The 133205-nt window shown below is 60.7% G+C and overlaps 10 protein-coding genes across 13 annotated transcripts in view; 4 read left to right on the top strand and 6 right to left on the bottom strand.

Annotated features, from left to right (window-relative positions):
- Nucleotides 1–9966, bottom strand: part of LOC128060180 (mastin-like) — a 12640-nt gene extending 2674 nt beyond the window's left edge. Inside the window, exons 1-5 of the mRNA XM_052652518.1 lie at nt 9913–9966; nt 9109–9333; nt 722–782; nt 381–561; nt 1–179 (exon numbers count right to left, since the gene is read on the bottom strand). The exon at nt 1–179 is cut by the window's left edge and continues 96 nt beyond it. Of these exons, the coding sequence (XP_052508478.1) occupies nt 1–179; nt 381–561; nt 722–782; nt 9109–9333; nt 9913–9966 (700 nt within the window). The remainder of the gene's footprint in view (nt 180–380; nt 562–721; nt 783–9108; nt 9334–9912) is intronic.
- Nucleotides 9967–12932: 2966 nt separating this feature from the next.
- On the top strand, nt 12933–25636 carry UBE2I (ubiquitin conjugating enzyme E2 I). The gene is made up of 7 exons (XM_052635851.1): nt 12933–13057; nt 17404–17479; nt 17639–17722; nt 18482–18554; nt 21833–21942; nt 22032–22111; nt 23862–25636. Exons 2-7 carry the CDS (start codon nt 17414–17416, stop codon nt 23923–23925), a joined length of 477 nt encoding a protein of 158 aa, XP_052491811.1. The 5' UTR covers nt 12933–13057; nt 17404–17413; the 3' UTR covers nt 23926–25636.
- Nucleotides 25637–34258: 8622 nt separating this feature from the next.
- On the top strand, nt 34259–42881 carry BAIAP3 (BAI1 associated protein 3). Its single transcript, XM_052635836.1, has 33 exons — nt 34259–34389; nt 34601–34688; nt 34829–34909; nt 35130–35237; nt 35678–35737; nt 35871–35937; nt 36063–36258; nt 36489–36533; nt 36656–36733; nt 36842–36944; nt 37260–37367; nt 37457–37552; nt 37674–37777; nt 37925–38045; nt 38529–38653; nt 38784–38874; nt 39012–39068; nt 39172–39269; nt 39373–39424; nt 39514–39644; nt 39791–39914; nt 39991–40134; nt 40222–40314; nt 40405–40596; nt 40684–40752; nt 40843–40922; nt 40994–41102; nt 41509–41580; nt 41724–41804; nt 41887–42007; nt 42087–42210; nt 42294–42499; nt 42628–42881. Exons 1-33 carry the CDS (start codon nt 34259–34261, stop codon nt 42729–42731), a joined length of 3459 nt encoding a protein of 1152 aa, XP_052491796.1. The 3' UTR covers nt 42732–42881.
- Nucleotides 42882–43651: 770 nt separating this feature from the next.
- Nucleotides 43652–46050, bottom strand: TSR3 (TSR3 ribosome maturation factor). The gene is made up of 6 exons (XM_052635844.1): nt 45939–46050; nt 45633–45852; nt 45085–45278; nt 44514–44690; nt 44295–44358; nt 43652–44056 (listed from the first exon to the last, which is right to left on the bottom strand). The coding sequence occupies exons 1-6, from the start codon at nt 46048–46050 to the stop codon at nt 43849–43851; spliced, it is 975 nt and encodes a 324-aa protein (XP_052491804.1). The 3' UTR covers nt 43652–43848.
- Nucleotides 46051–46164: 114 nt separating this feature from the next.
- GNPTG (N-acetylglucosamine-1-phosphate transferase subunit gamma) lies at nt 46165–57142 on the top strand. Its single transcript, XM_052635845.1, has 11 exons — nt 46165–46224; nt 46326–46383; nt 46463–46530; nt 55757–55811; nt 55875–55958; nt 56028–56121; nt 56193–56307; nt 56384–56466; nt 56540–56671; nt 56749–56830; nt 56927–57142. The coding sequence occupies exons 1-11, from the start codon at nt 46173–46175 to the stop codon at nt 57022–57024; spliced, it is 921 nt and encodes a 306-aa protein (XP_052491805.1). The 5' UTR covers nt 46165–46172; the 3' UTR covers nt 57025–57142.
- On the bottom strand, nt 57122–89020 carry UNKL (unk like zinc finger). Of its 4 annotated transcripts, none has more exons than XM_052635838.1 (16): nt 88944–89020; nt 87528–87737; nt 78526–78702; nt 78082–78215; nt 75354–75489; nt 74239–74274; nt 74030–74147; nt 73523–73607; nt 72956–73041; nt 69892–69954; nt 67402–67579; nt 61958–62050; nt 61243–61470; nt 60447–60649; nt 60016–60273; nt 57122–59448 (listed from the first exon to the last, which is right to left on the bottom strand). In XM_052635838.1, exons 1-16 carry the CDS (start codon nt 89018–89020, stop codon nt 59296–59298), a joined length of 2235 nt encoding a protein of 744 aa, XP_052491798.1. In that variant the 3' UTR covers nt 57122–59295. The 4 variants fall into 4 exon arrangements, with proteins under 4 accessions (XP_052491798.1, XP_052491801.1, XP_052491799.1 ...); XM_052635841.1 differs by having other exon boundaries at nt 87528–87634; nt 88944–89005; XM_052635839.1 differs by lacking the exon at nt 74239–74274.
- Nucleotides 89021–92704: 3684 nt separating this feature from the next.
- On the bottom strand, nt 92705–93649 carry LOC128043498 (protein CCSMST1). The gene is made up of 2 exons (XM_052635852.1): nt 93596–93649; nt 92705–93519 (listed from the first exon to the last, which is right to left on the bottom strand). The coding sequence occupies exons 1-2, from the start codon at nt 93613–93615 to the stop codon at nt 93144–93146; spliced, it is 396 nt and encodes a 131-aa protein (XP_052491812.1). The 5' UTR covers nt 93616–93649; the 3' UTR covers nt 92705–93143.
- Nucleotides 93650–100062: 6413 nt separating this feature from the next.
- Nucleotides 100063–102147, top strand: PERCC1 (proline and glutamate rich with coiled coil 1). The gene is made up of 2 exons (XM_052635848.1): nt 100063–100096; nt 101320–102147. Exon 2 carries the CDS (start codon nt 101353–101355, stop codon nt 102145–102147), a length of 795 nt encoding a protein of 264 aa, XP_052491808.1. The 5' UTR covers nt 100063–100096; nt 101320–101352.
- A 624-nt stretch (nt 102148–102771) lies between these two features.
- Nucleotides 102772–111434, bottom strand: CCDC154 (coiled-coil domain containing 154). The gene is made up of 18 exons (XM_052652504.1): nt 111429–111434; nt 110036–110148; nt 109723–109953; nt 109438–109636; nt 109262–109293; nt 108868–108963; nt 108309–108432; nt 106747–106848; nt 106544–106672; nt 106176–106297; nt 105758–105884; nt 105536–105679; nt 104575–104688; nt 104427–104503; nt 103941–104058; nt 103460–103546; nt 103009–103196; nt 102772–102901 (listed from the first exon to the last, which is right to left on the bottom strand). Exons 1-18 carry the CDS (start codon nt 111432–111434, stop codon nt 102772–102774), a joined length of 2139 nt encoding a protein of 712 aa, XP_052508464.1.
- A 136-nt stretch (nt 111435–111570) lies between these two features.
- On the bottom strand, nt 111571–131210 carry CLCN7 (chloride voltage-gated channel 7). The gene is made up of 25 exons (XM_052635837.1): nt 131022–131210; nt 124881–124952; nt 122137–122208; nt 121980–122045; nt 121338–121470; nt 121006–121115; nt 120525–120605; nt 119884–119946; nt 119703–119786; nt 119102–119195; nt 118848–118912; nt 118600–118716; nt 117993–118047; nt 117684–117744; nt 117070–117208; nt 116271–116364; nt 115388–115557; nt 114487–114538; nt 114196–114323; nt 114027–114112; nt 113801–113930; nt 113233–113292; nt 112961–113137; nt 112798–112878; nt 111571–112663 (listed from the first exon to the last, which is right to left on the bottom strand). Exons 1-25 carry the CDS (start codon nt 131172–131174, stop codon nt 112577–112579), a joined length of 2430 nt encoding a protein of 809 aa, XP_052491797.1. The 5' UTR covers nt 131175–131210; the 3' UTR covers nt 111571–112576.
- Nucleotides 131211–133205: the final 1995 nt, after the last annotated feature.

The raw sequence follows: 133205 nt of genomic DNA, 5'->3' as shown, positions 1-133205 counted from the left end.
GGGAGAGGGTCACGGGTGTCTCCAGTCTCAGCAGGGCTATATCCGCGCCCCCTTTGGCAGACAGGAGGTGGTCGTAATCAGGGTGTGGGATGACCTCAGTCACCTTCATCAGCTGGTCTGGGTCATAGAGCCTCAGCTGCCCGACTTGCACCCTGAAGGCAGAAGCCTGCGGGCTTTCCCTGAGGGAGAGGGGCCGGAAGCCACTCAGAGGCCTGGGCTGGGGCAGGGCCAGGCCCGTCTTGCAGCAGGAACCGGGCTGGCTGCTGGCAGAGCCGTGGCTTTCTGTGCGGCCCAGCGCCCGGCCCCCAGCCCACACCCCCCTGTGCCCCCCACCCCTGCTCCCCTCCCCAGCCACGGGGGCAGCGGGCAGAGAGACCCACCGTCCAGTGCAGTGGGCCGCGGTGAGCACCCACTGGGGGTGGACGAGGGAGCCCCCGCACACGTGCTCCCACTGCTCACGCTCCTTGCTGTGCCTTCGGAGGCTGGCCTGCCATGGCCACCGGCCGGGAGGGGCATCGTGCACCCCCACCGTGCCATGCTGCTCCCTCCTCAGGTTGGGATCTGGGAAGCCGAGGAAGGGTGCCATCAGGGACCCCTGCCCGGCTGCACACACTCAGTCCCTCCCGGGGGTCGACTGACCAGTCCCCTCTGCACAGGTACGGGGGCATCTGGGCATCCGGGCATCCGGGGCAGGGGACAGGGACAGGGAGTCAGGACTCACCCAGGGACACAAGCACGAAGCCCCCCGGGCCCAGAAGGGTCAGGAAGAGCAGCCACAGCATCTGCGGGGGAGGGCAGGGCGCCCGGTGAGGCACCCAGGGCCAGGACCCCGGGGGGAGGGTGGACAAGCAGGCCAAGTGGGGGCTTCCTCACAGGGGTGCACCTCTCACTCCCCTCCAGCCCCTCTGAGCCCCTTTACCCCCCAGGTGGGGGTCCAGGGAGCTGCAAAGCACCTCCTTTCTTGGGCCCGGTGGGGACCGAGCTTGGTGAGTCGATCCACAGTCATTGAGGAGCTCCTGCCCCTACCCTTGCTGGTAACATCCACACTTTGCTGTGCGTGCACGCTGTCCTGTCCGACTCTGTGCGACCCCAGGGACTGTAGCCCACCAGGCTCCTCTGTCCATGGGATTCTCCAGGCAAGAAAACTGGAGTGGGTTGCCCTGCCCTCCTCCAGGGGATCTTCGTGACCCCAGAATTGAACCCACATCTCTTCTGTCTCTTGCACTGGCAGGCGAGATCTTTACCACTAGCACCACCTGGGAAGCCCGACATCCAAAACCTCAGCTGCCAACCCACAACCAGGCCAGCGGAAACAGGCCCAGAAGAATGTGAAGAGGATGCAGGCTTGCTGGATGAAGTCCTGGAGCACTGGCCCAGGCTGGTGGGATGAGGGGCAGCATTCGCCAGTGATGGGGCCGCTTGAGCCGCGGGACAGCCCTCAGGGGGCCACTGAGCTTGGCGGGGCAGCTGGAGCATGCCACTATCTGCCTGGAGCACAGCTGGCCACCACCCTCACTGCCACCAGTGGAGGGACACAGCACCCTGTCTGCTCTGAGGCTGGGGTTCTTGGAAGCTGTTGCTGAGACAGTGTGACCCACTGGGCCGTGGAAGGCAGGTGGATGGAGCCAGGCTGGGTGGAGGGCGATGCAGGGCTGAACACTGCCTGCAAGGAGGCTTAGGGCATGCACAGCCCTCGTGGGGACAAAATGCCAGCCTTTACACCACCCTAGATTAGCCAGGGGGCCGACGGGAGTGAGGCAGCCACAAAGGAGCTGCCAGCCCCCCAGACACGGGTCAGCAAGTGCTACCCAGAAGGGGGCCGTGGCAGCCCACCCTGTCTAGCACCGTCCACTGTGTGGGGGGACGGCAGCTGTAGGACAGGGGAGAGCAAGGCTCAGGGTCCAGCCCACAGCCACTGCGGCCGTGAAGGGGACCAGCAGGGCCCCCCACTGTCCATTAGACCCCCTTCGGCGATGACCCGCAGACTCACCCCATCCCTGAGGTGTCTGAGCTCCGTCTGGCCACATGGACGTCTGGGCCAGGACTGCAGCCCAGGGCCGTCACAACTGAGGTGGGCCAGGGGTACGCTCTGCATATCCCCTGCCCTCCATTGTGACACAACAGCCCTCCTCCTGGCGGTCAGTGTCACTGTCCTACCAACAGGATGCCCCTCCTTCTTGCCCAGGGGCCTCTGGATACAAAGCCCAGTACAGCCAGGCATCAACCGCGACTTTGCTTTCAACACCCTTACGACACTGGGACCCTTTGAGGGGCCGTGACCCTTGACCTTGCAGAGTGCAGACTTGTGGGCTCCGGGAGCACCAGTCCCCACTGAGTGTGACAGTGGGCAAGCCTCGCTCCCCTTGCGCCCTCTCGCACACTGCATGGCCCCCACACTCTGCTGGGGAAACCCTGCTCCCCCATGGCACCCTGCTTCCCTCCAGGGGCCCTGCTCCCCCATGACCCCCTTCCCCTCGTGAGCCCCGCTCCCCCCTGCCCCTGGGGCCCCCACTCCCTCCATGGCCCCTGCACCCTGATTCCACAGTTGGAGACACAGCTCCAGAGAAGGCCTGCAATTCTGCCCGGGTTTCGTCTGGAGGACAGCCCAGCCCATGACATGTCACTGCCCAGCTGGGCCACTGGCCAGTGGTTCCCAGGTGTGCCCAGAGGGCGCCCGGCCGTGGGCCTCTCTCTCGCCTCCTAAGCTCAGAGTGGGTCTGGGCGCTGACACCATGGGACAGGATTCAGACACCCGAGTTCTTGGATAGTGATACCAGCTGACTTCCTGCAAAATCACAGGTGGACATGCCTCCATCACCACAGGAACAAACCTCTGGCCCTTCCTGGAGCAGAAGCGCTGACATGGGCCTCTGTCCACAGGGCCGGTTGCTCCCTGGCAGAATTGTGCCATCAGGGCGGGCGCTGGCGTCCGTTGCTGGGAGGCTAAACCAGCCCTGTTGAGGACGCCCCACCGTGACCACCTTTCCACCAGCCGCTTGGCCGGAGTGGGCAGCAGCCAATGTGCTTCGCTCCCAGCGGGAAGAACAGCGGGTGCCGCCGCCCGCTGCTGCTTTGAAGTCAGTGTTGCCCACCCCCCAGCTTGGGACCCCTAAGTATTCGACTCGTACCCCCCCGTCCCTCCAGATCAGACTGGAGCTGGGTGGTCCCTCGATCCAGTGGCGGGTCTCCTTGTAAGAAGAGGTGAGGGCGCTGGGAGACACACAAAGGAGACAGCCGTGGAGGGGACAGAGGCCCAGACAGGAGGACGTGGCCACCACCAAGGATGCAGGCGACCCTGGATGCCGGGCGGTCCTCTGGAGCCCCCAGGACACCCTGAGCTGGACCCCCGGCCTGCAGCCGCGAGGATGCCTTCCATTGCTGTAAGCCCCCACCTCCCCTATCCTTGGCAGCCCACCAGGAAGAGCCCACCCAGCCGCTGCTTGGCCACAGCCTCAGGCAGGGACACACAGAGCCGGCTCTCCTGGGTTCAATGAGCTGCACAGAGAGGAGGCGGGGGAGGCCGTGACGCTGGCCCCGCCTGAGGGCACGGTCCAGCTGCCCCCTGAGCTGAGGACAGGGGCTGGGCAGGAGGATCTCAGAGCAGGGGGTGGTGGAGGATGCAGCTGAGTGAAGAGTGGGCGTCGGGGAAGGAGCAGTGAGGGCCCCCTCCTCAAACACCCGGGGGGGTCCAACATCGGCGGTGCGGCCAGCACCCCGGCTCCTGCCCGGGGCTGAGGGGCTGAGGAGCCGCCACGGCCGCTGTAGCACAGGCAGGAGGCCACTCCAGGAAAGCGGGGCCACGGCGGTGCCCTACAGCTCACCACCCCAGCTGGAACCAGGTTCCCCTCCGGTCACAGCACCGTACTCCGCAAGCTCAGGTCTCCAGGGACCCATCACTCCCTCTGGGGTCGGAGTAACCAGCATCCTTCCTGCTCCTCCGGGGGGCCCCAGAACCTCAGGAGATGTTCAGGTCTCTACAGAGAACAGCCCAGATCCCAAGAGGCCAGGGCGCCATCACGGGGAGAGAGTCTGCACACAGGAGGGGAGGGGTCCTACAGGCCCTGGGCACAAGCTCTGGGTGAGTGAGGGGCCTCCTCCCGACCCCCCACCGCCCATCCACCCATGGCGGTGCGTGTGGGTGTGGAGCTGGCTCAGCTCCGGGACACATCACAGAGGTGAAAGCCAGGAGCCCCGGGCCCCCAGGGCCGAGCCTGAGCCTGGGCCCTGCCTTCTCGACACCCCCAAGCCCAGGTCAGGTGAAACGGGCTGGAGCGGAGCCAGGGAGAGGGGGGGCGCGACCGCTTCCGAAAAGAACCCCGAGGGAGAACACTGGGGGCAAAGACAGGGTCTGAACGCGGCCATCGGATCTGCCAGAACCAGAAGCAAGAAGTTTGAGGTTCATGGGGGACAAGCCTCCTGACTATTATTGGCAGATAATGTGATTTTCTTCCCGGAAAAGCCAAAAGCTTCAACTGAAGAGGTTTTTAAATTAAGTTTCTTAAAGTGTGGAGATGGAAGATAAATATTCTAAACACAAATAAGTAGAGAAAGAAAGAAAGTCATCCCTGCCTCCCAGGGATAACTGCGGGAGGGGCCAGGCCAGAGCCGCATCGGCACCCCCACCTCCTCTAATAGCTGCACAAGGAATGTTTGCAGGTCTGTGATGACTGCAAAACTCTCCTGAGAAAGGGAACAAAATGCCATTCAAGGTGAAGTGAAGTCGCTCAGTCGTGTCCGACTCTTTGCGACCCCATGGACTGTAGCCTATCAGGCTCCTCCGTCCATGGGATTTTCCAGGCAAGAGTGCTGGAGTGGATTGCCATTTCCTTCTCCAGGGGATCTTCCCAACCCAGGAATCGAACCAGGTCTCCCGCGTTACAGGCAGACGCTTTACCGTCTGAGCCAGCAGGGAAGGGCTGTCATCAAACATCAACCCTTCAAACCCCACCGTGATGTGAACTGCAGGCAAATCTGCTCATTTTCCCGAGGGTGTCTGGAGGCCACGGCGCAGAGCAGGGGGCAGCCAGCACTAGTGTTGTCGCGATGCAGACAGAGCTCCAAACTCACAGCGGAGGGCCCGCCGGCTTTCAGTGCTCACTCCCTAAACCCCGGCCACAGAGAGGCCAAGCAGCCGCAGGTAACTAGCCTCAACTCAGAGGCGAAGAAAGAGGCCACAGCGTCGTGTCCACGTCTGACGGGCAAGCGTTTGGACACTGGGAGGAGGTGACAGAGAGAGGGAGCAGCAACGGGCAGAGGGCAGAGGGCAGAGGGCAGATGGGCAGAGGGCAGAGGGCAGATGGGCTGACTCACGGGGCTGCTGGAGCGCAAGTGCACAGACAAACCTGCAACATTTTTCGCCATTACAAGTGTCCACAAGAACCATGCATGCGGAGGTGGAGGTTCATAACCTAAACCTCTTCCCCTCTCGAGTTCCTGGTCACCCTCCTCTTCCCTCCTGCTGGCCTGGGCCCCACTGTGGGGCCACAAGGAGTAACGGCAGGCCCATCATTTAAAGCTTCTTTAGTTCAGTGCAGTTCAGTCGCTCAGTCGTGTCCGACTCTGCGACCCCATGGACTGCAGCACGCCAGGCCTCCCTGTCCATCACCAAATCCCGGAACTTACTCAGACTCATGTCCATCGAGTCAATGATGCCATTCAACCATCTCGTCCTCTGTTGTCCCCTTCTCCTCCTGCCTTCAATCCTTGCCATCATCAGGGTGTTTTCAAATGAGTCAGTTCTTCGCATCAGGTGGCTAAAGTATTGGAGTTTCAACTTCATCATCAATCAGTTGGATGAATATTCAGGACTGATTTTCTTTAGGCTTGACTGGTTTGATCTCCTTGCAGTTCAAGGGATTCTCAAGAGTCTTCTCCAACACCATAGTTCAAAAGCATCAATTCTTTGGCACTCAGCCCAATTCTCACATCCATACATGACTACTGGAAAAACCATAGCTTTGACTAGATGGACCTTTGTCGGCAAAGTAATGTCTCTGCTTTTTAATACACTGTCTAGGTTGGTCACAGCTTTTCTTCCAAGAAACAAGCATCTTTTAATTTCATGGCTGCAGTCACCATCTGCAGTGATTTTGGAGCCCAAGGAAATAAAGTTTCTCACTGTTTCCATTGTTTCCCCGTCCATTTGCCATGAAGTGATGGGACTGGATGACATGATCTTAGTTTTCTGAATGTTGAGCTTTAAGCCAGCTTTTTCACTCTCCTTTTCCACTTTCATCAAGAGTCTCTTTTTAGTTCTTCACTTTCTGCCATAAGGGTGGTGTCACCTGCATATCTGAAGTTATTGATACTTCTCCCAGCAATCTTGATTCCAGCTCATGCTTCATCCAGTCCAGCATTTTGCATGACGTACTCTATATATAAGTTAAATAAGCAGGGTGACAATAGACTGCCTTGACATACTCCTTTCCCAATTTGGAACCAGTCCATTGTTCCATCTCCGGTTCTAACCATTGCTTCTTGACCTGCACACAGATTTTTCCGGAGGCAGGTCAGATGGTCTGGTATTCCCATCTCTTGAAGAATTTTCCAGTTTGTTGTGATCCACACAAAGTCTTTAGCATAGTCAATGAAGCAGATGTTTTTCTGGAATTCTGTTGCTTTTTTGATGATCCAACAGATGTTGGCAATTTGGTCTCTGGTTCCCCTGCCTTTTCTAAACCCAACTTGAGCATCTGGAAGTTCACGGTTCATGTACTGTTGAAGGCTTTGGACAATTGGCAGCAACGGTCAGTGGGTGGTGGTCAGGGCCTCATGATCTCCACGGAAGCTTGTCTCCTTGTCCCCCCACCATGACCCACCTGCTAGCATCACTCTGGGCTCAGGGCCCAGCACCCTGGGAGAGGTGCCCACACCTCAGTGTTGAGCCCAGCCCCTGTCCGGCCATTTCCCCCAGAGCACCAGGCATCCCAGGAGTCCTTAGGGGCAGGGCATGTCTCCAACTTGTCTCTGGCCCCGAGGCCATGGTGGGCAGGGGCAGGGGATGGAGTGGACACAGTTTGCAACCCCCAGACACTAACAGAAAAGCTCCCAAGGGAGGGCACCTGGCAGGATGCAGCCACCAAGGAGAGGCAAGGAGCAAAGACCTCTGTTTCTCGGGTCCGAACCCTCCCCCATCTCTGCTCCACGTTTTGTCTTTAAATTTGTTCAAAAGTTTAACTAAGATCCAGATTAAAAACAAAAAACATAGCACTGTATAGGAACAGAAAGCACTGTCACTTGTCATAAACAGAACTGCAACACAAACTCTCCTGCTCACACACCCTCCCTGCAAGGCTGAGGCCCATCGGGACCCAGAACCTTGGTGGGGGCGCTCACCAGGTCCTGCCTGGTGGCCTCACCCCTAAGGGCCCAGCTACACCTGGGCGGTCTCCCCTCTGTCTCCCCTCAGCTCGTTCCTCTGCTGTGAGTCAGTGGCCTCTGGTCCTCCTTGGACAACCAGCTCTTCAGGTTTGGCTGTCTGTCTCATTGGTTTGGTGCGTGTGCTCTGCCCAGGCGCCCACGGACCTCCACGCATGCTCCGGCCTGGCCCATGTGTGCTGGCGACCTGCTGTCCTGACCCGTCTGGATTGAGGGGTTACCAGAAGGTGAGATTTCAGGCCATTATTACCATTTGCACCATCGTTATTGTAAAGCACACAGAAGCTATGAACGTGCTGCTGTAACCATTTAAAGTGAAGGATTCAAATAACATTCACAGTGTTATTTGACTCCCACCTCTTTCTGACTCCAGAACATTTCCAAGGCACGAAAGGAAACCCATCCCCGTGAAAGCACAGCCCCCCATTCCTCCCCGCACCACCACCCCCCACCCCGGGTGACCACCCATCCACTTTCCATCTGCCTGTGGATTTCCTCATTCTGAACATCTTGTACAGAGGGGGAGACAAGCTCCGTGGTCTTCAGTGTCTGGCTTCCCTCGCTGGCACAGCACGTTGCCGGGTGCGTCCACGTGGTGTAGGGTGTGGGCCGGATGCCATGCCCTGTCTGGATGGAAGGGTCTGCTGACCCATCTTCCCCTGAGCCTGTGGGGTGCTCCTGTTTCTTGCCTGCCGTGAACAGGGATGCTGTGAACACACGTGGACACGTCTCAGTGTGAATGCCTGGTTTCAGTTCCTCTGCATGTTCGCCTAAGGGCGGAAGCGGTGCTGGGTCACATAGCAAGGAGCTTTCCATGTTAAACCCAACCTGCAGGGGTGGGCCGCCCACTTATCACCTGACCTTACAGCTACCCTCACCCTGCTGCTCTGGCTCCTTCACAAGCAGCCTCCACCATCCGGCTCCATGTCCACTCCTCCACAGGCTCCTCTGCTCGAGCCCCACAAGCCCTGCCAGGCGGAGAGCTACGGGCAAGGCCCAGGCTGTGAGCCTGGCAGAGGCCCTGGATATGGGTGGTGGGCCACACAGGGAAGGAGGCGGGCTGCCCTCCCTGCTCCAGGGCTCTGGCACTGCCCCTCTGAGACTGTCCCCCTGCTCGAGGACAGGCTTCCAGGGACAGAGCAGCTTCAGGGACACACACACGGTCCTGAGCGCCACTGGGGCCTGGAGTCCTCCAGGACGTGGAGTCTGAGCTCCAGGAAGCTGGGAGGGACATGTCACAGTGGCCTCGGAGCACGCTGGTGTTGGCTCTAGGCTCATCACTCAGAGTGGGGACAGAGAACATCTGCCCACAGATAGTTCCCGGGCTCGAGGAGCCTGCAGTAAAAACAATCAAATTAGAGGATGAAGGAGACATGCCAGCTGCTTGTAGAATCCCTCAGTTTAAAGCCAAGAGAAAGGCTTGCCTTTGAGCCGCTGTGGCTACTTCAACACCTCTCCACGTCCTGGTATCCTTGTTCCCTCCCATCCCCAGCCCACTTTAACAAGAAAGGACAAGTGGGGCCCGAATCTGGGCAGGTTAGGGTCAGGTAAGGCCATCAGGCTTCAAACTCAGAGCGCGGTTCAGTTTGCACTGTTCTTTAAGTGCAAGACACAGGGACACCCCCTATCCAGCTGTGTAAAAAGCCGCCTTTCAGCAGCTGCTAAGTGTGCAAACACTGCTGGTCTAGTCTGGACGGGCAATGCGGCGGGCCGGGGTCGAGCCTGCCTTACCTGCCGCCGAGCTGGGGCGGCGGCGGCGCTTTGCTGCCACCTGGCGGCCGAGCTCAGGGCGAGGCGCCGCGGTCTCATTGCCGCCCGCCGAGCCAGGTGAGCGCCGCCGGCCTCCCGGTTATTCCGCCTGGCACCCTGAAAGCTCCTCCCCGAAGCTGGGCGCAGGTTGCGGGGGAGCGCCCCCGAATCGAGGGCTGTAGATCCTGTGGGGTCGGCCTTCTGGCGCTGGGAGAGGACCGGGAGGGGGCTGGGGCTTAGAGCCGGCAGGAGGGGACGCAGGAGGGGAAGGCCTGGCTGCGGTGCTGGGGGAGGGAGGGGAGGGGAGGGGAGGGGAGGGAGGGGAGGGAGGGGAGGGGAGGGGAGGGAGGGGAGGGGAGGGGAGGGAGGGGAGGGAGGGGAGGGGAGGGGAGGGAGGGGAGGGGAGGGGAGGGAGGGGAGGGGAGGGGAGGGAGGGGAGGGGAGGGAGGGGAGGGGAGGGGAGGGGAGGGGAGGGGAGGGGAGGGAGGGGAGGGGAGGGGAGGGAGGGGCGCAGGGGTGCAGCAGCGGCCCGGGCCTCAGCCTCGCCCTTGAGGTAGAGCTGGCTGAGTGCGGGGAGGGGAGGGCCGAGTGCAGGGGACTTGACTTGGCCAGCGGCTCTGGGGTCCTCAGAATGCCTACTAAGATGTCGGGGGCTGAGTCTGATAGGGTGCCAGGGGGAGACGCTGAATCACGGCTCATGCAGAGGGGAGGGCTCTGGAAACGTTCGCAGGCGTCCCCACCTGCAGGGCGTGGAAGCCTGGACCCTCCCGGGTGTGCCCAGCTCACCCCTGAGCACCCTTTCTCTCTGATTGTCTTGTAGTAGTAAACATGTTCTCCCATCTTAAGATAAAATTAAAACCAACCAATCCTTTCTTAGCCCCGGGCTCAATGACAAGGCAGGGAGTGAATGAACCTATGACCAGTTAGGAAGGCACCCCCACCCCACGTCCTCAGTCTGTTTCATGGGGGTTGGGAGCCAGGCTCTGTTGGGGCCACGTTCTTTCTGCTCTGAGAGGAATGTCCAGCTGCCCCAGGTGACGTTATCCTCCACTCGTAGAAAGGCTCGTGACAATCAAATATTTCTCACCCTGGTGGCTCAGCTCTCTGCAGGACACATGGGAGCATAAATAAAGACCCACCCTTTCCCAGTCAGTGGGCACCCATCCTATGCCTCCTTGGCACGCTTTGCAACCCACAGATACCCCCAGAGTGGGAAGTCCAGAAGTTTGGTTCTCCGAGGATGGCTCCCAAGCTCAGGGAGACAGATGCAGTCCTTGCAAGCCCTGGACCTTCCCATCTTCCAGATTTTTCCATGGCAATTGAACCAAAAACGTTTTATGTAACCACAAAAACATTTTATGTAACCACCATCTCACACAAGGCTTCTCCATATTCCAGCCAACACTCTTTAATTTGCATTTCTTTAGTGACTAGTGGTGTTGAGCATCTTTTCACATGCTCATTGGCCATTTGTATGTCTTCTTTGGAGAAAAGTCTTTTCAGACCCTGTGCTTGTTTTTGAACTGGGTTTATTCTGTTGATGTTGAATTGTAGGCACTCTTTATATATTCTAAATGCTAACCCCTTATCAGATATGTAATCTGTGTTTTTTCTCCTATTCTGTGGGTCACCATTTCACCCTGGTAATAATGTCCTCTGATGCACAATCTTGACATTTGATTCATTTATTTTTTCCTTTTTAGCTGGCTCTGCTTTTGGTGTCACATCCAAGAAATGATTGCCAAATCCAGTGTCATGAAGATTTTTCCGTTTTCTTCTAAGGGTTTTATAGTTTGAGCTCTTCTGCTTAGGTCTTTGAGTCGGTTCTGTATGTGGTGTGAGGCAGGGGTCCAATTTCATTCTGTTGCTTGGATTTTCTTCCTTTTCAACTCAGCCCCTGGAGCAGCAGCCCCTACACACAGACCTCCTAGGGCCTGACCCTCAACAGCCACCTGAGGGAGCTAGCGGTGGCACCCCTACTCTAGGCAGCTGCCAATCGCACCTACTACCTCTTCCCCCCACAGTGGGCACACGACCAGGCGCAGTCCTCCAGGATCCTCTCCCAGCAATGGCCACCACTTTTCACCAGCAAATGTTACTGGACTGGGTGACTTCCCCGTGCAGCCCTGTGCAAACCTCCCCGGTACCCTCACAAAAAAGATGGTGCTGGCACTGAGCCCATGCTCCTGGGGTTCTTAAAACTGTAGCTCAGTGGTCAAGTGCTACATGGCAGGCCCAAGTGGGACACTTGTTAAAACACAAACTTCTACTCAGAGCCGACGAACCAAGGCTGGGGACCCAGAGAACAGATGTCTCAGATAAGCCCCTGATCCTGGCATCTGCCCCGGTGAATAGACAGGGGAGGCAGTGTCCCAGAGCAGGCCCACGCTGGGTCACTGTGGGGACACAGGAGCCGGCAGCATCTTTGGATTTCAGAGCCTCAGAGAGACCTGGAATGCTCACCTACTGCTCAGGGGGTCTGGGCCCTTACCCGGGACCCCAGGCACTATAACCAGGCCCTCTGGGCCACAGCTGACCCAGAGGCACCCTAGGCAGACTACCTCCCCAGCCCAGCGGAGCTACCAGCCTCAGGAGACGCCCCCACCCCAACCCCATGCCCAGCGGGGGGCCTTCTAAGGGCTAATGACCATCTTCACTGTAACAGACAGGCTGGGAGCGCTGAACACCTGCTGAGAGCTCTGGCCCAGACGTGGGCCTTGGGACACTAGCCTTGCGGGGGCGGGGGTGGGGGGGGTGGTGGGTGCGGGGCGGTCTGCCCTGGAGGCCAATAGTCTCAGTACAGTGCCAAATAGGGGGCTGCCGGGGGTGAGGGTGGGGAGGATGGAAGGAAACGGAGGAAGGAGGAGACCCAGGGCGAAGGGGTGAATGAATGCAAGCCGGGGGCGGGGTGGGGGGGGCGGTCACCTCCCGCCACTTGACCCCAAAGAGCCCACGGGCGGAGGGGCTGACCTTGGAACGCTCCCTCTTTCCCACTCTGGGCCAGGGGCCGGGGGTCGGGGGCCGGGGGCCGCTCGACGGGGAGGCGCCCAGCGTGGCCGGGAAGGACAAGCGTTCGCGCGTGGGTTCCGGGCGGACCTGAGACCCCGGCCACAGGGGCCCAGCCCTGCCCCTGCTCCTCCCCCACCCGCCCGGACCACCCGGCGCCCCTCCCCCCAGGCCAGCCCCTGGGTTAGGGAGCGTCTGCACTTCTCCTCCCGTCGGTCGGGCCCGCACTTGGTCTTGTGTACGGGGCCTGCTCATTGGGCACATTAGACGGATGCCCCGCCCAGGGCCCCGAGTTGGCCAATCGCAAGGGGTTTCACAGCATGCCGTAGGCGAGGGTTTGTCACCGTGCTGCGACGCTTGGGGGATCCCTAGGCCTCAGTGGTCGTTGCTCCTCCGCCCCGGGCCCTAGCCTCGAGGAGACCTCCGGGACCGCTGCCCGGGGAGGTGCCCGCGGGGCATCCGGAGAGCCCGGGGAGATCTCGGCCGCCCTGCTTCCCCGCCGCTAGCCGGCCGGTCCTCGCGAGGAACAGTGCCCCGCGAAGGGGAGTTTGCAGACGCTCCCTCACACCCGGGACGCGGCCCCTTTAAGGACGCAGGTGTCCATGGCGCCGCCTGACTGGAAAGCCGCCTCCGGGCCGGGCTCCCGAGCGGGGCCCGGGGCGCGGGCGCGCGGCGGCGGGACACGGGCAGCGGGCGGCGCTCGGCGGCGCGGGCGGCGCGGGGCTGGCGGTGGCGGCGGTGGGGTGCGAGGCAGGCGCGCGGCGGGCAGGCCCCGCAGGCCCCGCCCCGCCCCGCCCGCGCCGGGGTCCTCGAGCGCTCGGGCTGCGCGCGGAGCGGGCTCGGGAGGGAAGTCCCGAGACAAAGGGAGCGCAGCCGCCGCCGCCGCCGCCTAGTACGCCTCGCTCGCCGGGCCGGGCCGCCCGAGGTGAGCGCCGCGGGGCGGGCGCCGGGCCGCGGGGGCCCGAAACTCCGCTGCCGGCGGGCCCGGCCGGGCAGGCGCCCTCCGCGCGCGGCCCGGCCCGTTCCCGGGGACCGGCCCGCCCTGGGCTGCTGACGCCGCGGCGGGGGCCAGCCCGCCGGGCTCCCTTCGGGCGGCCCGGCCCCCGGCCTGCCGCGGCCTCGGCCCGCGAGGTGGGGGCGTCTTCTCCTCCGGGCGCGCGCTCGGGGCGAGTCGCGTCCGGGGCGGCCGACGGCGCGCTCGGCTCGGGCCGCGCTGACAGGAGCGCCAAGCCCTCCGCTCAGGCGGAGCGTTTCCGGGGTCACGGTCTGCGCGCGAACCTGTGGCGCGTTCCAGCCTGGTAGAGGACGCGCTGCACAAAGAGTGCAAAGCCGCGCGCTGCAGGAGCGCCGGCGCGTTTGGGGGTGGCGTGTGATGCCTGGAAACGAAAACAAGCCAGAGCTCTTGCGCCTCCGAGCTCCGCTCGCCGTTGCGGGGGACCCACTGAGTGTTCGCTCTTCCCTTGACGGGGAGATCTCGTCCCAAGACCGCTTTATACCAATTGCACGGCGGCTGGAGCTGATAGTTTTCGCTAGTAAGAGGAAGGCGAGGGAATGATTAGCTGGGCTGATGGTAACGGCCAGCAGCTGTCCTTGAATCACAGAAGTAACTGGTTTGGTTTGTACGATTTGAAAACAAGCTCCATTCGCAGAGTTTCTCCTCTGTTTGCGGAGTTGGCTTTCGTTGGTCTGCTCTTAAGCCCGTGGACCTCTGTGTTTTTTGCTCCCAAGGAAACTCTGCCTTTGGACGGAGAACCTGCCCAGCAGCAGGGGGAGAAGGAGCCCACGTTTGTGCTGACTTGATTTTGGGTGGGTTAGGGGTGAATTCTGCATCGAGCTGCACGTGAGTCTCGCTGGGGGTTCCGGGCTTGCTTTGGAAACAGCTGGGCGTCCTGGGAGGCGTGTCAGGAAAGACCAGGGAAGTGCCCCTGGGCTGGAGGATCTCCTGAGCGCAGGTGAAGCCAGTGCCTTCCTTCTGCTGGCGAGCTTACGTTTGGGTGGGAAAGCCCACCTAGGGCCGCGAGCCTTTATCGGTTTCATCCTGGGCCGACCTCTGGGCTCACAGTGCTATCGCCCATTTTACCGGTGAGAAGGTTGAAGGGGGAGAGGGAAGCCGTTGGCCCTCACCTGCAGCCAGTAAGTGGCTTCACAGAGATTGATCTGAGAAGCGTGGGTTCAAGCACAGCCCACGCTGGAGAAGGGTGGCTGCAGACTTCAAGGGTCTGCCCCAGACCCGGATCCTGTGCTCCAGGCTGTCTCCAGCAGGTCATAGATATCCGATCTTTGCCTCTTAGTGATTTTGCTGCCCTGAAGACTGCTCACACTTAACAGCTCCTTAAGTGCCTCCCTGTCAGTTGGGAAAAGCTGATTCGATTCTAAGTGGGATGCTGAAGGAGTGGTTCCCTGTTGTAATTAAAATGTAGCAAATTGGCTGCTTTCTCCTGGGTAGCGAGAGGCCAGCCTCTCTCTGGGCTGGTGCAGGTGTGCGCCTGTGACTCCGCCCTGGCTGCAGCACCTATCTTTCTGGTGCCCAGTTTGGTTGCAGCAGCTCTTGTGGGACACCCCTCCCATTACTTTCTGCACCTGAGACAATCACAGCTGGCGCCCCAACAGGGTCGGCTGAGGCGGCTTTGTTCCTTGTCAGTAGAAGAGGTGGCCTGTGGTGGGGTCCTGGCATGTGGTCAGCAGGCATGCGGCACTGAGGATCACCCCGCTGGCCTTTTCTACATCCTGGCCTAGCCATGCCGCTCCAGAGCCCTCGAGTGCCAGCTTGCCCATTCCAGAACCCATGTGCTGCCCAGGCTCCAGGAACCAGTCTTGAAGCCTTGCTGAGCGCAGACTCAGCAGGAACCTCGCAGTGCACGGAGAGCCAGGCTGCTTGTCTCTGCCGCTGAGCTCCAGTGTGGGACGGTTTAGAGGTGGTCCTGGCCCTTGAGGGGCTCGTGTAGGATTTCCGCACATCCCTAAGCCCCCACCGGGGGAGGGAGAGGCGTTCCCATCGGCCCTGGGGATGAGGTGGGGGCAAGTTCTGTTTAGAAGGGCCATGTGAAGTGAAGGGTTTTCAGGCTTCAGGATTACTGCCCTCATGTCTAATCAGAGAGGACCTTAAAGAGGACCAATGTTCCCATGGACTTGAAAGCTGCCCGGTGCTCCCCTCTGCTCTGCCGGCTCCCCGCCTGAGGGAAGTGACCCCAGCATCTCCCACTCTGTCCTGTTTGTGGACGGTCTGGTGCTGCAGGCAGTGCCCAGGTGGCCAGCCAACCACCACTAGGACCCAGGGGCACCAGCACGCCCACGTCAGCCTTTGGGCAGCCGCACTTGTGGTCTTCAACTTACATCACATGAATGAATGAAAATACCAGATGGGTGTGCACGTGTAGGGAAGGAGACCCCAGACAGGGTCCTGTCCATCAGGTCCACAGATGAGGAGGAGGTGAACGGGCCAGGACTGGAGGGTCGGGGGTGGCAAAGAGAAATTCTCTTCGGGGTGTGGGCCTTCTTGCTTGGGACTTGATCTTGAGGTTGGGCAGGGTTAGAGCCTTTGAAGAGTGTCCTCAGTGGTCAGAGCTGGGCAGCAGCTCCTGTCACCAGGCCTGCGTGGGAGCTAGAGTTTCACGCTCGCTTTTCCTTGTGTTGACACAAGTCTCCGTGTTTCTTGACAACTCACGGCACCCAGTTGTCTGGTGTCTGCAGTAAGTCACCCCACTTCCTGGACCCTGGGCTCCTGGGTGAGGCTGGAGTCTGTGGTGGCAATCCCAGCCCCGCCTCCCATATGCGTACTTATTGGGGAGTGGTCCAAGAGCCAGACCCCTACAGAGTTCTGGCTCCTTGAGGCCACTGGGCCTGGGAACAAGCAGCCGCCCAGGGCCTGGCTCTGCTGTTGACCTGCTGACCTGACCGCGCTCCCCTGCACAGATGTGGGCACACCAGAGTGGCCACCAGCAGCCAGTGCTGGGACAAGGTCGCCATTTGGCTTGCTGGAGAAGTTGGGGGTCAGCCTGAGCCAAGTCATGGTGGGCCAGGGGCCTCGGTGAAAAGTGGCCCTTCTACCCCTCGGTTTGACTTGAGGCTTTGCCCCCAGTGGGCAGGTTACCTTCTGGGTCTTTCCTTCTCAGCTCTGACCTGGGCTTGGTCCCCTGCTTTGGGCAGGGCCAGCACCGCTGGGAGGTATGGCTGGTTTCTTGTTCTATCTTTGGCGGAAGTTTGTTTTGTGGCTGTGGAAGGCACGGCTTGTTGTCCTAGGAGCCTCCAGTTGCTGGGCCTCTCCCCTGCCAGAGGCGCGAGGTGGGGTGAGCTGGCCACCCCAGCAGATGTGCCTGGCTCAGAGACCCTCCCCTCAGTGTGGTTAAAGTCGTGCTTGTGGAGGTACTTGATTCGGAGTACTCTCTGATGTTCCCATGGACTTGAAGACCAGCGAACACACTTAGGGTCAGATTCCCCAGAAGGTTCTGTGGCCTCTGGGGCCGGGTTTCTGTGGGCGGAAGGGCGGCGAGGGCAGTGGGGTTCTGACCTGGGCCTGTGCCTGGTCTGGTCGGCGCACGGGGTCAGCCGCCCTGGGACGTGACCCAGCAGCATCAGGCGATGGATCTGTGTGCTGATGGCCCAGCCTTGAGGGTCTGGGTTCCAGAGGTGGGGGTGGGGAGGGCATTCAGAAGTGACTGGGGGCCCCAGCAGCCTGGCTACAGGGCCCACTGCACCTTTTGCTGACTTCCCCAAAGTCCGGGGGACAGGCGGCATGGTGGCGGGTCCTTGGGTGGGGTGTCAGATGAGGAAGTGGCAGGGCCGTGGACGGCCTGGTGGTGGAGTTTGCTGGAGGCTGGGCTTGTGTGGTCCCTGCCCCTCGTGTGACTGAGCTGCTCTCTGCCCAGGGCTGCCTTCCAGAACACAGGCTCCCCTCCTGGCTGGGCCCGAGCATGGATTCTGCAGCACCCTCACATCCCTGTGCCCAGTGACCGCCCCCCAGGTCTCAGGCCGGCCCCCTGGATGTCCTTGTCTTGCTCTTGCCTCTCCTAGTGATATCGCGGTCCCTGTCACTCCAGCCGGAGTTGAAGGACAAAGAGGGCAGGGCTGCTACTGGGTGCGGGGGGTGCCCCAGGAGGCACGACCCCCATGCAGACCCCAGGCGGAAGCATGCCCAGAGAGCCTGTGAGGCGGCCGGGGGCCTTCATTTGCTTGCTCCTCAAAATCAAGTCTTGGGCTGGGCCAGGCGTGGGGTGAGGGGCGGAGGGCCCGCAGACTCCTTTGCTCATCACACGTTCTGCCTGGCTCTTCCAGGGACGTGAACATGTCGGGGATCGCCCTCAGCAGACTCGCCCAGGAGAGGAAAGCTTGGAGAAAAGACCACCCGTTTGTAAGGAAAGCTTTATTTCTGCATGCAGCAGGGTGACGGCATCCCCGACCGGAATGCCTGCTCCCTGCGGGTCCTCGCTTGGCCTGGGCTGCGCTGGAGGGCTGATCCCGGGGCGGGCCCGCTGCCCGGTGCCAATGCACTCATGCTCTTTCCTCGCAGGGTTTCGTGGCCGTCCCAACAAAGAACCCTGATGGCACGATGAACCTCATGAATTGGGAGTGCGCCATTCCTGGGAAGAAGGGGGTAAGAGGGGCCGCCCCTTCAGAAGGACCCAGGCAGGCCCTGGTCCCGTCCCCTGGCCAGGGGACAAGGTTAGGGTGACACGTGCCCCCTGGGCAGTCTTACTTCAGAGAGGAGCTGGGCTGCAGCAGGTGGGGAGTGCACCGTGGGGCCCCGTGTCTGGGAGCAGGGGGGGCCCTGGAGGGGTGGAGGGGGACGGACGTGCTGAGGCTGAAGCGGTGCTCCCAGGGCCGAGGCGGAGGGGCTTTGAGCCTCGGACCCTGGCAGATCCTTAGATGCAGAATCGACTTCTGTCGGCCTGGTGTCCTTCACTCGGCGCCACAGCGCCGCTGGGTACACTGGAACTGGCACGTTGGAAGCTTTTGTGGGCTTCTGGGGCGGAAGGAAGGAGACCACTGAGGTGCTTGGGCGGTGACAGGGCTTCGTCCCCGCACCCCTCCCTGTGGTTGGCACGAAGGTGCAGCAGGAGTGGCGGTAGGGGGATGCGCTGGGCCTGTGGGGTGTCTGGGGGTGGCTTCACAGGACGTCCCTCCCAGGGAGCCCCCTCCGTGAGTCTTCACCACACCTGCTGGTGTGGGTCCAGGGCCAGGTACTTCCCCAGGGAAGGCCCTTTCCGTCTCCCCTTCGGGCCATAGAGGCCCCAGGAGTCCCGGGGAGCTGCCTCGGGGCCCTCCTCCTGGGGGTGCTCCGGAGCCCATGGCTCCCTTGCCCCTCTGGGGACTGGCCACCAGCGCTCCTGATCACAGTTTCATTGCCCAACAGACCCCATGGGAAGGAGGCTTGTTTAAACTACGGATGCTGTTCAAAGACGATTACCCATCCTCACCGCCCAAATGTAAGTAGGACGAGGTCCTCAGGAGTCAGCCGCTCCCACCGTGTTCAGCGGGCGGTCCAGGTCCCCCTGGAGAGCCTGGGCCTGGGGAGCCACGCTTGTGTTCCCATCTGCTCCTGGCGGCTCTGCTAGAGCCTTCGCTCCCTGAGGTGGGCGGTGGGTGTGAGTCTGTTTCCACCCCAGTGGCGGGAGTGCACGTAACAGGCTCAGATCTCAGAACCCGACTCTCATCCCTGGGGTCCCTGGACCCTTGGTGCCCTGCAGGGACCAGCTGCCACCATTTTCCAGCCCTGGAGGGAGGCAGGTGTGCGGAAGGGCCGCGGTCTGGAGCCTCCACTGCTTCGGGTTTTGTCGCCTGTTGGGATTTAATACCTGGTGATGCGGTGTATCGACCCTGTGTGGGTGGCGCATTGGCGCCTCCAGAGAAGGCGCGGGAGGAGCAGGCCCAGCTGTGTCTAAGGTGGTGCTGAGGCAGACCTCCACAAGCAGGTCCGCAGAGCTCAGGCAGGGCCAGGCCCCTCCTCTTGGCAGCTGGAAATCAGCAAACGCTGTTGCTGGTTCGTTGAGCGCATTAGCTCATGCCCAGCGCGTCGGGCAAGACTGTGTCGGCATTCAGTCTGGTGCTTGGTGATTCAGGAGTGTTGTCTGTTACAAAGGCAGGGCTGGGAGAATTTCTGAAGACAGCCCCTTGGCAGGAGACTGACTTCATTTGGGTTGTTCTTTGCTGTTTCAATTTTTTGCCACATAGTTACTACCTTAAAGAACATCTTTAAGAAATGAGATAAATTGTAGCAGCTTTCTTCATCTGTCCCACCCTGTGTTGGAATTCCAAGCTGATCCAGCCAGACCGGAAGAGGAAACCCCGGTGGAATTGGAGGACAAGCCTACAGCCAGTATTTCTCCAAGTCTAAGGCTGCTGAATGAAGGAGCAATTCACAAAAGTCTATTTTCCTGTGATTACCAGAGATGGCATCTTCTAAAGTATACTTCATGCATCAAATACCACTGGGTAAATCCAACAGATGTAAGGCCTCACTGCTGGAAAAAAACATAGAAAATAATTTTAAAGGGAATTCCCTGGCGGTCCAGCGGTTAGGACTCCACGCTTTCACCACTGCAGGCAGGGGTTCAGTCCCTGGTTGGGGGACTAAGATCCCACAAGCCCTGCAGTGTGGCCAAAAAAAGATGCCTCGGCAAGGACCTGGGCCGCCTCAAGCCCTGGCAGGACGAGTGCCTGTGCGGCCCGGGGGCGCGGGGGCTGCGCCTGCCCTCGGCTCTGCTCGAGGGTTCAGTGTGATCAGGCAGACTTCTGTCAGCTGCCACCCGGGCTGAAACGCGGGGGAGGCAAGTGCTGAGAATAGCCCCGGCCTTGGCACTCTGGCTGGGGCCGCGGGGTCCTGAGGCCCAGGCCGGGGCTCGTCACGTGGGAGCCCACCCTGACAGGGGCGCAGGCCTGTGGAGCAGAGGCCAGCCGCGTACGATTGTTTGGGGTGAGGGGGGCGGGCACTCCCGGGGATCCTGGCGCCCAGAGGAGGAGGAACTGCTGGGGAGACAGCCTCCCTCGTGTTGGTGGATGAGAGCCCTTAACTGGAAATGCCAGGGGGAAAGCGATGAGCTGGGCGGCCCTGGAGTCAGGACTGTGCCCTCCCCCGGGGCAGTGCGCGTGAGGAGGAGGGATGGATGTGTCTGTCGTCGGTTCTTTCCTCACATTCGCCGGAGCCCCTGCACGCTGGTGAGGAGAAGCAAGCAGCCGTCAGCTCGGATGGCCCTTCGCGGAAGAGGCTCTCCAGCTGGCCGGCGGCCCGGGAGGGCACCCAGCTCCTCGTGGACACTGTGGGGGGCAGCCCAGCGGCCCTGAGTGCTCCCTGGAGAGCACTCGGCAGGCCTCCTGAGGCTGCACGTGACGCCTGTCCCTGGACTGGTGCTCCCTGAGGAGCCCAGCAGAAGGCCAGAGAGACCTGGGGCAGCCCTTCAGTCTGCACAGTGGGCAGAGGTCAGTCTGCACAGAGGGAAGGAGGGCCCGCACGTGCCGGAGATGGGAGGCGCTGACCGTGTTCAGTTGGGGTCAGCCATGCCCGTGAGGTGGGGTAAGGTCACGGCGGGGCTTGGGGTCCTGGTGCTAGGCCAGCGTCTTTGCACGAGAAGCAAGATCGCTGCCTCAGGTTCAGTTAAAGATGGGAAGCGACATCTACCAAAAAGTACGACTAAAGGAGCAAAGAGACAGACTCCAAGTGGGGAACAAATACCTGACAGTGGGCCTGTGTCCTGGGTGTATGTGTACAAAGAGTGTCTGCAAGTCAGCAAGAACGACGTGCCAGAGATCGAGGAAGAGCTGCCCAGAGGAGCAGCCCTGACCAGGCATGGCGGGCCGCACATCAGCACCATGGCCGGCGGGCACCACCGGGCTGGCACGGTTGGAAAGCCTGGGAGCCTGAAGACCCACTGGCAGCGTGTGAATTGATGCAGTCGCCATGTGAACCAGTAGCATCTGCTCAAGTGGCAGTTTCACGCTGAGGAGGCCTTGTGGCTCCATTCATAGTGGCTGAGCTGTGCTCTGGGGTTCGTAGGCCCGCGCCCAGGCCTGCCAGCGAGGCCTGCGTGGTAGTGGGGTGGGCTGAGCCCCAGGCGGGGGCAGGTTTCTCAGAGCTGTTGGACAAGTGGGTGTGTTCACCTTTGGTAATTCATCAACCACGCTGCTGTGCTTGCTGCCCTCTTCTGGGTGTGACGTGTTTAGACAGAGGGGAAAGTGTCCAGGTGAGAAAAACTGGCCAAAGCAGCAGGTGAGTGAACGGTCCGTGGTGGGGCTCAGGGTGGCAGGCTTTTCCAATTTTGTATGTGTATCTTTTCCTTAAAGAAGGCGAACTATGTTTTTTGTTCTTGAAGAAAGAGCCTGTGGTCCTAAAAGCCTCTGGTTTTGAAGCAGGATGAATTTGAAAATGGCCGCTGGTGGGGAAGGGCCCCTGCGTTTCTGCCCGGTGCCCCCCAGGCCCCTCGTCTCCCGCTGCAGGAACTCCTTGCCTTCTTCCTGAGCCAGGCCACTGGGAGGCCGTGGGGCAGGGGTCCCACCCAGGGCGCGGTGCTCTGATGCCACCCCACGCCACCCCCTCACAGCGGGGCCTGCCTTCTGGGCCTGTCCGCTCGGCCTGCTTGCTTCCCCCGCCGCCTCCCTGGGGCCGGTTAGTTTTTCCCGCCTGGTGTTGGGGAGGGGCGCCAGGGAAGCGGTGGGCCCTGTGCAGGGGACACCTGCCTCCAGAAACGTCTCCTCCCTCCTTGTGCTCCAGGCAAGTTTGAACCGCCACTGTTCCACCCAAACGTGTACCCCTCGGGCACAGTGTGCCTGTCCATCCTGGAGGAGGACAAGGACTGGCGGCCAGCCATCACCATCAAGCAGGTACGTGCCCACCCCACCCCACCCCCCAGTGGGCCCAGCCCATGGCCAGAGAGCCTGCCCTTCCCACCACTGTGTTTTCTCTCGTGCAGATCTTATTAGGAATACAGGAACTTCTAAACGAACCAAATATCCAAGACCCAGCTCAAGCAGAGGCCTACACGATCTACTGGTCAGTAGTGACCCACTCACTCGCTGCGCCCTCTCCTTGGCCTCCCTGAAGGCCCGTCTAGGCTGCCCCTGGCGGGCGGGGGAGCGGGTGATGGGGTGTCAGGAGGCGGCACTCGGGGGCTGACCACTTTGAGCCCTGATCCAGCTCAGTGGGAACGTTCCTCTGGGTGTGGGCCCTGGAGGAGGGGTGACCGGTGGCCCACTCAACCAGGGACCCCAGCCTCCCGCCTTGGCCTTGCTGCTGCCCCCGGTCTCCCAGCCCCTCTTCCCTGTCCCGCTGGGGCTTGGTGCTTCTCCAGGGGGCGGGGGCGGCAGTAGGGTACGAAGTCAGGCATCTGCTTCATGCCCAGCCCTTTGCTGCGTGTCCGTCGGGGCCTGTGTCCAGGGTCGGCACAGAGGGAGGAGGCTGGGGTGATGGAGTCGGGAAGCAGCCGTTAACACCTGGCGCTCTTGTCCTTCCCAGGCTGGGGGCTCTGACACCCTGGCCCCACCCTTCCCTGAGGGGTCTGGGGAACGGAGCCCTGGTGCCGTGATGGCCTGGCACCCAGGGCCTGTCCTTCCTGGAGAGCATGGGGAGGGGGCAAAGCTGAGGCTGGGGCTGTCCTCAGGCCCTGCTGAGCGGCCAGCACCCCAGCTGCCCGAGTCCCCCAAGAGAAGCACCAACTTACTTCCCCAGAATGGCTCACGTCCCCGGGCTGGGCCCAGTACTGGCCAAGGGCAGCACGGTGCCCACCAGCAGGGTAGAGGTCCAGTCCCTGAGCCCCGGCGTGCTCGCCTCCAGCCTTCAGTCCCCCTGCCTCCTTGGGCCCCTGTTGGGAGTATCACTCATGGTTCTAGCGAGCACGTTCTCACTGCCAGGTTGGGTGTACAGTGACTTCTGCCTGACCCCGAGTTGGCTGCTGGGTGCTGAGTTCTGCACCCTTAGTCGGTAGGGCCAGTGGGTACGCACCCCAGCTGATCCCTGCAACAGGAGCGTGGCCCATAAAGTCAGGGAGTCTCCTGTATCCGTGAGCTTGGGGAGCAGTGCCTCAGGCCGGTTTTCCTGGGTTTCCGTGTTGGTGGCGGTGTGCGGCCGGGTGCTCTGGGGACACCACTCCGCGGCGTCCGCGCCTGAGGCCTCCCCAGTGGTGTGGCTGGTGCTGGCCCGCACGCCTGCGTCCCCTGGGGCGCACTCAGTCTGCAGCAGGCTCTGGTCGCTCTGCCTCGCTCTCAGCTCGAGCTGTCCCGCTGCAGGTGCTGCGGCCGTTCCCTAGGGACGGTGCAGGCAGGGGCTCAGCGGGGCAGCTTTTGCCTCCCCACGCCTGGCTGGAGGTGACCACTGGGCCTCAGGCTGGGGTCGGCTCGCTGAGGGGTCACGCTTGTTGAGAGCACAGCTTGAGGGAGGGGCCCTGGCTTCCTTTCTTTCACACACCTGTGTGCACATCCCTGACGAGCCTCGATTGTGAGTGTTGTCTCCCCCCTGGGGCACAGCGCCCGTTTCATCAGTGGTGGTTCTCACCCTGGAGCCTCCCGCCATAAGCTTCCCACATGCAGCGCTGAGAGCCAGGGGCAGACCCCCGGGGCTTGTCTGGTTTTGAGGCAGGTGTGCAGACGCTTTGTCTCCTCCACTGACCAGGGTGGTGGAGGCTGCCTCAGAGACAGAGGAGCTGCTGCTCCCTGCTGACTGGTGAGCCCACAGGCTGCCGCAGGCTCCCGGTGCAGCTTGGGTGGCAGCTGCACCTTCTAACATGTCTCTCTTTTGACCTCCTCAGCCAAAACAGAGTGGAATATGAGAAAAGGGTTCGAGCACAAGCCAAGAAGTTTGCTCCCTCATAAGCAGCGACCTGTGGCATCATAAAAGGAAGGGATTGGTTTGGCAAGAACTTGTTTACAACATTTTTGCAAATCTAACGTTGCTCTACAGTTACTGGTCACCTGGGGAGGGTGGGCGGGCGCCATTTTCCATTTCCGCCACTGGTACAGTCTCGACTCGCTGAATCGCCCAGTTTTTCATACAGGGTCTCTTCCTTCAGTCTTTTGTATTTTTGATTGTTATGTAAAACTTGCTTTTATTTTAATATTGATGTCAGTATTTCAACTGCTGTAAAATTATAAACTTTTATACTTGGATGAGTCCCGAGGAGCGCGTTCCCTTCGCTCGCGGACGCAGGCATGCTCCACGCCGCCCAGAGCTGCACTTAGCCTCCCGCTGGCCGCCCGACACCGGAAAGCAGAGCCGCCCGCCCCCAGCGCCCCAGCACCCCAGCACCCCAGCCAGCCAGCCAGCGTCGCGTTTCCACATCACTTCCTTTGTGTTTATATGGCGTTTGTCTGTGTTGCTGTTTAGAGTAAATAAACTGTTTATATAAAGGTGTTCGTTGCATTATCATCATTAAAAGTGAGGAGGTGGCCTCCGTGTGCCCCCAGCCCGTCCTCTGTTAACAGTGCTGGGCATTCTCTCCCTGCCACGTCAGGCTCGGGACTGCGGGCGCCGGAGGGTCAGGTCTGGTCAGGCTGGAGCTGGCATCCAGACGCTTGTCAAGCTTGCAGGCCCAGGCGTCAGGAGCAGGAGACGCTGACCCAGGCCGGGCAGGTGGGAGGACCATGGTCCAGGCGGCTCCCCCCCAGTGCCAATGTGTGGCTGAAGGCTGCCGGGCCAGGCGATGGGGCCCAGACTGCAGTGAGGCCTGCGCGGTGAGCGGAGCCCCACACCCCCGCCCCTGCCCCGCAAGTGCAGCCGCTGCCCCACAGGCCCCTCCCTGCTGCGGAAGCGTCTGCACCTGAGGCCGCTCCTCTGGAGGCTCCGGGATGCTGTCAGAAGCATGTCCGCCCGCTCAGGGGTCCCGAAGATGGAGACGGGACAAGGCAGGCGAGCTTGGGCCCAGGTCCTGGACCCCGGAACCACAGAGGCAGGGACCTGGCTCCCAGGTCCCGCCGAGGCCCGGATAGGGCTGCCCTCCCACCTTGCGGACCCTCACCCTCACTGGCAGACTGGTGCCTGTGGCTCCACCCACAGGCTGAGGGCAGGTGATGGATGCTCCAGGAGCCCGAGGAGGACTGATCACCTCGACCCGTCCCACCGCCCAGTGACAGGATCGTGCTGGAAGCTGGGGGCCGTGGCTCCAAGGCCCGCGTGGCACGACCTCTCGCTGGGCTGGACTCGCATGAGCTGCTGACACCCATACGTAGGCACAGAGGGCCTTTGGGGGTCCACGGGCTGTGTATCTGTAACTTCTCACAGAACGTCTTATTTTGTAATGACTGAACTATTCTTCGCAATAGTTACCTGTGTATATGGTTGATACATATGGAAATTCAATCTATTTTCTACTTAAGGCATTCTAAGGTAATCTGTTTCTAGCAAATCGTCGTGACTTTGGCTAATGAAATGTACCTTTGTACCACAGTCCTTGGCTTAACAAAGATGTGAATCTTGTAACAAGAACTATGAAATGTGACCACCCTGTCTCTACTGTAAGGGAAGAGCGTGTGTCCCCAGCATGAGGCGCCTCATAATGTGTAAGGAACTGTGGGCTGTATCTAAAATCCTCTGATTAAAATGTTTCTGATAACCGCTGCCTGCTCGAGTCCTTTCCTCCCGCCCTGCCCCCAAGGAGCCCGGCTGACGGGCCCCTCCTCCCTCGGCCTCCAGCGTCAGAGGTGCAGCGACCTGCAGGTGTCGGGGTGACATTCCCTAGAGCCAAGGTTGAGTGTGTATCTCGAGGTCAGAGCGCCAGCAGCCCAGGCGGCCCGTGTCCAGTGCTGACCCCTGGCCCTGTCCCCCGAGTCTCACCTGCTGGAGCAGGTACGCCCCACGTGGGGCTGTTCCCACCACCAGGGTGGCCCTCCCCAGGGAGCCGGGACGCCATCCCAGGGAGCTAAGGTGCGTGAGTCCTCAGCGTGTCCAGGACAGGCTCAGGGCAGCCTGTTACACAGGTGCAGAGCAAGGAACGCACGTCGGGGCTTCCAGGAGAACTCGACCACAGGACAGGCTGGACACCGCTACCCCAGGAACCCCTGTGCATAGAGCCCCCGTGGCTTCTGGCTGGGCTCTCAGTTCTTGGGGCCCCCTGACTTCCCTGGACTCTCCTTGCCGAGCCAGCACCGCGCCCTTGTGCCTGACCCAGCGGCCCGAGGCCCTCCCACCATGTACCAGGCCCTGCCTCCCGCTTGGGGTTGCCATGACTACGAGTTGCCAGGTTGGAGGGCCTGAACACTGACTTGGGCTGGCTCGAACCGGTCTCAGCCAGCTCCAGCAGGGAGAGGCCCAAGGAGTGCTGGTCCAGGTCTGTCCCCAGGTGACACTGGCGCTGAGTCTGGGGGTGTCCTGCCCCAGCGAATCAGGAGGTTCATCTGGAGGCCTCCAAACGACCGTGGTCCCATCTGCGGAGGCTGTGGGCCAGGCAGAGAGGCGGGAGCACTGGACCTCCTCCACCCCAAGTTCTCAGACATGGGCTTTGCCACCTGGCCCGAAATCTCAGGCATCAGTTGGGAAAGTGGGTGGTTCAGATGGTAAAGAATCTGCCTGCAATGTGGGAGACCCAGGTTCAATCCCTTGGTCAGGAAGATCCCCTGGAGAAGGGAATGGCTGCCCACTCCAGTGTTCTTGCCTGGAGAATTCTGGAACAGAGGAGCCTGGCGGGCTACAGTCCATGAGGTCGCAAAGAGTTGGACACGACTGACTGACAAACACACTTAGAAAGTAATAAGGGAGCAGCAAAAAATGGTTGCAGTGCCCAGGCCTGGGTCCTTCCTCCCTGGGCCTCTTACAGGTGACCCGTCCCAAGGTGGTCTTTCTCACCTGAAGGAAGAACCGGGGGCCCCAGAGCCAGTACGAGTGCCTCCACCTCCCACGTGCAGAGGGGTGTGTTCAGAGGAGCAGGCACCCAGCCCACTCCCAGCCTGCAGCCCATCGGCCCAGCCTCACGGACACCCGCACGTCCTGACTAGGGGGCTGCTCTGTGCCCCCTGCAGCCCCATGGAAACCTCGGGCCTAAGGCCCCACCTGCACAGGTGGAGGACCCCCTCTCCCCCCACATACACATGATGGGCTTCTGCTAAGTGCCCCAGGACAGGTGCCACACCTGGGCTGGACCCTCACCCACCTGGAGCCTCCTCCTCTGCTGGCAGAACCAGCACCCAGGCCAGATTCCTGCAGTCCCTCGGGGTCCTCCAGCCCCGGGCAGGCAGGGACCCTGGCTGAACCCCTTGGCCATGTGCCCAGAAGTTCCCTGGGGTCCACCTCCCTCCCCACTTTGCCTGCCACAGTTCTTCCACTGGCGTGGGGGTCAGAGTCGTAGGAGCTGTGCCTGCAATTCAGGGACTGACCCCAGAGGGCGGGATTCATGCCTTATTAAACCTATGCCAGGGGACTTCCTGTGGCCAAGACTCCCAGCTCTCCTTGCAGGGAGCCTGGATTTTATCCCTGGTCAGGAAACTAGATCATCCCACTTGCTACAACTAAGAGTTTGCATGCCGCACTTAAAGATTCCACGTGGCGCAAGGAAGATGGAAGATCTCGCATATGCCAACTAAGACCTGGTACAGCCAAATCAATACCTTTTTATAATGATGGTGGTGCCCTGGCCTCACAGGATCCCCCTCACCTCTGGAGCCCCCTGTTCCTGCCCATCAGCAGCCATCAGAGTGGCGACCCAGAGCCTGGTGCTTTTCTCCTGGCCGTAAGGAAGGAAAGCCCCTCCTGCTGCCTGCCAGACCCTGTCCAGCCCAAGCCCTGAGGGTAAACCCACTTCTCCAGGGGCCCCACCAAGCCCTGACCCCCTCAGGCAGGGTGTCTTGTGCCCTGACGCCCCTGCATGCCCCGAGCTGCCCTCTCACTGTGCCTCGAGCTCAGAGTACTGTTGGGGGTCTGGGGCCAGGTAGATCCTTCAGCCTGAGGTCTGGGATACAGGCTGGGGCCAGGGACGCCCTCCCTGCCCTCTGCCTGCTGTGGGGTCACACGAGTACGAGCTTCCACTTCCAACCTGCTGAGGCCAAAGCAGTCCCCAAAGGAAAGAGCCCCTCCCGAGGCCCCTGGAGGGCCCCCGGTGACGGCCCCCACTTCCTCTCCCCTGGAGTGGAGGAGCTGCCGCTGACTCAACCAGCACTTGCTCCTCCTCTCTAGGACGGCCCCCGGCCCCTGCTGAGGGCTGGGCTCCTCTGCTGTTATTTCTGTTTGACAAATGAGGAAAGCAAAGGCCCAAGGTGCCGGAGGAGGGCAGCAGGGTGGACTATGACCCAGGAGGGCCTGACTTCAGCCTCAGGACAAATCGGGAGACACTGAAGGGGCTGGTGCCAATGGGACCATCACTCCGTCCCCAGGAAATGTCAGTGGAGGGAAGGGTCTGAGGGTTATGCCTTCCTGGGGAAACTGAGGCCCTGAGTTGGGCTTGGTACCCAGCCTGTTGCCTGGACAATCCCTTTCTCCTCTCTGGGCCTCAGTTTCCCCACCTGCAAAAGAGAGTATGAGGTCTCCAGGGGCCCTCTGTGGTGTTAGTCTTGGGGGCTGGTGCATCTTCAGGGTGGCGCTGGCCCCCAGCCCCTTGGCTCCCCTTGGGCATGGGATGGGGGTTCAAGCAAGGGCCCCCTCCCTTGGCAGGTGCCCCTCCTTACTTCCTGTTTACAGCAGCTGCAGAGTCTCATCTCTTCACCCCAAAGCCATTATGATCACCATGGCAACCAAACCGTGTTTGTTCCAACAGGTTGGAAGAACCTGATGTAAGACTGCAGGGGTTGGGGGGGCGGGCATCAGCTACAAGATCCTGGCTCAGGACCTGCCAGATCCTCAGGGAAGGACGTTAGTTGCCCCGACCCCATTCCTATCCCCTGTAGAAGGAAGCTAAGGGGCGGCTGGTTGTGTGGGGTCCAGCCCCCTCCCCTGCTCATCTGATTCATCTGTGCAAAGCTGCTGTGCATTTCCCGAGCTCCCCCACCCACTCTGCCCAGCTGTGCTGGGTCAAGATGGAAGCAGGACCGGGGACTAGAGCCTCCAGCAGCAGAACACACCCTGCAGGGCTGCCCCTCTCCCTTCAGGGCTGTACCCCCTCCCTGCAGGGCTGTTCTCCCCAACCCAGGTGGTTCCGCGTCTCTTCCTGCACAGATAGGTACAGGCGGCTCAGATGTCAATCTGAGTCTAGAAGCTAAGACAGGTGGTGGCCCTCTCAGAGCAGTGTCCGCCCCCTCCTGGGGTGAGAGGGGTGGATCTGGTCCCCTCTAGACCAAGGAATAGCGAAATCACAGCTGCCTCCGCATGCAGCTCTGTGCTGAACCCTGCTCCTCCAGGGTCTCCTCCGCTCAGCTCAGCCCTGGCCTGCCAGAGCCAACTGTTCTTCGATTCTGGGCCTGAGCAGAAGTGGGTTCCAGGTCTGTCTGATCCCCAGCCAGCCTAGAGTCCCCCCACTAGAGACGAGGTCCTTTGGGGTGAGAACTTCTCCAAACCAGTCTGATCCCCCAAGTACAAGGTGCTCTGAGGGTCCAGCAAGGTCTACTAAAGGCAGGAAGGGGACCCAGGGAGCCCAAGCATCTGAGCAGCCCGCAGGGTTCTCAGCTGGGGTGGGAGAAGCCTCAGATGGCAAGACCCAGCCCCAGCTCTGGGAGTCAGCAGGCCCCGGTGGGCTCAGCAAGCTGTTTTTATGGGCTCCCCAGGTGAGCATGGCACAGTAGAGGGGCACCAAAGATGGGCTGGGAACAGCGCGAGAGGGCTTCCACCCGTCGGGGTAACCTGGCAGGTGGCTAGACGTGGGCCGTGGGGTCGGTCGCCCTTTCGGTGACGAGGATTGCTGCGGGCGTTCTGAGTTGACGCCTGCAGCACACACACCCCGGGGTGCGGGCTGTCCCCTCTGAGAAGAGCGGTTGGGACCGCGGAGGCAGAGTCCCCAGGCCCAGGCCCGCTCCAGGCTGGTGGTGGGGACACTGCTGGCTGGGAGGGCGACTTTGGAGATGACCACACAACCCTTCCAGAAAAGTCTGCGCTGCGGGCCCAGGCATATCCTGTTCTGTTTCGGCGACTCTTGTCTGCCCTGGGGGTCCCCGAGAAGGGGTCGTGATGCAGAGCGGGTCTGCTCCGGCTCATTACTCACGTATGGATTGATTGGGAGCCCCGAGCCCCCTCCCCTTAGGAGCCTCGGGCCGGCAACTGGGGCACGTGGATCCTCGCCCTGCGCCCCTAGCGGCGCCGGCGCGGGCGGAGAGGGGCGTGAGGGAGGCGGGGGCGGGGCGGAAGCGAGCCCCGAGCGGCGGGGCGGGGCGAGCAGGCTCAGCCCCGCCCCCGGCCCCTGCAGCCCGGGCGCGGGGCCCCTGGCGCTCAGTCGTCGGCGCTGGCGGCTGCGGGCGGTCGCGCCGCTGTAGTGACCCCGGAGCCGGCGCTGAGTGCCGCGTCCGCAGGAGCCCCGTCCCCGCGCCCCTGCCGCCCGGCCCACGGTGAGTGCCGCGGACTCCTGCCCGGCCGTCGAAGCCCAGGCCGGCTGACCGCCGGCGGACCGCGGTCGCCGCTACCCCGGGGAGCCGGGAGGTCGCCAAGACGCGCCGTCGGCACCGAGGAGACGGCTCCTCCCCCGCTTGGAGGAGCGGGGCCTCGGAGCGGGAGACGGTGCGCACTGCAGAGGGGCGGGGGGACCAGACCTCCCAGCCACGGAGAGCGCGGGGCTCCAGGACCACCGCCCCCCGGGATGCGCAGGGTCACTCCGCTCGGACCCGGCGCCCTATATCCGGGGGAAGGCGCAGGTGGGCGGGGACCGAAGACCCCCCCGAGACCCTCCGCGGGGTTTCCCAGTCCACCCTCTAGCGATTAAGACGCCCCTGAGCCCGGCCCGCTCCCCCTCCCACGGATCCTGGCAGGACCCCTTGTTTTCCCCAAATTCCTCCTGGCGTGGGTGGGTCCCCCAAAATACACCCTCTCCAGGCTTCCAAACTGTCCCCGAACCGAACACCCACCAATGAGAGAAGCACCCCGACAGAACTGGGGTGGGGGAGAGGTCCGAACGGAGGTCGGGAGGAAGGGGCGAGGCGGGAGCCTGTCCCTGAGAGAAGTGGGAGGGGTGAGCAGGTCAGAGGGCCCGGCTGGCCAGGTGGGAGGGGACCTCTGAGGAAGATCGTATGGGCACTTCATTTTAAATGCGTTCATTCTAGAAGCATCTCGCCAACCTTTTACTGCTGGTCTCCGGCTTCAGAGCTCTAGGTCCGCCCGCGGAATTGTTTACAATACAGACCTCAAACCCCTCCCTGGAACTGGGTGGGCATGAGACCCCAGTGAGCAGTGCTCCTAAGAGGCACTGCAGGCGGACTGCAGAAGGCACTGTGTGCAGGCGAGCACTGTGCAGGGAGTCAGCAGAGAGGGGCAGCCGGGAACCTCCTAGAGTGAAGGGGGCCAGCTGGGGGCTGGGCGGGGCAGCAGGGAGAGCCAGGTGGCCAGGCCAGACGTTCTGCCGCCCCCTTACTCATGCCGGGGGCAGCATCGGTGGATGCCCTGCTCCTAAGTCCCCAGGGACCGGTTTCAGTGAGCGGCCCCAGCACCCTGAGGGTGTTGATTCACGTCCAGGGCAGCCAGTGGGCTGCTGGGGACTCTTCTGGAAGACCAGGCTGGCTCTCCAGTTCAGCTCCACTGCTCCAGACCTGCCTGCTTCAGTGCCAGCCCCCAGGTGGGCTAGCAGGACACAGCTTGGCTTTGAGCCCTGGGTTCTGAGCAAGTCACCCCATCACTGGGATGTGAAATGCGACAGTGACATCACTTTGCAGAGTGATCCTTTCCCATTCAACCCCAGGCCTTGGGCACAGCCCTGAAACATAGCAGGCCTGTTGCTTTCGGCTGGGTCCTGGTACCTGTGGGGCGTCCAGCTCCTTGGCTGGCCTCACTTTGTTCATTGGACAAACTGGAGCCGGTGGCCAGGCCTGAGTGGGAATACAGGTGTGTCCTGCTCAGGGCTTCTGGCCAGGCCTGGGCGGGACCAAGACACGGAAAGTTCAGGAAGGAGTACTCTGGGGCCCGTCAGACGGACGGGGGGTCCCCTGAAGTCTGTACCCTGCTCACTCTGCCCCATGCATGCCGAGAGCCCCTGGCAGCCGGTGAGTGCTCCCTAACGACCAGCCCCACACCCTCTGTCCATGACAGCTCTGAGTGGGTGCTGGCTGGCCCCAGGGCCCAGGCTGCCGGGTGCAGCGAGGCTGTGGCGGTGCAGGCAGCCCAGGGGTTCCCAGGGGACAGAGGCGGCTTCTAAGCTCCCAGGAAGAGCCTCTGCACCTGGACACCGCTGCTACCTCCCTCCTGGGCACAGGCTGAGACGGGAGCAGGGAGGGAGCAGCACAGGGGGAGGCCGGCCCGCCTGCACCTGGGACTCAGGACGAGCCAAGAGCTTAGCTCCTGGACGCCAGAGCCTGGGAGGCCCTGACTGCATCCCGGGCTGCCTGCTGGCTGGGTGACCCTGGGCCTCGTGAGCCTGGGGTCTCGGTTTCCTGGTCTAGGTGTGGGGAGCAGAGCGTCACTTCCCATCCAGGGCTGGTCTGAGGAGGGGGCCCCCCTTGCCTTGAACACTCTGGTCTCACCGAGAAAGGCCCCCACCCTGAAGCTCAGGCCACTTGGCTCCTGCGTCATCTTTGTCTCCGGGACTCTGAGCCCTGGAGCCCCCGTCACACGTAGACGCAGCTGGCGGTTGTCCTGGCAACAGCTCAAGCAGTGGCTGCTCCCTGGCTTTGGGGGGCTGTTGGGGAAGCAGCGTTTTCCACTCAGCTAGAGAGGAAAAGGGGACCTGTGACACCCAGCCCCCAGGGACCTCACAGCTTTCTGGGCTGCTGAACCCGCAGCAGGGGTAGGGGCTCCCTGGGGCAAGCACCGACCGGTGTGAAGCGGGTCCAGGGCTGCTGGAGGCCGAGGTGCCCCTTCTCCTGTCCCAGCTCTTGGGCCTGGCCGGATGGGTTCCCCTGGCCCTGCAGCTCTAGGATTGGAGGATCAGGGAGTGAGATGAGGAGCTGAGAGCTGGAAGGGGGCACATACCAGTGATGGCAGCCCGGGCACCCCACCCCCCACCCCAGAGATACACCCGGCTTGCTTGAAAAATCTGTCCAGGACCCTCAAGGCGGCAGGTGTGCCTGGCCCCGCTGTCCCAGCAGAGGGTGACCGTCCAGGAGGAGGTCAAGCCTGTAAACGAGGACGGGCCAGCACTCACATGGCCCCTGGTAGTGGGCACACAGGGCAGGGCTACCCCACTGCCAGGTGCCCATGAGAGACGGGCCAGTAGAGCTGGATCCGGCGGGGTGCCCATTTCCGACTTTGTCAAATGAAAAGGACAGGCTCGGGCTGATGTGCCTGGCCTGCGGGGGGCGCCCTCGAGTGGACAAGGACGTGACCCAGGCAGTGGGCAGGTCCCCAGGTGAGCCAAGGGGAGTATGGCGTGTCTGGCACACAGAGGCCAGCAAGCCAGGGCCAGAGAGGGTCTTCGCTTTGTCCTGATGACTTTCAGCGCAGGCACACGAGACCATGAGACCACCTTGTGGGACGCTGCTGGGGGCGGGGGGGATCGGGAGGCCAAGGCCGGAGGTAGTTGCCTGGGCCAGGTCACGGGGTGGAAGAGGCGGACTGCAGGGCCCTTGGTGGTTTCCCGCTAAGGTCTGCAGGGGGCACTGAGCACCCACAAGGTGTGAGGGTGTAACAGCGCAGGCTGGTCAGGTTGGGGGCTGGAGTTGGCAGTGACAGCCGTGCGCTTCTCAGGGGCGTCCCAGGGCGGGGCCCCCTGGACAGGAAAGTGTCCCCCGAGCAGGTCCCACTCCCCTTCTGCAAAGTGTGGGCTGTGGGGCCGCAGCCCCTGTCCGCTCCCAGGGCCTGTGTTGCCACAGCAACCGAGCCACCATGCAGCATCCTGCCTGGGGCAGCCTAGATGTCACCCTGGGGCACGGGGATTCTTCATGCCAAGGGAGGAATGGGGCCTGGGCCTGGCAGCCCCTGCCTGTGTGTCCCCTGAAACCAGCTCAGTCCAAATCATTCTGGTCTGGGAAGCCCGAACCTGTGGGGGGGCGGGGCTTGGACTGAGCAAGTCTGCAGCCTTGGGAGGGTTGGAGTCCATGGCCCCAGCAGAGGGCACCTCTGAGTTCCAGCTCACACCTCTGTCACTGCTCACGGTGGCATCTGATGTGACCACAGGGGACAGTAAGGCAGGGCTCTCTGCCCCACAGGTTGCCTGCCATGTCCACTTTGCTGGAGATCAAGAGCAGCGTGCTCAGGCAGGTGCAGGTGTGCCCATCCTTCCGCCGGAGGACAGAGGAGGAGCCGGCCAGCGGCAACGCCGACCCGCCGGAGCCCACGGCCGCGGCCTGGTGGGTGACCCCGGCCAGCTCCCTTCCTCCCCTGACCTCACACACCAGCCGCCCCCACAGGAGGCTCTGAACCCAAGGCCGTGGAGGGCATCCCACTGCACCCCCAGCTGTTCAGAGACCCAGGGATCCCTTTGAGCCGTGCGGGCCAGCACATGCTCTGAGCTGCAGCGTCTGGAGGGTCTGCTGACCCCGAGTGTGGCCTTTCTTGCAGGAAACCCGGAGATGGTGTAGAGTTCTTCTCCCAGATGCGCCTCATCCTGAAGAAGGGGGAGGGCAGACAAGGGCTGCCGTGCCCTGAGGTGTGGATGCTGCGGGCCCGGCTGCCCCGCATGGGCCTGGGCCGGCCTCCCCAGCGGCCGCTCCGTGCTCCCCTCCCTCCCTCCCTGGAGCACTCCCTGCCAGGGAGCCGCGGAGACGCTCACCCATGGCGCCCTCACAGGTCCTGCTGTGCAGCAGCTCGCCTGCCCCCGCAGAGCCCGTGGACCCCAGCCGTGGCCTGAGAGCTTTGAGCCAAGAGGAGGTGAGAGGGTGGGGGGTTTGGGGAGGGTGGGCCGGCCTCCCCATGGGGGTGAGCAGAGGTCAGGGGTGGGGAGGGACCCCTGGTGGAGGCCCCAAAGGCTCAGAGGCAGAGACCAGGCTCTGCCAGTGGGAGGAGCGGCTGGGGGCTGGGCAGAGAGGGTGCATCCGAGGAGCCAAGAGCCCCTGCGGTCGGCACTCAGGGCCCACGCCCCCGCCTGCAGGTGGACATGCTCTACGAGGAGGCTCTGTACACGGTCCTTCACCGAGCAGGCACCATGGGCCCCGACCAGGTGGACGACGAGGAGGCCCTGCTGAGCTACCTGCAGCAGGTGAGCCCCAGGCCCTGCCCACTCGGCTGGCCTGGCCCCCCCGCCTCTGGGGGTGGCCGAGACACTTTCCCCACCTGCTTGTGTCACTGTTGCCTCAGCGACACACAGAGTTGCCCTACATACATACACACACAGGTGCACAGGCAGACACACATAGGCTGACAGGCATGCCCAGGAAGGTGGACAGACACACAAACACATCCAAACAGAAGAACACACAGATGGACACAGCTCCAAAGAACATTGGAAAAGACAGGTAGACAGATGTAGGACTCACACAGAAGGATGGACAGACACACAGAGAAAGGTAGAAAGGACAAACCAGCAGGTGGACAGACCCCTTTCTTCCTGCTGTGTGCTCTCCCCCACCCCGTGAAGCCCCCGGGATGGTAACTGGCCTGCTTCAAAGGCACCTGGGCCTCACACCTGCCGGCCCGCAGGTGTTCGGCACCAGCCCCGAGGAGCACACCGCAGCTGTGGAGCGCGTGAAGAAGGCCAAGGTGAGGCTGCCGCCCGCTGGGCAGATGCCACCCCTTGCAGTGCTTGTGGGCAGAGGCTCGGGGTGGAGGGGTGCAGAGCCGGCCGTGTCAGGCCCACACCGAGCCCCAGAGACCATCGCTGCCCCCACTGCAGGCCCCCACCTACGCCCTGAAAGTCTCCGTCGTGCGCGCCAAGAACCTGCTGGCCAAAGACCCCAACGGTGAGCAGGGAGCAGCCAGGTCAGGGGCCCCGGGGTTGGGGGGGGCGCTGGAACTGAGGCCTCAGGGGTGGGCCAGGTCTGGGGCCCCGGGGCGGGCTGGGACTGAGGCACCCACCATGTCCTAGGCTTCAGTGACCCCTACTGCATGCTGGGCATCCTGCCGGCCTCAGGCGCCGTGCGGGAGCCCAGCCCGCACAAGGAGCAGCGCTTCAGCTTCCGCAAGGGCAGCAAGCGAGGTGGCCCACTGCCAGCCAAGTGCATCCAGGTCACCGAGGTCAAGAGCAGCACCCTGAACCCTGTGTGGAAGGAGCACTTCCTCTTGTAAGGCTCCTTGTCTGGTTGGGTGGCGGGGTGGGCTAGGCGGGGTCTGCGGCGGTGCCAGCTGATCCTGGGGCAGCTATGCCCGTAGGTGGTCTCAGTGCCTGCCCCCGGGAACCGAAGGGCTGGTCCTGTGCCCACTTTCCAGAGCAGGAAGCCGAGGCTCAGAAACTGTCCCTGCCCCAGCACTGGGCAGGGCATCACCTGGACCCTCCTCTCTGTTCTCCTTACAGTGAGATCGAGGACGTGGGCACAGACCAGCTGCACCTGGACATCTGGTAGAGGCCCTGTGCCCTGCAGGGCAGGGGTGCAGGCGCCTCTGGTCTGGGCGGAGCGGGAGGGGGCAGTCAGAGCCAGGCTGAGCTGCAGACAAGCCAGGCCCTCCCCCCCCCCCACCCAGGGATCATGACGATGATGTGTCTCTGGTGGAAGCGTGCAGGAAGCTGAATGAGGTCATCGGCCTGAAGGGCGTGAGCAGGTGGGGCAGGTGGGACCCTCGAACCCCTGACTCTCAGTTTGGCCACAGGGGCCAGCGGGTGGGGGCTCCTCAGGGGCCACAGGCGTGAAACCATCCTGCTGCCCCCAGGTATTTCAAACAGATTGTCAAGTCTGCCCGCGCAAATGGGACAGCGGGGCCCACTGAGGACCACACTGATGACTTCCTGGGGTGCCTCAACATACCCATCCGGGTGAGTGGGCTGGCAGTTTCGCTTGCCGAATGCTTGCTCCTGGGTGTCCCACTTGGTGTTGGCAGCAGTCCTGCCCCATTGGTGCTATGCCCCGTGATGCCCTAGCAGCTTCCCATCCTTCCTGGGCTGGGGCTGGGGGAACATAATGCTGCAAGCGGGGAGGGACAGCCTCCAGGAACCCCTAGTGTCCAGGCACCCTGAGCTGGTTCAGAGTTCAGTAGGAAGCAGAGGCCTGTTTCTGCTGCAGTCCCAGAGACAGTCTGTGCGGGCAGGGAGCATTAGGCAGAAACACCAATCTGAACCCCTTTCCCCCAGGAGGTGCCTGTGGCTGGGGAGGACCGCTGGTTCAAGCTGGAACCGCGCTCTAGCGCCTCCCGGGTGCAGGGTGACTGCCAACTGGTCCTCAAGCTGATCACCACACAGGTGGGAGCCAAGGGCCCCCCCTCCTGCAGCCCTGCACCCCAGCCCATAGGCTCATGAAGGGCTGCTGACCGGCCGGCCCTGCGTTCCAGAGGGACACGAACATGAGCCAGCGTGGGCGGTCGGGCTTCCTGTCGTACCTGCTGCTGCTCAGCCGTCTGCTGCAGTTTGAACACCGAGCCGAGGAGGTAGCGCCAACCTCGGGCCCCAGGGGCGGCGTGGGTAAGGCGAGGCGGGGAGGCCAGGGACCTGGGGGCCGAGAGGGGATGGGGGTCTCTCGCCTCCACCCACGGCCAGCCCGTCCCCCAGCCCAACTCGAGCAGCTGGCGCGGCGAGCTCAGCGGGCCTGCGGCCACCGTGCTCTGCCTGCACGGCGCACAGAGCAACCTGTCGGCGCTGCAGCTGGCTGTGCTGTGAGTGGGCGGGGCCGCGTCGCGAGGGGCGGGGCGGTGAGGGGCGGGGTCCAGAAAGGGGCGGGGCAGTCAGTCGGAGGGGCACGGGTTCCCTGCTGGGTCGGGCCCCTGACGCAGCTGCCCTGAGCCTGGGCTGGGGCCCCGCAGGCACTGGCAGGTCAGCAGCCGCCACCATCAGACCCGCACCCTGGACTACGGCTACCTGCTGGGGCTGCTAGAGGACCTGCAGGCGCACTGGGAGGAGGCGGGCTCGCTGCCCCAGGAGCAGGTGGGCTCGCATGAAAATGTTCCTGAAGGGTGTGCCGGGGGGCTGTTCAGGCTGGGACAAGCAGGGACAGGACCGCCAGAGTCCTGCCCTGCTGGGGTGCACAGCCTGTGGGAGTGGTAGGGGGTTAAAAACAAGCGGACAAAGCGCGGGCTTAGGAGAGAGCAGCTGCTGTGCGGTCCCAGGACCTGGCTGTGCGATACCAAGGGGGAATACCGCGGGAGGCGGGCCGTGCGGCTTCAGCCCCGCGAGCAGCGGAGGAAGTGGGCCGCATGGAAGGAGGCGCAGCTGGTGCTGCGAAGGCCCTGGGGGGCGTCTGTGTCTCCAGGGGGCGCTGTGGAGGCTGGAGAGGGCACCAGGGCGAGGCCAGTGGGGTTGGAGGCCCGTAGTAGGGAGGGGGCTTTTCAGGGCAGGGCCTTGCAGACCGGCTGCTTTTGCCGAGGAGCGGGCACTCAGCAGTCCGTTCTGAAGGGCCCTGTCCCTCAGGAGGAGGGCCTGGCAGACAGCTTCTCTGCCTTCTCTGAGTTTGGGCTTAAGCTACTGCGACAGCTCCGGGACTACTTTCCTGCCACTAACAGCACAGCCGTCTACCGCCTGGAACTGCTGTTGAAGTGGGTGCAGCCGCTCATCTGTGGGTGGGGGGTTGGGGCTGGGGGACTGGGTGGGTGCAGCCGCTTCCTGGGGGTGGGGGTGGGGGGACTGGGTGGGGCAGCCCCCAGTCAGCGGCAACCCCTCGCCCAGGTGTCTTGGCAAGCTGCAGCTCTTCCAGCCTTCGTTTGAGATCTGCCCCTTCGAGACGGAGCTAAACATGGACATTGCTGCTGCCCTGAAGGTGCGTCTGGTAGCTGAGTCTGGGCTAACTGCCTGTCCTTGCCCATGCCCCTGCCCTCAGGCTGGACCTGCGGAACCACACACACTTGCCCTTCTTCCCTCCCACCCAACACACTTCCTCGGTGGCTTGCCTTGCAGAGAGGCAACCGTGAATGGTTCGACAAGCTCCTGAACACCCGAAGTCCTCGTGAGCAGGTGTGGTGGCAGAGTGGGGGGGGGGCGGTGTGGCCACAGGGGAGGTGAGGGGCCACAGGTGAGTGTGTAGGCCAGAGGGTCAGTGTGCTGGGCCTCCTTGCAGCCAGGCCCACAGCGCCTTGCCGGGCTGGTCAAGCTGGCTGACACCATCTACGAGGACCTGCAGTCCTGCTACGGCATCTACGCCAGCCTCTTCCACAGGTGGGGCCAGGGCTCTCCCTGCTGCCCCTGCGCCCAGCCCCTAGAGTGCCACCACCCGGCTGGGGAGCAGGGCGAGCAGGTGTCTGAGGTGTGTCCTTTGCAGCATCATCAAGGTCGACTTCTTCACCCTCACCTTTCGGCAGCTAGAGCGTCTGGTGAGGAGGGGGTGTGGGGAGAGCCCCCTGGCTGGGAAGGGGCCTGGGGTTCCTTGTTGCCACCAGCCTGAGTCCACCCTCCTGGGCAGGTGGCTGAAGAGGCCTGGGTGCTGACAGAGGAGCTGAGCCCCAAGATGACCCTGGAGGTGGCCTCAGGGCTCTTTGAGCTCTACCTGACCCTGGCGGACATCCAGCGCTTTTGGAGCAGCATTCCAGGCCGGTGGGTGCCCTGCCCCACCTGTCCTCCAGTCTCCTCTTGGAGGGCTCTCTGTGCAGTCTCCCCAGAGCCTCCACAGGCTGGGAACCTGGGACATGTTGGGTCAAGGTGTTTGATCAGGGTGAGCGCTGACAGGCCTCGCACTGCAGAGACAGCCGTTCCCTCGCCCTGGCCGGCATCCACGCCCCATTCCTGCCTGCTGTGAAGCTTTGGCTGCAGGTGCTGCGGGACCAAACCAAGTGGAGGCTTCAGGGAGCTGTGGATGTGGACACAGTGAGTGAGCCCTCAGACTTGAGGGGGCTGGGCTCATCCGGGCTCCCCCCAACCTCGGCCTCCTCCTGCTTCCTAGCTGGAGCCCATGGATGCCTCCTCCAAGCACAGCAGCTCTGCAGCCACTGCCAGCCTCTGCTTCAGCCACATCCAGGAGCTGTGGGCCTCCCTGGCATGGCCTGACCCCGCCCAGGCCCAGACACTAGGCACCCAGCTCAGCCAGGTGGGGACTACCCACCAAGAGGAGATTGGGGTCTGGGTGCAGAAAGGACATAGCCCACAGCTCCTGAGCCCCCGTCTTCCACCCCAGGACCTGTGTGAAGCTGCCCTCTTCTACACAGAGCTGCTGCGAAAGAAGGTGGACACTCAGCCTGGGGCAGCTGGAGAGGCAGTGAGCGAGCCCGTGAGCAGGGGGGTGCAGGAGTGGGGGGCGGAGGCTCAGGGTGGCCACCACCCTGCTGCCAGCCCATGCATGTCCGTCACACCTCCCCAGCTCTGCGTGGTCCTCAACGACGTGGAGCTCCTCCGCAAGGCTGCTGGCCAGGCACTGCGTGGCCTGGCGTGGCCGGAGGGGGCTGCGGGGCTTGAGGGCACGCTCCCACGGCCCCTGCTCAGCTGCACACAGGCCCTGGATGAGGACCTGCAGCGGGAGGCCCGAACCGTGACGGCACACCTCACCTCCAAGGTGGCAGGGCTGGTGGGCTGGGGCGGGAGCCGGCTGCCCCTTCCCGCACCCCGCATTGCTAAGCACCACTCTCCTGCTCTCCCACAGATGGTGGGTGACGTCAGGAAGTATGTGCAGCACGTCAGCCTCTCACCCGACTCCATCCAGAATGATGAGGTGAGTGCCCTGCCAGCCGAGGTCTTGGGCTAGGCAGAGAATGCGTGTGTGCACTGGGGCCCAGTCCTAGTCTGAGGACCCTACCTGCAGGCTGTGGCCCCCCTTCTGAAGTACCTGGATGAGAAGCTGGCTCTGCTGAACGCCTCGCTGGTGAAGGAAAACCTAAGCAGGTACGGTCCTGGGCGGGTGGGCAGAGCAGGGCTGGCCCGTGGTCGGGTCACAGATGCTGAGCGTCCTGCAGGGTGCTGGAGGCCGTCTGGGAGCTGCTGCTGCAGGCCATCCTGCAGGCTCTGGGAGCGAACCGAGACGTGTCTGCCGACTTCTATGGGCGCTTCCACTTCACGCTGGAGGTAGAGCCCCATGGAAGAGCCTTTCCTGCCTGAACTCCTGGTTCCTGGCCCCTCTGCCCCCGCCCCCTGGCAATAAGACTGCTGACCCTTCCAGCTGCATGCTCCCCTCCGGCTTAGTCCCCAGCCCAGACACTCTTCCTCTGGGAAGCCATCAGGCAGCATCTTTTTCCCTGAGTCTGCTGAGTCAGCAGCACCTGGGCCACCTGTTCTGACAGCTGTCTGGCTTTGGGTGTCCTCATTTACCCAAGCTTCCTGGCAGCTTCTGATAACGGCCCAGGTATGAGTGGCTCTGCCTTGCGCTCCAGACAGCCCAGGCCGGGTGCTGCTCAAGGCTCCATTCCTTCCCACTCTCTGTCTAAAGCACCCACCTGGCCCCTGACACCTCTCGTTTCTTGCCCCACCCCAGGCCCTGGTCAACTTTTTCCACGCTGAGGGCCAGGGTCTGCCCCTGGAGAGCCTGAGAGATGGAAGTTACAAGGTGAGGTTTGGCCCTGGGGCCTCTGACAGAGGAAGGGGGAGGAGTCGACACCTGAGACCCAGGTTTGAGTTGAGCCCCGCTCTGCACGTGAATGGGGCCTGTGAGGAGCTCCCGCATCACCAGGCGCCGCCTCTTCCCTGCAGAGGCTAGAGGAGGAGCTGCGCCTGCACCAGTGCTCCACGCGGGAGTGCATTGAGCAGTACTACCTGGACAAGCTCAAGCAGGTAGTGCGGCCCAGGTGCGCGCACGAGGCTCCGCCCCCCGACGACCCCGAGCTCGTCTCACCGGCTCCTGGCCTTTCCACAGAGATCCCTGGAGCACAACCGGTTCGGGCGCCTGAGCGTCCGCTGCCACTATGAGGCGGCCGAGCAGCGGCTGGCGGTGGAGGTGCTGCACGCCGCCGACTTGCTCCCCCTGGACGCCAACGGTGCGGGCGAGTGGTGGGGAGGGCTGTCACCGGGCGGGGCGGGGCTGGCGGCTGGGTGCGCTCACAGCCGTGTCCCCAGGCCTAAGCGACCCCTTTGTGATCGTGGAGCTGGGCCCGCCGCACCTTTTCCCGCTGGTCCGCAGCCAGAGGACCCAGGTCAAGAGCCGGACGCTGCACCCCGTGTACGACGAGCTCTTCTACTTGTGAGTGTCCCTCCGCGCCCTGCCGACCCGGAGTGGGGAGCAGGGCTCCAGATAACCACCTGCCTCCCCTCTCCCCCCTGCAGCTCCGTGCCAGCAGAGGCCTGCCGCCGCCGTGGCGCCTGCGTGCTGTTCACCGTCATGGACCATGACTGGCTGTCCACCAACGACTTCGCGGGGGAGGCAGCCCTGGGCCTGGGCAGCGTTGGCGGCGTCGCGAGGCCCCAGGTGGGAGGGAGCGCGAGGGCCGGCCAGCCCGTCACCCTGCACCTGCGCCGGCCGCGAGCCCAGGGTGAGTGAGCTTCCGGCAGGGCGGGGCCAGCCGGGCCGATGTTGGCCCTGCCCCTTGCAGAGTCCAGGGTGACTGAGCGGCGAGGGCGGGGCCGGGAGGACTGACACCGCCCCCGCCCCCGCCCGCAGTGAGGTCGGCGCTTCGGATGCTGGAGGGTCGCCCCAACAAGGAGGCGCAGGAGTTTGTTAAGAGGCTCCGGGAGCTGGAGAAGTACATGGAGGCGGACCCCTGAGCCCTGCGGGCGAGAGCCAAGCCCTCCCCACGTCCCACGCTGTTCTCTCGCCTTGTGGTCAGCTCTGTGCAGCCCCGCCATGGCGCTCTTCCCCGCTTCATGGTGTGTGTTCTGTGGCTGGACCCCCCGGCTCCCTTCTGCCCCGCCACGTCTGTGCGGTATGTGCTGTGAACCCCTGTGCCCAGTAAGCCCTACCCTGCTGGATCTGGACAGCCGACTGGACGAGTCCTGGCCACCAGGTGAGCTTTCCCCTTCCCTCAGGTTCCATGGCCTCAGGGTGGGAGGGCCCTGGTCTTAGGGCAGGGTTCTCAGCTGGGGGCCTTGCCCCCAGGGGACGTTAGGCAGGGGGGATCAGTCACACCCAGTGAGTGAGTGGTGGCTGTACTGTTGGCACCAGTGGGTAGAGGCTAGAAGTGTGGTTTGACATCCTGCCATGAGCCCTCCCCCCAACATAGAATCATCCACCCCTAAATGTCACCAGTGACCAGGGAAGACCTCTGTCCTGGGCCTCTCTGGGGTCAGGGCAGAGTCTCCTTAAGCGGAGAGGCTGGAAGGTCTGGGTTTGGAGTCTAGACAGTCCAGGCCTCTGAGGGAGAGGTGAACATCTGCAGTGCCCCCACCTTCTCTGGGGATGCCCCTCCCCAAGAGGGCATATAGAAGGGGTTCTGCCTGAGAGCTCCACAGGTCTCCAGTTCCCACCCAGCTCACAGGCCCAGAAGAGGGACCTCTGTGGTCACTGTGGGAGGCTGAGGATGTCACACCAGGCTGGCTGGGTTAGTGTAAGGCGCTCTGTGCCAACTGTGTGGCCGTCTCCTTTTCATGAACGCACAGCGTCGACACAAGACCTACCCAGGGGTCCCATCTCTACGCCCCAGGCTCTCTAGGCAGGATCTGGCTCACTAGAGGCCAAGTGCTGAGAAGCAGAGGCTCACACGGGGGTCTTCTTGGCTTGCAGCTTCATTGAGAGGGCTCTGAGGCAGGACCCAGAGCAAGGCTAGGTAAGAAGCGCCGGGAAAGAACCTGGTCAGAGTCCAGTCCTGCTCGCAGCTGCATGGCCTGAGGCCGCCAGGCCCGTCTGTGTTCCCACAAGCTCCATTGCCACATCCAGATGTTCTCGTCACTCCGCCTCCAAAAATACACACCTCTGCAACTTTCTGTTTCTCTGCCGTTTCTTGATTCCTTTCCAAATCTCTGTGGGGACCCTGGCTTCAGCCCCTTGCTCAGCAGTCTCCTCCTCTTCCTGGCTGCTGCTGCCGTCTCCCCCGCCGTCAGGGTCAGGCCCAAGTTCCTCAGACTCATCTTCAGTGTCACTGTCAGCACCATCTCTGGGCAGCCGGAGAGAGAGGGCTATGTCCACTGGCCTCCCCGACACACCTACTCACTCACCAAAGCCCCTAAGCTGAGGACATCCTCTCAAAGTGGAAACCCCTCCAGCTTCCCTTCTCTGCAGTCAGAAAACCATCCTGATGTTTAAGACACTCCCCCACCCTGCAGAAGAAGGGACTGAGATCAGAGGTGGAGGAGAGCCCTGGGTCTAGGCTGTCATGAAGCTGGGGGACCTACCGGGAGCCAGTCATGGGCCGATTGGGGTTTGCAAACTCTCGCCCTGAGTCCACATCAAAGGGATCTGAATGGAAGAATCAAGGAGGAAAGCGGCCTGAAGTAGGAGTCGCACAGCTGTGGCAGAAGGGTCTTCCCAACCCTGGGGCTTCTCAAGGGAGGGGGCAGGCCTGGAGGGTCCTGGCTCCCACCTGGGCGGCAGGTGTCCCTGCCAGGCCTCACCGATTTCTTCCTCTTCGGGGTGCTCCTTGGCGTGGACCAGGAACTCCTGCTCTGCCTGCAGCACCTCCTCTGGGCTGCTGCAGGCCGCGTATTTGTCCAGAAGCTGGCGGTTCAGATCCAGAAAGCCCTTGCCCCACTTGAATTTCCGCAGTAAAATGACAGCGAGGTCTGAGAAACCTGTCGGTGCAGGAAGCAGGAAGCCCATGGATGTAGACAGTTCCTCTCCTGCCCCTCAGGAACTGAGAGTCCCGCCAACACCGGCCCATGGCCCTCTGCAGCCCACCAAGTCCCTCTCCCCACAGGGCATCTCACGGGACTGCCCCTCTGAGCCTCTGTGTGGACCTTAAGTTCTCAGGAGATGAGCTGGGGTGACAGGGCTCTGTGGGCCGTCGTGCCCTGACAAGAGCTTGGAGGCCAGTGGTCTGTTCTGTCTCCACCTCCGCCTCTCAGGGAGAGGACTCAAGTGGGAGCTGGGAGGAAACCCTGGCCACCGCCCAGCACGTGGTCAGGCTCCTCCCGGGACTGGCAGCAAAAGCACACCGACTCCAGGCTGCCAGGCCCTGACACTCACCCAGGATGCAGAAGGTGGCAGCGAAGGCCTCCACGCAGGACAGCCTGCAGGGCCGGCCATAGTTCACAGGGTTGGCGGCCACCAAATGGGGCAGGAGCCGCAAGTGGCTCCCACGCATCTTCCCAAACGGAGTCTCATCCAGTCTGGCCCAGGAGCAGTCGATGACAGCGACCCCAGACTGTGCCACCAACTGTCTGTCAAGAGCAGTGTAGGGCTTGGTTCTTGGCTTAACTGGGTGCTGGCCCCAGGGCAGCTATGTCCTAGGAGACTGGCCGCCCTGGGGATTCAGAGGCATCATTCAAGGACTCTCATGGGCCAAGCATCTGAGGCAGTTGGGGGAAAGCTGTTCCTCCAAAAGGCTTTTTTTCACTCAACAAATGTTTACTGTAGCCTGCTACCTCCTGGGTTCTGTGCTAGGCAACGGGGGCCAACTAGACAGATCAAACAGGTGAGCTCTGAAGGGAAAGATGCGCCAGGGCTGGGGGCTAATTAAGAAAAGTCCGGGCAGGCCCACTCCGTTTCCCCGCACCCAGTTCTCTCGAGCCTACCTGTCTGCGGGGGACACGTACTGGGAGCCCACGGGGCTGAGCACGAGGCCGCCGAACCTGTGGCCCAGGCGCAGGCAGCGCACCAGCCCCAGGCGGGCCAGCTTGCGGCCGGTGCAGCGCCGGGGGTCGCAGTGGCCCAACTCCCACATGGCCAGCGTGCAGGGCAGCTGCGCCGGGCCCGGGCCGCCCTGGTCCTCAGGGGCCTCTGGCTCCACGGACGCTGCGGTGGGCAGAGAAGGGGATCCGGCCTCAGGCGCGGCTCCGCGGCCCGACCCTCGGCCCCCCTCAGGGTCACGCCCCACTCACCGCGCAGCGCTGCGCCCACCTCCTCGGCGAAGGCCTCCAGGGAACGGCCCGCAGGGCGCCGAGCGCGGCCGCCCTCCGCGCCCGGCCCGCGCGACGCCCTCCGGCGGCCCATGGCGGGAAGCCGGGCCCGCTGCGCCTACCGCGTCTCCGCTCCTCCGGCGGCCGAGTCGCGCGCGGGCACCACTTCCGGTTCCGGCGCCCACGTGACCGCGCAGCGGCGGCGGCGGCGGCGCGATGGTGGCGAGGCTGGCGGGCTTGGCGGTGCTGCTCGGGCTCGCGGCCCGCGGTGAGTGACCAGCCCGGCGCCTCCGTCCCGGAGCACCCCCTGTGGTCTCCGCGGCCCCGCCCGCGCTGCCTGCCCGCCTCCTCACTGCTTGCTCCCCGCAGGGCCCGCACCCACAGGCGCCGCCAAGATGAAGGTGGTGGAGGAGCCCAACACTTTCGGGTGAGTGGCCGCGCGGGGAGCGGGAGGTGCGGTGCCGCGGCCCGGGCCTGCTTCTTCCTGACCCTGCCGCGTCTCGCAGGCTCAACAACCCGTTCCTGCCCCAGACCAGTCGCCTGCAGCCCAAGAGGGACCCTTCACCCGTGTCTGGTGAGTGCGGGGCCCTGACCGCTGACGTGCCGGGGACCCGGGGCGAGCAGGGAGCCGGCCCAGCTTCAGCACCGGTGGGCCGCGTCAGTCCTCGGGAGCCGGCGCCACGGAGGGAGAGGGGCCTTGGAAGTTAGGACCTGGAGGCTCATGCTGTCCTTTGTCAGCCTTCTAAGTGCACGCTAACCTTCCAGAGCGTGCCTGTGCCGGGTTCACTAGTTAGGGACTTAGTCCTTAGTTTGTTTTCCTAGAGGTGATCTGTTATCAACTTGGTGTGTGTTTTCTTAAACGTTTTTTAATGCGTTTACGTGCATAAGCTTACACGTAAAAAACGTGTAGTAGGTTTTTTGTCGGAGAAGGCAATGGCACCCCACTCCAGTACTCCTGCCTGAAAAATCCCATGGCTGGAGGAGCCCAGAAGGCTGCAGTCCATGGGGTCGCTGAGGGTCGGACACGACTGAGCGACCTCCCTTTCACTTTTCGCTTTCATGCATTGGAGAAGGAAATGGCAACCCGCTCCAATGTTCTTGCCTGGAGAATCCCAGGGACGGGGGAGCCTGGTGGGCTGCCGTCTATGGGGTCACACAGAGTCGGACACGACTGAAGTGACTTAGCAGCAGCAGCAGGTTTTTTGTGTGTGACCTTTGCTTTCTTGTTTTGAGTAATACCATATTACTGCTCAAAACAGGGGATTCTCTGGTAGCTCAGCTGGTAAAGATTCCGCCTACAATGCAGGAGACCCCGGTTCGATTCCTGGGTTGGGAAGATCTGCTGGAGAAGGGATAGGCTACCCACTCTAGGGTTCTTGGGCTTTCCTGGTGGCTCAGCTGGTAAAGAATCCGCCTGCAATGAGAGAGACCTGGCTTCGATCCCTCGGTTGGGAAGATTCCCTGGAGAGGGAAACTGCTATTCACTCCAGTATTCTGGCCTGGAGAATTCCATGGACGTTTAGTCCATGGGATCACAAAAAGTCAGACACCACTGAGCGACTTCCACTATGCAGGTTTGCTTGTTTGCTGTTGTCGCTCACTGTGCGTCTTCGCTCTTCTCACTTGGTGCCTAGCATTCCATAGGATGCTCTGCGTTCTTTCATTGTCCAGCAAGGTGTTGTTTATGCGTTTTGGTCACTAAAAGCATTGTTGAGGAGAATATCCCTTCTAGGGGTCCCTGTTTTCTACACCTGTGGGAGTCGTTTCCTGCAACAGGATCTCAGGAATGGAATTGCTGTGTTGTTAAATGGGTGTTAAATATAACAAACAAAAAATCCAAGGGAATTCTCTGGTGGTCCAGTGGTTAGGACTTGGTGCTTCCACTGCAAAGGGCACTGAGTTCAATCCCTGACGCAGGAACTAAGACCCTGCAAGCTGCACAGTGCTCAGGCGTGTCCGACTCTTTACGACAACATGGACTGTAGCCCGCCAGGCTCCTCTGTCCATGGGATTCTCCAGGCAAGAGTACTGGAGTGGGTTGCCATGCCCTCCTCCAAGGGATCTTCCCGACCCAGGGACTGAACCCATGTCTCCTGCATTGCAGGCAGATTCTTTACCAATGAGCCATCTGGGAAGCCCACCAATTAAAGAGAAAAAATCCAAGATCTCTTTTTAAAACAAATATTTATTTGGCTCCAGCAGGTCTTAGTTGAGGCACTTGGGATCTTTGATCTTCACTGGGGTATGTGGGGTTGAGTTCTCTGACCAGGAATTGAACCCAGGTCCTCTGTGTTGGGAGTGCAGAGTCTTAGCCACTGGACCACTAAGGAAGTCCCCCAAATGTTTTTTTTTTTTCAATTGAATGCTACCGTATGTTAGGGTCTATGCTGTGGATGCAGAAATGAAGAAAACAGTGTCCTCATGGAGCTGACAGTCTTAATTGACAGGAGAGTAGGCTGACAATAAACAAAAAAGTAGGTAAAATGTAGACTGGTGAAAAGTGGCCTGTAGGTATGGAAGGCAGAGAAGAGTGTGTGTGGGGGGGTGTTCTGGGGATTACCATTTTAAATACGGGGTTCAGGAAAAGACTGAGAAGTGAAATTTCGGTCAGAAACTGAAGGGGAGTGGGAGTTAGGGCTGTGAATATCTGGGGGAGAAGAGTCCAGCAAAAGGAGTGGCCAAATACAGGCCGTGAACACGGATGCCAGGCTGGAGGGATTGGCCACGGGGTGGGAGTGGGGTGCTGAGATCAGAGACAGAGGGTACAGCTGTGAGCTTTCACTCTAGACAGAGTTTAGCTTTTTACTGTGAAAATATTGAGTAGAAAAACGGAGGAATGGGGCTGTGAACAGCAGCGTACACGCCGACTCAGTGCAAGAGTTGATGTTCTGTGCTTTACCTTCTTCTCGTTTGAGACCGGGGTTTGATCCCTGGGTCGGGAAGATGCCCCGGAGAAAGGAATAGCAACCCACTCTAGTATTCTTGCCTGGAGAATTCCATGGAGAGAGGAGCCTTGCAGACTACAGTCTGTGGGGTCACAAAGAGTTGAGCACAACCGAGTGACTAGCACATACACACAGAATGCCTTGTATAGCTGTCCTGGGTCCCACACTCGCCCCCGACCCTCGCCCTGGGAAGCAATCAAGGGAAATACATGCATCTGGTTAATTAGGCGCTGGGCCAGCTGTCTCACTAACTATGAAATAAGTGAGCGAGGTTTGAGACTTGCAGTTTATTTTGGAGTGTGTCCAGCCAGAGCTGGGCAGCAGGGCGCTATGGTCCACCCTTCACGAGGTCATTCTTTTCTCTGTCATCAGTTTGATTTGCAGTTCGGTTCCTGTGTTTCTGCTTGTGCTCAGTTTTAGTGCTTACTGTACACATTCGGAGAAGGCGATGGCACCCACTCCATCGCTCTCGCCTAGAAAATCCCATGGGTGGAGGAGCCTGGTGGGCTGCAGTCCGTGAGGTGGCTGAGGGTGGGGCACGACTGAGCGACTTCACTGTCACTTTTCACTTTCACGCATTGGAGAAGGCGATGGCACCCCACTCCAGCACTCTCGCCTAGAAAATCTCACGGGTGGAGGAGCCTGGTGGACTGCAGTCCGTGGGGTCACTAAGAGTCGGACACGACTGAGCAACTTCACTTTCACTTTTCACTTTCATGCATTGGAGAAGGAAATGGCAACCCACTCCAGTGTTCTTGCCTGGAGAATCCCACGGATGGGGGAGACTGGTGGGCTGCCGTCTATGGGGTCGCACAGAGTTGGACACGACTGAAGTGACTCAGCAGTAGCAGCTACACATTTTTACTTTTGATTTTTCCTTGACTTAAAAAAAAAATAGTTCTAGCCAATTTCAAGCAGGTGTGAAAGTGGGAGGAGGGTGTGTGAAGCACCAGGCACCCTCAGCCAGCTTTCTTTTTGCCACTCTGGTTACTTTGAAACTAATTTCTCTCAGTTTATTTGTAATATTTTGTGCATGTGTTGAAGGGCACAGCAACAGTATCAGTCGGTTAAATCCCCTCATTGTTTGAGATGTCTCTGCTGCTGCTGCTAAGTCGCTTCAGTCTTGTCTGACTCTGTGCGACCCCATAGACAGCAGCCCACCAGGCTCCCCCATCCCTGGGATTCTCCAGGCAAGAACACTGGAGTGGGTTGCCATTTCCGCCTCCAATGCATGAAAGTGAAAAGTGAAGGGAAGTCGCTCAGTCGTGTCCGACCCTCAGCGACCCCATGGACTGCAGCCTTCCAGGCTCCTCTGTCCATGGGATTTTCCAGGCAAGAGTACTAATGGTCTCATACTCTTAACCAGGCCGGTGGTTTGAGTAAGTAGGGAAGGGCCGTGTGTCGTGCACTTGACACGCGCCCACGTGTGCTCCAGCTTCCTCAACTCTATAGATCCCCTCCCTCCGGCTCCTTGCGATTTATCTACTAAGGAGACTGGCTCGCATGTTTCCCACATTCTGGACTGTGTCCATTGTATTCTCGTGGTTAACATTTGTTCGTGTAGTAGCTGGAGTCCAGCTGTGCACCTGCGTGCTGGCCGGTCTTCTGGGTTTCTCGAGAACAGTGGGGAGAGGTGTCCCCCACCTGGCCTCTGTCTCCTGCCTGAAGCTCTCGTGTACAGCCCTTTCTCAGGGAGAGGACCTTCCAGGCTGTTCCTGGTTGCTGAGTTTTTACCATGAATAGCTGTTGGGTTTTGTCAAAGGTTTTTTCTAAACCTATCAAGGCGATCCTGAGTTTTGTTTTTCAACCTGTTTCTAGGGTGGGGGAGAAGCTCTATACAATCAGCAAAAAGACCAGGAGCTGACTGTGGCTCAGATCATGAACTCCTTATTGCAAAATTTAGACTTAAATTGAAGAATGTAGAGAAAACCACTAGACCATTCAGGTATGACCTAACTGAAATGCCTTAGGATTATACAGTGGAAGGCCAAATAGATGATAAAGTGAGTGCCTGAAGAACTATGGACGGAGGTTCGTGACATTGGACAGCAGATAGTGATCAAGACCATCCCCAAGAAAAAAGAATTGCAAAAAGGCAAAATGGTTGTCTGAGAAGGCCTTACAAATAGCTGAGAAAAGAGGAGAAGCTAAAGGCAAAGGAGAAAAGGAAAGATATACCTATTTGAATGCAGAGTTCCAAAGAATAGCAGGGAGAGATAAGAAAGCTTTTCTCAGTGATCAATGCAAATAAATAGAGAAAAACAATGGAATGGGAAAGACTAGAAATCTTTTCAAGAAAATTAGACCAAGGGAACATTTTATCCAAAGATGGACACAGTAAAGGACAGAAACGGTATGGACCTAACAGAAGCAGAAGATATTAAGAGGTGGCAAGAATACACAGGACAACTGTACAAAAAAGATCTTCACAACCAAGATAATCACGATGGTGTGATCACTCACCTAGAGCCAGACATCCTGGAATGCAAAGTCAAGTAGGCCTTAGGAAGCATCACTACGAACAAAGCTAGTGGAGGTGATGGAATTCCAGTTGAGCTATTTCAAATCCTTAAAGATGATGCTGTTAAAGTGCTGCATTCAAGATGCCAGCAAAATCGGAAAACTCAGCAGTGGCCATAGGACTGGAAAAGGGTCAGTTTTCATCCCAATCCCAAAGAAAGGCAATGCCAAAGAATGCTCAAACTACCGCACAGTTGCCCTCATCTCACACACTAGTAAAGTAATGCCCCAAAATCTCCAAGCCAGGCTTCAACAGTATGTCGATGGTGAATTTCCAGATGTTCAAGCTGGATTTAGAAAAGACAGAGGAACCAGAGATCAAATTGCCAATATCCGTTGGATCATCAAGAAGGCAAGAGAGTTCCAGAAAAAATCTACTTCTGTTTTATTGAGTATGCCAAAGCCTTTGACTGTGTGGATCACAACAAACTGTGGAAAATTCTTCAAGAGATGGGAATACCAGATCACCTGATCTGCCTCCTGAGAAATATGTATGCAGGTCAAGAAGCAACAGTTAGAACTGGACATGGAACAGCAGACTAGTTCCAGATCAGGAAAGGAATATGTCAAGGATGTATATTGTCACCCTGCTTATTTACCTTATATGCAGAGTACATCATGAGAAACGCTGGGCTGGATGAAGCACAAGCTGGAATCAAGATTGCCAGGAGAAATATCAATAACCTCAGATATGCAGATGATACCACACTTATGGCAGAATGCAAAGAAGAATTAAAGAGCCTCTTGATGAAAATAAAAGAGGAGAGTGATGAAATTGGCTTAAAACTCAACATTCAGAAGACTAAGATCATGGCATCTGGTCCCATCACTTCATGCCAAATAGATGGGAAACAGTAGAAACAGTGAGAGACTTTATGTTTTGGGGGGCTCCAAAATCAATGCAGATGGTAGCTGTAGCCATGAAATTAAGAGATGCTTGCTCCTTGGAAGAAAAGCTATGGCCAACCTAGACAGCATTATTAAAAAGCAGAGACATTACTTTGCCAGCAAAGTCAAAGCTATGGTTTTTCCGATAGTCACATATGGATGTGAGAGTTGGACTATAAAGAAAGCTGAGCACTGAAGAATTGATACTTTTGAACTGTGGTGTTGGAGAAGACTCTTGAGAGTCCCTTGCACTGCAAGGAGATCAAACCAGTCCATCCTAGAGGAAGTCAGTCCTGAATATTCATTGGAAGGACTGATGCTCAAGCTGAAACTCCAATACTTTGGCCACCTGATGCAAAGAACTGACTCATTGGAAAAGACCCTGATGCTGGGAAAGATTGAAGGCGGGAGGAGAAGGGGACGACACAGGATAAGGTGGTTGGATGGGATCACCAACTCGATGGACATGAGTTTGAGCAAGCTCCGGGAGTTGGTTGGACAGGGAGGCCTGGTGTGCTGTAGTCCATGGGGTCGAAAAAGAGTCGGACATGACAGAGTGACTGAACTGATAGGCTGGGGAGCTTTGGCTTAACACCCTGGAACGTGGTTGCAATATAGCTGCTTTAAAATCCTGTCTGTGTAGGGAAAAAATCCCGTTTGTGATATTTTGTTATAGAAGCTCAAATGAACTAAGTATCTCATGTAAGTGGAATCATAAAATACTTGTTCTTCTGGGATTGGCCCGTTTCACTTAGCACAGTATCTCGAAAGTTCATTGTGTGGCCTGTGGCAAGACTGCCTTCCTTTTTAAGGCTGAATACACACTGCATTCTGTTCATTCATCTGTCAGTGCCCACTTGGGTTTTTTCTTTTTGGTTACTGTGAATAAGGTTGCTGTGAGCATGGTCCACGTTTGAGTCCCTGCTTTCAGTTCACACACCCAGGAGTCAGTTGGCTGTATCATGTGATTCTATTGGGTTGGCCAAAGGTTTGGGTTTTTCTGAAAAATCTTTAGAGAAAAATCTGAGATAAACCTTTTTGGCCAACCCCTATGTTTAAGCTTTCTGAGGAACCACCAAACTTTTCAGCAGCGGCTTGTACATTTTATATTCCCACCAGCAGTAGCAGTGTGCAGAGGTTCTGGTTTCTCTGTATCCTAACCAACATTTGTTTTCTGTTCGTTTAATAACAGTCATACTAATGTAGATGAAGTGATATCTCATTGTGGATTTGATTTGTGTTTATTTTTCACTTCAGAAAAATGTCTAGTAATCCTTGGTCCATCTTTAAAAAAGTTTTTTTTCCTGATGTATTTGGCTGTGCTGGGTCTTAGTTGGGGCATGAGGGATCTAGCTCCCTGACCAGGGATGGAACCCGGGCCCCTGCATTGGGAGCTCAGAGTCTGAGCCACTTAGTCTGAGCCACTTGGACCAAGGAAGTCCCCGTGGTCCATCCTTTGATTGGGTTCTTTGGGGCTTTGCTGTTGTTAAGGGAGCGCCCCCCGTTTCTAGTTTTCCTTTTGGTACCGCTGCCTTTGGCATCATTGCCAACACTGATGTTTGGTGCTGTGTGCTTGTAACTGTCACGACCTTGGTGAGGGGACCCTCTCCTGTATAACACCCCCCTTATCTCCCTGAACAGTGCTGACTGGTAGTCGTCGGGTGTCGGAGTGGCCGTCCCCGCTCGCTCTACTTGCATCTTCTTCTGTCCTCTCACTTTCAGCCTGCTTGCGCCCTCGAGCTTCAGTGTCTCTTATAGAGAGGATGCACAGTTGGGTGCATTTCTTTCCCCGTTTAGCCAATCTATGCCTTCTGAATGGGAGAGTTTGATCTGTCTACGTTTAAAGTAATCACTGATAAGGAAGGATCTGGAGAAGACAAAAACAGCAAAATTTGTTTTACCGTTGTTTTTTGTTGCTCGTTCCCTCCATTCCTTTTGTTGACCTTTTCCTAAGCGACCTGTTCTGACATCCTTATCTCCTTTTGTGTGTATTCTATGTAGCCATTTCCTCTCCAGTCGCCAGGGGATTACATATGATCATGTAACTCAAGTCTAACTTGTACACGATTGAAGTTGGTGTGACTTCAAAGACTTCTCCTGTACAACTCTGTCCCTCCCCAGCTTTGTGGTGGACTTCAGAAACTGACCCTTCAAGCGTGGATCTGTAATTAGACCCATGCCTCCTGTCTTTTGAACCCTGTAGGTTTGCGGCTCAGGACCGTGGCACTGCTTTGAGTTTGCCCATGTATTTGCCTTTCCTGGGGGTAATGAGGGGCTCCGTCCAAGGCAGGCTTGGTGGTAATGAAGTCACTCAGCCTTAGTCCGGGAGGGTCTTGATTTTGCCTAACTCTTGGAGGAGGATTTCCTGGATATAGACCCCTTCGTTGACAGTTTTGTCTCCCACCCTGCTGCTTCCTGGCCTCCCAAGTGTAGCAGAGATGTGGGTGGATAATCTCATTGATTCCTTCATGTAACGAGTCACTTCTTGCCACTTTCGACTTGGTGTCTGCCGTCTCTCTCGTGTCTCGGTGGGGGTCTCTCTGAGTGGGGGTCTCTCTGAGTGTGTTGTACGCGGAGTTCAGTGAGCCGCTTGAATCTGTTGGGGTTGGGGCAGTTATTTCCTCAGATCCCGTCTCTGCCCCTCCTCTTTGCCTCCACTGTCTCGTCACTGGTTCTTCTCTCTGCTCAGAAGTGTTGAACTCCTTCTGTGGGTCTGTTAGTTCAGTTGTATTTTTCGGCTCCAGGGTTTTGTAGTTCCTCTCGACCTGGTTCACTCTCTGCCCACGTGTCATCTTCTGGACACGCTTTGGTTCTTTCTGTTTCCCTCCAGCCCCTTAAGCATATTTTAGGCATTTGTTTAACTGAAGTTTTCAGTCAGTCCAGCGTCTGGGCTTCTCCCAGGTGGTCCTGTTGGGTTTTCCTTTGGAGAAGCTACAGGTGCGTTGCAGGCTGGCCCGGTGCTGGGGCGGCCTTCACCAGGGTGGGCATGTTCAGAGCCTGGGGGCGTCCGCGTGCAGGCCCCCGGGGTCTCCCTGCACTCCTCCTGTGTCCAGATGGCCTGCTGTGTGTGTCTGACCGTCACCCCTTGCCTGCAGCCTTCACGAGCAGCCCCCTTTCCTGCCTGGGATCTGAGTTGGTCAGAACAGAGGCCAGGCTCCTGGCAGGCCCCAGCCAGGCTGCTCCTCACGGCCTCGCTGGGGCGGGGGCTTCGCTGCAAGGGGCTCGCCTGGCTGCCGGCGAGCCGTTCTCCGGAACGCTGGGGGTCAGTGCTGCTGGTTGCAGTGGTCCTTGGCAGTGTTTTCATGGGGTGTGAGCTGGCGCTCTGAGATCACTCACGCCCTCCGCCTGGTTGCGCGTTTCCGGCACTCTCCGTCCACGAAGGGCCCTGGCTCTGGGTTCTGCGCCCGCTCAGGGCACCGTGCTCAGCGGGCTGCGCTCTCCCCGCAGGCCCCGCGCACCTCTCCAGACTCTCTGGCAAGTGCTTCAGCCTGGTGGAGTCCACGTGAGTGAGGGCAGGGCAGGGTGGCTGGGGGCCGGGGCCCCGCTGACGGCCCCGTGCCCGCAGGTACAAGTACGAGCTCTGCCCATTCCACAACGTGACGCAGCACGAGCAGACCTTCCGCTGGAACGCCTACAGTGGGATCCTTGGGTGAGTGGGGTGCGGCCGAGGCCCCGGGGCACCGTGCCCCACCCCGCCTCACTCTCTGCCCCTCCGCAGCATCTGGCACGAGTGGGAGATCACCAACAACACCTTCAAGGGCATGTGGATGCGGGATGGTGACGCATGCCAGTCGCGGAGCCGGCAGAGCAAGGTGGGCAGTGGAGGCGGGCGGTGGGGGGGGGGCCACCTGCTTCCCCCACTTGCTCACTGAGGTCCCCCCAGGTGGAGCTCACCTGCGGCAAAAGCAACCGGCTGGCCCATGTGTCTGAGCCGAGCACCTGTGTCTACGCACTGACCTTTGAGACACCCCTCGTCTGCCACCCCCACTCCTTGTTAGGTGGGTGCCTGGGTGGGCAGGGGGGGGGTTGGGGAGCAGAGGGGCTCAACTCAGCCAGTTTCTATCGGACCCTCAGTGTACCCGACCCTGCCCGCGGCCCTGCAGCAGCAGTGGGACCAGCTGGAGCAGGACCTGGTGGACGAGCTGATCACAGCCCAGGTGAGTCACGAGCAGGCCCCGGATGGGGGCCGGGCAGCCCAATGGGCGCTCCCTCTTCATCCTCCACCTGCAGGGCTACGAGAAGTCGCTCAGGGCGATTTTTGAAGATGCTGGTTATCTGAAGACATCAGAACCAAGCGAAGCAGCGCAGCAGGAAGGAGGCACCAAGGGCCTGCGGTTTGAGACACTGGAGAGCTGCCAGGAGGTATAGACACGGCCCACCCCTGGCCGAGGACAGCCTCCCACCAAGGGCCTGACCACCCCTCTCCACTCCCGGTCTAGGCACATAAGGCCCTGTCACAGGAGATAAAGAGACTGCAAGGCGTGCTGACCCAGCATGGCGTCCCCTACGGGAAGCCCACAGGTCCGTGGTGCCCAGTGGGGGGTGGGGGGCCCAAGCCCACCTGGGCTTTGCGCCTGCCGGTTGGGTCCTGACTCCCACTGCCTGGTGTTCTGGCAGAAACACCCAGCTCTGAGCACTGGGACCCCCAGATGCCCACGGCCGGGATAGCGGAGCCCCTGCGAGGTGACCCTGGACTGCGTGGGGACACCCTGTGACCCTCAGGGCTGTGAGCCTCAGCCTGAAGACCTTTCTCTCCTTCTGAGCCAAGCAGACTCTAGGGGTTGTCCTCAAAGATGCAGACAAAATAAAGATCAGAGTTTTAATTAATTTCCATACTGATAAAAATAATTCCATGAATTCTGTAAACCATTGCATAAATGCTATAGTGTAAAAAAATTTAAACAAGTGTTAACAACTTTAAACAACTCACTACGAGTAAATGATTATGCATGATAAATACTACCTTCTGGGTTAAGAAAACTCCATCCCAACAGCATTCTCATCTAAACACTCAAACATACAGATTGGGGCTTCCATAAACTAATTTGTATGAAGCATCCACAAGGAGTCGAGGTCTTCTGCCCACAGCGACAGATGGTGGGACGATGGGATGTCACCGCTAACACTGAGCACTCAGGAGCTGAAACTTGGCAGCAAGAACCGCGGCCTCGCCAAGCACCGTGTAGCTTCAGCTGCTACACCCAGCACCCCCTTGTCATCTGAGTGCGGGGCGGTGACACCCTGAGACCCTGAGCCTGGCCTGGCCCAGCCTGGGAGGCTCACTCCGCCCCTCAGAAGGCCAGGGCCACCCGGCCGCTGGGGGACAGCCCCAAGAGCCCCACCCCGGTGGTTCTTTGGTCTTCCCACCACACCTGTCCTCAGAGCCAGCAAGTACCTGGGGGGGGGGGGGGTGCGCCTCCAGTTCCCAGAACCCCACAGAGAGGACTGACCAGGGTAGCTTATAAATACACCTAAAGCTTAATTGTTCCTGTTTATAATTTGAAAATGTCTAGGCTAGAAGTCGATTACAGACATTGTCCCATTTCCCTAGAAGGCCAAAGGCCTGCCATGGGAAACAAGTGCATAAATATTAATAAAAATAAAGAACTTTAAACAGTGATAACAATAGCACAAAATATACGTAATTTCTAAGAGCTAATAAATCATCATCACTATAATTAGAAACAAGGTTCACCACAACCGAGTCAGAGTTACCGTTAGCAGCGGGCGAGCTGCACCGAGCCGTGGACCCACCTTTGAATGACAGCTTTCCCATCAGTGTGTCTTACATTAAAAAAAGGTTTCCAACCTCTCACTACAGTAAATACATTCCAATTTGGTCACTGATAAAAATTTTTACCTAGTCACTTCGCACTTTTAAAAAATGCTATATAAAGTCTTTGGCACAGCCCTGGGCAGGCGGGCAGGGGCGGCTTGTCCCTTCCGGGCCAGGGCCCAGTCCTCGCTCCGCGCCCGCAGCAGACTCCTGGGAGATCCTTGCCCTATCTATGCCTGTGAGTAAGGTCTCGGCCAGCTACAGACTGCTTTTACTTCCTCCCGGATTCCTCGGAAAAGTGACCCAACGCAGACAGGAGAGACCGAAGCCGCCACTGAGATCCAACCTGTTCCCAGCAGCCCTGCTGCCACCCTGGCCCTGCATAGCCCTCACAGTGGCCAGGCCCCCCCCACCTGTGGTCACATGACCACAACACCTGGACAAACAGACCTGGCAACAGTGTCTCCCACGCGGTTGGGCGACTGGGCGTGGCTACAGCCAGGAAGCCCACCAGCGAGCTTGGGGGAGGAGGAGCATGGAGGGCTCTCCCTGCCGCCCCACTGCCCTGCTGACTTGAACGCTGGCCAGGTCCAGAGACGAGGAATGCGCCATCCCCAGCTCTCCGAGGCATAGGCACTTGAGCGGGGCCTGCGGCCACAGGGCTGTCACTGACGCTGCAGTTACTGTGCACACGGTCAGGAAGTGAGTTCCCTTCATAAAATTTCATCTACATGTATACGTCTCTCAATAATCACTCTGCTATAAATACTATTGGTTTGCACTTAATTTGAAAACTGTAAAAATCCTAGGTATCTCTCTACTAGATAAATGCTCACTTCGTAAGTACTAATCTCAGATAGGAACTAACATGGTTACCGTGCTACGGGCTGAGAGAGACCGAGAGGAAGTGCTCTGTTCACAGTACACATGTAAAGCTTCATATTATCGCCTATTGAAAACACGAACCTCAAAGCAGCTCAGAGCAACTTGGAACCTCTGCCTAAACTCTTCCGTCTACAAAGTGCTTCTCGGGACTTGAGCTCCCAGGATCCAGTCACAGTGGTGTCAGGACCACAGACCCCGAGGGGTCACCCTGCCTTTACGCCCCGTGGGGTGTCAGGGTCTGCGAGGAAGAGTCTGAGGCCGTGGGTGGGCCGCGCGGGGCTGGGGTCCCGACGTCGGTGGCACCAGGAAGCGCACGAGGCAGCCGTCACCAGGGCAGGGGCTGGCCTGTGCAGTAGGCGCACTCGGGGGCGCTGCCTGCACAGGGCTCGCAGAGCACACGGTGCTGGCAGGGCCGCAGGACGGCGCCCGCCCGCTCCCCGCACATCACGCACTGCTTCGCCCGCAGCTGGAAGATCACCTGTGGGCCAGGTGTGAAGCACCATCAGGCAGGGGCAGGCTGCCCTCCCGCAGCCACCCAGGAGCCAAGAGGGAGGATCCACCACAAGCCTCCGGGGTGGGGCTGGGCTCCAGGGCCTGCGCCACCACAGGGCGAGGGAAGGAGAGCCGGGCAGGTGGCCGGTGGAGGGGCCTGGGCAGGATGGACCCCAGCTCCCGAACAGCCTCCGGCAAGAAAAAGCCAAAGCCCGTGTGCAGGCCCCTCGGAGATGAGGTGTGTGCGGGCTGGGCCAGGGAGGTGGCGTGCATAACAGGCAGGGCCGGGGAGCCCCCAGACGCCCTGGGCTCTAACAAAATGCCTGGTGTGGAAGGGTCTTCCTGCTGAGCCAAGGGCAGCGGGTTCAGCACTACAGCAGGGGTGTGACCAAGGATCCTAGAAGGTGACCCAAAGATGTGGGCGACTTGGCCCCTGTCCAGGGGGGCACAGTGGCTGAAAAGGCGAGTGGGGAGTGGACGGAAGCTGTGCCCGGCCCCCCACCCCACCTCGGTGTTCAGCTCGCTGGTTCCTTGAGGACGAGCCTGGACTCACCCCGTCCACGGCCTCCAAATCCAGGCGCAGCTGACTCTGCAGGGAGTGCAGCTTGGGCAGGGGGATGGCACCTATGTCGCCGCAGCCGCTCAGCCCGGGGAGCGCGGAGGCCAAGCCCCGGCCCTCCAGCTCCTCCTGCAGCCGTCGGAATTGCGCCTCCACCTCCTCCTTCTTCTGCAGCGCCAGCTGCCGGGCACTGTCGGCTGCGAGCGCCCGCTCCTTGGCCTCCTTGGCCTCCCGCTGCCATGCGTCGCAGGCCTGAACCCCAGAAGCTGCGGTGATCTGGCGGAGCCGGCGCCCCGCCCCACGCCCCGCCCCGCCCCGCGGGCCCCGCCCCGCCCCGCGGGCCCCGCCCCGCCCCGCGGGCCCCGCCCCGCCCCGCGGGCCCCGCCCCTGCCCCGCCCGCCGGCACCGTGGCCCCCACAGCTCACCTGCTTCACCTGCTGCCAGGACTCCTCCCACTGCCGGATCTTCCTCTTGGCCTCGTCCAGCTGCCGCCGGACCCGGGCCAGCTCGGCGCTGCTGGGATTCACGCCCGAGGAGGCCGCGGGGCCGGCGTTCAGGATGGGGGACGGGCTGGGAGAGAAGCTGCCGGAGACGAAGTCCCAGATGCTGCCAGGGACGCCGTTCAAGCCTGAGTGTGTGGAGGAGCCTGCTCGAGCTTGGGCCTCTTGGGCATCCCCCCAGCCAGCTCTGGGGACCCCAGCCCTGCCCCCCAACAAGGATGCCTGAGCCATCACTCGCCCGAAGAGCTGCGTCATGGGGGCCGCGGAGCTCAGACCCTGGTCCCAGAACCCTGTCCACACTTAGGACCGGGAGGACCCCACAGGGTTTCTGATTATGTGAGTGACATCTATTGATGTATGTGACATTAGAGAGTAAAACAAGTATTTAAAAACATGGTTTCTTTAAAAAAATAATAAAAATAAAAATATTGTTTCTTTAAAAACAAATCACAAGTTTCCATTTGCAGATGCATTCTGCAAATCCATCTGCTTCTGTGCTTGGCCTCTGCTGACTTCGTGCGCCTGGCAGTCTGCGAGGCGGGTCCCACCACAGTGGCGTCCTAGGGCGGCATGGGGTCCCAGGCACGCTGAACCCCCCAGAGGTGCAGGTACGAACCCCAGGCCCCCTTCCCAGGGCATGTGCAGCCAAGCAGCTGCAACAGGACATGATGGACCGCACGGTGGCTCCCCCCCAACCCTGGGGGCCCTCGAGGCCACTCACCAAAGGAGTTGTAGGATGAGACTGAAGGGCCCAGCGCTCTGGGCTCCGACTTGAGGGGTGGCGGCTGCTGGGGGGGCGTCATGGCCGAGGAGATGAGTGGGCCCGGCAGGGACTGGGAGAAGGAGCCGAGCGGGGAGGCGGACAGGGATGAGGAGGAGTGCAGGGATGGGGAGCGTGGCAGGCAGCCCGGGATGGCCACAGGGGCCGAGCCCCCCAGCGACCTCTGACCTGCACAGAGTTGGGGGTGTGGCGTCGGGTTAGTGGGAGGCAGTCGCTGCAGTCCCAGGGACCAGACACGACAGGAGACCCTCTGCCCGGGAATCACCCAGCACTGCCCGAGCTGGGGGACTCCCACCCAGGTGAGAAGGCCACATGTCTCACCCCTCAGATGCTCTCTAGGCCCACCTGGGTGACCTGTCCACAGGCACAGTGGTCCCAAGACGTTTTAGGCCCCATAAGTGGTTTAAGATCAGAGAAATTTAAAAAAAAAGATGAACTTTTACATTGAAAAAAACGATTCAGTATCTGACATGAACTGTGAACCTATTTGTCTTCATACCAATGTGGTGGTTACCCATCTCCTCGGAATGGCCACAAAGGCCTGCCCCTGACTCTGCAGGGGCTTTGGGGTGGGGGGGTGCAGGGAGGCAGACAGGACCCCTCCCACCCCAGAGGCACAGGGGGCGGCCCTGGAAGGTGTGGGCTTAGGCACTACCTGCGGGTCCCAGGTCACGGCCGTCGTGCTCCTCCAGGTCCTTATCTGGGGACACGAGGCTGATGTCACCAAGGTGAAGGTCTAGGGTGGATCCTGCGGGACAGACCCAGTGTCACCGAAGGGGGATCCAGGCTCCTGTGGCGGGGGGACCTGCCTGGGCTCGGGGTCCGCCCTTCCTATAGCCATGGCAACACTGCCCTCATCTCGCCGACTCAGCTTCTGATCGTTTGGTAAAATCTGACCAGATCACATGCCTGCCTAGTACAGAAAATCTGAGGAGGGTGACGTCCATGGGGAGAAAGGGGCTCACGGACAACGACGGGCGACCTGCACTGACCTCCACCCCAGGGCCCAAACCAGGTCCCGCAAGTGGGCAGGGCTGTTTCCCTCCTGTTCTGCTGGGGACCCCCGTGCACGCCCCCAGGCCTGTCAAAGGGACAGGGGAAAGGGCCGTGGCCCTCTTGGTGCTGACCACCCCCCACTGTCCCCACCTGACACGCCCTCCTGGGGCCCTGGCACCGACTGGGATGCTGTCTCGGGATGGCCAAGGTTGGGTCCCCCAATGCCCCGAGTTCCCGTGGCCCCATGGGGGCGACTTGGGGAAGGTGTGGCCTGGGGACCAGGGTCCGAGGGAGCAGGAGCTCCAGGGACAGACCCAGGGCCTGAGCGGCCACCCAGCACAGCCACAGCCAGGTTTGGGGAGACGTGGTGATGCTGAGGGCCCAGCACATGAGAGCGCTGCCGCCCCAGATCCCTTCTGTCCCCACCTCCTGCTGGGGTCCGCTCCAGAGCACGCCCTCCAGAAGGCTGGGGCCTCTCTGGCACGGCCCGGTCTTATGCCCCCTGCTGGCCACAGGGCCCCACAGTGCCCCCGATGCCTGGCCGGACGCACCGAGGCCCCAGCCTCCAGCCCGGAGTGGACCATGGGACCCTCGTCAGGCCTGCCTGTTCTGAGTCAGCCTCCCACCTCCGCTCCCAGGTGCCCGGTGCCAAGTGGCAGAATTCCTGGGTGGCAGTCTACAAGCGGCAGAGGGCTGCGCTTCTACCAGGCTCCAGGGGCCAGCCCTCCTGCCTTCCCAGCAGGCAATCCTCAGTGGCCCTCAGCCTGTGGATGCTCCGGCCCCCCAATGCCTCTGTCCTCACGTGGTCTTCCCTCTCCTTTATTCTGTGTCCAAATCTCCTTCTTCTAAGGACACGTTATATCATATTAGGGCCCATCCTAATGACCTCATTTTTACCTTAATTACACCTGTAAAGACTTTTATTTTTCATTTTTTGGTGAGGGGCAGGCTGCACTTCACGGCTTGCAGGACCTTAGTTCCCGACCAGGGGTTGATCCTGGGCAGTGAAAGAGAGGAGTCCTAACCGCTGGACCACCAGGGAATTTCCTGCAAAGACTTGTTTCTAAATAAGGTCACGTTCCCAGGGTCAGGGGCAGAGAGTGCAGGGCTGAGGCAGGCCTTTAATTTAACCCACAGTAACTGGGACCACCCATCCTTGCCAGGCTGTTCTCTGTGTCCAACAGCACCTCCTGTGGGCTGAGGGCTCCAGGCCTCTCAGGACCCCTCCTGCCGTGGTCAACTCTGCAAAAGAGGCCACCTCTGGCTCCCACCCTTCCTAAGACATGATCACAGGCCCCGCAGACCCTCAGCCAAATCCACCCCGAGTTGGCTGACCCCCGCTTCTTGCGATCCCCAGTTGCCGTCTCATTCTTCAAACTGTCACCCCAGCCTTGCCCCCCAGCCCTGAGTGGTGCTCCTAAACGCCCCCACCGCCACCCTCCACCTATCCCTCTCCCCTCCTCTGCCTGGGGCCACCTCCCAGCCTTCCCGTCCTCCTTGGCAGCCCCGCAACCCCTCCTGTGGCTGTCAGACCTGGACACCAGTGACCTCTGTGGTGCTGACCTGCAGACACCAGCTGTCCTCCAGCGCAGCTGCATCACCGCCTGCCAGCAAGGGAGGGCCCACAGCAGCCCCGGCCCCTTAGCAAACTGTGCGTGCGGGTGCCTCCCTCAGGCTGCTGCACCAGCACCCACGTGCTGAGCAGGAGCCCAGCACGGCCCTCAGCTCCTCTCCCCCACCCCCTTAGGGCCCCCATCTCTGCACGCTGCCCAACCCTGACCTCTTCTGTCCCAGGAGGAGACTTTCAGGGATGCCAACCCCTTCACGTCCCAAGGCCTGCCTCCTAGAAAAGATGCACCCTCCCCCTGCCACCCCCCCCAGTGACTGGTCCACACTTCCCAGCAGGACCCTCTCTCACCCTCACCCACTCCAGCGAGGGCTCCTCTCTGCCTCCACACTGCGGCACTGCCGTGGGCAGCAGCTTCGCACACAGCTCCCATCAGCCCCAGCAGTTCTGAGAAAACTCCTGCCCAGCCTCCAAAACCCTTCTCAGAATCTTCCCCTGCTAGATCCCTTCAAGTCACCTGGACTGTGTGGTCCATCTCAGACCCAGACCACTGCGGGCTGACGTGCAGACTCACCTACTGTGCATAAGCAGGGTGACCTGCCCATTGCATACTTGCCCCGCACCACCTCCCCAGGCTCCCAAACCACCAGGCACGTCCACTGCTTGGGACACACCAGTCAGCTGAACCCGACAACGTGGACTTAGCCCTTCACCCTGCAGTGGGGGGAATCAGGTTGGCTTCAAAGCTGGCAGAGTTTCATAAACGTTTTTTTGACTAACAGGCGTGTAAAAGGAAGGAGCGGATGGATGGATGAAAATCAACTGAGTGCAGGAGCCTTCTTCACCTTGAAGGCATTTACTTCATCCCACTCCCCCACCCCCACCCTGTGACTCAGCACAGAGGGACCTTGCTGTTGCCCTGCCCCCTCAGGTGCAGCCGGGGCACAACCGGGACCAACTCTCACCTGACAAGCCACAGCCTGTGTGGGGTGGTGGCAGGCGCCCCTGAGAGGAGTCCTGGCCCCCAAAGGAATCAGCGCTGCTTCTCTCCTTCTACTACACACCCCGCTTCTCCCTGAGATCAGATCCAGGTTCTGAGATGTTCTCTCAAAAGAAATGACTTTTAACACTCAGAATCTACGTGACTGAGTCACCTGACCTCTAACCCGCTGTGTCAAAGTGCCAGGAACTGCCCAGACATTAGTGAGCAATTAGCTGAAAACTGCTGAGTAACAGCCCTGGCAAAGCTCAGTTCCCAACGTGACACAGCACATCTGAGGGATGCCCAGGTCCCCAGGACCGGGAGACACACGGGGACAACTTACAGCGCAAGGAATTAGAGGCCAGAATGGGGAACCCTGACCCGTCACCCCCTGGGGCGGGCCAGGATGCCCCTGGCGGGCTGTCCTTCCGCTAATCGCTAGATGGACACGCACCCAACAAAGCGGCTCATTGCTGGTCTGAGTTCCCCATAGTGCAGCGGCAGTTCGCAGCGGGACAAGGCAGAGACCCTGGGAGCGGGAGACCCACCCCCGCTAGGCGATGCAGGTTTCCCTGGAGAACCCGGGGGATGGCACCCACGCAGGAAAGACCTGAGCGCCCCGCAGAGCAGGGTCCTAAAGACGGGAGATTTGTTTTGACCTCATTCCTCAACCCGTAAGATCCTGGCACGGACCCCTGGCTGTCACACCTGGTCGGGGCGCGGGTGCCGCAGACTGCTACGAGGGCCACTGGGAGGGGAGGGGGCGGCCGGGGCGGCGAGAGGAAGAAGCGGATGCACCGCACCTGAGGGGTCACCTGGCCTGCTTAGGGGGGCGGGAGTTGGCCGCCTGCGGGGAGGGGATGGGGGGGTGCATCTAGCGGGGAGTGTTGGCACACCGCCCCATCCGCAGCTCCGGAGAATGACGGCCCGCACCCTACCGGCGCGGGGCTGACGATGCTGACTCACCGTTCCCGCGCCCCGCGTTGGTACCGCCGCCGCCGCCGCCGATTCAAACGCGGCCGGCTCCCCGCCCGCCCGCGCCGGCCCCGCCCCTGGTGACGCAAACCTGATCGCCCTGCCCCCGCACGGAATGCCCCGCCCCCGGTGACGCAAGCTTTAGATCGCCCCGCCGCCGAAACGTCCCGCCCCGGTGACGCACGCCCCACCACACCCGGCCCCGCCCCCCGGGTACCCCCGCCCGGCTACCCACCCCCCACTGGTCCCTGGCCCCGCCCCCGGGGTACCCCGCCCCTGGCCCTGGTCCCTGGCCCCGCCCCGCCGCGACTGGCCGGCGCACCGCGGACAGGTGCTTGCGGACTGGTGCTTGCGGACTGGTGCTTGCGGAGTGGTGCTGGCCTCGCGCCTCCGCGTCCTCGGAGCACCGCGTCCCCACTGCCCAGAGCACGGGCCTTCGGCGGGGCACTCCACCTCTTCGCACCAGCACCTGACTCTTCCGGCGCTGCGAGGCGGTGTGCTGGGACCCCCGGCCCAAGGTGTGCGAAAACCACCGCGGCGAGGGCTGCTCTGGTGGGTTAAAGTGGGATCTCCACAAGCCCTGTCGCTGGCCGGCTGCTCCTACTCTGCCCACCCACAGCGGCTCAAGTAAAACGCTCAACCCAACGTCTGTGGGTCAACAGGCCATGACCCTGCCCTCAGCTACCCAGAGCCCCGTGTCCCTCCCTCCCGGGTCCCACCGTTTGCCAGCCACCTGGCAGTGAACTCTGCAGGGCTCCACCTGTTTGTGTGAGGTGGAAGGCAAGGGAGAGGAACCTGCCCAGTGGCCCTGAAAGGGCTCCGCGGAGTCCATGAAGGGGGAGGTCTGCAAGGAGCGCTGGCTTGTTTGAGCTATCAGGCAGTGACTGCATCGCAGAGGTGCAGCCTGAACGGACCCCGGGGGAAGCAGGGTAGCCAGCACCTGTCAGCCCTGCAGCGGCGGTGGGGAGGGCGGGGGGAACTGTGCACTCCAGGTCCTGGGTGCCAACAGCGGAAAGGCCAGCCAGAGCTCTCCTCCCCGGGCGAGAGGGCAGCTCTGAACATTCTGTGACTTCCCACAACAGCAAGGTACCCACTGCCCAGACGGGGACCAGGGGACCGGCGTGACCTGGCAGACGCCATCTCACGCACCAGCTCCACTCTTCCCTGGGCTTTCACCACAGTCCCGGCCAGGGCTCTGTGCCCTGACCACCACCCCTAACCGAACCCCCGCGTCCGATTACGTGGGTGATTAGTTTACAAACCCACAAGGATGCCCAGCCGCCAGGGACGCCTCCACAGCTGGCAGCGGTGCCTGTGCCTTGGGAACGCCTCCCACTCCCCACCCTGGTCACCGTCTGACCTACAGGACCCGTCATTTCTCTGAAGCCTCAGGTTCTCAGTGGTGCTGCCGCTCTGGCCCGCCCGTGGCGCCCAGCAAGGTAGGCGCTCTCCTGGGGCAGCACGGCCCGAGTGGCAGGTGACCACCGGAAATGCGCTTCTACAAAGGAGCGTGTGCACACACCTGTGCACAGGAAGGTGTCAAGGCTAGTGCAGAGAGGCAGCAGAGCCCCGGGCTTACCTGGGACACCCTCGCCGGTGCTGCTGGAAGGGTCGAGCGGGTGGGTGCGGGCCGAGAGGGCGGGCAGAGCGGTGGGCGAGGAGCCGCCTGAGCCGGTGCTGGACGCCAGGCTGGACGCGAGGCTGGAACTCACGCTGGGAGCGAGGGGGTGACCCACTGCCAACACCGCAAGGTGGCTCTGTGTAAAGACACAACAGGATGAGCCAGCACTGGGCTCGGGGACAGCAACGTGACCACGGCCGCGCAGTGACAGAGGACAGTGGGGGACAGAGAAATGACAGAGTCACAACGGACAGGCCAGGTCGCTTCGCTCCCCAAAGCAGACCAGAGAGCAAACTACTTTTCGAGATATTCTAGAGGGAGGGGCTTTAAATGTCTGGTTAAGTTAGAAACCGTCACCGCAGAATCGTAAGCTGTTACCACCCAGGGATGGAAACAAGTGCATCCAGAGAGTGTCATTCTTACTAGTGACAATAGAAAGAATCACGATAATGGCGATGCAGAGCAGAAAGGAAGAAGCCACCAGGGCACGAGCAGACAGCCAGCAACGCTTCTGATGATGTCGATGAAATAACCTTGTAATCTCATTATCCAACAACAAAAATAAAAGATTGGGGCAATTCGCATTATCTTTATTTGATAGATTAAAAGGAAGAGAACTGGCACAATCTTGGATAAACAGCCAGGAACGTGGAGGGCACTGCGCACAGTAAAGGCAGCGATAAAAATGAACTGAGTCATGAAGTCAGGCCTCGGGGCTTTCCAAGGTCACCAGGAAACCAGGTGTCAGAGGCTGTAGCAAAGCGAGACCGTATGTTGTCTGGGCTTTGCTGTCAGGGCCCAGGGACTCAGGGTTCTGTGGCTGCAGGAGGAGACGGAGGTCCTGGGGAGGAGTGGACGGCACCCACATGCAGGAAGGGGTCCCCAAAGCAGCTCTGAGCACCAATTGCCCGCAAGAGCCAGGAGGCCAGCCTCACGGCCATGGTGTCCCCTGGACATTCCAGCAGACCCTTCAAACAAATGGAAAGCTCAGGGCCCCAGGGGCCCTCTTAGATGGCTTTCCGATACGGCCCCCCAATCCCTGTTCAGTGTCCCTGGAGCCTGGCTTTGGGACAGGACGGAGGGGGTCCCTGGGTGTAGGTGAGCACTGGCTGGTAGATGAACTTGGCCAGCCTGCTCACAGCACCTGAGGGGGTACAGCTCACTCATCACATCAGGAACTGCCCAGCCCTCTCGGGGTGCCCTGTCATGCACCGCACTCCTTTCCAGGCCCTTCCTCCACAGCCCTGAGACCACAGCCACGTGCCCTGTTGGCTACGCTACTATTAACATTTCATGTTTCAGATTCTTAATGAGCAATGTCTCAATTTCAATATCTTTTTAAAAAGTCACAAAGTAACTGGGTTGTATTTTTACTTTCAATCATCCTGCTGACTTCAGAGATGGCTTCAGAATTTCCTAATGGCAAAATGTCCTGATTATCTCCCTCTGAAAAGTCCCCCGGGAAGCACCCATGGGGCACCAAGAAAACCAGCAGAAAAGAAACAGCGAGACCCTGTCCACTTGGGGATTTAAAAGAAAGCTCCGAGCAGAGACAAGTGACAATCGAGCAGAGGGTGTGTGCTTGCTGTCTGCCAGCCAGGCCCCGGCCTTGCAAAGCTGGCGAAGCTCCCTCCGCCTTTCCATGGTGGCAGAAAAACATGCGTCCCATGTCTGAAAAAAATCCCTGTTTCTCAAACAACTCAGTTAAATGAGCACACGGGAAGCTGGGTGGCACAGAAGAGAGAGAAAGGGTCTGACTTGGGGGGAAGCCTCCATGTAGCCTCATAGCTCCTGCAGAGGTGAGAACGAGCCCAGGTTGTGACCCAAGAGGGAGCCAGGCTCACCAACGGACACTGTCACGGGCTCGGCTGGAACTGACATGGGGGTCCTGACCCCTCGCACCTCTGGGCGGGACCTGACTGGGAGTCGGGTCTTCACCGAGGGAATCAAGTTAAGACGAGGTTGTCAGGGCAGATCCTGATCAACAGGACTCATGTCCTGATGGCAAAAGGATGACTGGAGACAGACACAGATCCAGAGGGAAGACGGCGCCCACTGGCAGATGGCAGAGGGTGGCCCCGGGAGGAACCGACGCCACTGACCCCCCGGCTGCAACTCTGGGCTCCGGACGGAACCAAGGCCTGCAGTTTAAGCCTCGGTCTGTGGGGCCGTCACCCATACAGAAGACCACAAAGGGCTCCTCTTCTTTTCCCAAGGTGGGAGGAAACTTTAAGAGGCTTTGGTTCTGTTGTTTCTAAGGTACAGCACATTTTTTAAAACATGAAGACAAAGGACACACGGAACAGACAGCTCTATGGAGACCGTGAGAAAGGCGCTGTCTCACAAGTGGACGTCAGCCCGGTCACGGTGTGAGGCGGAGGTGAGTGTGACTGGCTGCGTGCAGAGTCCTAGCACAGGCAGAGGTCGGTCGCAGACAGCACGAAGTACCTGCTTGCCGTCCTGCTCACTGGCCTTCTGGCTGCCGCCGGCAGGCAACTCTCTCCGCTTTGCCTGCAACAGAAAATGCACTTGCTGTTGGAAGGAGAAGCAGTTGATCAGAACCACACAGAGAGACCTCAGCTCCACCAGGAAGGCAGGAAAGGCCAAGCACTGAAGCCCAGGGAACAGAAAAGGCTTTCAAGCCGCCGCTCCTGCATCAGCTCTCCTGGGCTCCATTTCCCGCACCTGACATGGGTCTCTGAGCTCTTGGCTGGTCCGTGTGGAGGCAGGTGAGAGCTCCCTGAACCCACAGCATCAAATAAAGCATCCCAGGCAGGGCTGCACTCTAGAGCGGAGAGTCTTGGAAAGTCAACCCCTGAGGCAAAGAAGGATGGTTTCCTGGAAGGTGATTCTCTGTCCTCTCCTTCCGGCCTGGACACAAGGCTTCTCAGGAGAAGGGGAAGAGCTTCACCCCAGAGAACTCAGATCACTTGGGGCTGCAGGAAGCTGAACCTCACCACAAACTCTCTACATAACCCTCCTCTTCCACTATTTCCCCCAAATCTTTACCATCCTGTAATTCAGCTACCTGAAAGCAGAAACCCCTAGGTCTAGTCGCTTCTCCACAATTTATCACTCTCTGTTAAAACGGTAGATAAGTCCTCAGGTTTGGCATCCCAATGAATAAATAATAAATCTTTTGTCCAGCTAAGCTGGCTTTGGTCAGTGTAATTTGCGGGACCCCAGACACTAACCCTAAAAGGGTAGAGGGAACTGTTTCCCCCCTTGCCTGTGTGTGGAGCTCCTGACTCTCACGAACCACCTTCAGGGGCACCTGCACGAGGATGGCTTAGCCTGCAGCGTCAGAGCCTAGACTCTCTCAGGGCAAACGTCAGCACAAAGCTGCCGTGAAACACCCCGCAGGCCTGAGAGGTATTCCGATTCCTGTGTCTAATCGTATGATAAGTGAACCTGTGACGGCTCCAGTCACCCCGTCCTGTTTGGTTTCTGGATTTGCAGAAGGACCCATGGAGGGTGGAGAAGGGATGCTCACGCTGGCCCTGATCAGGGCCCCTTCCTCCTACCCGATGGCTCAACTCTGAGGCCATCTGGGTATCTCTGGTTTCCTAGAATTCCACAAGTGACCCCGCAACCCCAGTTTGGGCGATGGCTCCAAGGCCCTGACTCGGAACCCAAGACCCTTGCTCTAAGGAGAAGCTACACTGAAGGAGGCAGGCCATCCTGAAACAGCTCCGCCTGGCTTCCTCATCAAGTCCCAGGGCTCTGCCCCATCCAGGCCCCTCTGACTCTTCCCTGTGCCGGGGATGGGGGTGGGGGCTCATGCTCTGCAACGCTAGGAACTCCCATCACATTGAGCAGGCGCTGAGCTGTGCATGGACGTGCTGGAACGGGGCGGGAGGAGGGTGGGGAGAGCAGTGTGCCTCTGGGCACAGGGCACTTCACTCACGCTCAGCTCGGCTGTCAAAGGCGATGAGATCCTGGGCAACAGGGAAAGGATGCTGACCTCTAGTCCAAGCCCCCACTTGGCTTATTTATTTTTTCATATTTATTTATTTGGCTATGCTGGGTCTTAGTTGTGGCACACGGGATCAACTTCCCTGACCAGGTGGATCAAACCCAGGCTCCCTGCATTGGGAGCTCAGTCTTAGCTCCAGTCTACCAAGTCACCAAGCAAATCCCCTCACCATCACCTTAAATGAAAATGGCTCATTTGGGACAGCAAGACCCATGTTGAGGTCTGAGGGTCTCCAAATACCCCAACCGACGTATTCCCTTAGGGTCTTGACCAAACCAATCGTCCCTGACCTCACGCCGAGAGGCGTGGGCCCAACTGACCCCAGCACCTCAGATCCCGCATGTTTCCTGGACTCTCAAAGTCTATTTGAGCATTTGCTGAAAACGTGGGGCAGAAGGAAAAGCCAGTTTCCAGGTCCTGCTCCAGCCCAGGGGAAGGCTGGATGTTTCACTCTGAATCACTTTGCTCTGATCTTTTATTGGACAGGACACTTTGTAACACAGAAGAACAAATCTGACTCCATATTGGATCTCTTTCACTTTAACATTTGTATTGTATTGCTTTTGCTACAAATTAATCACTAAAAGAATGTTGCCTATAGTCTGAAATATACAGGCTAGCCCCACCAACCACAGTCCCACTCCCGTTTTAGTGCGGAAGCAGCCTGATTTCTAACTGGGCTCTTTGAGACACTAGTCTATCGTTTTCTTGGTCTCCCAGCTTTCTGAATAAAGTTGCTATTCTTTGCCCCAACAACTCAGTCTTTTGACTTATGACCTGTTGTGGTGAGTAGTACAAGGGATTCCGTAACAACTCCTTGGAGGATCTTAACTTCTCCCTCAATTTCCAGTTCTGGAGATTTCAGGCTCAGGCCCTCCCGAGTTCTAGCTCACATAAGGTCAACCAGAAATGGTGGCTGGACCACCGCTGTTCACCCTGAAGGAGCTGCACTGGAGTCCCACCTCAGGGTAACTGAGGAGCTGGGAGGGGGGTGCATCCAAGTGCAGCCCTGCCTATGGCAGCAGTGGAGCTGAGAGCCAGAGCCGGGCACAGCGCGGGCATCGCCCAGGAGGGCAGCCCAACTCCCTGCCCCACTGAGAGGACTCAGCTCCACCTGCAGGCAGATGCGGAGGCAGCGCCTGCAGATGGCTTTGTCGAAGTCACAGACGGAGAAGAGGAAGAGCTCCTGTGACACTCACGACCCCAAGACGGTGACCCTGAGACACGCCTGCACCTCAGACACCGAGCCCCAGGCTGTCGGCTGTGCTCCTCACGGGAGCCGCCAGCACAGCCTCACCTGCCCGACAGGGGTCCTTCTTCACCCTCAGGCAGAGACTGCACCTCACACATGACTGACACCTGCGTGTCTGACAAAACGAGAGACTTGGCCAGGACTCTTCTAGACGCTTCTACGCCACCAAGCCTGCAGGCAGGCTGCCTCCAACCGCATCACACAGAGACCACACCCATCTGAGTGCCTGACACTGGATTCAAACCAAACAGCGGTGGGCATCTTCCTTGGATGCCCCCACTTACGTGTCCGGGCTGCCCGCTGGGGGTCGTGGGGACACTGGCGAGGGCAAGGTCTCGGCAGCTCCAGTCGCTGGCCATCCCGAGGCTCTCTGCCGAGAAAGGGGGCTTTGAGTGGCTCCTGGCTGAGACTCTGGTTAAGGGACCCCAAGCTGGGGGGGTGGGCGAGTGTGTACTAGCCTCTGACAGGTATGAGCTGACCCACAAGGGACTCCAAAGTCATGGAGAATTTCAACAGGAAAAGCCACCCTCACCATTAAAATAGAAAAAAAAAAAGTAAAATCAGAATTCATAACATGCTCATAAGAGCAGGAACCCACGCTCACAGCTTTAGGAGGAAGCTCCCGGGGGCAGCAAGGAAGGGCTACATCTGTGCACCTCCCGAACCCGAGGCTGCTTCCCCTTCAGGTGCTTTGTACGGGCTCATCTGGTCACAGTGACTGCACTCAGGACCCTGGGGCACCCAGAGGCGGGGCTAGGCTGGGCCCCAGGAGGCCCAGAGGCCCCCGACCCTCCCAGCCACCCTCGCCCGAGGCGAAGCCCCCGCCCGCTCCCGGCAAAGGGGGCACGTACTGTCCACGTGTGCGAAGGCGCAGAAAGGGCCCCGGGGGCAGTGCCCGGTCTGGCGCATGTCGTTGCACTTGGTCGACTTGTAGATCTGGGAGACAAGGGCGACACAGCACGCAGAGCACCGGGCTGCAGGCCTGCGTCCGCGGGAGGCCCGGAGCCAAGCCAGGCACAACGCGGAGCTCGCAGAACCCAAGCCAGGCACGACGCAGAGCTCGGAGAACCACACCGCAGCGGGGCCTCCCGAAGACGGATGCCGACAGCGCGCCTCCCGCCCCCCAACCCTCCCAGCGGCCCGGACGCCCCGCCTGTGTGGGGCCCGTCAGCCCAGGAACCACGTGGGCCCAGGCCACTCCTGTGGCGCCTGTCCTCGAAGCCACCCTCCAGGTCAGCTTGGCCACTTGGCATTTCCTGAAAGATGCACCTGGCTCAGTGCCCGCCACCCAGCAGTGCCCAAGCGGCCAAGGCATCTACCCCGTGAGCAGACCTCGAGTCCCCAATGGGCGCCCGTACCTCGGGGTGGAACTGCTGCTCCGTGCGTGAGTGGCAGTGCGCACAGCTGTCCCCGCTCGGGCACCTGGACGGCTCACCCCACTCGTCACCATGCTTCACGCTGGGGCAGGGCGTGGACCTGTGGCAAGGAGGGGTCAGGCGGGCAAATGGCCTCCCCACGCGCCACCGGGGACCAGGCGCCAGCCTTGCACACTCTGGCCCTTCCTCACCAGGACAAGCGTGAGCCTGGAAGGCATCTGGGAGCCCTTTTTCATTTTCCACAAAGTGTGAGGTGAGTCTCAGTCAGAGCCCCCAGGGCCCCTGAGACTCAGCCAGGCCTCCTGCAGCGTCTGGGCGACCAGGTTCAATGCCGCCCAGCTTACCAGGGACTAACACCCTCTTTCTCCCCGCCAGACTGCTTCAACACTGAATCTGAGACCTGGGTCCCACAACACGAAAACCCTAACAACCCTCTCCATGCTTCAGATGCTTCCCGGCAGCTTTATTGTATGGGGTTTACTTTAAACTTAACTGTGGGAAATAGGACATATTTTACGATTTTCTAACCTTTTTATATGCAGTAAAATTTGCTTCATCTTCTCAAGATGACATCAAGTGACTAATACTCAGAGGTTCTCTGACCCTCAAATCTCGTTAAACCACTCAGAACAGTAACTGTCATAAAAAGATCTCTTTCTACGGGAAGGCCAAGTGAGGCATGCAAGGCAGTGTCAGATGATTGGAGAGTGACTCTTTGCTCAAAGAACAAGCTGGACACAGACCTGGGGACCCACAGGAGGGGCAAGGTGAGGGCCCAGATGCCTGGACACCCCTGGGGGTTCTGCGCCCCCAGCCCCTACCATTCTCAGTGCTGGGCCCGTGTGGCGGGTTGGCAAACCCGAGGATAAGCAGGGCACCAAGCTGAGGACAGCTGGAGGGAGGAGGAAATGGCCCAGGAAGAGATCAGGACGGCCCAGGAAGACATCAGGACTGCCCAGGTGCACGACCCCAGCTGAGACCCAAACCCACAATCCGAGGAAGTCAGGCCCCCGGAGAGGGTGAAGCAGGCTGTGGGCACCGGGACTCCCAGCCTTGCCAGGGCGGGCCCTTGCCAGCAGGCACCCTCACCGGAGGGTGCACAGGTTGCGGGGGGGACAGGGAAACAGGAGCCTCACCCTGACCACATCTGCCACCGTGGGGGCATCTGCTGAGCTGGCATCCCTGGACACCGGGGCCTCCAGGGAGGCTGAAGGGAGTGGAGGGGCCGCTGCCTAAAGCAGAGCCTCGAGCCAGACGTGAGCCTGGCGGAGGGGCAGCCAGGCCCACACCTGCGACCTGGGCTCACCTGTACTGGAAGCGCCTGGGGTCCCGCCGCCGGTCCCTGCTGCTGTGGAAGTGCGGGCAGGCGTAGCCCTGGCGGCACAGGCGCGGCGGCTTGGGGCACTGCTCCGTCTTGTAGCTGCCCAGCACGAAGTTGGTGTCTGCAAGACAGGGGTCCACATGGGGACGTGCGCACACCCACTCACGGCGGCCACGCTGCCACAGGTGTCTCTGGGCAGATGACCAGAAACGCCACGAGGCCTGTCCCGCAGCGGAGGGAAAGGAGCGAAGCACGGACACACGTGCCACGTGGGTGAGCCTTGAGCGGGCCAGACGCACGTGGTCAGCGAGAGTGGCAGACACGGAAGGCACGATCTGATCCTACTTAAAGGAAGCGTCCAGGACAGGCAAACCCGTGGCAGAGTGTGGCAGGGGCTTCTTTGGGGAGACCGGACAGTTTTAGAACCGGATGAAAGTGAAGGATGCGCAACACTGAATAGACTAGAAACCTCCGAAATACACTTTTAAAAGGCGTGGTCTGACCCGCAGGTGATGCTGTGACAGCCGTCCCCTGGCACCAGGGCCACCGCCTGTGGGGAGGCAGTAGCCGCGTGACAAGCCCCAGAGCATTCCACAACATGGACCCCAGACCTGCCCTGAGGAATAAAGTCTATTTTCTAAATGGTTCATTTCATGTTATCTGAATTTTCTCTCAAAGCAAAAATAAAAACCTACCAAAGGTTATTCATAAGCCGTAACCAATAAAAGGAGATTCTTGAAAATAATATGCATTCCTGGGCAATGTGGGAGACTGGGTTCGATCCCTGGGTTAGGAAGATTTCCTGGAGAAGAGAATGGCTGCCCACTCCAGTATTCTGGCCTGGAGAATTCCATGGACAGTCCATGGGGTCACAAAGACTCAGACACGACTGAGCGACTTTCACTTTCTCTGGGCTGCTTAATAATTGACCTTCCCTTTATTTTTTTACAAACGCCATTGTTTTTAACCAAACTTGCCCAGCGGGGCTGACCGTCGAGGTGTTGCAGGAAAGGCCGGGGCAGTGCTGTGCCGACCCCCAGCACACGCTTCCACGCCCAAGTTTAATGGCCCACCTCTACCAGGCCAAACTCAGTTCCAAATAACTGATTAAATGACAAGAAACATGAACCACACAGCAGGGCATGGCGAGGACAAAAGGAGTTTGAACAGAAAAGATGATTTTGAGAAAATGAAAATGGTAAGCTATTTGTTCTCAAGCACTGACCAAAGGCCTCCAACAGACAGAGGTCCTGCACTGCATGGCATGACCCGCAAGGAAGTAGGCAGTGTGGCAGCATCAGTGAGTCCCAGGGGCTGTGGACACCCATCGGAGGGTGATGGATGAACAAGCCCCCCAGACCTCTTCAGCAACAAGAAGAAAGACACTAGCAAGCACTGAAGAGACACGGGGACCCCTGCACACACAGCACCAAGTGCAACGGCTGCACACTGTGGTTCCCAACTGTACGACAGGACCATGAGGTGAAAGGTCAGCAGCCAGCAGGGGTGGGAAGGGACCAGCCGCAAAGCACAGAGGGTCTGAGGGCAGTGACACCCTAACGGGAAGATCCGAGTCATTACACATCCGCCCAAACCCTGAGGATGCACAAGGCTGGCGAGAAGCCTAGGGTAAGCTGGTCAGCTTACGATCAGGTATCAATCCTGGTTGTCAACTGTAACAAATGTTACCACATCAATACCAGGGGTTCCTGAAGCACTAACAAAGAATTTCCCTAAGAAATAAAATCTGCTCCTTAAAAACTCAAATCACAGGGCTGAGTCACTGGGCCTGGTCCAGCCCACTTTGCTTCTTCAAGCTCAGCCCGCCTGACGGTGACGAGGGCACTCACACCCCGACCCAGGCCACCAGCCGGAGCGCACGGGCGGAGCTGGGGTCTCGGACCAGGGGCTGAGGGGCTGCAACACAAGACGGCTGCTCTGCTGAATGACAAGCTCTGAGGTGCCGGCAAGTGGGAGCTGTGGGTGGCCATTCATTTGTGGCAGCCTCTCCCACGGGGACACGGCACAGCGGGACAAGCACTCGGATGGCAGCCCGCGAGGCCTGTCCTGAGAAGACTTGGGCAGCCACCGTTATAAACACATGCCTGGGCCCTTGGTGGCTCAGGTTTCAGCAAGCAGGGGAAAAACCCTCGCAGGGAGCTCAGCACTGAAGTGAGGCAGCCTGAAGTGTTGTGTGCGAAGCTTCCAAGGAGACATGCTGGCATAACTTAGGGGTGGTGGGGGCGGGGGGGCGTCTCTTAAAACCACACCGCCCGCAAGAAGCATCAAACAGGTGGCCCCATGGCAGCAGAGCCAGGCCAGGATTGTGAAGGGGGCCCACTAACAGGCAGGGGTTTCTGTCCAAGGTCATGGAATGTTCTGGAACCGAGGTGACGGCTGCACACACTGCGGACACACCAAACGCCTCGAGTCGTGATGCTGAGATGGTTAAAATGGAAGATTTATGTTGTGAGTGTTCCACAATTAAAACCGCTCGCTGCCTGTGGCCATCACCTGTGAGGCTGCCGGGGAGCAGGCCGGCTCCAGGACTGGACGCCCCGCAGGGGCAGGGGCCGCCACACACTCCCGTTCCCAAGCAGCCCGGGGACCAAACCCATGAGTGGGGTTGCTGACGGGGGCCAGTGTGCACAGAGCCTCAGTCTCGAGGTCCACCGTGCGGGTGCTCTGCAGACAGCGGTGGCCGCAGGGTTACCTTGCCACCGGGGGTCCTCGCCCAGAATCTTCTCCATCAGGGCCTGGCTGGCCAGGACCCCGGGCTGCAGGTCAGGGACGCCATCCCCGGCACCGAGCTGGCCGTTCTGCAGGGCTTCCTGTGCCTGCAGCTCCCTGAAACCAAACATCGCGTGGTCACAGCACTGCAGCCTGTCCGAAGCCTCGGACGGCGAGATGGCCACTGGGCTGTCATTTTACGGAGCCACCTATGCGTGTCCGTTCCTGGAAGGCCGCCTCAACTCAAACCCCAACAGCCTCAGAGCTGAGCACCCAAGATGCCCGAGCTCCCAGCGCCCAGGTCAGCAGGACAGCAGCGGGTCACTTTCTCCTTGGGAATAAAATCCAGGCCCCAGAGGAGCCACTGGAGGCAAGTGAAGCCTGAGGCCGGGGGAGCAGGGCGGCTCCCGGTGGGACGGCCACTCACCGGGCGTCGCAGACGGGCGGCCGCAGGTCCAGCGGGCCGTGGGCGAAGGCGCAGTGCAGACCATTCTTCACGCAGTGGCCCCGCGCGTCCGTCCCGTGGGCGCAGGCGCCTGTCTTGTAGTAGCGCAGGTGGTACTTGCGCTCCGTGTCCCCAGTCGTCCGGTGCAGGTATGGGCACCTGGGGGCAGAGGATGGTGCGCATCGGGCACTGTGGCCACCGCAGCGTCCACCTGCCCCTGGCCAGCTGGCTCGCGTAGGCTTTTCCCAGACGCCTGCTCTGGTTGGAGGGTGAACAGCACCAGAGCCCTGTCCCTGCCCCAGACCCCTCACACGGCCCTCAGACCCCACGAAGCCCTCGACGACACATGGGAGGAAAGCACAACACCCAATCTCCTGGAAAATCACCCATCATAATTTTTTGAATCAAGTGGAAAACAAAATTCCCATCAGACAAGCGGCTGACAGCTCTCCCTCCTCCCATCCTGGTGCTTCTGGGGACCCCTCGGCGGAGGTGGCGCTGGAGGACGCTGTGGGGGACAGGCCGGGGAGAAGCGGCTGGGGGAGGATGGGACAGCATCCCTGGGGTCACACAAAGGCCCAGAGCTTCACATGCCCAGGGAGAGACACGGGCAGCTCCAGGAGCACCAAGGGTCAGGGTCAAGGCCAGGGTCAAGGGTCCCACGCAGGGAGATGTCAGCAGTGAGACGGCATGGACAGTCCCAGCACACACATGGTGGGAATGAGCCCGCCTCTAGGTCAGTCCCTCCAGACAAAAGCCAGGACACAGAAGGATGGGATGGCAGCCCCTCTGAGCAGCCCCTGGACAGCCCAAGGCTGATGCAGGCCACAGCTGCAGGCCCCCAGGTCTAAGAACATGGCCCTCGGCCCCTCCCCGAGATGGCAAGGCAGCACCGTGTGGGGCTTGGGAAAGGCCCACTCCTGCCTCGCTGTCAGGCAGGCCGCGACCCGGATGCTGGGAGCACCTGTTGGGGTGCGGGGCGCTCCCGGGCAGAGCACAGATGGATGGACAGGACCAAGGGTAAAAGGAAAGCAACTGAGGGGCAAGCAATCCACATCCCCATCTCAGAAGATGAAGAAACAGAGGCTCCGAGTTAGGGCAGCTCACCCTAGATCTGACCACACCTTCGGCGTGCAGGCCATGAGCAGGAGGCAGGAGGCAGAGAAGATGCCATGCCCGGCAAGTCCCAGGGGCCCTGCAGCCACCAGGCAGAAGGTAAATGCTGCGGGCCCTGAAGGGACACCTCCGGACGTATCCCTGAAGGAGCCGGGGTCTCGAGGAGATACCTGTGCCCCCATGACCAGAGACACGAGAGCTTAAAGCTGGAGACAAACCAAGTGTCCACCAACTGATGGACAGATGAGCAAGGCGTGGTCCATCCGGACAGCAGAGTAAGTGTGGATGCGGCTGCAATGGGGATGAATCCTGAACACGTCATGTTACGGGAACCAAGCCGGACACCAGGGGACACACACTGTGGGGGTCATTTCACACGAGGGCCCTAAAGCAGTCACTTTCACAGCAACGGCAAGGGAAGAGTGGGGCCCAGGGAGGGGGAGGGGAAGGGGGATGGGTGTGGACGAGGGCGGAGCTTCTGTCTGGGAGAAAGAATCTGGAAAAAGACGGTTGCACAACATTTTGAATGTAATTAACGATGCTGAATTGCACATTTAAAACTATTTAAAATGGCAAACTTTAGGGATGTTATCACAACTTAAAGTCCATTGGAGACACAGAAGAAGCAAGAGCTACTCTCCACATTTGTAGTGAAATACACAAACTTATAGGGACACGTGTCACAGGTCACATCTGGCTGGCCTGTGGCATTTCACCTGAGTGGCAGCATCCAGTTCAAGAGGATGGAACACAGCCAGCCCGAGGGCCCCTCACATGGGCACGGGGGTGGGGGTAGGGGACAGATCGCACCCTCTTGTACAGCGGGGAACTGAAAGTGAGGCAATTCCTCCAATTACCTCTGCACAAACACCTCCGGGCAATCCCAGCGGTGGGAGCCTGTCTTCGTGAGATAAAGGAAAAGAGGAAGGTGGAGAAAGCGGGTTACAGGTCAAGTTGGTCCTCGCTTTGCAAAACAGAAAAGAAAAAACCTGACTATTACTGTCTCCCACACAGATATGGAAAAGGAAACACTCTGCGTGCTGACTGTGCTCCACATGCCCGAATATGAGCTGTTTCCTCCGTGTTCCCAGTGACAGTTCCAAGGAACAGTTTTCAGGGGGTGTGAGTGGAATGGTCAGACGTCTCCTAAGGAGTTTTACTGCGTTAGGTGTCGGTGCAGCCTGCTTGAAAATCCCTCCCTCGGAGCTGCATCTCACGTCTCAAGCTCCTCCTGGCACTCCTGCGCATCTCTGCCCGACTCAGTGCCCGGGGCCCCAGAGAGGAGAGCTGTCGGGGAGTAGCCTCTGCCACACCAGGGAGCCTATTCTAGAACAAGGACCCTCTACTTTTTGCATTAATATACAGAATAATATCACTAACAAATAAGGTAGAATTAGGGACCAGAAGGTCACAGGACGACAGCTAGTGAAACAAACCAGGAACTTAGCTCAGTGAAAATGCAAATGGTCTGGGGCACTGAAAGGCACTCGTCCTGCTTCTGATGAGAGAAACTCACCTGTTTGGACAGAACCCCAGGCGCAGGGCGACAGCCAAGTGACACTGTTGCCGGCCAGTGACAGGCACCCAGAGGACATGTGCCCTTACCCTCTGTCCCAGGAACCGTCACAGACAGACTAGCAAACAGAGACAGAAAGACGTGCTGTTTGTAACCGCCAAAGGTTGCAGACAACTGAGTTGTGGGATAAACACCAAGGGAGCTCCACAGAGGCAGAGGAGAGAGCTGGTGGTTTGTATGAGGGGTGGTCTGCGTGGAGGGCTTCGGGAGGGGCGCCAGGAGGCACCTGGAGGTAAAAGCACCAAGAAAAGGAAGCGCTGCACCCTCCAGTTTACGTCGGAAGGTGGGGGAGGGGCAAGAATACAGACACACCATCTGCTTCCATCAGGAATCATGGAAGGAAGGGCTGCTTCGTGGGGACGTAGTTTCAGTTTGAAGATGAAGTTCTGGAGGTGGATGGTGGTGATGGCTGCTCGACACCGTGAATGAACTCAACACCACTACACTGTACACGTAAAACAGCTAAGCTGACACATTTAATGTTATGTTTCGCTCCAATAAAACGACTTAAATAGGAAAACAGCCATTCTGCAAAAACAGTTCCAATCTTCAGAAACACTCACTCATCTACTGTACATTTAAAGGAAGAGAATTCCAGAGTCTGGGGAGGGGGCCAGCACACCGGAGCCGAGGCAGCATCTGCAGGTCTGTCTGTGGAACCAAGCCTGCAGAACAGCCCGAGCAGGACCACAGGACCTCGAGCACCACCAACGGGCTGACACAGGCTGTGGCAGAAGCTGCGGGAACCCCCCAGACCCGGGGAGGGAATGTGGTGGGTGCCACACCCCTCCCATTTCCTAGCAGTCCCCCAGGTCTGCTCTTAGCATCATTTTGTTTCTTTGCCAGCACCATCTCCACAGCAACCAGAACCTGGCCAAGGTCCCCCTCTCCCTAGCACTGAGCACCAAACAGGCACTACTATTTCACTAGGGGCATGTTACCTCTGCTTGAAAGCATGAGCTGAGATTAAGATACTGGAGAACATTTAATGAAAAGAAAATGGCTTCACCTAAGAACATCTAAGGGGCTTCCCTGGTGGCTCAGATAGTAAAGAATCTGTCTATAATGCAGGAGACCTGGGTTCAACCGCTGGGCTGGGAAGATCCCCAGGAGAAGGAAATGGCAACCCACCCCAGTATTCTTGCCTGGAGAATCCCATGGACAGAGGAGCCTGGCAGGCTACAGTCCATGGGGTCGTAAAGCGTTGGACACGACTGAACGACTAATAGACATTAAGAACATCTAAGAGACAAAAGGGACCAAACCTAGGCCCTCACCAAAGTGGGGAAGGAGCGGGGAGATCCCAGGGGTCAGCTCCATACAGCCAGCAGGTGCTTCCTCACCGCAGGAGTTCAGTCATCCACCCCCCACCCCCAACCCCCGCCGGGCCACTGACAGCCTGGCAGCTCGTGTTAACACGACTCAGTCCCACAGCCCACCAAATCCAGGGCGGTGTCCATAGCTGACAAATCCATCCCACCAGTGACCCACTCGGCGTAATTAACACAGGGCTCTGTGGACGCTGCGGTGCAGCAGCACCTGTCAGACGCAGGTCTGCTGCGAAGCTCTGGAGCTGCTGGAACCAGGAGGGAGGGGTAGAGAGCAGCACAGCTCCAGGAGTTCCTTTCTGAAACTCGCCCCACGCAGTGGTGGACCCACAGACTCAGTGCCACTCTGCGTTAACACCAGTTAGCAAGCCAGGCCAGAGCACCTCAGAACCGTCTGGACGGCCTGGGCTGGCACTGGTGGGAACCATGGGTCTGAACCGAGGGCAAGTCCTCAGGTGACGGTGCGGCTGCTGGGCTGGGGTCGCGCTGCACCAGCTCTTCTACCTCCCGGTCTCGCAGACCCGACAGCCACCCGACTGCAACATCCTTAAGCCGGCCAGCGTGGAAGCCTGTTGTCTTCCTTGACTTCTACCTCCCGGTCTCGCAGACCCGACTCAGTCACCCGACTGTAACGTCCTTAAGCCGGCCAGCTTGGAAGCCTGTTGTCTTCCTTGACTTCTACCTACCGGTCTCGCAGACCCGACTCAGTCCCCGACTGTAACGTCCTTAAGCCGGCCAGCTTGGAAGCCTGTTGTCTTCCTTGAGCCTGTTAAGCAGCCCCTGACTCCTCAATAGGGCTTCCCACGTAGCTCAGTGGTAAAAAATCTGCCTGCGATGCAGGAGACACAGGTTTGATCCCTGGATGGGGAAGATTGGAGGAGGAAATGGCAACCTACTCCGGTATTCTTGCCTGGAGAACCCTGTAGACAGAGGAGCCTGGCCAGCTACAGTCCATGGGGTCGCACAGAGTCAGACATGACTGAGCGACTGAGCACGCACAATTCCTATTCTGCTCTGATGTTCCCAGCCTGCCCTTGGCTTTCACCTCACCCCTAAAAGCCCAAGCAGAATTTACTCATAAGGTCGGTTTAACACCAAGAGTTTATAACCCTCCCGCAGTGAACAGACTTTCACCTAAGCCTTGGGTCCCAGGACACCTGACTCTTTAAACATGGCAAGAGCATCTCTCAGCAGAGAGGCCAGACTAAGGACACGTGTAACACAACAGGCACACTGAGCCTTGGGCAAGTAGCAAAGCTTCTGTAGGTCAGCAAGCTCCCATGGTGCCCAGATTCACAGGTGGAAGGTCCCCAAATCACACATCATCGCCGAAGTAATGGGGCCGTGTTACCAGATGCCCCCGGTGCAGTGGGGAGAGGACAGGGCCTGCCGGAGCAGCCACGGCAGGGAGCCCTGCAGGCAGGCCTCTAGTGCCAACCTGGAAACTTAGAGCACAGGAACGGGGCAGGCCCACTTCTTACCAAAACTAAGAAAACATCTATTAACCGTGGGGCCTGGAAGGCCACCCACGGGCGGCCTGCCTTTGGCAGGAGGGTTATCAGGAAAGAGGGAGGCAACTTTGTACCTGGCAGAGTTGGGGGCCTCTTGTATTGTTTGCCAATGAAAACATTTCTGGCAGGGGCCCCTCAGAGTCCTGGAGGGGCCTTCGCTTTGAACCGACCTCTGTAAACGCGCCTGACACCCTTTACCAGCACAGCAGGGATACAAGTCTCTGGCGAACGGAAGCAAGACCCGCGAGCAGGACCAGATGGGGGCCCGGCCGCTCTCGGACAGCTCTCAGCGGGTGGCTGACCTGGAGAGACCTCCCGCCACGCTGCGCTCAGGCCCGCCCCCCTTTCTCGAAGCGCCAGCCTAGGGAATACCTGAAATGGATCCGCACGGGGGGTGGGGGAACACGCACCCGGGGCTGCGGGCCTGACCCCGCGGCCACAGGCAGCGCCGACTCTGAAGTAAGCAAGGCGAGCTGTTCACCCGGGCTGCCCCGCCGCAGGGAGGCCGGTTCCCACGGGGGGGGGGGCGGGGCCACGTGACCCCGCGGCCGGACGGGCCCGCGCCGGGGAAGGGGCGTGGCCGCCGGAACAAAGGGTGCTGGGGGGTGGCCCACAGGGTGTCCGCTGGGGGCGGGGCGGGGCCAGGGAGGAGGTGCGACAGAGAGGAGGGTGACTGCGCTGGGGAAAAGGAGTGACAGCGGCGTCGGGGGTGTGCCCGTGGAGGAGAGGGGATGGGGGCTACCGAGAGACAGCTGGAGTTCTCACTGGGGTGGTGGGGACAGGTGGGGAGGGCGCCCCAGGAGAAGGGGCGACAGCAAGAGGGGAGAATGACCACCTGCCTAGCACAGGAGCTGACATCAGGGATGCCAGCCTTCTTGGGGGTCCCCAATCCTGCCCGTGGCTCAGTCCCACGGCTCCCCCATCAGACTGGTAGAACCACCTTGGATGCAAAAGTCACCTGAGCCAGCTGAAGGGTCTTTGCTCTCTGATACATATTCATGATTTACAGTAATAGGTTTGTCCTATAAAAGCCCAAAATAGACATTTAAGAACCAATGAACTGAAATAAAAGGAAGGAGGCTCCTTCCCTGCTCTGAAGGGGAGTCTATTTACAGATCCCATGCCAACCCTGAATGAGCCAGAATATGTCATTCAACAGGACAGACTCCAGGGAAGTCCGTCTCAGGCTGAATGAGCAGTGATCACTAACGAGAGACTCTCAGGAGAGCCGTCTGGCCTGCCAGACACTGTGGGGCTAAAGCAAGTCATCTCACTTGCTCAATAAAAGTCACAAAGAAAATCTTTAAGAAGACACACATGCACTTTCATACTATGTGTACATGTTCACAGGACACACCCAGAGCAGTGTCAGACACCCACCTCAGTCCCATTCTTCTCAGTGACGACTTGCATGCTGTTCAGGCTGCAAGTGTTTCCACCCCTACCTCCCCACACCCCCACCCCCCCACCCCCACCCCCCGCCATGCTGCCCCACTTGTGGGATCTTAGTTCCTCCACCGGGGACTGAACCTAGGCCCTTGGCAGTGAAGTGTGTAGTCCTGACACTGGACCACCAGGGGATTCCCCATGTTAACATTTTTATAATAACCTGCAAGGCTATTTAATTAACATTTAAACCCAGCTTAAAAGGACCATTACCAGGTAGGTGTTCACCGCAGTATACTCTTCATCCCATAGGAACTGGACCCTACCCTGAAGCCCAGCAATGGGTCTGAATCAATACCAGGCCATTCAGACTCTGGAACCCAAAACAGCCACTAAAATACACTTTCTTTTCATCATCCATGAATACTGCCAATCAGTCTCCTATCCTGGACTCTGGAATGGGGTCACACATGCTAAGTGACTGGATCTTTGCAGCAGGGTCTCATGAGTGGACCCCCGAGGGCAACTCAAGACTTACATTCAGGAGAGGTGACAGACATGGCCAAGGGAAATGAGGAGTCAGGGGCTAAGCCTTAGCTAGACAAAAACATCTCTCTTCCAAGAACACCCATTTGCAGGAAACAGCAGGTCAAAATGCAATTAAATAACACACTTTTAAGACCTCACAGAACACAATACCATCTTAACCAAAATGGAGCCAGTTACATTATTTCCACAGGCTACAGGCTGCCTTAACAACCTTATTTGACTATCTGGTGTTCAATTAAAAACCTCTCAGGAAGTAGACAGAGCTTTTAAGATGATCGCCATAGATCAAAAGTTTACTCTCTGGACCTAAGCATTTTTTAAATGAAAAAGAGGGGACTTCCCTAATGGTCCAGTGGTTAAGACTTCACCGCCCAACACAGCGGGTGTGGGTATGATCACACATGCCCCAGGGCCCAGGAACCAAAGCATAAAGCAGAAACAACACTGCAGCAGATTCAAGAAAGACTTTAAAATAGTTATCGATCAGCATTAGTCACTCAGTCGTGTCTGATTCTGTGACACCATGGACTGTCAGAGCCTGCTAGGCCCCTCTGTCCATGGGATTTTCCAGGCAAGAGTACTGGAGTGGGTTGCCATTCCCTTCTCCAGGGGATCTTTCTGACCCAGGGATTGAACCTGGGTCTCCCACATTGCAGATTCTTTAATATCTGAGCCACCAGGGAATCCCCCGAGAAACTAAAAAGACCTCCCCCAAATAAGACTTAGATCTGACAGAAGCTGAACCCTAGACGTTTTTTCCAAGAGGCCCTGGGGCACAGCACCGCCACCTCACCTCCAGGTGGGACTGGCGAGGCCCTTTCTCCTCACACAGCCCACAGGAAAAAACCAAGACCTCCTGCTACCGATCTCTGCTGGTTTCATGAACGTACAATCTAACTTGTTTTTCGTATTCTACATACTTCAAAATGAAGACATCTGTTCATAACACCATTAGGAAACTTGTTAAAAAAAAAAAAAAAAACAAAGCAACCCAAACAAAACATGGATTTCTTAAACTTTAAAAGTGCTATACAAGTGACAGTCTGCAAATAACCCTCCTGTCAATTCTTTAAAATTTAAACATATAAACAGCAAGCAAGAAGCCATTCTGGATACGTGTGCACAATGTGAGCAAACCTTCTAACAAGCTCTTTGACCAGAAAGCAACAGACGACTACAAAATGATCCTAAACTCAAAAGCTGTACCTCGTGAGGGTTGGCTCTAATGCAAGTTCAGAGAACTGGGCCGTGATCAAAGCGGGCAGCGCAGCAAAATCTAACGCAAGGAGTTCAGAGAACTGGGCCGTGACCAAAGCGGGCAGCGCAGCAAAGTCTGCAAGGGCTACCCGCGGCCTCAAGCGGTCCTTCCCGCACCGGCTGACAAATGTTCCCACCAAGACCAGCGGTCAAGGGGAAAGTTCAAAGCGGAGCCGGGGCCTGCCGGCGCGAGGGGCCGGGAAGCCCGCGTTCGCACCCGCCGGGTGTGGGCCGCGCCGCCCCGCAGCCGCGCGCACTCACTCGTCGCCGTCCGGACACACGCCGCTGGCCTCGTCGTACTTGGAGCAGTACACGTCCGGGCTGTAGTTGAAAGTGCCGTCGCGCCTGCGGAGCGGTCTGCGCCGACGCTGATTTAGGAAATGCCAATGGAAACAGGTAAATGGCCTGTGCTGGGTGCACTTGTGCTGCACAAACAGGGAGCACTGCTCTGTCCTAAACTCCTTTAGATACCTAAAAAGACAAACAGCGTTGGGGTCGCTTCCGCCGCCGCCGCCGCCGCCGGCGGGCGGCCCGAGGACTCCCGGGCAGGGGTCGGACCCCATGCGCCCGAAGGCCCCGACCCCAGGCGCGATCCCCCACTCTGCCGCCCCCCGCCCCGCTCCCCCGGCCCAGGCGGACCCCAGACACGATCCCACATCCCCGACCCCAGGAGCAGTCCCCAGCTCCAATCCCAGGCACGGCCCCCCGCCCCAGGCGAAGCCCCCCATCCCCGACCTCAGGCGCAGCTACCCATCCCAGACCGCAGGTGTGATCCCCAGTCTCATGGGCGACCTCTCAAAGTTCAGACCTCTCCCCACCTCCCTTCCCTCTCCCCTTGCCCCGCCTCCCTTTTCCCTCATCCGTCTCCCTCCACTCCCCTCCACCGCCGCCCTGGAAGCCCACGCGCGTTCCTCGGATCCCAGGAATGATTCGTCAATGCCAGACACGGTCCCCGACCCCAGGCACGACCCTGCAGAATCCAGACGCGGATTGGCCCAGGGCGCAGCTGGCCCATCTCGGAGCTCAGGCGTGACACCCACTCCGATTCCAGACGGTCCCAGGCGGCCGCTCCCCCCAGGAGAGTCTCCTGGATCTCAGGCGCGTTCCCTCAGACCCCGCGCGCAGCCCCCTCATATGGAACACAGACACGACCTCCGGGACTGCAGGCGCGCCCCGGACAAGCCCCGGTACCAGCCCCGAGCCAAGGAGGCAGCCGGAGTCCAGATGGCCGCCCTTCCCTCGAGCCCAGGCGCGGTCCCCCATGCCCAACCACAGGCGCATTCTCGGAGGCCCCGACCCACGACCCCAGGCGCTGTTCTACGGTCCCCAACCCAGGTGCGTGGACCCCCGAACCCGTCCCCCAGCCCCCAAGCCCAGGTGCCACTCCAGAACCTGGGCGCCGCCTCCTGAGCTCAAGCGGCGGCAGCCGAGGAGGATGGCGGTCCACCCTCCAGAGCCCAGGCATCGCGCGGAGGCTGGGGGGCCAGTTGGCTAGGGGCCGGCAGGTGAGAGGCGGGGGCGGGGGGGACCGGGAGAGGGGCGGCGCGGGGCCCCAGGCCGCACCCGGCGGCAGCTCCCAGGCCCAGGGGCGCGGGGGCGCGGGCGCGCGGGCCCGAGGAGCGCGGGGCCGCCCCCTGCCCCGCCCCCGCTCCTGCCGCGGCCGGCCGGGGCACTGACCTGTAGTGGGTCGGCTTCTCCGTCTGCGGGGGGGACCCGCTCAGCGCCGCCGCCGCCGCTTTCGAAACCGACGGCATTTTCAGTCAAAACAATGCAGCGCGCATGCGCCGCGCGCGCCCGCCCCCGCCTCTCCGGATCTCCCCCCGCGTCGAGCCCACCCGCGCCCCCCGCCCGGCCGGCCACGCCCTCCCGCCACGCCACACCCGCGCGCCACGCCCCCATCCGGCCCCCTGCGCGGAGCTGTCTGCCCTGGGCGCCTCCGCTCACCCTGCGCCCGGAGGGGACGCGCAAGCACCCCGGACCCCGCCACGCCCCGAGCCCGCAGTCCCGGCCGGTCGCCCCCACCCACTTCCGCGGGGTCCCCGAAGTCCACGTTCACGGCCCATCCCGCACCCGCTCAGTCCGCGGCCCCGCTGCAGCCTTCACCCCAGCAGGGCTGCCCACGCGCTCCGCACGCCAGACAGCGCCCTGCGCAGCTCCAAGCTCCGAGACAGAGGACAGGTCTCGAGTAAAGACAGCGCAGCCCGGCTGTGACACGCGCCTTCACTCATTCTGTGGCCCCGGGGGGATGCTGAGACCGCGAAGAGTGGCTCCAGTTGCTTAGAGCTCGGTGTGGGAGACAAGGGAGCGGAGAGGCCTGACTGCTCACTGGTACCCGGGTTCTTTTAGGCGTACGAACAGGGTCCTAAAATTAGAATGTGGTAGTGGTTGCTCTCTGCGAACGTACTGAAAATTTTCACTTGTTTACTTTAAATGGGTAAATATGAACTGCATATCAATAGAGCTGATTTTTTAGAATCCAAAGGCGCGAAGTCAAGAGGGAGACCAGACACACACCCTTCGCCAAAAGGGTGGGAGGGGATGCACAGAGGGCGGAAACTCCGCGGCAGGCAGCATCCGCCCCCCACCCTCGCTCCCGGCCCCGTCAGGACTCACACGGAGGTCCAACTCAGTGGTTCCTGAAGGAAGAAGCACAGTGTGCATTTGAGGAAGAAGAACCCAGGCCCAGAGTATATTATTTTGTAAATATGTAGCATAAGAGACATTCTTTTTTTTTTTTTTTTTTTTGCAGGGCTGGGTGGCTTGTGGGATTTTAGTTCACCGACCAGGAATTTAACCGAGCCCTCACGGCATTGAGATTGCAGAGTCCTAACCACTGGACCTCCAGGGAATTCCCAGTTCAGTTCAGTCGCTCAGTCGTGTCCGACTCTGCGACCCCATGAATCGCAGCACGCCAGGCCTCCCTGTCCATCACCAACTCCCGGAGTTCACTCAGACTCGCGTCCATCGAGTCAGTGATGTCATCCAGCCATCTCTTCCTCAGTCGTCCCCTTCTCCTCCTGCCCCCAATCCCTCCCAGCATCCCCAGGGAATTCCCAAGACCAGTTAAATGTTCAGCCTCGCCAGTAATTTTTTTTAAATGCAAATTAAACAAAGAAGGGGGCTTCCCAAGGCAGTGCTAGTCCTAAAGAATCTGACTGCCAATGCAGGAGACAAGGGTTCGAGCCCTGGGTCGCGAAGATCCCCTGAAGGAGGAAACGGCAAGCCGTCCCAGTCTTCTTGTCTGGAGAATCCCCGTGGACACAAGAGCCTGGTGGGCTATAATCCATAGGGTCGAAAAGAGTCAGACACGACTGAAGCAACTTAGAACGCACAAATAAGAGCTCTTGGAACAGGCACTTCTGTTGTTATTCTGAACAGAAAACCAACAACACTCTAACCTGCAGCAAGAATACCCTTGAAGGAACTGTGGCTAGAAGGAAAGGGTATGGATTTTTATGGAAAACTAATTTGTTCCATTTCTAGAAACTCCAACCTAAAAAAGAATGAGATTCAGACAAAGATGTACAAAGATATCAGAGTTACTTGGCATAAACTTAAGAGCACCTCGCACAGAATAAAAATGCTTTCTGAGAATTAAGAAAAATGCTCCTCCTTATGTGACAAGACAAAGCAAGATATAGCAGTTCCATACATTAGTTCGCAAGAATATCAGTTCCTGTTGTTTTTTCAAATACAATACAGTAAAATAGTATAAACTATCATTGGTGGTGGGATGAATGACTACCATCTTTGTATGTTCACATTGGCTAAAAAATATACTTCTACAAACTGTACATTGAAACCTGGAAATTAAAATAGCAAAAAATGAACAACATGACATTTTTTAAGGAAATCAAGCAGAATGAAACAGGGCCCGTGAATTCTTTGGAAGACAAAACAGATCAGACTGCCAGGATGTAGGGAATGAGAAAGAAGCCTAGGATAATTCCAAGGTCCCAACCTGGGAAGGATACAAAGAAACAGGTTTGGGAGAGCTGAATTGTTTCCAAGCTAAGGAGTTTGAAGCACCTGTGAAGTCCAGTGGAGAGGCAGAGAGCTGTGTGTGCATGTTCAGCCGTGTCCGACTCTTTGCGACCCCGTGGACTGCTGCCCACCAGGCTCCTTTGTCCATGGGATTCTCCAGGCAAGAATACAGGAGTGGGTTGCCATTTCCTTCTCCAGGGGATCTTCCCGACCCAGGGATGGAACCCTTGTCTCCTGCAGATTCTTTACCACTGAGCCGCCAGGGAAGCCCACATACAGAGAGCCACACTGGGCTTTAAAAAGGGCTCAAGATTAAGAAATCTGGGCATCTTTAAAACGATGCCTCCTTTTCCTCCTCACTCAAGAGGCACCTTCCTTGAAGAGAATTGGGATAGGCTGTAAAGGCTGTCATTTTTTGGACTTTTGAAGAATGTTCTTAAAAGGCTGGGATAGTACCCAGACACATACAAAAAATAGCACAGCTGCTTAGATCATCGACCTCAGTAACTTTTCCTGGGATTTAAAAAAAAAATTTTCTCTATCTTCTGCCCAAAAGCGTTCAAAGCAGTTATCTCTAGGTGGTAGGACTACTAGTGTTTCCAATTCTCTTCTTTCTGCTTACCACAGTGTCTAACTTTTCCAAATATAGCTTATTGCTTTGATCATATGAAAGTTAATTTTAATGAAAACAAAATATCTTCTCGTTAGTTCTCTCTTGCAGGAGCTAGTGAGAGTAAAGCCAGGATTCAGGTCTGAATGACTTACTCAAACAAAATGGTTCACAGCCAAAAAGGTCACAATCACTCCAGGCCAGAGAAAGGACGTCTTAATTCTCCGCTACTAGTGGAACTGAGGATGTAGCCTGAGCTATGATTAGGCCAATCTTTTCAAATCTTGGTCTCTTCATCTTTAAAAAAATGAATATACTTGACTCAGTTGCCCCTCCCTAACAAGCATAATTTACCAAGGTGGGCCAGCCACTTAAGAGCACTTCTGCAGAGGTCTTGCAAGCAACCGGTACACTGCCATAGTCAGTGGTCTTCAATCCCAGTGAGAGAAATTTCCAGTTAACTTTGGCACCAAAAAAGTCAAGATAAAATGTTCTACTAAAATGGTAAGTAAATAAAATCATCCCTTTACGCATCGTGTATTTAATCCAGAATTAAGCACGTTTCCTACTAAGCAGTACTTTGAGAAACATAATCATTTACATACCCAAAATACTGTAAGTTGTCAATAAAAATATTTACCAATTTTACTCTACTCAGAAAGTGATTGCCTTGCTAAAAATAAAAATGTACAGAGAGCTGAGAATGCTCATTATTTCTGGTATTGTTTGATCATATTCCACCAGTTACATTTAGGTTTCTTTCCTCAGCTCCTATTCTGGGAGGCAGGAAAAAAGGAATTGAAATGACTAGAAGGCTCCCTTTCTTAAAATGAAGTGGCTTAACTTCACATTACCAACTTAAAATTTTATTGTTAAACATTAATTTATACACATCACAGTACACTGTAAGATAAAATGTTTAACTCTTCTGCCAGTCACTCTGTCTCAGAAAGTAGATCACACTGGACTACAGGTGTCACTACGTTGCTTTGTAAACATGATAATGTACGAAGACACCACAAATCCAACAGCACATGCTGCGACCTAAACCTTTCCGTGGACCTGAGAAAGCTTTCCGACGTATTCGATGGGAAACGAGCATCAGACAAGGAGCCGGTTCCGATCTGCTGACATCCTGTGTCGCCTTCAAGGGGTCAGCTTGGCCAGGTGGGTCATCCAAGTCCCTCAGTCTCAGGACGCGCGTAATAACGGGGACAGAAAACGGTCAAGCACGACGCCAAAGCCTAAGGGCGGAGGTCTGTTGCTTCGCTCCTGGCACCCCATTAAGTCCTCGCCCCGTGGGCCACCGGAGCTCCAGGCTCTTCAGAAGTGTCGCTAGGCTGCGGTACCTCTTCCAGCAACATCCGTCTCAACCACTGGTCCGCGCTGGTCTCCTTCCTAAAGAAGCACCAAATGACCAGACCCATGAGGGACAGGCTTAAGGGCAGCACCACCCACCAGGATCGCTGCTGCCCGGTTCCCAGGGACTGCTTCACTGTCCAGCGGAGCGGCGCGGCTCTGCTGGAGGAAAACCGAAGGGGCAGGTGAGGATCATCCTCTTCGTCGCCCTCGGCCGCGAGCTGGGCTCGAGCCCGGCCGCTGGGCGGCGGAGGCGGGCTTCGGGAAGCCCAGCGCACGAGTCTCAGCGCCCGGAGCGCCCTGGAAGAGAGAAAGCAGTGAGCGCGCGCGCCCGCCCCTTCCGCCCGAAGTCCCGCCGAGACCCCGTGCAGCTCACCCGGCCGCCGGCGCGGACATAACGCCGCTCCTCGCGACCCCGGCTCCGCGCTCGGCGCCGCCGCGCGCCGCAATCCCGTCACTTCCGTCGCACGAAGCCGGAAGTTCGGTGCTGTTCCGGGCCTCTGCGCACGACTACAGAACGTGGGTCCCCCGCTCGCGCAGCGGAAATGACTCACGTCCTCCTGCAACCTCTTCCGTAGCAGGCCCGCCCCCGGTCGGCCGCTCGGGCATGCCGGGAAATGTAGTTCACGGCCGGCCCGAGGCGGCGCTAGCCTTCCTCGAACTGGGCTTGCGCCCCAGGGCTGAAGCCTGTCTGCGGGGACGGGGCTTTAGCATGGTGCTCCGAAGAGCTCGCCTCAGCGCGGGTTCCCCGATGACGGCCCACACTACGCACCCTTCCCGCCGTGACGGCGCAGCCCCGGACGCCTCTTCCCCCCGCCTCGCGCCGCTGTCTTGCTCTCTTCGTGGGACTTCAGTCCGTCCCGTGTCGACTAGTGTCCCCGGCCCCGGGGCCGCGGGCCCGCACCCAGCCCTCGCGCTCTGCGGGCTCTGAGCTGCGCGGCCGTCGCCGCATATACACCATCCGCCCTGCTTGGCAGGCGCACTGCTCAGCCGCAGGACCGTGGGCCTCACCCACGGCACCAGGGCACGCCCGTGGCCCTCCCCACGGAGCCGACGGGCACTCGGGCACGTTTCCCTCTTCAGGCCAGCGGGACCACCTGCGCAGGGCCCGGAGCGCCATTGTTGTGGATGGAGGCTACAGCGTGCTCTTCGGGGACCTTCCGGTCCACCTGCAGGAGCCAGGCCGGGAGAGGCAGCCCTGAGCTGTCCCGGGACTCCCTGTCTACCCTGTTCCCCAGTCAGCTCTATAGGGAAGCTACTGGAGCCTTCTGCCTTCAAGGCAAACTGGCCCTGGGTCAGCTGAGCCGTCCTGTCTGGAGACCACATAGGAGGACCCAGGCATCACCACAGACTCTGTGACGATGTGGGAATGTGCTGGGGGTGGGGGTGAGGGGGCACTTGGTGACAAAATCAGATTACAAGGCCACCTTGTGAGCTGTGACATTTGAAAAACAAAAAGCACATTAGAGGGGGCTTTTTTTTTTTTGGTCAGTTTTCCCTTAACTCCTTTCAGGGTGTGTTGAAGGTCAGCCACTATGGTGGCTAGTGACCTCATTTTTGCAGAACTGGGTGGCGAGACAATCTTTGGTTGGCAGCTGTAATTTGCTGCCTCCCTGGTTCAGCGCCTTTGCCTCAAGCATATTCTGCCCCTGCTTTCTGGTGGGAGAAGCACCAGCCTCGGGGATGCTGCCACACCCCAGGAATGCTGGAGACACTTGAGCAAGGGTGGCGGACTGGAGCTCTTCCTAACTCAGCAGCACCTGGGAAGTCTCCCCACCTGGGGAAGCCCAACCCTGAACCCCTGGTGGCGGCTCAGCTCCAAACCCAGGGCTGTGTTCAGAGCTGCTGTGTCAACAGAGGTGCCTCTGTGTGCTCACGTCCTCCTCACTGGGCTCCGCCCTACCTGTTCCACCCCAGAACCCCACCCAGAGTCACTGCTGAACCAGTTCAGCCACAGGGAGCCCCAGGAGCAGCTACTATAGGAAGGAGGATGGACCACAATCATTCTGGTGTGCAGCCTGTAGGGCTTCCTGGGAAAGGTGAAGACAGCCTGAGCAGGTAGCCTCAGGAGGACCCTGAGGCTAGGGACTGAGCTGCTACCTACACTGATGCAGCCACCTGGTTGGTCTGCTTTCCAGCATCTGGGCACAAGCTGCCCTGGACCAGCAGAGGGGGCTCAGAGCTGGGGAGGCCAAGGGCAGGGGCTGGGGGCGGGGTGCTGGGACCCTACCCCCGTGCAAGGCAGCCTCTAAAGGGTCATTAAAACTGTCTTGATGACTGCCTTGGAGGCGTGACAGAAACTAGACACCTGGACAGGCACCTCTTGAGCCTCTGCTTCCTCGGCTGTAAAATGGGCATCTCCTGTCCTTCACGGCTGCTTCCAGGACTGGAGCTCTGCCTGAGGGGCCCTCAGCAGCCCCTGGGGCAGCTGTTAATGTTAATGGGACAGCGTGGAAATGTCCTTCCATCCTGAAGCAATGGATGTTCCCTTATGGCCGCCAGGCTCCTAGCGTGCTCTTTCAGAGTCCTGGAGGAGCAGTGCAGGCCACAACAAATATTTAGCAAATCCACATGTCCTCTGTGCCCAAGTCCTGCTGGCCGGGTCTCCATTCTAGGTGAAGGCATGATGCACAGGACACGGGGTCCTGTGGAGTCAGCAGGCCCTGATCTCTGGGAGCTGGTTTGGGGCTCAGAGCTGGGCTCTCCCGTGGGACAGAAACAACTTCAGAGAACATCCGTGTTGGACCAGGGCACTCCATGACCACGGTGGCTCAAGACAATCACGTCTGAACACAGACAAGACATGGACGTGGCCCAAACCTCAAAAAAATACCAAATACCCGCTTCCTGGCTAAGGGGAGGGACTCTGGTCATTCACCAGCCATGGCTGTCCTCCTTCTGGACAAGATGTATTAAGACGCTATACTAGGGACGCCCCTGGTGGTTCCGTGGTTAAGAATCTGCCTTCCAGTGCAGGGGATGTGGGTTCAAACCCCGGCCGGGAACTAAGCTCACACATGTTGGGAGGCAACTACTGAGCCCATGCACTCTAGAGCCTGTGCTCCGCAACAAGAGAAGCCACTGCAAGGAGAAGCCCGAGCACCGCGATGAAGAGTTGTCCTCCCTCTCAACAACAAGAGGAAGCCCGCAAGCAGTGAGGAGCCTGTGTACCACAACAGAGACCCAGCACGGCTAAAAAGAAATACAGCTTTTAAGTGATGCTACACTGGACTGAACAATGTTCTTCCAAATTCTGTCCCCCTGGAGCCCACCACATGATCCCTATTTGGAAAGGTCTTTGTGGATGTAATTAGTTATATCATATTGGATGGGGTTTCCCAGGTGGCACTAGTGGTAAAGAACCCGCCTGCCCGTGCAGGAGGTGTAAGAGATGCGGGTTCGATTCCTGGGTCAGGAAGATCCCCTGAAGGGAATGGCTACCCACTCCAGTATTCTTGTCTGGAGAATCCCACGGGCAGAGGAGCCTGGCGGGCTACAGTCCATGGGATCGCAAAGAGTCGGACACGACTGAAGAGACTTAGTACCCACGTATGCATATCATATTGGATAGGGTGGGCCCTAAATGGCGTCCTTAGGAGAAAAGACTCAGAGACACATGGGGAGAAGGCCATGCCAAGAGGCGGGCGGAGACTGGAGTGATGCAGCCAAGAGCTGAGGAGCTGGGAGGATCCTGGCTGCACCAGAAGCTTAAAGAAAGGCCTGGAAGAGTTTCTTTCTCAGAGTCTTCATGGTTTCAGATATCTGGCCTCTGGAACTGTGAGAAAGGAACTGTGTTGTTTTAGCTCCCCCCGCCCCGCCTTGTTGGTGATCCTTTGTTACAGCAGCCCCTAGAGATTCACAGCCCCCAGAGCACAGCCCCCCCACACACTGCTGAACCCAGAGCCCTTTGTTAAGGCCCACCTCCCGAGACACCTGCACTGCAGGCCGTGAGCTCTCCCTGCTGAAATCCACTTGTTCAGTGACACGTGTGTCCCCTCTGGCCTCTGGCTGGAGAGTGACAGCAGCCCCAAATGCTGGGGTTTGCTTGACTCTCCGATGCGAGGGAACCCCGATGGGAAAAGCCACAACCAGATGCTCCTGGGGCCACCCCCAGAGTGTCTCCAGGACCCTCCCCTTCCTGACCCCAGCAATCTTGGCAAGGCACTGGGTGACAGGTTCCCCACACTGGCAGCGATGCCCCTGCCTGCCCCCCCCCCCCGCCCCCGGGGCATAAACCAACACCTCAGCCTTCATTATCTCAAAGCACACACAGAGCAATCTTACACGGGCCTAATGCTCCTCTAATGGGAGGGAGGCTGCCTCCCAGTGTGCCTGATGGCGGGAGTAATTTACTGTAGCGCCACTTGAGAGCTGACATATTGGACCTATTGATTTTCCCTGGGAAGATCAATACAGGGTGCGTAGGGACAGGCAGGGCCACCACCTTTGGAAAAGCAGAGCCTGTCTCCTGGGGGCCGAGGCCTGAGAGCAGAGGTGGGGGCGGGTGGGCACAGAGTTGTGAAGGCCCCACGCTGCGCACGACGGGGGGGCTGGCCGGAAGCAGGCGCCGGAGGGCCTGGCAGCCTGAGGGCCTTAGCCCCTGGCCCACTCAGGGGCCCCAAGGGTTAGGGGGCTTGGAGGTCACTCCATTCCTTGGCTTGAGGCCCTGCCCCCATTCAAAGCCAGCAGGGACCCTCTGTTCTGTTGACCCGTGTCTGCCCACCCGGCGCTTGGCCCCTCCGCCTTCCCTCTGAATCATGGCCCGTGGGGTAACCCAGGACTGCCTCCCATCTCGGGGTCCTCTGCTCAGTCAGCCCCGCTGGGTCCCTCTGCCAGGTGAGGCAATGGCAGTTCCCAGGGCGAGGGAGTGGGCATCCTCGCCAGGCCGTCCCCGCTGCTGCAGCGCCTTCACTGCCCCCTCAGCGCCCGCAGACCCCCTCCTTCATGAAGCCCCCCTCTGGCCACACTGCAGGACCTTCTCCAGGGCAGGGCTGCACCTCACCTTCCTCAGCCCGGCGCCCCCCAGCCAGGGACCCAGCACAGGCAAGGGCTGGAGACTGACCCACGGGCCCTCCTGGGGCCTCCACCCAAATTGCACTGCCCTCGCCATCCTGTGGGGCTGACCCAGAGCCTAGCCGGACTCCAGCCTCTCCCCAGGCCTGGGCCCTGGCTGTTCCCAACAGGGAACTGCAGCTGGGGTCCCGGCAAATGGTCCAGGCCTGGGTCGGTCACGGAGGGCACTCCTGGGGGCTGTGTCTGGGCAGAAAGGGACCCTGGGGTCCCAGCCACCCTGGGCAGCCACTGGACCCTGAGCCCCAGCTTCCCTTGGCTGCTGCGAAGGCCTCTGTGGGGCAGGTCACCAGCCTGGCCTGGGGCGGGTCGCGTCCCTAGGGTAGAACTTTGCATTTCCTCAGCCAGGTGAACCCAGCCCTGAAGGCAGGCGTTGGGCCCTCCAGGTGGCAGAGAAGTGACTGGCAGCTTTCAGCGGGGCAAGTCCCCCCACAGTCCCCGCTAGGACCCCCGTGGAATGGGAGAGGAGCAGCCCCCTTGCAGAGGGCGGTGGAGCCTGGAGCTGAAGGGCCCTGGAAGGGGGTGTGCAGGTGAGGCCTGCAGCCGGAGGGAGATCTCGGCCATGAGTGACCCTGGGGCCTGGGGGCCAGGCACACGCCAGGCTGGGAGGGTCTGCTATCCTGTGCTGAGAACCTGTCCCCCGAGCACTGGGGCTGCTGTCTGGGAGGAAAGCACCCAGCTGCACCCACACGTGGTGGGTGACGAGGCAGAACAGTGTCCCCCAAACCGTGTCCACATGGACCTCAGAAGGGAACCTCACGTGGAAGGAGGGTCCGTGGGGCGAGGTCAGAGCGACTGGAGTGGCCCTCAGTCCCAGGACAGGTGTTCTCGAAAGAGCAGGGAAACTCGGACAGGGACACAACACGGGGTTGGGTGGGGCGGCCCTGCGATGAGCGGAGGCTGGGAGCCTGGGATCAGGAGGGAGCGGGGCGGGTGGGCTCCCCGCTAGAGCCTCAGGCAGGACCTTTCACTTCAGGCTTCTGGCCTCCAGGGCTGTGAGAGGCTCCCCCAACTCTGCTCAGCCCCCCAGTTTGCTGGGAACTGGCTGGGCGAGGGCAGCAGCACATGGAGGGGGCAGGGAGGATGGCCCGGGAAGCTGCTGGGGTCAGGGCCTGGCTCCTGGGCGGGGGTTGGCGGGGTCCAGGCCTTCTGGGGTCCTGCTCGCGGTGGCGACTGTAACCGCCTGGGAGATGCGGTGAGGACACCCCTGGGCAGGACCCCCAGGGCTGGAGGGGCTACCACGTCCCTCGGAGGAGGACCCAGATGCCAAAGAAGCAGGTGCCAAGGGCGAGGCCCTGGGGTGGCAGGGGTTCCTTGGGGTTTGCCGCACATGCACTCGCAGCTCTGGGGCGGTGGGAGGTGGTGGGAGCGGCCTGGCTGGTGGTCTCTGGCCCTCCTGCACATCCAGGGCCGCTGCTGGCCCAGAGCCCGCACACCCAGGACGCTGTGGAGGCAGGATGTCCTCTAGAGAAGGCTACTCCAGAAGTCAAAATAGCATGAAATTTAATTTTCCGCCTATTTGACAAGGCTGGGTCTGGGCCCCAATCAGCGGCTGAGATAAGGGTCCTCGGCCGGGTGTGAGCCAGCTGGGCGAGTGGCAAACACTCCACCGTCCCCAGGCAGGCTGAGGCTCCCCCGGCGGGGCCCTGGTTGCCGGGCGCTAAAGCAAACGGGCTCTATTTGCCCAGTCTGCGATGACAATGCAGTCATCAAATATTTGCTGGCCTGGCCGGCCACGGAGCTCAGCTATAAATGCTGAGCCCAGGTGGAGGTGGGCCTGCCCAGCGGGAGCTGCAGGCCGTGGCAGGTAGGAGCCAGGCTGGGTGGCGGGTGGGCGCGGGCAGCAGAAGGTTGTGGGCTCCTCTGCCCAGGTGGTCTCTGCAGACCACCCACCCACGGGGAGGGGTCACCAGCAGGGTGGGGAGGGCTGGGTCATTGAGGACAAAACCAGGCCAGAGGGAGACAGGATACCCGAGGCTCGGCTCCCCACCAGCAGCCATCCGTGCCCCAACGCTGAGGCCACGGGACACCCAGGCAGGGAAGAAAGACCCCAGAACTGTGAGCAGACGGCAGGGGCAGGGGGCGGGGGAGGGGAGCTCCCCTGACTCCGACTCCCCTCCCCTCCCCCACACACAGAGTGGTTTCCTGAAGCTGGGACCCCCTCCCTCTCTGAACCCCCTTCCCTTTCTTCCTGCCCCCTGCCAGGGTGCCCCAGGAGGCTTCTTGGCCAAGGGTTGGCCTGCCTGCCTCCCTGAAGCAGAGGAGCTTGGCCTGTCCTGGGGTGGGGGCCTCCCGCATTCAGAATCAGCTCCCCGCATCCCCCACCCCGCCCGCAGCCCCCCTTGGTCTCCAACCTGTCAGTGACTTGCCCAGTCCTGCCTGCACCACCTCCCCACACCTAGCCTCAGGCTAGGAACATGCCAGGTGACCCCCCCCACAGAGAGCACAGGGAATCCTGGGGCGGTGGGGGGTGGAGAAATGGCTCTGCCCTCCCCCAAAGGCCCCCCAGAGTCACCCTCAGGGCCCCTGAAGCCCCCAGACTTCCAGGGACAGAACAGCTGGGTCAAGGTGGCCAGGCCTGGCCTCCTGGGCTCAGCACTGGCACCTCAGGGACGGGGGGACCCTGCCAACCAGACACTCATGGGGGGCACCAAAGGGATCTCCCACCCCCGCCCCACCAGCCAGCCTGTGTGTCAGCGACAGCGCTCTGCTCTCCAGACCCCACAGCCGCCCGCAGCCCGCCCGGCCGGCTCCCTGCCCCCGGCCCGCTCCCGTCTCCGAGGCGCTGCTTCAGTGGCACTGTCGCCAGGCCCCCAGCCCACAGGGCAGGATGAACCCGCCCCTCGGGGTGACCGTGGCCAGCACGCCCTCTCCCGCCGCGCCCACCCGCCCGCGGACCACCACCTCGTCTCTCCCCAGACATCAGCCGTCCCTGAGCTCGGCGCCTGCCCCAAGCCTGCAGTGGCCGTTCCCCTAGCAGGGCTGGGGGCCCCGACCACTATCCTGTCCCCTCTCTGCCTCCCTCCACAGCCGGAACCCGCTGCCCTGACACTCCACGAGGAGATGGCTGCGGGGGTCATCCGGCCGCTCTGTGACTTCCGGCTGCCCCTGCCGGCCCTCCGGCCCTTCCCGCCGCCCGCCCTGGAGCCCCCAGACACTTCCGAGGAGGAGGAGGGGGAGGAGGAGGAGCTGGAGGCTGAGGGGCCAGAGGGGCACAGCCCAACGCCCCACAGCCCAGGCTGGGCCCCCGAAGTGCCCCCCCTGGACCCCAGCAGCCCAGAGACGCCGCTGCAGCTGCTGCGGTTCTCGGAGCTCATCAGCGGTGACATCCAGCGGTACTTCGGCCGCAAGGACCGGGGGCAGGACCCCGATGCCTGTGACATCTACGCCGATGGCCGCCCAGCCAGCAGCTTGGCCAGGGAGCTCTCCTGTGCTGACCTGGTGCGCCCAGCCTGCAGCGCCCCCCTGGAAGACCATGAGGCCACCGAGCCAGGAGGCTGCTCCCCGGGGTGCCCCGAGGGGCAGGTGCGCGGGGCAGGCCTTGGCAGGGATGGGCCGCCACTGCTGGGGCCCCTAGCCGAGCTCTTTGACTACGGGCTGCGGCAGTGCTCGGGGCCCCAGGCGGTGGGTGGGCGGCGACTCAGGCTGCAGCGCAAGTATGGCCACATCACCCCAATGACCCAGAGGAAGCTGCCCCCGTCCTTCTGGAGGGAGCCGGCACCCAGCCCCCTGGGCCTGCTGCACCCCGGCACACCCGACTTCAGCGACCTGCTGGCCAGCTGGTCAGCAGAGGCCGGGTCCGAGCTGCTAGGCACGGGGACCCCGGGCCTGGAGGCGGTGCAGCTGGCCGAGGCCTAGTGATCACTCGAGGGTCAGTGGGGGTGAGCCAAGGGCTCCAGGCATCCGGACTCAACTTCCTGCCGAACTGGAAGGAGCCAGGGGACCCCCAGCCACGGTGGCCACCAGGACTTGGACCAGCTCAGGTGGAGGCTCCCCAGGCCAGGGCAGGGGTGGGCCGGAGCTGCCCAGGGGTTCTTCCCACAGGAGGGAGGGCAGGGCAGGAGCTGCAGCCCCTTGGAGGTGGGGGCTCAAGTCCACATGGTGTGGGTGAGTCCCATGTCCCCCAGGCCAGCTCCCGAGTTTCCAGCCAGTGGTGTAGGGCCACCCTCTGCACTGCCCGCTCGGCTGGCCCCAGGGTGGCCCCTCCTTGCAGTGCCCACAGCAGCCCAGGGCCAGCTACTGGGCCAAGGGCTCTCTGGTGGGGCAGGAAGGGGGCACCATCTTGGTGTGGAGCGAAGGCCCGGGGGGCACAGTGCTGTGGGCAGGAGGCCCTGTGGAGCTGTGGGGCCTGGGCTTGGTGGCTCTGGCTGGAACGGGTTCTGGGAGGCTCAGAAAGACCCTCTTGGTCTTTTCTCTGCCTGGGGCCTCCTGCCCAGCCCCGGGAGGGAACTCTGGACTCTCACAGGAATGGGGCGGGCACATTTATTTCTGGGGAACAGGCAGGGACGAGAGTCGGCAGGCGGGCTTCTGGCCAAGGGGCTTCTCCAAGGCCATGCTCCTGGGAGTCTGCCGGGCTGCCAGGTTCATGAGAGCCGTCTTCCACTGTAGCCACCTGCCCGAGACACTGCTCACACCCGGGGCCCACCTCCATCCCCTGCCCTGCGGCCTCCCCCGAACCCGGACCTGCAGGCGCTCTGGAAGGTGGCTCCTGCTGCCCACCTCACAGCCTGATACACGCCCCAGTGATTCACAGGGACCACGTCGTTGGGGGCCACGTCCTTGACGAAGAGCTGCTGCCGCCCCAGGGACATGGGGCCCCTCCTGCTGCTCAGCGTCGGGGCCCAGGGGCCCTCCTCACTCCACAGGCGCAGCACGCTCTCCTGCAGGGTGGCCATTGCCTCCGCGCGCTGTGGACGAGGGAGTCGGACCAGACGGGGCCCACCAGTGGGGATTATCTCCCTCTGGACAAACCCGGGCCTTATCTGCCGGGAAACGCAGCTTGGGCCAGACACGCAGACAGACAGACAGCTGCGCAGAGAGGAGAGTAAGGGGTGGCCGGGCTGGGGGTGGCAAGGGCAGTGGGGCATCAGGCCCCGCACAGAGGAAGGCACAGGCGGCTCACTGCAGGCCTGGGGGGGTAGGAGCGGCCAGCACGGGGGCCGCCTCTCACCAGCTTGGTTTCTGTATTAAACTTGAGATTCTGGATGGTCTTGTTGTCCTGGATGCTGGTTTCCAATTTCATCATTTGGTTCTGAAACTAAACATGGCCCGCTATTCGTGGCCACGGACACAGAAAGTCTGCAGCCCCGGGGGGCAGCCCCACCCCAGCCATTCGGGGCAGAAGGCTCTCCCACGAGAGGGTCCAGGCCCCTGGGTGGAAGCTGGGAGCATCACCCAGTGACAAGGCGGGACTCGGCAGTTCTCAGGGCCGCTTTCTCCCCTGTGACCGTGGATGCGCCCCAGCATCCGGGGGCCCATGCGGGAGCCCCCACTGGTACTCTCAGAGGCCGAGGTGTGCAGAGTCAGCAGCAGGACGGCTGGTTCCATGAGCCTTGCCCCACCCGCCAGGCGGTGTCCTGGATCAGAGCCTCCCTGGTTGGGGGAAGTCTGCGTGGCCCCTGCCCCCGCCAAGTGTGCCAGGCCCTGGGTACCGTGGCCAGCTTGCCCTGGATCTCGGCGATCTTGCGCCCGGGGTTGCCCTCTCTGAGCAGCTGCACGGAGGAGAGCAGGGCAGCCAGCTCCTGCCTCACGGCCTCGACCGCCAGCTCTCTGTGGGCACAGAGGCGGGGCTGCCGGGCTCTGGGAGGGCCCGCGGGGGCATGCAGGGCGGCGGAGGGAGGAGGCCCTTGGTAGGGCAGGGGCGCTCAGCCTTGCTGGCCCTCTGGTGGGCACCGGGGGGTCCCCAGGAGGTGACAGCCCCCAGCAGGACCCAAGCCCAAAGCTTGGGGCCCCAGCCCCACCTGGGCCAGGTGGAGCTGGGGAGGGCTCAGGGCAGCCACGGGGCGGGGGCTTGGGGAAGACGCCCACCATCAGGAGGCCTGGGAGCCCGCAGGTGGTGCTAAGATGACTGCCCTGGTTGGGGGTGGGGGCAGCCCTGCCCCGAAGGCCCTGCTGGCCCTGTTGGAGCCGGGCCTCACCTGGCTGTGGCCTCGGCAGAGATCTTGCAGTCCGAGTCGCTCTTGTGAAGCACGCACTTGTCGGTGACAGCCTCTATCTGAAACGTGGAGTGGGCGGGCAGCTATGGGCAGGCACAGCGGGAGGGGAGACCGCCCAGCCCGCACCCACCTGCTGGGGCAGCTGGTCCACTTGCTCCTGCACCTCCCGCAGGTGCGCCTCTGCCTCCTCTCGACACCGCGTCAGGCCTTCCCGCCACCGCTGCTCTGCGACCGCCCACTCATTCTGTGTCTGGGTGGGGCACCAGTGAGGGCCGGAGCCCAGCGGGAGGGGGAGGGGGGACGGGAGGACAGACGGACACGTGGGTAGACCCGACACGGTCACCCACACACAGCAGAGCTCCTAGAGGGCATGGGGCACCCGCCTCAGGTCTGAGCAGGTCCACGCTAACTGGACACAGCCTGGCGTGGCACACAGCGGGCCCGGCTCCCTGCCCCAAGTGGCCCACAAGCCTGTGCAGACAGGGACTGAAAACAGGCGCCTGCCCCACCGCCAAAGGGTGATCACGTGTGCACACGTGTGTTCACAGAAGGACTGAGGGCATCAAAAGGGCAGCAGCTCAGTGCCCATCAGCGGACAGATGGATAAGCTGTGGTCCGTCCATGGTGAGATGTCACAGCCGAGAAAAGGAGACACGTGCTGATGCACAGCACAGATGGACCCCAGACACGCGACGCTCAGTGAGAGACACTCACAGAGGCCACAGAGTGTTCGGTCCCACTTATGTGAAACATCTAGAGCGGGCAGATCCACAGACAGGAAGCAGATCAGTGCTTGCCTGGGGCTGGGAGTGTCTGCGAACACATGGGGTTTCCTTCAGAGGGGAAGGAAAGGTTCTAGAAGTGACCATGGTAGTGCTTGTACAGCTCAGAACGCACAAAGAACCACGGAATTCACACTCTGAAAAGGTGGACTGGTGTGTGCCCTGAACCTCAATAAAGCTGTTAGAAAAAGAAGACAAAGAACCCCTAGGAGGAGGCTGCTGTGCTGGCCACTCTGTGGAGCCCATGCGCTCTGGGCCCAGGGCCGTGAGGCCAGTTGCCGGGGAGGCGGGGCCCCTCCTGTCTGGGACACTCGCCTCCTGCAGCCGCATGCTCAGCGTCTGCTCCTGCAGGTCCAGCCGCCACCTCAGGGCCAGGAAGTGGTCACTCAGGTCCTTCACCTGCCTGACCAGCTCAGCCACGGACACCTCCAGGGCCTGGCTCTTCTCTCGGAGCTGCGGGGAGCGGGGCTGAGTGTGCCGCCTGCCTGGAAGGGGGGCCCTGCGAGCCCGCCCCCCGCCCGGCGGCCTCACCAGCTCCAGGGCACCATGCGTCTCCTGCTGGGCCAGCTCGCTGGCCAGCTGCATGGCCTCCAGGTTCTCCTGCAGGTAGGTGGCCAGCTCCCCAGCCCGGCTGTCCTCCAACTGCCCCTTGGCGTCCCTGGGGGTGGGTGCCACAGAGAGAATGACTCTCAGCCAAGGCTGGCCCCCACCTCGGGCACTGGACCAGGGCCACTGGCATCAGAGCCTTCCAGGAGGCCCCAGGGACGAGATGATGGGTGTCATCCCAGGGGCCACTAGACTGGGCTGTGTCCACCGCTACCACTCAGAGCACCCTGCAAAGGACAGGCCGGGGTGTTGAGGGGAGCCCCACTACAAGGCCGCCCCTCTGCCCTGGGGCACCGTGCTAGGAGGTCACCCGCCCTGCCCGAGGGCCTGCTCGGCCACCCACCAGGCCTTCTGCTCGGCCAGCAGGACGCGGTTGAGCGACACCTGGTTCTGCTGCACAAACTCGGTCAGCTGGACCACGGCCTTGTCCAGGCCCCGGCACTGCTCCAGGAGGTGGCACTCTTCCTGCTGCCGAGCGGAGGGGGCCTGGCACACTGCCCGCCTGGCGCTGCCCCTACAGGGCCCGCATGTGCCGTGCCACCCACCTAGTCTCCCCATCACCCACCTGGCATTCCTCGTCCCCCCCACCTGGGCCTGCACCTCCCTGCTGCCTGGCAATGTCCCCACCCTCCTTGCCTAGCACCGCCCCCCAACCTGGTACCGCCCCTCCCCCTGGCCCTGCCCCTCCCCCTGGAACCGCCCCTCCCCCACCTGGCACTGCCCCTGCAGGGCCCGCACGCGCTCCGTGTCCAGCTCCTGCAGCTGCCGCCACCTGCCCTCCAGCTCCTCCCGCAGGGCGCTCTCCGCCCGCAGCCGCGCGCTCTCTGAGGCCTTCATCCTCTGCAGCGGCCGGTGGCCATGAGCCTGGGGCATGGGGGGCGCGGCCACTCCCCCCTCCCCCAGTAGGGGCACACCTTCTCCAGGGCCAGGAAGCTCTTCTGCAGGAAGCCGCACAGCCTGGCCTCCCTCTTGAGGAAGCGGAGGCTCATCTCCTCCCCCAGCTTGGTCATCTGGGCCTGTGGGTGGGGTCCATCGCGGTGGCCATGGCCGTGGGCATCCCCCACGCCCGCCCCCTCGCCCATAGTGCCATGCTGTGCTCTGCCCAGCCTTCTCTGTCGGAGGCAGCTCTGGTCCCCCACCTGCAGGGCCGGGCCCGTCACGCCCTCCAGAGGTCGGCAGGTGGGCAGGCGGGGCCCTGGTCCCCAAGGGCAATGAAGAGGCCCAGGACACACATGGTCCCCACAGTGACCCCCAGATCCTTGGGCCAAGGGACACAGCAGACCAGCCACTGATCCCACCCCTGCCAGGAGCTTGGTGTCCGTTTGAGCATGGGCGCACACTCGCAAACACATGTACACACACACATTCGCTCGCACGCTGCCTGCCCTCGCCCCAGGGCCCAGGGAGGAGGCCCTTCCCCTTTCTACCTCCATTGTTCCCTTCCTGCCGCGCCAGGGGTCTGGGTGCAGCCCCGCCCAGCACCGCCCCCGCCACACGCCGACAGGCACAAGGCAACCTCTCCTTTTAAGGCCGGGAGGGCCGCCGCCAGTCCAGGGCAGGTGTGCCCTGAGCCCGCACGGGCCTCCCCACCCCATGCAGGCTGACCCAGAGCCGGGCTCGGCTGCTTCTGTAAAGAACCAAGAGGCAGACATTTGGGTCGATGGGCCCAGGGTCTCTGTCACAACCCTCCAGCTTTGCGGCTCCTGCGCCAGAGCAGCCGTGGGCAACAGATGACCACAGGCTGAGGAGCCTACTCAGTGCCCTGGGGCGCACTATGGGGGTGGCGGGCCAGCCAGGCGTGGGGAACCCTGAGCCCCGATGCTGCCCGGAGCACCTGCCTCTCGACAGGGCCAGCACACCGCCTTCCCACAGGGCCGAGGGGGGGCAGCAGGCAGCGGGGCAGCTGAGCTATGCGGGCAGTAGCTGGGGACACGGCACGAGGCCTGGTCTCTCTGCAGAGCTTCAGAGTCTGGGCAGAGGTGCACGGCCTCAGCCCCCCCTTCTAGGCCACGCACGCTGGCCCAGCAGTGGGCCCACCGGGATATGCATGTCCATGTGCGGGGGTGGAGGGTGGGGAAGGGCCTCAGGGTATGAGCTTCTGTTTCCTGATCCAGGGGCTGGTCCCTCAGGACGGGGAGGCGCTCGTGATGGACTTTCTGTGGGGGAGGACGTGCTCTGTCTTGTGGCCGTGGCAGTCGGCGCCGGCCACAGGCGGCCACAGGGCACTGTGGTCTGGCTCGTCTGACCAAGGAGCCGACATGCAGAGACCCCCATGGCTAGTGGCCACCACGGTGCACAGCGTGGGTCTTGGGGGTTGGCCCAGGTCCAAACACATGGACAGAACCAAAAAGAGCGGGGGAAAGGAAGAGCCCGCCAACGGAGGAAACGCTGGCTGGGAGGGATCCGGCGTGGACCAGATCACTGGCAGCTCGTCGGCCGCTCAGATGCCTGTGCCTGGCCTGGGCCTCCCGGGTACCTGCATCCTGGCCACCTCGTGGTCCACCTTCTGGCCCACCTCCTCCTGGCTCTTCTGCAGGGCCCCACAGGCCACCTTGCGGTCCTGCTCCTCCTGCTTCAGCTTCCCGGTCAGCTCGGACAGCCTGGGGGCAATGGCTGCAGGTGACGGCAGCCCAGCTGGCCAAATGGCCTTGGGGGGCCCCAGGGATGCAGTGGGGGCCTGGACACCAAGTCCTTCTCAGGCCTGAGCCTGTATCCGGGGGGCGGAGACTGATCCATGGGCTGGCAGAGCAGGGGGTTTGACCTCACCGGGGTAAACGCCAGAAGCCTAGTGCATGTCCCCCCCGCACCCCCACCCTGGGATGGTGAGAGCTGGGCTCCCTGTGAGCGTGATGACGGGGGAGGGGCGGGGTGCGGACCCTGGGCTCGAGTGTCTTTTCTCCACAGAGTGTCCACAGGGGTTCTGAGGCCTCTGGTCAACCAGCAGCTTGGCACCCAGGGCGGGGGTCGCCTGCCCTGCCATGGGATGCCCCCAAGACCACTCAGCAGGTCCAGAGACTGCCACCATAGGGGCCCACCTGAGGCTGGCCTCCTGCTCAGCGCCCTTCCGCTCAGAGTCCTGGAGCGCCTGCTTCCTCCGGATCTGGGTTAGAGCCTCCCGGACTTCCACCAGCCTGGCACAGAAGAGGCATCTCTGCCTGGGGCCCGCCTGCCCCCTCCCGGCGGCCAGGAGCAGGCTGGGCAGCCTTCAGGGTGGGGGCTTGGCCAAGCCTCAGCCCCCTTCCTGAGCTCCCGGGCTCCAGCAACCAGGCCTTCTGGAGAGGAGCTGAGAACAGATTTGCTAACCTGAGCAAGTCACCACGTAGGAGGGAACCAAATCCCGGGGCTGGGGCCCACGCTGGCCGGGCAGCAGCGGCTGCTTCCCCTAAGGCCCTCTCCCTCCCCTAGGTCTGCTCTGTGAGTGGGGGTTACCTCTTGTCCAGAGCCTGCATCTGGTTCTGCTGCTGTGGGCCAGGGAGCTGCGAGGCAGAGACACAGGCTGAGTGCAGCCGGGGCCTCGGAGCTGGACCCCGGGGATTGTCGGGGTGCTGGGCCTGGGCTGAGTGGGGCTCAGGCTCCGGGGAGGCACTGCCCCCAGGCCTCGGGACACTCCCCACCTGGATGTCCTCCTTCTCGGGGGCTGGAGCCGCCTGCCACGCCTCCAGCTGCAGCCTCTTCAGCTGTGTGTCCTGCAGCTGCAGGCAGGCCCGCACCTGCAGCAGCTCCCGCAGCAGGCTCAGCGTGGCATGCTCGCAGCGGGCCCTGTGTCCCCGCAGGGACGCCACCTCAGCCTGCAGGTCGGCTACCCTGGGGGGCGAGGAGCAGGCCGTCGGCTATCTATGTGGGGCGGCGGTACTGACCGCAAGGCTCCCTTGCCTGCCCTAGGGGCTCACCACTGCTCTAGCTGCTTCCAGCGCTTCGGGGTGCCCTGCTCCAGGTTGGAGGTGTCGGACGGCAGGCGGCTGCACGCATCATTCTCCAAGACCTCCTCCAGACTAAGGGGCTCAGGGCTGGCCAGCTCTTCCTCCAGGAGCCCCAGGTCCTCCAGGGCGATGGTGCTCAGCTGGGAGGGCGGCGAGGCCTCAGATGAGGGGCTGCTGTCTGTCCGCTCTACAAGAAGGTGCCTTGGAGTTCGCCTTTGGGGCTGATGGGGGAGCTGCTCCCAGATGGACCCCAGACCCTGCCACGGGCACCCGCTGCGCTCACCGTGGCTCATCCCCCTGGGCATACAGCGAGGCCCAGGGAGGGCTTGGCTCCCGCCGTCCACACAGGAAGCTCAGGCTCAGAGAGGTCCAGGCCCCGCCTGAGGACACGCAGTGCTGGACAACAGAAGCGGGACAGTGCCTGCCAGCCCGAGGTGGCCGGGGCTGTGAGGGGAGCCGGGGCTCCCACGGACACAGAAGCTCTCGCCCAGACAGGCCCCCTAGCTCCAGCCGCCACTCACAGCTTCACCTGCAGCACCGCTTGTGGTCGGCTCGCGTCATGCGGCTGCCCAGAGCCGGACCCAGGGGTGGGAGTGAGGGGCGGGGGCGGAGGGGGAACGGTGGGGAGTCAGAGCTGGAAGCTCCGGGGTCGAGGGAGCACATGGGGCGCAAAGAGGCCGCCCCTGCCCTCACATCCCTCCTTCCAGGACAAAACCAAGGTTGGAGGGCAGTGGGGCTCTGCCGGAACCTTCTCCCCAGCAGAACCTCCTGACTTCATGGCCCAACTGCCGGTGGAACCCGAGCCCTTAGCTTCCCCGTCCCAGCGAGGCCACCCCAACTGCCCACTCTCAGATGGACCCGAGGGATGCCCCTCCACCCATTGGGGGAGTGGCTGCCGGCCACTGGGTCAGCCAGGGAGCCGCTAGCCCGGTAGGAGGGCTGGCCTGGAAGCGATCACCCGCCCTCTGGTCAGGGAGCCTGAAGGCCAGGACCACACCCGGTGGGAGGGGCGGCCATGCCAAGGGCATAGGGCCACAGGGGCGACGGGGTGAGGCCGGGGCAGGGCCACCTGGAGGGTGCGGCCGCAGGGCAGGCACAGCCCCGCAAGGAAGGGCAGGCCGAGCGGACCTGCAGTCCACTCTAAGGAGGTAACTAACATGCCGCCCAACCCCTCTCGATGTCAACACCTTGCGCCTGTGCTCTCCTCATGCCTCAGCCTGGAACCAGGTGCTGGGGGTGTCACGTCTGGCTTTAGGCCCGTGTGGACACTCGGGCCCCTCACCCCACCCAGGTGGTCCCCCTCCCAGTTGCCAGACCTGCCCACGAGGGCTGTCAGGGGGCTTCCCTCTGACAAGGTGTGCCTGTGTCAAAGACAACCCCTCCCCAGGGAGCCCGACGCCCTGCGGCCGCATCACACACTCTGGAGGCCGGCAGGTGAGGGACAGGGTGGCACTGAGGGGCCGCATTCTGACCAAGCGGCCGTGGCCTGGGGGCCTCCGAGTGTGGGGACCGGGGCTGTGGTCGGGAGGCAGACGGAGGGAAGACTGCCTTCTCCAAGGGCTCTATGGTGGTCCCAGGAGCAACATGGACGAGGATGTGGTGGCTGGGGTCCACCCTCCCTGGGGCATGGGGTGTCCCCAGGCACTTGCCCATCCAGGGGTCTCTGAGTCCCTCACCTGCATCCCCCACTCAGGGGCATCCCCACTGGGGTATTCCCCCCCTCCACCCCTGTGAGCCCGTGAATCCTGGGTGCTGGATCAGGGTCCACACTGGGTGGAAACAAGGAGCTGACCACGGTCATCAGTACCATTCCTTTATTTCTCCCATTCAGATCCCCACACTCGGACCCCCGTGCCCCCCAGAGGGCTTCCCCACCAGGAAGAGAGCCACCTTCCGAGGCCCCACCCCCTTGAAAGGGGCTGAAACCCAGCTGGAGTGCCCGCCAACCCACCACAAAGCCATCCATGGCTGCCACCAGAGTGGGCCAGGGACGCCAGTCCCTGCAGAAGAAAGGTCCCATGGGGCCTCGGGGACACAGCATCCCAGCTCTGGGCCTGCCTGGCCTGGGAAGGGTGCGTCCCTGCTCTGGGCTCGCTGACTCATCCCAGAAACCCCCTGCTCCCGATACTGTAAGCAGAGCTGCTATAGCGTATCGCTCAGGGCCACTGGGGCACCATGTGCCGAGAAGATCCGCCTTCCCAGCGGTGTCCACAAGGGCGTGGTGACAGAGGCGTGGTTCGACTCGGGTGTCCAGGCCTGAAGGAGGGTCTCAGGTCTCCCCTGGGCCCAGACCCCACTGCACTGAGGGGGGCGAGGCCGGGGCTGCAGAGGTGAGTCTGGGAGTTTGGCTCTGGGGTCTACGCTCCAAGGTGGTCCTGCTCCCTGAGCCCTCGCCTCTGTGCCTCCAGTTCGGATCTGTCCAGACCCAAAACCTGATGGCCACCAACCGAGCCGAGGCCCGAGGGCCAGGGCCAGGGGTGTCTGCTGCAGCCGCTGGCGGTGCTCAGGGCGCGGGCCTAGGAGCCAGCCCGTTGTGGGGCTGCAGCACTCAGACCCACGGGCCCCTGCTTGCCAGCTGTTCCCTCGCACATGCGTGCTCATGGGCCCTTGGGAAGAAAACAGCAGTTGCACAGATTCCTGAAGAATCAGGAACAGGAGGCTGGGTGTGGAATCCCAGGGGTGAGGTTGGGGGAGGGGACGCTGAGAACACAAGAGTGTCCATGTGCGCCACACGCTGGCTGGGCCATCCCCAATGTCTCACAGTCACTGGATCTGCTGCCAGGGAGTGAGGCGGGGCCCTGGGGGAGGTGCGGGCGCCAGGGCCTCACGTCTGGGCCAGAGAGAGCTCCTCCAGGCCCCCCTTTCCAAGCCGGTACCTGGCTAGGTCCTTCCTGGTCACCAGCCCGACCACCTGAGGAAACAAAGCCAGGGCATGAGGCCCAGCGTTCCCTCTGTGCACGCCCCTGCCCTGCATGTAGGGGATGGCACAGCCTGGGGGAGTCCTGGGGGTGGGCAGGCAGGCCAGGGGCAGCAGGACCCCCTCACCTGATTGCAATTGTCCACCACCACCAGATGCCGGAGGCCCAGGGCCCGGAACAGCTTGAACACCCGTGGGAGCGACGCCTCCTGCAACATGGACACAGCCTCAACTCACCCACCAGCCCCGCCCCACCCAGGAGGGGACGGGCCAGGATCCCCTCAGCAGTACCTGGGGCACCGTGTAGGGCGAGGGATTCATGAACTCGGACAGGTCCATGGTGCACTCCCGCTCGTCCTGCGACACGTGGATGGACTGGATTGGGGGGAAGCGTGGATAGGCGTCGCGGAAGTCCTTTAGCCGCAGCCGGCGTCGCAGCAGGCCCATGCTGGAGCGCTCCACGAACACCTGCGGGAGGCGGGGTGGACGGTGGGGCGGGCACTGGGTGCTGGAGGTGCAGAGCCCAGGGCCCCGCCCGGCTCCTGGGCCACCCGACGGCCTACCTTGTGCTTGAGCAGGACGATGAGCTGCGAGCGCAGGATCAAGCCCTGGAGCCGAGCTGGCTGCACGAGAGACGCCTCATCTGCAGGGGCCCCGGGACCCACCAGCACCAAGCCAGCTGGGGCTCCAGCCAGGCTCCCGGGTGATGCTGGCAGCATCACCATGCTGCCAGCACTTCCCCAGTCAGGCTTGCTGGTCCCCAAACGCCCAGGAGAGGCGGCAGGACCCGGACCACGAGGTGCTGAGGGGTCACTGTGTTAGTGCGGGCAAGCGGCAGACTCTGGCCCCGGCCCAGATGCCAGAGGCAGCATGGCTGCAAGTCCTGTGGACCCCGACAGTCACAGCCCCGACTCCTCGGCTGGGGTGCAGCCTGGGGTGGGACCACAAGACGCTGCTGGGGTGCTTCAATAACCACCCACACCGCAGGAACTTCGCTCACAGGCACAGCGGTATGAGCAGAGAACTCTACCAGAAACCCCAGAGCAAGATGCCCACCTTCACGGGAGCCCACCCCAACCCGCCACCCTGGTCAGCACAGGTGGTGGCCTGGCCTTCCACGGGGCTCGGTACCTGCGTGCCGTCAGCATCCTCCACCACGGGGAAACCGTTGTGGTTGGATGCCGTGCTGCTCAGCACGTCCACGATGACGCCCACCTTCTCCCTCCTCCGCAGGCAGGTGACTGGCGTGCTCATCACCTCCCTGGGGAAGAGCCACGCCGTGATCCACCATGTAGCTGACGAAGACTACCAGGGCGTCCAGCGCCCACCCGGCCTGCGGGGCCTGCCTGGAGGGTACCTGGCGGTGAGTGAGTGCGAGGTGACGGGGGCCTCCCAGTGCAGGAAAGGCACACTCTGCAGCTGGATGTGCATGTCGTACAAACCCTGGGGAGAGTGGGCACGGCCATGCACAAGGCTGCTGGGCCCGCCCTCGCCGCAGCCGCCGACCCCCAGTCCCCCTGCCGCACCTCGATGAAGACATCCCCCACGATCTTGGCGGTCATGAGCACCAGCATGATGGGGAAGCCATAGGTCACGTTGCTGGTGGCCTCCATCATGATGACCGTTAGGCTCAGCGTCATCCTCACAATCCCACCTGCCCGGGGGAGGGGAAGAGGGAGACTGGGCGGGTGGGGCAGCACCCCGCCGTCCATCCAACCCCGCGGCCTGGCCCCCAGGCAGCACCAGATGGGCGGGGGGGGGGGGGGTAGGGGGTGGGGGGAGGTGGGAGGGACGCCCACGTGGTAGCCAGCACTCACCCAGCTGAGCAGCGGCTCCCATTAGGGCGTACTTGCCAGGGTCTGCCCAGACCTGCAGGGAAGACACGGGGTGCTGGGGGCGTGGTAGCCCCAACCCACACCCACCCAGGCCGCAATGACCACACTGCCCAGGAACGAGCGTCACCTAAGTCTGTGAACACGCTCACCGTGACCGCTCAGGGACAAGTGAACCTGGCCGCCTGACAGACGGGCACGCGGTACGCTGGGGCGGGGCCGGGTGTGGGCAGGAGTCCACACACAAACACCTGGGCCACGCCAGGAAGCGTAGAAAGCAGCGAAAGCCAGCTCACACTAGCGCACGGGCGAGCCGTGAAGACACGACGCTCACGAGGACCCGCCTGCACAGACGGATCCCCACAAAAGCCAGCAGAGGCACGCCCACGGAGGCAGAAAGCTGCCCAGGGCTGCCAGGGGCGGGGACACCAACGGGACTGCCTAGCACGGACAGCTGTCCTTCTGGGGTGACGAGAACACCCGGAACCCAGTGGTGGTCGTGGTCACACAACTACGACATGCTGAGGGGCTGCCCAGCCACTCACTTCCACAAGGCAGGAGTTTACAGTATGAAAGTCACCGTAATGAAAGCCAAAACTCTGTCTGGAAGGAAACTTGGGACACACGACTCAAACCTGGCGAGAGGAGACTCACTGTACCCGTCTTGACGGCTTTTTAAGGTCTTGTGTGAACGACTGCAATACAGCTGGAAGGCCCACAGGCTGAAGGCCAAGCCACCCAGGGAGGCAGGTGGGAGGCAAGCAGGAGGCAGCACCGGTGCTGAGGCCTGAGCTCCGCCCCCCAGGCCCCGCCCCCCCCCCCCAACCCTGGGCTGCTGGGCCCGCTGTGCTCTTTCAGGGCACCGGCCCGGCGGACCTGCACTCACCGCGGCCCCCGTGATGTAGGACAGGGAGATGCCGAACAGCCGGCCCCAGGCAGCGCCAATGAGCAGGGACGGAATGAAGACGCCGGCTGACACCGTGAGCCCGTAGGTCCAGCAGGCCAGGAAGAAGTAGACCAGGGTAAACAGGCCAAGTGTCACGGGGTTGTAGGAGCCTGTAGACAGGGCGCTGGCCAGGGCCTGCCACGCGGACTCAACCCCGCGTGCTGCTGCCCACCCAGTAGTCCGGCTGAGCCCCTGGTCAGAGCCCACTCTCCGAGCCTCCCCGTCCTCAGAGGCCCAGTGCAGGGTCTCAGGGCCCGGCCCTTGGGCGCGAGCCCAGCCACCCAGGGGGCAGGTGACGGGGAGCGAGGGCCCTGGGCTGCCACTGACGGTGGGCGACAGCCAGAGCTGAGGCAAGGGGGTTGCAGACAGGCGCCGAGCGGTCAGGGCGGCCCCTCACCCCCAGGTCACCGAGACCGCTGAACTGGAAGGAGGTCCACGTTCGGCCTGAGCCTGTCTGTCATTAGGAACAAGGGACCGCACAAGGCTCCAGCGCCAGAGAGCACCTCCCCAGGCTGTCTTCTGACCGAGTGACCCCTGTGGGCAGCGGCCAGGAGGGAAGCCCACGCTGGGAGGCGAGTGCATCTGAACAAAGGACAGGATGGCCTCCAGGAAGAGAACCAGACAGCCTGGGGAGCCTGGCTGGACCCCTAGGCACTGGCTGCCAGCTGCAGGCCCTAGTACAGCCAGCCCTGCAGCAAGGCCACGGGTGCTCAGCCAGAAGGCGTCAGTCAGCCCGGCCCACGTCTGTGTGCGCGTAGACAGGTCAGAGGGCACAGGGCCACATGGGGACAGGCAAACGACAGCTTGGAGCAAGGGCACGAACCTGGGGGGTCGTGGAAAAGGCTGACCACACTCTTCTCCGGGGTGTTGAAGAAGGCCGCAGCCATCGAGTTGTACTCACCATCAGCGCAGAAGAGCTGCAAGGGGTGAGAGTGGACGGGCCAGTGGGATGCGGTGGTCCTGGACCAGACGGCATCAGGCACAAGCACGCATGGGCGGGGGGGGGGGTCTGGCTGCGGCCTCAGAAAGGAGGCGGGGCCTGAGAGCTTGCGTCAGGAGCAGGCTCCCACAGTGCCTGGGCAGACATCGGCGCCCGGCGTGTGCCAGGCCCAGCCCTCAGGCTGAGCAAGACTGTGTGCCCCTGGAGGCCTTAACGTGAGCAGGGGCTCCCAGCAGAGTGGCATGTGTCCACCCCATGGCCCCAGCTGCAGGCCCAGACAGGCCTGTGAGTGTATATTCCGCCCTGGGCAACCGGCAAACGGCTCCCGTCTACGAAGGAGCCTGCTCTAGGCATTTCCCGTAAACAGAACCACGCCACGTGAGGCCCTTCCCATCTGGCGTCTCTCATGCGGCAGTGTGGGAGCGCATCAGAGCTCAGCCCTCTCCACAGGAAGGGGACCCACCGTGTGTGAAACACCCGGTTCCTGCTTGTTGTGGGCGGGCACCGGGGCTGAGGTGAAACCTGCCGTGGTGAGCGTGGGCACATGGGTCGCCCCTGCACACCCACCACCCCACCTTGCAGACCCTGTCAGCCCGCCAATCCAGGAGGCCAGGTGAGACTCAGGCCGCGGTGCCCGCCCTCGTCTGGGGGCTTGCCCTGCCCCACCCCCCCGGCTGCCTACCTGGAGGGGGTAGGACACGGAGCTCCCCCGCAGGGGCTGACAGTCCCGGGATGAGTAGATGAGCACGAAGGCGGCCGTGGCGGTGACAGCGGCGACCAGCGTGGCCTCGACCACCTGGAGGCAGGGCCGGTGGACGTACCTGGAGCGCACAGCCGGGGCCAAGTGTGGGCCGGCCGATGGCCAGGGTGATGGGGCCCGCCACTCGGGAGGGCCGCCCCGGGCGCCACACCCATCTGCCCATCCCCCAACAGGCTTCTGCCTGCTCTTGGCTGCCTCCCAGAGTGAGAGGACGAGGAGAAAGAAGGCCAAGACCCCGCCGCAGCCAAGAACGCCAGAGGCCCCCGGGATGGCTCTCCCAGCAACACAAGCAACTCTGCCAGACCAAGTGTGCCCGGCAGACAACTCTGCAAACTGCCGAGACTGACGCAAGCAGCCCACCACACCTCACCAGGGCCGCGCCGGATCCGTGGGCCATGCCTCCTGCCAGGCCACACATGCCCCGCCACGCAGGGGGCGGGGAGCACGCTGGGCATGGGGCTGCCACATGGCGAGAGCACAGAGTGGCCTGTTTCTAGAGACCCCGTGCAGCCACACCTCTCAAAACTGATTCTCACCTGATTCGAAACATCGTCAGCCAGTAATTCAAGGCGTTGAACACAGCTCCAAGAATGCCCCCTGGAAAGAGGCAAGAGCAGATAGGTGTCTGGGACTCAGGGAAGGCTGCCCATGTGGCAGGGGGGCCGGAGGGGACGCCCGAGGATGGAGGACCCCGCCATGAACTCAGAGTGAGGAAGGTGAGGAGCTGTCCCCAGCCAAGGGGAGCTTGGGCCCCCCTGGTGCCGGGGACAGCCAGCAGGGGCGGGGCTGCAAGCTTCTCTGGTGCCCGAAGCTAGGCTGGACCTGGAGCCCAAGGCCGTCCTTACCCACCACGCCCATGGCGATGAAGATGGGGATCTCATGGATCACGTACACCATGGTCTGCGTGGAGAGAGAAGAGCAGGCATCCATGAGCAAACCACCGGCCCCTGCTCAGAGGAGGCCAGGCGTGCCCAGGGGCCCTGTGCCTCCCCACAGGACACAGACCCCAGGAGAGGAACCCTGGGCACTTGAGCAGACCAGACCACGTGCCTCCTCGCAGGAAGGCTCTGGGGATGGCCCAGGGTTTTGCAAATGGGGAAGTGAGGGGCCACGAAAGAGGGAGAGGATGCTGGTGACCCGGCCACCAGCAGCCTGTCATGGGAAAGAGCCAGCCACTGAGGACCTCTTGGCCTCCGGAAGCCACTGCGGGGCACCAGCCATCAGCCTCAGTGATGCTGCCCGACAGTCCGCAGATGCCAGAGCCTCCCCGAACCACTGCTGGCTGATGGGCGCCCCACCTGCAGGGCCAAGCGAGACACCCCCTCCCAGGGCAGCTCCAGCCTCAGCCCCACAGACAAGGGCTCCCCCCACAGCTGCTCAGGCTGCGCCTTGAGTGCACAGCCTGGCCCCCTCAGAGGAAGGCTGCAGGGCGAGGGGTGCCATGGCGGGCACCTCAGTATCAAATCTTCCAAAGTTGATGAGCCCAGGGCTGGACAGGTCCCACGCGTTCCCATGATAAATACTCAGGACGAAGTTCAAGGTGAAAGTGGAGATCATGGAAGCAAAGAACTGCAAGCAGAGAGACACGCACTGTCAGAGCCGACGTGTCGCAGTAGCGGACGCCCCAGCGGGGGACAGCAGGGAGAGACCGTGGGCTAAGGGCTGCCCAGCCTCAGAAGGAGGCCATCCCCGGCACTCACGATTCTCCACGTCAGGAACTGGTTCCAGAAGGACGCACCCTCCTCCAAGCTGAACAGCACCCCACCTGGAAGAGCAGCCGCCAGCCCTGAGGTACCTGCCCCATCAGACAGCCCTGCACCCATGGCCGCCCCAGCTCCCACCCCCAGGGCCATCGGGGCTCTCGGGAGGCCCACCCGACGTGCTCAGCGGCAGAGTCCCCCAACACCAAGACCCTCCTTCCCCACAGCGGGGGCTGGCAGTCACCCCTCCTCACCCACAGGGGCCCCGAAGGCTGCGGACACTCCAGCTGCAGCTCCTGCTGAGACGAAGTCCCGCTTCTCCGTGTCTCTGCGAAAGTACTCGAAGATCTGAGCCAGGACAACAGAGATGCCTCAGCCCGGGCCTCCGATGGCGCTTCTCTCAGACCAGGGGAGGGGGCCCAGAGTGAGGGGCAGGGGAGGGGTGGGGGAGGGGAGGAGAGCCGGGAAAGGGCCCAAAGTGAGAGAGATGGGGAGGAAGAGAAGGGGGAGGGGAGTGGATGGGCTCAGCCACAGGGTCAGCTGGCATGACTGCAGAGCAGGGTCTTGGGCAGCCTCCTTGCCCACTGACGTCCAGAGAAAACTGCCCACTCCAGCAGTGTCCACACGCTGCGGTCTGTGCGGGAAGGACCAGTCCGCACACGCGAGCTTCCCAACCTCTCTGGGCCGCATTCCCGTGGACACTTCTCAGAGCTACACGCTGTTTCCACACAGACACACACCCCCACATGGAGCACCGAGTGACCGGACGCCCCACGGACCAGAGGCTGAGGCGAGGAGGCTACGGGGGAGGTGGGCCTGGCCCGGGGTGTGGCCTTGGGGACTCGGGGGACTCACCTTGAAGTCCCGCTTCAGCGACGTGGACCTGCCCTGGGAGATGCCCGCGGCGATCACCGAGCCAGAGTGGATCATCGGCCCCTCCTGGAAGGCACGGGCGGCGTGCTCTGGAGGTCAGCCTGCCCCCGTGGCCCCAGGGCAGGGGCAGGAGGCACACGCTGGGGCAGCCGCCTTCCGTTACCTTCCCCACGGCCAGTCCCCCCACCACTGACAGGATCACGCCGGACACTTTGATCACCAGGGTCTGGAACACAAAGGAAAAGATACCGAATCTGATTACAGGTGACACGTGGTCAAGAACCCAAGCGACAAACTGCACACAGAGAGGAACCTCATCGTGACCCCCGGCAGGCAGGAGGCCAAAAGGGGGCCATGACCCAGGCAGGCGTCCAGGGATGGGGACTGGCAGCCGGCATTCCCTTGCCACCCATCTCCTCAGACCTTCCGTCCCGGGCACTCACGTCCACACAGGAGACACGCAGAGCAGCTTTTGCTCTAACCTCGGGCTTTGCTCCCTGCTCCCGAGAGGGACCAGACCCCCCACTGCCTGGAGCACCCCATCCCCAGAAAGGGCACGAGTGATGTCACCTGCTAACCCCTGGCCCAGGTCCACCAACCACCCCCTGGAAATGCCCTGGAGTCGTCATCCAAAGAAAGCTCCCATAACCTCGCCAGCACGTCCACACAGAGGCGCGTCAGCAGCAGACAGTGCGGGTCTGGGCAAATTTTGGAGGTGAACGTGAGCAAATAGAACACTCCTAAGTCGGCAAGGATATGTCCTGGGCTGAGCCCTGAGCCCCCAGGGGCCGCCTTGCACCTCACCTTGAGCCTGACCACGTGGGGGATCTTCACCCCGTTGAGGAAGCACTTGATCTGGGGGATCCCGCTGCCTGCGGCGACCGGCTGGAAGGAGAGGAAGCATTGAGCCCACAGGCCAGGCAAGCCACTGCCGCTGCCACAGGCCCAAGAGGACGCACCTGGTGGGGCTCGGTCCGCCGGGGGAGGGGGCGGCTTGCTGACCACCGAAGGGAACAAATGCCATGGGCACAGGGGGCCCGGTGGGCCCCTGGGCGGGTGGGGGTTCCCAGGACAGGGGGGGCCTGCTGAGGGGCCCGTGCTCTTGCCCGCCCAGGGGACCCTGCACTGCATCCAGATGCTTCCGGACATGGCCCCCTCCTCCTTCCAACGCCCCCACAGGGAGGAGCAAAGGGGCATGGGGAAGAAGGGGATCCTGGGGCACGTAACCCCTCGGTGGGGCCCTCCACCAGCAGACCTTCGGGTCTGGGCCAGAGGGCCCACCTACCTCTACGAAGGCGACGATGGTGGAGCCGAGGAGCACGAAGGCGGCATTGAGTGCGGCCCAGAGCAGGAGGGAGAAGGACAGCCCGCCGTGCTCAGTGAACCTGTCGATGTCTGCGCCTGTCAAGGGCCACGTGCTGTGGGGTCACGGGGCGCTGCTCCCCAGGGGGCTGTGCTCTGGCCTCCAGGGCACTTAATGGGCATCTCGGGGTCACCGCACATCCCCACCCTGAGACTCGTAGCCCCACCCAGTCACGCTGCCCAACCCACAGCAGAACACGGCGGGGGTCCCTCCTGCGGGTCCACTGGCTTCCAGTGACCACAGACAAAGGATACTGTCCTTGACGAGCCTGTACTTGAAGCCGGCCAGCTTCTCCACCACGATGTCAATGAAGCAGGCCACGAGACCCGTGAGGATGCCCACCATGGCGCAGATGACCCAGCGCTTGATCTCCACCGTCCGGAAGGCCTGCGGGCCATCACGGGTGGGCGTGGTTGTCAGGGGCCGCTCTGTGACCTCCACTGGGCACAGGCTCACCCTGCGGGCCTCCAGACCCAGAAGAGCAGCCCCACCGGCGTCTCAGAGGCTGTGGAGCCCTAGGGGACGGACCCCCAACCAGGGCATAACTGGATGCTGATGCTGCGGCCGCCATTGAGAACAGCCTCCTCAGAGGTGACAACGTGACGCTGGCATGGGCACCTGAGCCCGGCCGCGGGCAGCGCTCATCCCAGAACGCCAGGTGGGGCTGGGGCGGGGAGGAGACGGAGGGAGGCGGCGGGGTCTCACACAGACAGACAGACGGATGGACACACACACAGACACACCGCCCCCCCACCCCACCCAGCTCACCCGCAGGCTCACCACCCAGCTTGCCCCCTGGCTTGCCCGCCCCAGCTCACCCGCAGGCTCCCCGCCCCTCACCATGCAGGCTGCCCCACAGGCCCGGCCCCCCAACCCCGACTCCCCCGCAGACTCACCGTGTGGTTGATGCGCCGCTCTTCCTCCAGGAACAGCTGGTTCTCGCTGTTGTCGTAGTCCAGGCTCTGCAGACCGGGTGGCAGACAGTGGTGAGCGACCCTGGCCTGCGGGCACAGACCGGCCACGCTGGGGCAGGGTGGGGCGCAGGGGGCCCACCTCGTACTTGAGGGACAGCAGCTTCTCGTTGTGTGGGATCTCCCTGGGGAAGGGGTGAGGGGGGTCCATGTCCTGCAGGGAAGAGACAGAGCGTGGCAACCCAGCACGTGTCAGGACGCAGCAGCACAAGGGAGGGGCTGTGCCCGCGCGCCCCACAGGGCAGCGATCCTGAGCCCAAAGCCAGGCTAGGCAGGTGGCTGGACGCGGAGACGCAGAACCTCACAGGAAGCAGGTGGTCAGGCCCTGTGACACCTGTCAGGCAAGTTATTCCAGGAACCAAGGTGGCCTGGCCCCAAAAAGCAAGATGGAAAATGTCCGTGGCGCGACAGGACACCCACTGTGGGCGCTCGTCCATGCTCCAGCTCTGGCCCTGGACGCCCGGCTTCTCTGAGTGACGAGTGAGTCTGGGCTGAGAGAGGGCCGGGCTGGGACTAGAAGACCACCGCAGGACCAGCGGGCTGGAGACGCAGCTGATCTCCAAAGGGCAGGGGTCAACCAGTCCTGCCCATGTGATGGACCTCCACTCAAACCCCACACGGAGCGGTCAGGGACCTTCCGGCCGGTAAACGTGGAGGGCTGGGAGGGGGCTCCCGGGGACGGTGTGGGGCTCTGCACCCCTCCCCACACCTTCCCTGGGGGGTCTCCCCCATCTGGCTGTTCCCGAGTTGTGTCCTTTGTGGTAAACCAGTAACATAAGCAAAGTGCTCCCCTGAGTTCTGCAAGTCATTCTGGCAAGTTATGGAAGCAAGGAGGGGGTCGTGAGAACCCTGATTTGCACTGGTCAACGGGAGCACAGGTGGCGGCCTGGACTGGTGTGGGAGGGGGTTGTTTCATGGACTGAGCCCTCAGCCCGTGGGTCTGTGACGCCGTTAGGGCCAGAAGGAACTGAGCTGCAGGACACCTGGGGGGGTCTGGACAAGCAGAAGGTGACGTGGCATAAAAGCAGAAACACGCCAATACTGTTTCAATAAAGGACCAAATCCACATAGAGCACCTCAACAGACATAGGAAAAACATCTGACAGAACTCAACGGAAGAATTCGGGGACCTCCTCCACCCGATCAAGGTGCCTATGAAGACCCACACGTAACAGCACGTGCAGGGATGAGAGACTAAGGCCTCTCCTCTGAGACCAGGACAAGACGAGGATGCCTGCTCGGGCACCTCTGCTCAGCTCAGTCCTCCAGGCTCTATCAGGGCAATCAGGCAAGAGAGAAAGGCAAAGGCACTCAGGTCAGGAAGGAAGAAGTGAAACTCTTCTTTGCAGATGACATAGGCTGATATGTAGAAAACCCCAGAAAGTACTCTAAAAAAACATATTTCCATGTTCCTGCAATGAACAATCCAACAAGAAATTAAGAAAACAACTCCATTTACCACAGCATAAAAAGTAAGACTCTATCAAACAAAACGTATTTCTAGAAAGCACTAAACAAAGCAAGTGAAGATCTGTACGCTAAGAACTATAACACGTTGTTGAAAAAAAAAAAAAAGACCTAAACAAATGAGAAGCTATGCGGAGCTTGTGGATCAGACGACTGGATGTTAAGAGTCATCGCCACCTCTGTCTAAACTCCAGCTGGAGCTTCTGAAGAAACTGATGAGCTGAGCCTGAACCCCACATGGAAACACACAAGGGATCCTGAACAGCCAAAACCTCTTTCAGGAAATGAACAAAGTGAGATGGCTCAAACTTCCTATTTCTGAGACTTCCTACAAACCTAGAGGCGTCAGGGGAGTGTCACCTAGGCACAGGGACAGGCTAAGAGCCCAGAAGCAAACCCGTCACAGCAACTGACCTTCAGCAATGGTGCCAAGACAACTCGACAGGGAAAGCGCTACCTTCTCAGCAAACGGTGCTGGGAAAGCTGGGCACCCAGGTGCAAAGAACGAAGCTGGACCCTTATCTTACATCATGTACAAAACTAGGGGAAAGCGGATCAAAGATCTAAACTGTAGAACACAAAAGACTGAAGTAAATGCTTATGACCTTGGCCTGGGCGGTGGTTTCTTACCTATCACACCCAAAGCACAAGCAACAAAAACGGGCCAAGTGGACTCTCTCTGTCAAAATTAGCAGTGTTTGTGCTTCAAAGGACAGATAGAAAGTGAGGAGACCAGTAATGGACCAGGAGGAAATTTTTGCAGATCCTGCAATTGACGAGCGATGTGTGTCTGGAGTGTACAAAGATCTCTCAGAGTTCAATCACAAAAACACAAACAACCTGGTTAAGAAACGCGACAGGACCCAGAAGTTCTCCAAAAGACACGAAGGCTGGGTGGCGCCAGCAGCCTCAGGGGGATGCAGGCTGACTCCTGAGGAGGGGGTCAACCACACGTCTGTGGGAGGGGTCTCGGGAAAAGGCTGGAAACTGCTGGATACTTCAACCCCCAAAACAGGGGCAGGAAAAGGGACACCACCCAGGTCCAAGGGCCCAGCACCCTGAGATGCCCTCCCCCAGGCCACCATGGGCCTCATGCCTGGCCCTCCCAGGCCGCACACAGCAGCTTGCTCCTGACGTGCATGCCCCCACCTGTGCTCATCATCTCAGCCTCGGGGATGGGGTCCCACAGGGCAGCCTCCCCTGGTGGCCCCCGTGTGCACGGCACTGTCACCGCCGGCCATCCTCCTGTGTGGTGTTCTCCGTCCGCCCTCTGCCAGGCTGCATCTCCACAAAGCAGGCCTGGCTGTCTGGGGCGGGGCGGGGCGGGGAAGGGGCCTGGTTGAGCAGGATCCCACTCACAGGGTCCAGAAGCTCATCGTCCAGCTCCACGCTGCTCAACTGTCCGATCCGAAAGAATGCCGAGTGTGGTGACTGGAAGCAGAAGAGAACCACAGGCCACTCAGCTGCAGGACGAGCTGCATTGGCATCACCCCCCCGACCCCCTGACCCCGGTGTCCCGGGCTCCTCGGGGGAACACAGACCTTCGCGTGTGGGAGATGCCAGCTGGGCCGGCGCTGCCCCCAGGCCCGGCCCGGGACCCACAGCTTGTCCCATCCCTGGGGTCCTCCTGGGTCCCCCTCTCCTGTCCTGGGAAACCCAGGGGATTGAGCCCCTCCTCTGGGAGCCCTTCACCCCGCACCTCCCGGCCACCCGCAGAGGCCCCATCTCTGTCCCCCCATCATGACATGAGCCACTGCACCAGGTGGGCCCGTCACAGGCCTCCCAACTACCACCCCCACCCAGACACGCGGTCAGAGGAGTGTCCTTTCTGTGGCAGGGCATTCTGAAGCAAGGCGCATTACTGGGCCCGGGACAGGTCAATCACAGAGGACAGTCACCCTGGCACGTGCCCACCCTCACGCCCAGTGCCAGGCATGGCACACGTGAGGACCAAGAGACGAAGCACAGGCCGCCACAGGCGCGGCCCCGGGAAACGAGCCCCCGGCAGGACATGGGCACAGCGTGCACGTGCGGCTGGGCTCCTGGCACTCGGGCATGCAGGGACGAGGACTGAGGGCCCGCCACATGGGAGCCCGGAGCACACGGGCACTCCACAGGAGGGAGCGCACTCAGCAGCGCACCCAGCCACCAGCAGTGCTGGCCCCAGGCTGCAACCACAGCTGCACAGGCCGCGGCCTGCACGGGGTCGGGAGGGCAGCCCTGCCCCTTCCCGCCTCCGGTGGTGTGGCAGCCCCTTGGCTGTGGTCAGATCACTCCAACCTCTGCTCCGCTGCCACCGGCCTTCTGTGTGTGTGCACGTGTGCGCCTGCAGGTGTGCACGCGGATAGGTACGCACGCATGGGTGTGCATGCGCGTGGTGCGTGCATGCGCTTGAGCAGGGGTATGTGTGCACGCGTGTGTTGTGTGTGCCCCCTCTGAGGACACCAGCCTGACCACACTGGGACCTGACCTCAGCTGCCGAGGCCCCACACAGGCTCCAGGCTGGGGGGACCGCCCGGGGGCACTGCTCCCCCACGACAGGTAACCTGTCAGGCGTGCTCACGAGCCCACCATCCTGCTCCAGCCGCTTTTCTCCAAGTGTAAATGGCAAACGTCAGTACAATGGAAGGGAGCAGAGAAACACAACTGCTTTCTTTCGTAAAAACAATTGACAACACCCTCAAAACTGCTGACTCTGATGAGGAAGGCAGGATGGCCTGGCTGGCTGACCCAGAAAGGACCCGACTTCCCAGGGCAGGCCCGAGCTGGCTGCAGCCTGTGCTCCCCACACAGCCACACGTCACCAGAGGACATGCCGGCCACCAGCCCGCCGGCGGAGCACACACTAGGGACTTCTTCATTGAGGAGATGGGGTGCAGAGACAGGCAGAACTGAAAGTGGGGTTCTGAAAGCAGCAGGAAACACCCAACTGCCCTCCGACCCGACAAGCAGAGCCGCAGAACCAGGTGGAGGGGGCACGCGTGTCTCAGTGCACTGACGGAGCGCACTGCCAGTCGCTCCCACTGAGCCGTCGGCCCACAGAGCAGCGCCCCTGCCAGCTCAACAGCCCGAGGGCCAGGCTGCAACCACACGGCCTGGGGAGAGGTGGGCAGCACGGCCCCAGAGGTGTGGACCCCCCCACCAGGAGTCGCGGGTGAGCACACGAGGGCAGCAGGGAGCTGCAGTCAGACCGGGCACGGGCTCCTGCAGAGACGGAGCCCCCACTGTGGCTCCCGGCCGCACCCCTCCTCCAGCGCCCTCATGTTTTCATCATCTCTTTCCGGAACTCTATGAGCATCTCACGAACAAATTATCTTTTATGATGAAAAAGCCGTTCACTGGATGTACGGGGACTTGCTCTCTCTCTTTTCTTACACCCAAGCTAATTGCTAGCGCTTCCCCACACTGCTGATGCACACGACAGCCTGGATGAAACCTCTGTGCTTCCGGAAGGACTGCAAGATTTCACTGCATGTGGCTCCCGAGCCGACATGCCTGGAACGCCAGTCCTGAGGGAGAGCAGGCAGGGGCTGGGCAGCGGCTGTGACAGGCAGGATGCGGGCACTGACGGGTGTGCCCACGTCAGCGCCCGGTTTCAGCACGGCACTGCCCCGGGGTAAGACGGAAGGCCCTCGGGAGACGGGGTGCGGCACACAGGCCCTCTTGTACTGTCTTTTCAACTTCCCGTAAATCCACAATTAATTAAAAATTTATACGCGAATGGGACTACATCAACGTGAACTTCCGTGCATCAGAGGAAACAATGAAGAGTGGAAAGAAACCAGCCCTACAGAGCGGAGCTCCTGCAGCCCAACAGCAATGACTCGACTAAGAAGACCAGCCCCGGGGCTTGGGGCGTGAAGATCGAAAACACAATGCGTAACACCTCACACCTGTGAGGACGGCCAGGGTCAAAAAATAAAGAGACAGGCTCTGGTGAGGATGTTCCGGAACCAGAGCCCTTGTGTGCTGTTGCTGGGAGCGTAAAACAGAGCAGCTGCTGTGGAAAACAGGACAGAGATTCCTCTAAAAATTAAAAATAGAATTACCTCATGATCCAGGAATTCCACCTCCGGGTAGAGGCCCAAATGACCAGCAAAAGGGGTCTCAAAGAGGTGTGTATACACTCACACTCACGGCAGCATCGTTTACAGTAGCCAAGGGGCAGAAGCACCCCAACTGCCCACTGGAAGATGGCGCATAAGACGTTAGGCCGTCTAACGCACAGTGCAGCGCTATTCCGCCTCAGAAAGGAGGAAACCCCGTCATGTGCTCCAGCACCCACAGACCTGGAGGCGCCGAGAGAAAGAAGCCAGTCACAAAACAATGAACGCCCTATGACACCGCTGCTCTGAGACGTCACACAGACAGACAGCAGACCGGCCTTTGCCAGGGGCTTGGGGAGGGCTGGGGAGTCGGGCTTCACAGGGGACAGAGGTTCAGTCTGGGAGGACGAGAGGTCCTGGAGGTGCTGCTGCTGACGGTGGACTCAGTGCTGCTGACTGCGTATGCTTGGTCACGGTTAAGGTGGTAAACTGTGCTACGTAGTTTTTGCATCATTAAAACAAACAGCAAACAGTTTATGGGCTGTCTGCGCACCTCTGTCCTCTGCTTTCCAACCCCTTCAGCCCGAAGCCCCCCGGCCTCGAGCACTGAGGACACGCACAGGGCCTCTGCCACCAGGGGCTTATAGTCAGAAAAACCAGGCTGCCCATAAACAAAGTCAGCGTAAACCGTGAGGGAGGCTTTGAGGGTGATGCCAGGGCCCGAGGGAGAGGCCAGGGTCCAATGGCAGCGGGGGCAGTGGCATTGGGCCGAGAGCTGACGAAAGACGGTGGGGGATGGGAACAGCCCCACCGTGGCCTCGCTGTCTGAGCACAGCCACCTCTGCCCGGGGGGCCTCCCGGACGCCCTGACCAGCTCTTGGCCCACCTTGTCCTCACCTCTCCCACACGGTTCGGCTGTACTCACGTCCTCTGCCTCCCAGACTCTAAGTCGCCTGCACCGGCCCTGGGCAGAGGCTACTGCAGGCCTGGGGGAGACAGGGGAGAGAGGGAGCCCTCGGGGAGGGCGCCGGGGTGGCTGGCCTGCACCCTGTGGAGCTGGGGCAGCTGGAAGGGGAGGAGGACAGCACGCAGACACCAAAGCAGAGGGACTTTCCGCCAATGCTCACCCCAGCCTGGAGCTGCTGCTGGCTCAGGCTTCCCTCTGTGAGTCCTCAGAAGCCTCCGCTTCCTGTTGCCCACCCTCTGCCCACGCACATGACTGTGACTCGCTGGCTGACGCCACCTCCCCTGCCCCAGGGGTGGACAGGCAGCAACTTGCCTTCACCCCACACTTGGGCACGACGGGCTGAGGACCAGAGAGAGAGAAGAGCAGCTCCGAATGGCCTGGTTCCCGACGGATGGGGTTAAGCTCAGGGTGCCCCACAACCCATCCTGCCCAGGACGGCCCAGAGCGGCACCCCACAGTGCCTGGCAGGTTCCCATGTCGGGTGCACCAGACTCCAGCTGGGGACGCCCTGCAGGAAACCCCGCAGCACTGGGCTGCCACTTCAGTTCAGAAGGCCCTGTTCCAAAAGCAGCTTCCAAGTGTGCTGCAGTGAACTCAGCCCACTGGTCCAGAACCACCCCTCCTGCAAGATGGCTGGCCTTGAGGGGCTGAGTCAGCGGCAGGGGAGTCGCACCAGGAACGGCAACCCAAAGACCATCAGAGCCCAGCTGCTGTTTCTAACACCCCTGGGAGTGACCAGTGTTGGCCGCCTCATGACGGGCGGCTGGGGACTGGACATGGGTGACCCTCCTTGCCAGCAAGGAGCCTGAGCACTTGCCTCTGCTGGTGCAGGGCAAAGCTCCTGCATCAATGCCTCCGGTGATCCCCCAGCCCCTCCATTCGCCCACCCCAGGCTGTCTGCACATCCTTCAAGCCTGGAGTCTCCAGCTTCCCGAGGATTCTCCATGAGATAAGACAACTGGAAGCCTGCAGCTGTCCCCTGTGGGTCCACCCTGGCTCCTTCCCCAGCCCCACCACTCACTCCAATTTGCTTCTCAAATGCACTCTCCCTTTCTCTCTCCCCTGTCTACTGGCCTAAGGATCATGCAGGCTTCAAGACTGGACCCAGGGTGACCTCTCCTGCCCTTGGGGCCCCTCACGCAGTCGTCCCAGAGCACTGGGCCTGTTCTTCCTGGAGTTGGAGCCAGTGGCCAGGGAGCTGCACTGTTCACCTCTGTGTGCAGCTGGGGCACAGGGCAGATGCACCACACGTTATTTTCAAATTGCTTAAGAGCAGCTAATCACTTATTATTAAACACAAATGAAAAACAAAAAAGCCTGTAAAGGTTTTTTTACAGAGAAATGAGTTTCAAGGGAAGAGTCAACAGGTTCTTAAGAAAAAAAAAAAAAAACCCAACTCCTCTGTCTATGCTGTCTAAGGAGAACTGAGAAACCCCAGCACACTGAGCCCTGAAATAAACTCCAATTCCATCTGGAAGCTTTCAATCACTTTACCTGTTAGCCCTTAGGGCCAGTTTTTCCTATTTGTAGTTTGTAGATTTCAGATCACTTTCTTTTAAAGAGAAGAAAAAAACAAACATTTTCAGAAGAAAATAGCAAAGCAGCCCTGTCTCCTAGCAGATTAAAAACCACTGCAAGTCAGATCCTTTAGGTCACTTCTCATGTGGACAGACAGCGCTTGAGCAGACCTCACTCACGGAGCAGACCGTGATCCTCACTGTCCAACGCATCTCTGGGGGGAACAAGGGAACCTAATGCTTGAGTCCTTCCTAATTTAACACCACACAAGGGTGTAAAGGACACGTCTAGGACACAGTGAGGAAAAAGAATGGGGAAGAAAAGTCACAAAACAGAGTAAGGCCACGCAATCAACTCAAAATTAACACCACACACAGGAACTGACTTAAGTGACAAACTTCTGTGCTGACTCGCGGGACACATTTCGACCACTCGGATTTGTCTTCCTGCATCTGGCTGCGCTTGCATTCCAATGAACAGCTGCGGGAAAACCGAACGCACGTCCCTGTCATTCCAAGATGGCCCTGAAACCGCTGCGTCTAAAGGGGCCCGGCCGAGTCCCCAAAGTATGCCCACTGAAAAAGCAAACTCCGCGACCTAAGCTCTTGAAACGTCCTTCCTAGCGGATCAAAAACGACCCGGTAAAAATAGTACCTCGTATTAAAAAACAAAAACAGAAAGTAATGGGTGACCTGAGCAGCAGACCACCTGCCTTCTCTTCACAACCGCTGTGGAGCAAACAGGGAGGAAACAGCTTCGCGCTGCCGGGGCTCGACCGCAGCGGCCGGGCTCCACCCGGGACGAGGGGCCGGTCCCGCGATCCCGCGAGTCCGGAACCGGCGGGGCCCGGCTTCCGAGCCCGCCCTGCCGTCCGCCCGGCGGTCCGAGCAAGGACTCTCCGCGTCCCCGGCCCCAGGCCCCCGCGAGCGCGGCGCGGACCCGGCCCGACCCCCCCTTGCCCCGGCTCACCGCGCGGGCGGCCGCGGGCCCGGCTCCGTTCAGCAGCGGCGCCGCCTCCCCCGCCGGCGCCCCGGGCCGCGGCGCCCTCCGCAGCAGCGGCGCCGCCTCGTCGTCGTCCAGGTCGCGGCCGGACCACGACACCTTCTTGGAGACGTTGGCCATGTCCCGCCGCAGTGGACCGGCTGCCGGCGCCGCGGCCGTGTTTGTTCTCGTGACCCGCGCCGCCGCCACGTGACGGCCGTTCGGGTCACGTGGCCCCGACGGCGCCCTCGTGACACGACGGCGCCTCGGGGCGCGCGTGGCCTTCTGGGAGTTGCAGTCCTGCCGCCCGTCGCCGGCTGGGCCGCGCGGAGAGCGAGCCGGCTCCAGGGCGAGTCCGCACAGCCGTGCATGCAGACCCGCCTGTCGGGACGGGTCCCCGCGCAGCAAACGGTTGTGTTGAGGACACACCATGTGGCCCTGTGACCTTCCTGCAGAAAACGCTGCACTGAGCGCATCACACAGGGAAAATCCAGTTGAACCCCAATTTCGGGACACGTGCCAGCTAGGCAGCTCTTCCTGCGGTGTCAGCGTCCACCGAGAAACACCGAGGAACACCGCGAGACCGCCCTCGGCCGGGCAACGGAGGCTGCTCCTGGGCCTGGCATTTGGGGGACAATTGGCAAAGATCAGACTTGCACTGTGCATTAGGTAGGGGTGTTACTGCGGCGCCCAAACCTGGGGCGTACCTTCGTCTGGGTGTCATATCAGAAAAGCCCATTTCCCTCTGGAGACAGCACTGAGATATTCAGGGACTGTGATGTGATGTCTGCAGCGTAGCCTCAGGTGATTCACAGGCTAATGGTAATCACAGTATGTAGCTACCCACAGAGGGAGAAAGTAAGCTGGTGGGATGTTAGCACCCATGAATCCAGGGTAAATACACCTGTGCCAAATATTCTTCTTGTAACTTTTTTCTTTAAATTTGAAGCTTTTCAAAATAAAGACATTGCAGAAATTCTTTATAGGCTTTTCTCCCACGTTTCAAAAATAAAACCAAAACTGAAACCAAAATAAGAGGAAGGAAGCGCAACAGGATTGTAAGTTTTCCCCAAGATAGCAAAAGGTGTGACCTGGCTTTGCCCTTTTGCAGGATAAGCCAGCCCTGTCTGTGGAGGAGGGCCTGGAAGCTATGGAGTGCAGCTGGCTCAGGCTCCGAGGAGCAGTGGGGCTGGTTTTCGACTGAAGGGAGTGGGCGAGTGCAGGTTGTATGAAGCTCAGGCCTGTGGAGAGCTGCACAGAGCGATGGGGAAGTGAGAACAAGCCTAGGGACGAAGGATCCGGAGGGGAGGCCCCTCTGCATTTTTCCATCCTCCCTACCCAGGAACGCAGTGGACTCAGATCAGAGGTGGGGTTGATAGGATTCGAGGTGGGTGTGGCTCCCGTCATTCACCCACTGGGGATCCCCATGTCTTGTTCAGCCTTCCCTGCCCCAAAACCGAGACGGGCTTCCCTACACTCCTCGGTGGAAAGCCCTGCTGCTGCTGCTGCTGCTAAGTCGCTTCAGTCGTGTCCAACTCTGTGCGACCCCATAGATGGCAGCCCACCAGGCTCCCCCGTCCCTGGGATTTTCTAGGCAAGAACACTGGAGTGGGTTGCCATTCCCTTCTCCAATGCATGAAAGTGAAAAGTGAAACTGAAATCGCTCAGTCGTGTCCAACTCTTCTCGACCCCATGGATTGCAGCCTACCAGGCTCCTCCGCCCATGGGATTTTCCAGGCAAGAATACTGGAGCCCAGCCCTGCCCAAATGCCTAACGACCTGAGTTCCCACCAATCTCCCCCGCAAACACCTTCCCAGGCGGGTCTCCCCTCCTGGAGAGGCCCCACCAAGCACCTGGATGCAGGTCGGCTGACAGTCCACTGCCACACTACCTCTGCCAAATGCCCACCATTTCAGCATCTGTGAACACTGGGCAGAAATGCTGCTGTGAAAGTTAATAGACGATGCTGTGGTGTTCTAACAGGTGTTCGTAACACACCTGAAAGCTGCTGAGGGTGGGAAACAGCCTGCATGTTCTCTCAATGCTGGCGACCCAGCTGTCCCTAAAGAAAGACTTCCTAATCAAATTAATCTTCCCCTATAAGATGTCATCTCTCCCTCCTCAATGGTGCAATGCAGCCAGGGCTACGGAAAAGGCCAGAGGAGCCTGGG

Source organism: Budorcas taxicolor, chromosome 2 (genome assembly GCF_023091745.1).
Source record: "Budorcas taxicolor isolate Tak-1 chromosome 2, Takin1.1, whole genome shotgun sequence".
NCBI lineage: Eukaryota > Metazoa > Chordata > Mammalia > Artiodactyla > Bovidae > Budorcas > Budorcas taxicolor.
The sequence above is the reverse complement of the archived record's forward strand: the minus strand, read 5'-3'. Positions and strand labels throughout refer to the sequence as shown.

What these genes read in the sequence shown, in the direction of transcription:
- UBE2I (XM_052635851.1), top strand. Translation starts at nt 17,414, where the DNA reads ATGTCGGGGATCGCCCTCAGCAGACTCGCCCAGGAGAGGAAAGCTTGG. An exon ending in CCATTCCTGGGAAGAAGGGG is followed by an intron (nt 17,723 to 18,481) that starts GTAAGAGGGGCC and finishes ATTGCCCAACAG; the next exon opens with ACCCCATGGGAAGGAGGCTT. An exon ending in CCCATCCTCACCGCCCAAAT is followed by an intron (nt 18,555 to 21,832) that starts GTAAGTAGGACG and finishes CTTGTGCTCCAG; the next exon opens with GCAAGTTTGAACCGCCACTG.
- BAIAP3 (XM_052635836.1), top strand. Translation starts at nt 34,259, where the DNA reads ATGTCCACTTTGCTGGAGATCAAGAGCAGCGTGCTCAGGCAGGTGCAG. An exon ending in AGCGCGTGAAGAAGGCCAAG is followed by an intron (nt 35,738 to 35,870) that starts GTGAGGCTGCCG and finishes CCCCCACTGCAG; the next exon opens with GCCCCCACCTACGCCCTGAA. An exon ending in GTGAAGGAAAACCTAAGCAG is followed by an intron (nt 40,923 to 40,993) that starts GTACGGTCCTGG and finishes AGCGTCCTGCAG; the next exon opens with GGTGCTGGAGGCCGTCTGGG.
- TSR3 (XM_052635844.1), bottom strand. Translation starts at nt 46,050, where the DNA reads ATGGGCCGCCGGAGGGCGTCGCGCGGGCCGGGCGCGGAGGGCGGCCGC. An exon ending in CCCCGAAGAGGAAGAAATCG is followed by an intron (nt 44,359 to 44,513) that starts GTGAGGCCTGGC and finishes TCTTCCATTCAG; the next exon opens with ATCCCTTTGATGTGGACTCA. An exon ending in CGGCCCATGACTGGCTCCCG is followed by an intron (nt 44,057 to 44,294) that starts GTAGGTCCCCCA and finishes CCGGCTGCCCAG; the next exon opens with AGATGGTGCTGACAGTGACA.
- GNPTG (XM_052635845.1), top strand. Translation starts at nt 46,173, where the DNA reads ATGGTGGCGAGGCTGGCGGGCTTGGCGGTGCTGCTCGGGCTCGCGGCC. An exon ending in GAGGAGCCCAACACTTTCGG is followed by an intron (nt 46,384 to 46,462) that starts GTGAGTGGCCGC and finishes CGCGTCTCGCAG; the next exon opens with GCTCAACAACCCGTTCCTGC. An exon ending in ACGAGCTGATCACAGCCCAG is followed by an intron (nt 56,467 to 56,539) that starts GTGAGTCACGAG and finishes CTCCACCTGCAG; the next exon opens with GGCTACGAGAAGTCGCTCAG.
- UNKL (XM_052635838.1), bottom strand. Translation starts at nt 89,020, where the DNA reads ATGCCGTCGGTTTCGAAAGCGGCGGCGGCGGCGCTGAGCGGGTCCCCC. An exon ending in CGAGGACCCCCGGTGGCAAG is followed by an intron (nt 75,490 to 78,081) that starts GTAACCCTGCGG and finishes CCTGTCTTGCAG; the next exon opens with ACACCAACTTCGTGCTGGGC. An exon ending in CCCAGGCGCTTCCAGTACAG is followed by an intron (nt 74,275 to 75,353) that starts GTGAGCCCAGGT and finishes AAAATGAAAAAG; the next exon opens with GGCTCCCAGATGCCTTCCAG.
- LOC128043498 (XM_052635852.1), bottom strand. Translation starts at nt 93,615, where the DNA reads ATGTCCGCGCCGGCGGCCGG. An exon ending in ATGTCCGCGCCGGCGGCCGG is followed by an intron (nt 93,520 to 93,595) that starts GTGAGCTGCACG and finishes TCTCTCTTCCAG; the next exon opens with GGCGCTCCGGGCGCTGAGAC.
- PERCC1 (XM_052635848.1), top strand. Translation starts at nt 101,353, where the DNA reads ATGGCTGCGGGGGTCATCCGGCCGCTCTGTGACTTCCGGCTGCCCCTG.
- CCDC154 (XM_052652504.1), bottom strand. An exon ending in AGGACATCCAGGTGGGGAGT is followed by an intron (nt 109,294 to 109,437) that starts GTCCCGAGGCCT and finishes CCTGGCCCACAG; the next exon opens with CAGCAGAACCAGATGCAGGC. An exon ending in GGCGTGTATCAGGCTGTGAG is followed by an intron (nt 102,902 to 103,008) that starts GTGGGCAGCAGG and finishes TGTCTCGGGCAG; the next exon opens with GTGGCTACAGTGGAAGACGG.
- CLCN7 (XM_052635837.1), bottom strand. Translation starts at nt 131,174, where the DNA reads ATGGCCAACGTCTCCAAGAAGGTGTCGTGGTCCGGCCGCGACCTGGAC. An exon ending in CGCTGAAGCGGGACTTCAAG is followed by an intron (nt 119,196 to 119,702) that starts GTGAGTCCCCCG and finishes GTCCTGGCTCAG; the next exon opens with ATCTTCGAGTACTTTCGCAG. An exon ending in TGGTGGACAATTGCAATCAG is followed by an intron (nt 112,664 to 112,797) that starts GTGAGGGGGTCC and finishes TTGTTTCCTCAG; the next exon opens with GTGGTCGGGCTGGTGACCAG.